We start from the raw sequence: 144,179 nt of genomic DNA on the forward strand, positions 1-144,179 counted from the left end.
ATGTGTTATTTTTAGGTGTATTTCACTTTTACTTCCTGCAAACAGTGTATAGTTGGGGTAATGGCTTTGGAGGATGTGTGTTTTTGTAAACATTTTTAGCCCTGATAATTTTCATTTTTGGCATTGCTGAATTAATACTGTGTTCTCTGAGTTACCATGCCTCTTTTTTTTTAGTGTGTGTGTATGTGTGCTTGCCATAGGCCACCATTTCTCTTTGTTGTTCCCCATGCCATGTGACCAATGGCCATTTTGTATAGTCAGTGTCCACCCTAGGCCTGCATGTATTCTTTGCTTTCCAGGCCTCCTGCTTCTTGTTGTGACCATGTGGCTGGTGGCCATTTTGTGTAGCCAGCTACTGTGCTTTCCCAATAGGCCTGAATGTCTTCTTTGTTTGTGGCCATGCCTTCTTGCTGGTTGTTGTTGTTGTGTGACCATGTGGCTGGCGGCCATCTTGTGGAGCCAGCCAGTGTGCTTTTGCCATAGGCCTGCATGTCTTCTCTGTTTGTTACCATGCCTCCTTGCTGGTTGTTGTTGTTGCGAGCATGTGGCTGGAGGCCATTTTGTGCAGCCAGCCAGTGTGCTTTCCCTATAGGCCTGCAAGTCTTGTTTGTTTGTGGACATGCCTTCTTGCTGGTTGTTGTTGTTCTGACCATGTGGCTGGTGGCCATTTTCTGTTGCCAGCCAGTGTGCTTTTGCAATAGGCCTGTATGTCTTCTCTGTTTGCGACCATGCCTCCTTGCTGATTGTTGTTGTTGTGTGACCATGTGGCTGGCGGCCATCTTGTGGAGCCAGCCAGTGTGCTTTTGCCATAGGCCTGCATGTCTTCTGTGTTTGTTACCATGCCTCCTTGCTGGTTGTTGTTGTTGTGAGCATGTGGCTGGAGGCCATTTTGTGCAGCCAGCCAGTGTGCTTTCCCCATAGGCCTGCAAGTCTTGTTTGTTTGTGGACATGCCTTCTTGCTGGTTGTTGTTGTTCTGACCATGTGGCTGGTGGCCATTTTGTGTAGACAGCCAGTGTGCTTTTACCATATACTTGCATGTCTTCTCTGAGATTGTGACCATACCTCCTTGCTCAGTGTTAGTTGTTGTTGATGACTATGTTGCAGCCATTTTGTGCATCCTACCAGTGTGGTTCTTTGCAATAGACATACATGGATGGTTGTCAATGATAGCAGTTTAATAAATTAATATGCCTGCGGATAATTGTACTTATCTTAAAAAAAAATTTGGTGATTTTTTTGGGGGATTTTACATTTTCGTAGTTTGCTTTTATTATTATTTTTTAATTATATATATTTGTTTAATGTATTTAGATTTTTTTATTTTACATTTTCAAGTTTTATTTTTTATTTTAATTTCTAATTTTTTTACAACTTGGAATATTTTTTTCTTCAAAATTTTTACTTGTTAATGTTTTTAATTAACAAAATGTAATGTCATTTTTTTATATTTTGATCACATTGTTTTTTCTATTTTCCTAACATCTGGCATCAACCCGATGACTGAAATAGGTGCACTGCTTAGCAGCATTTATTGTCAAAGGATTATTTCATTGTCACCTGCACCTCCCTGAATGCCACATCCCAACGTGATGCACATAAAGCAAAATGTTACATCTGTATGTTGTTGTTGCTCTTTCTGTTCCTTCCTGAGTGTACTGCACACAATGAAAGTTTTTTGATATGGTTTTACGAATGGATAGTTAAACTGTATTATTGCTAAGTCAGCACACTAAATGATATTGTTTGTTCGTACTACTACTTGAACTGCGACAATGTCACGTTTCACTGATGTTCTTCTCGCAAGTTTGCTTTTAGGTGCACAAGAGAAGAGACTTTACCCACAGTACTACCGTACAGAAGGCCTGTGCACGGAGTGACTGTCTACGCAACACGGTTGTGGGAAATGGCCCTTTTTGCAGGGTTATCCCCAAACCTTTTGCTACTTCCTTCCTCCTATTTTTTCCTGACCTGCTGTTGTATGTTTTAGGACTCTGGGCACTTTACCACTGCTATTCAGTGCTAAAGTGCATATTCTCTCTGGGAAATTTTTTATTATGGGTTGGTGTTTCCATGATTTGCATATTTGATTTACTAATCAGTCCCTTGTAAAGTGCACTGAGTGTGCCCAGGGCCTGTAAATCAAATGCTGCTAGTGGACCTGCAGCACTGATTGTGCCACCCACATGAGAAGCCCTGAAAAGTTAACTCAGACCTGCCAGTGCAGAGTCTGTGTGCAGTTTGTAACTGCTATGTTGACTTGGCAAATGCGAACACTTGCCAGGCCCTAACCTTCCCTGTTCTTACATATTAGTCACCCCTAATGTAGGCTCAAGGTACCCCTGTGGGCAGGGTGCTGTGTATGTTAAAGGTAGGACATGTACTCGTGTGTGTGACATATCCTGGTAGTGAATTACAGTGAATTTAGTTTTTCACTATTGAAAGGCTATCTGGCCCATAGGAAAGCATGGGAGTTAATGTATAACATTTCATAGATATAACTTCCCATTGGGACCAGATAGGAAACTAAAGTTTAGTATGCCTGAACTCAGAATCTAAAGATGCATCTTTTAGTAAAGGTGATTTTTACATTCTGTGTTTATAAAAAAACACTTTTAGAAAGTAGGTATTTTCTTGCTTAGCCATCCTATGTGCCACTGCTAGGATGTGTATTGACTGTCTGGCTTTGGAGTGACAGGAATCTGGATGAGTCAGGGCTGGGCTGAATAGACCTGGGCTGCATTAGAGTAGTGGGAGGAGTTTTCACTAGCACCTGAATAGGCCCTGTCTGCATTTAGACTGGTGGGAGGAGATTTTCCTTGCATCTGAATAGGTCCTGCCTGCCTTGGGCAATGCTGTCTCCGCCTCCTACTGGGAAACTGGGCCAGAGAGGACCAAACTGGTTTGGACTAAACACAGACACTCCCTGAGTGAGAGGACAAAGGAATTTGGGAATACATTCTGGGGCCCAGACCCCAGAACTTTAGAACTCTTTTGAAACCAAGAAGACTACCAAGAAGAAGAGCTGGAGAAGCTGTAAGGAGGGACTACCACTTTGCTGTGTGCTTTGCTGCGTTGGCCTGCAGTGGCTGTTTCTGTCTTGGGCAGTGAAAGGATTGGACTGAGCTTTCAGCAACTTCCTTATTGTGAGTTTCTCCAAGGGCTTGACGTAGAGCTTGCCCCCTGTTCAAGAAGTCTCAGGAAGAGCAAAGACTTCAAGATCTTCTGCTATCAGCACTGGGGGCTGTGTGTTTTGTGCTGCAACAGAAGAAAAAGCAACCTGATGCCGTCTACGATGTTACTGCCGACTCCATGTCATGAAGGCACTGCAGAGGGCACCGCTGCAATAGCGCACCACAACCGTGGTCTCACCGCCGACATCACCTGATGCCACCACTGAGCCGCTGCTTGCACCGTGACCTGTGGGCACCACACTCAGCACCGCCTCGCTTCATGCCATTGCTCTGGTATCTCTGACGTTGCCGCTCCATGCCGACATCGACACCGCTGCTTGCACCGTGGTTTGAGGGCACTGCTCGTAAGTTGCATGATGCACCGTCCTCATCTCACACCGCAGCCTTGGCCTACAAACGCCGGCGCCATCGACTCCAGTTCGTCAGCCGATGACAGTGCTTCAGCAATGACGACGACGCTGCTTGCACCGTGACCTGCCAGCACTGCGACGAGCACCGCATCACTTTGCACCGCAGCCCTGGTCTCACCAATGCCGCTGGATGACCGTCACCGAGCCGCTGCCTGCACCGCGACCTGAGGGCACTCCACGCCACACCACTGCACTTCGCACCGCAGCTCTGATGCCCGCCGGCGCTCCCGACTTCAACTGTGAGGAGTTCGATTTGCAACGCGTGCGTCTTTAGGGGCCCGACGACTCCGGAACCGACCTCCGGAACCAAAGCCTGTGGACGCCGGCCCTTCGGGGCTCATCGAGAGGTTGCCAACGCCCTACATTTCTACAGGCACTGTTTTGCGGGACTTCCCGACACCGTAGCTGGCCTGCGATGCCGTGGTCAGCCAGAATAGTTTGGATTTGTTGTTCTCAACGCCGTGATAGCCCCAGACTTCAAGGGACTATATTTCAAGTCTGTTTTGATTTCTAAGTACTGTATTGTGGATTTTTATCATTTTTTGTCTTGTTTTGAGTATATAAAAATATTGGATATTTTTCTAAACTGGTGTGGTATCCTTTTGTAGTGCTTTCACTATGTTACTGTTGGTTATGTGCAAATGCTTTACACACTGCCTCTAAGACAAGCCTGACTGCTCGTGCAAGCTACCAAGGGGGTGAGCAGGGGTTATTTTAGGAGTGTAACTCCCTTACCCTGACTAGAAGGAAAGATCCCTACTTGGACACAGGTGCAAACCCTTGCCAACTAGAGACCCCGATTTCTAACAACGGTCATCTCTTCAGCTTGTTGTGAAGCTCAGTGCCACTGCCAACTGACAGCTTCAAGATTGCCCCAAAGAAAGGTACTGCCAAGAAAGTGGCTAGTGGAGAGCAGAAGAAGCAGACTTCCACCACTGGTGTGCCGTGCGCAACCTTTTTCAGGAAAGTTGTGCCTGCCGCATCGGCCTCCAGCGAGTAAGCTGAGAGTAGCACTCTTGCATCAATAGCACCATCCCCCGAACCTAAGCCCAGGGCCATGTCTGCCGGTGGGACAGCCAGTGCAATCATGTCGACGCCGACGGGTAGTGATGTTGAATTGGATTTGTCCCTTTCACAAAGTAGTACACAATCGTTTCAGAAACACACACCAAAGTGGACAGCAGCTGCAGCCATCAATAGTACATTTGTCTGATGTTGGAGCAGACTAGGAGGATGAGCTTTCTTCCGAGCAAGAAGTTGAACCTTCTCTTTTAGAATCATTGGCTCCCAGATCTCCAGCAAGGAAAAGGAAGGGTACTACTGTACCATCTTCTCCAAGCACCACTTCTGATGATGATGATAGGGACATAGAGTGGACCCCAACAGAGACCAGGAAACAACAGGAGAGGCAAAGGAAAACAAGTTCCAGAAAGACTTAGACTTATGGGAAATGTCGGATAGAAACGAAATTATGCCTTTAAATGGGTCAATTGTTAAATTACTATCCAACAGTGAATATCTGTCTGACGGTGACCAACTTAATAAGGGGTCTGTTGGCAAGTTAACCCCCAACTCTACTTTAGATCCATCAGGAGGGGAAAACCCAACTAATTGCAAAGGCATTGTGGTATCCTGCATTGAAGAATCTAGCCTTGCAAAGGAGACAATAATGAGTGAGTGTGATGTAATCAAACTGTCGGGAAAAGGGCAACTGGGTGGAGGGGGGATCCTGGCGATGGAAGATAATTTTCGCATGATATCCTGGAATGTAGCTGGTCTTTCACGGAGATTGGATGACCCAGTTTGGCTGAAATATATTAAATCTTTTGATATGGTATGCCTCCAGGAGACCTGGAGTACTGGAGATCCAACTTTGGATGGTTTTCAAATGTGGAATGTTCATGCAGAACCCTCACAAGCAGGGAGAGCAAAGGGGGGGCTTCTCACAGCTATCTCTGTAAAATGTAACCAAATTCAGGTGGTTAGGCTGGTTGAATCTGTTTGGTACCAGTTACTTATTATTAGGGGCTTGTTTTCTGTCCCCTTACTTCTGATAAACTGGTATTATAACATATTTGACCAACATAACATTCTAGTCATAGAAAAACTACAGGAGGAAATTGTTGAGATAACAAATAAGGTTTTTCCCCTTTTTATTGTATGGATGGGCGATTTTAACTGCTTATTGTGCAAATTTAGTGGTACTAAAGCTTGTGGCTTGGTGGATAGTAACGACCAGCCCATGGCCCACTTTACCCATTCAAAGCAGGGGGATGCCTTGAATAGTATTATTATTAACAATGACCTATGTATTATGGAGATGTTGAGTTTTTCTGATCAGTTGGCCATCCCTACCTTCCATGGCTCAGGGGGTCGAGTAAGTACAATAGATTTTGTTATACTATCCATGGGTTATGCCCATTTTGTAAAGGATTTTAGCATCGTTGCAAACCCTGCCAGCGACCATAATCCTTTAATTGTGAACTTTTGCTCCCCCATTCGGAAATCTCAGCCCGCAGACCATGTGATAAAATATAATAAAAACCGGGGGGTTACGGTTAGGTGGGATAAGGTAAATGTGGGGCAATTGCAGGCAGATATTTTTAAGGAAAATAAGATAGGGATTGAAATATGTTTAACGCCCATGTCTGATCCTTTCCTCATTATTGATCATTTTAAGGCTCTTTTGGGTAACATTGCTTCTCACCTGATAAAAACAATAGGCGGGGGCCAAAAAAGGGGCCTCAAATGGTTTGATGCAGAATGCTATGCTGCCCAAACAAGCTTAACTAAGGCCTTACAACAAGTGCTGCTTGATAGAGACCTGGTTAGAGCGGCCAGGACAAAATATAAAGTTGTAATCAAGAAGCGGAAAAACGAATTAAAGACCAAGGCTTGGGAGGACCTTATTAAAGCTGTGGAGCTGAGGGATACTAGCCTTTTCTGGAAGGTAATAAACCGACCTTTTTTAAAATCTGATGATAAGGAGGTAATACAAGTGCAAATAACTGAAGACTCCTGGGTAGCACATTATAGCAAAATTTTTAATCCAAAGGAGGTAAAATTATCTGATATGGTGGATGTTGGTAATTTTAATAAGGAGACAGCCAAAGAGCTTAGTGCCTCACTGACTCTTGATGAGGTAAGGAGTGCTCTATGCAAGGGTTCCGCTTTAAAGGCCCCAGGGCCAGATGCAGTGCCCTTAGACTTCTTTAAATATAATTTGGATGTATGGGTGCCACTCCTACTAAACGTATTTAGAGCAATAGTGGTTGGAGTCATTCCAGCCTCTTGGAAAGATGCTGTAGTGGTTCCGATTTTTAAAAAGGGCAATAAATCGGACCCGTGCTGCTACAGGCCGATCTCACTATTAGATACGACCTGTAAATTAATGGGCAGGGTGATATTGGCACGTCTTGAAACCTGGGCGGATACAGCTGGTCTCATTGCAGACTGCCAATATGGGTTTAGAAGGGGCAAGGGAACCACAGAACAGTGCCTAAACTTGGCGCTAATTATGGGCAAGTACATGGGTGCCAAGCATAGTTCCATCCACTTGGCATTCATGGACTTGTCTAGCGCCTTTGATACGGTATGTAGGGCCAAGTTGTGGCAGATGATGGAGACTATGGGGTTCGAAGAGGCATTGGTGTCTGCTCCGTAGACTACACGCTGCTACTACAGTTAGTATTCGTTATGGCCCGGGTGGGGAAAAAACTAAACCCATTCCATCGACCGAGGGTGTGCGCCAGGGATGCATCTTGGCTCCCTTTTATTCCTGGTCTATACTAACGGGCTGGAAAGTTTTTTGTTGGAGTCTGGTGCTGATTTTCCACAGGCCAATGGTAAAAGGTTACCAATGCTGTCATATGCAGATGACACGGTTTTAATGACACTTACTGCTAATGGCATGCAGCTCTGCTTGGATGCCTTTGAGAAGTTTATGGGGAGTTTAGACCTTAAAGTCAACTTTACTAAATCCTTCGCCATGACCTGCGGTCTGAAAAGTGTTAAAACACGTAGATACAGGGTGAGGGACTCTATTATATTGAAGGTTGACAATTTCAATTATTTGGGCAATATATTTAATAAGAAATTGAATTGGGACACTTTGATAACAGCTCGGGCCCAAAAACTTTCACAATCTGCTGAAGCCCTTTTTCGATTTGCCAGTAAATTAGGACAAAAACCAGTACCTACCCTAATATCCCTATATAAAGCCAAGTGTGTCTCGGTTGCAACCTACGGTGCTGGAGTGTGGGGTTCTCATAATACTGGAAAGTTACAGGTTATGGAAAATACTTTTATTAAGCGTCTCCTAGCCGTTCCATTGGGAACCTCGAATAATTTTTGTCATGGGGAGGTGGGCATTGAGTATCTCAGCGACATCATACATGTGTCTCCCTTATTGTTATGGGCTAAAGTTTGGCAGTCTGAAGATTTAAAACTATCACAGGAAATTTTGCAGGACTGTCTTAAACTTGACCATTGTATGAAGATTCCTTGGCTTTTGTATGTTAGGGATACTTTTTATAAGATTGGGCTAAATAATATATTTGATAGCCCAGACCAGATTGGTAAGGACTTTAAGCCCCTGATAAAAAATGCCTACCGTCATAACCTTGGCACCTTACATTCTAGCAAGCATCAACTGTACCTGAGGGGTAAGCTGTCTTGCCCATTTTATTTATCTTACATTACTCACTCGCAATGGCGTTTCTATCTGACAAGGTTTCGTATTAGCACTTTACATTTCTTACTTGCATTTCCAAAGCAAGGGGGGTGGTTCAAGAGTTTGCCTTTGTGCCCTTGTAATAACAGAGTTTTGCAAAGCACCATTCATTGTGTGCATTGTATAATGCTCCAAGAAATAGATTTCTTAAACCAGTCTTGGTATCTTTTGGTTCCAGTTTTTACAGAGAGGCCTATGAGCATTTATTATCCTTGTCCACCCCAAGTATTTGTAATGCTGTATTGAGTTTTATTAGATCGGCCCTTGCCATTAGAAACCGTTACTGAAGTTAGCGAGTGATAATTTTTTATAATGGATTTACCTGTCAAATGTTATTTTTAACGCACTGTTTAATTTTTTTTTAATTGTATTTTGGATCTTTGGGTATCTCTTTTAATATGTGTGTACTGCTTTTATTATATGTGTATACTTTTATGACTCCTCTTTGGATTCGAAATAAAGTTATTTGATGATGATGATGACTTATGGAAGGGGATGAAGAGGAAGGTGTGGTGGAAGGTGACACAGAGGAGTCTGACATTGCTATTCAACCAGCTCCAAGGGATGTGGCACTTGTATCTCCGCCACCAGCTCCTATATTTGCAAAGCCCCAGATGAGACCTGCACCAACCCCTGCCTCAGGAGAAGCAGTTAGGCAATCGACGAAATGCCCACCTACCTCCAGTTCTTCTTCAGGCGTTGGCACTGGTCCAGTAAAAAATTACTCCTCCCCAGTTTGAAACTTTTTTACAGTTAGCAAAGAGTGGGAACACATTGCAGTATGCACCATTTGCCACACAAATGTTCGTAGAGGTAAGCCTGGTACACATTATGGTACTGGAGGTCAGATGGCCCATATGAAAAAAAAACACACAATCAAGTGAGAGGAGCACTTTAAAAATATTGCTGAACGTGGTGGTGTTGGGGAGAACTGGGGAACATCAGCTACAAGTCCAATCATGGTGGAAGGTAATGATGAGGAAGAAGAAGGTGAAATCTTCATGCAAAGCAGCCCTGTCCCCAGTAGCGTGCCAAAACATTCACCCACCTCAGCGACTTCACAATGGCACAAGAAGACTCAGAGGGCCAGATGTGTGACCAGTGTAACTTGTGACTCACAATTGGCACTCGATTACGAGTCACAAATTGCGAGTCGCAATTTCCAATGTACTGCAGTGTCAGAGACACTGATTGCGATTCCCAATGGAGTCGCAAAATTCGAGGCTCATGAATATTAATGAGGCACTCGCAATTTGCGACCCCATTGGGAATGGCTGGCCCTCCCAGGGATGGTGGTCTGCTGGGCTCAGCAAACCTCCATATCTGGGACTGCTTTTTAATAAAGCATCTTTTTTTTAAAATGCATCACGTTTTCCTTACAGGAAAACGGAATGCTTTTTTAAAAAAATGAAACGTTTTCATTTCATTTTTCAAGGGCAGGTAGTGGTCCCTGGGACCACTGCCTGCCCTTAAAAAATATTTTAGAGCCAGTCACAGAGGGGAAGGTGGGGACCCGTTCCCATTTGCGACTCCATTAGCACCCTGTTTTGCGACCTCAATTGCGGTCGCAAAACATTCTTACATGGCTTGTGAGTCGCTTTTAGGAAGGGAACGCCCTTTCCTAATAGCAAGTCACAAAACACTATTTTGCGAGTCCGCAATTTTTTGCGACTCGCAAAATAGTTATAGTACATGGCCATGTAGGTTTTTGCATGTGCAAATGGGTCGCAAACCCATTTGCTCAGCAAAAACTGGTTGCACATCTGACCCAGAGTAACACCACTACAAACAGTGACTGCCCCACCACCACGACGCACAGTGAGTCTACCACTAGCATCTACTTCTCAAAAGTCGCATGTGTCAGTGCCCCAAGAAAAGAAGAAAACCCAGGCTACTATTATAGGCATATTTAGGCAGGAGGGGCCCTACAAGCGAAACCACCCAACCGCATGTTTGTACAATGTGAAGCTGGCATAAATGTTAGCGCTGGACCACCTCCCTTTTTTCTTTTCATTAAAGGAGCAGGATTCTTAGAATTTGAGGCAACCATCTGTCCAAAATGGAAGGTACCAAGTAGGACCTATTTTATTAGAGTGGCTGTTCTAGCACCGCATCAGTATGTGCTGCAGTTGGTTTGACAAGATTTGCAGCCAAGTGTTGTTCACACCATCCACCCGATGACAGACATGTGGACCAGTTGTCAGGTGACTGATTATATGTGCATCACTGCACAATGGATCACTTTTGCAGGGGTAAAGCAAAAGATATCTTCAGGTCTTGGCCCTGAAAAATGTTTTAAGAGCATTAGGCGGCATGCAACAGGGGCCATGTTCGCAATGGAAAAATCACATACAGCTGTAAACATCTTGGAGTAATTTAGCAGCAAGAAGTATGAATGGCTGCGACCAACAGGTCTTAACATTGGATTTGTTGACATGGACAATGGCAGTAACATAGTCAAGGCCATGTCAGACGGAGGCTATTTCAGGGTCCTGTATTTGGCCCTTTGTATCAACCTGGTGGTGCAAGACTTCCTCAAAAGGGAAGACATAGTCAGCAACATGCTGACCACCTGCAGAAGAATCTACACTCTTTTCAGCCATTCTTTTAAAGCCCGGAAGCAGCTGTGGATTATTCAGTGTAATATTATAGCACCAGATAAAGCCCTGATACAGGAGGTGCCAACACGTTGGAACTCGATCTTTTACATGTAGCAATGTCGGTTTGAGCAGTGCAAACAGATCAATGACTATGCCACTCAAAGAGGAGGGGATGCAGTTGGGAAAGCTATGACCATTACTGCGGACAAATGGGGCCTTGTCAAATGCCTGACACAGATGCCTCTCTCTTTTTGAGGTTTTCACACAGGAAGTTTGCAAGGAGAACAGTACGATGGGCCAAGCTATCCTGTTGTTGCATCTCCTACAAGACCAGGTAAAGAGGGTGTCTTAACCCCTTCGGTGCTCATGACGGAACGGTTCCGTCATGAGCCACGGTTGAGCTGTGCTCATGACGGAACCGTTCCGTCATGACCACGCCCGCGCAAGAAACCGTCAGCACAGCGGCGGAATTTGCGCAGCATGGAAGGGGTTAAAGGTTTCTCCCTACAGGTGTGAATGAAAACACAGAAGCGCATGCCTTGGTTGAGACCTTAGTCCTTCGCTTGGCTTCTAATACAAGGCTGCAACATGACATCATCGAGTCCAAAGAGTACATCTGTGCCACACTACTTGATCCACGGTACAAACAAATTCTGCTTACTTTCATTCCTTTTTCTGAAGGGGAGGTTTTAAAATACAAGAGGTGGATTGAAGAGAAAGCTAGAGTCTTGGAAAAAGAAGGGCCTCACCTTCAAGTCCCACCTCACAGATCTGGGATGCCGCCTTCAACTTCCAGAGAGGGCAGTCTTGTCTCACAGTGGCCAACAATACCATCAACCAGAACACCAGCAACAACAACAACAGAAGGACCAAACCCAATCTCTGTATTGTATTGGCTTCAATTGGCAGGGCTCAAGTCCAGTACAGAGGCAATGGCAAAACAGGTTGAGCAAGTGGCAGCACCAATGACCTTCACAGGATTTTCCAGGAGTTTCTGGATGATCCGAAAGAGGTCTATGTGGATCAAAAGCCATTGATGTATTTATTGGTATGGGAAGATGCACCAATGGCCAGAGCTCAGCAGGCTGGCAACAAAGTATCTGGCTTGTCCTGTGTGTTCAGTGCAGCTGGTGCGGTTGTCACAGTGAAAAGGACCAGTCTCTTGCCTCAAAAGGTGGAGAGATTGACTATGTTCAAAATTAACAAACATTTTATATCACATAATTACACCATTCTTGAAAGAGCAGCAAAGGAGGAGGAAGAGAGTGATTGGTCTGAAATTGAATCAAATGTGTTATCTGACCAACTTCTGAGTGAACCATCTGAGTTTGAGGACAAACTCTACTTCCCGGACTAAGAATACCAGTACCCCCATAGAACTTTAACATTTTTCTCATTGAACTTAGTTCCTTCTTTACAAAAAAACAACAAATTATTATTTTTGAGTCAGATTTATGCACCTTTTTTATTAGTCACATATATATTGCCAAATTGCAGTTGGACCAGTGTGCATTGAAGAAGTCTCTACAATGACATGCCCCCCTTGCATGCATATTGCCTAATGCATATCCCTTTTTGCATCACTTAACTGTAGAAGGGCTGCCCAATAAACTTATTTATTATCTAGAAGACTGCCTGCCAATACCAAATTCCAATCTGTTGCCTGCATTAAAGATGATTGAATAACTAATACCTGAACTACCCGTGCTTGGATTAGAAGAGGTAAATTCAACTATTCCAACGGTGAGTGACTGATTGCGTGAGTGATGATTTAAGTTGATTGATGATTCATGCAGTGGCAAAAAGTGAGGGAGGGTGTGTTGAACTGTAATATGAGAAATTTCTTGAGATAATAATTGATTTGCATTGTTTGTGGCCTGAGTGATGGGCGCTCATTTTTTCCCTGAAGGTGATCAGCCCTTTCACATTTAGCCAGATTTAATTGCAGGGTATTCTTCTTTTCTCTGGTTCTTCAGAGAACAGAAGAGTCACTTTAGTTAACAAACAAAAACCTATGCAAAATACTGCAATTCTGTTTCTCTGCTTATTCTTAAACAGCAGTGCACTCCATGTCTGTCTTGCTCGGGTCATTGTGATTCATGATGATGATGACTGGTCTGGGACGGCATTACTCGGAGTCAGGAGGAGTGTCATGCAAGAACTTAGGGTGGGACCTATAGGACTATCTTATCAACAGCTAGAAGAAAGAAGTTATGGAGTATAAACTTCCTTTCAAAGGTAAACCAAGAGTCCGAGGCCTAGTACTCAGCTGTGAGGAAAAGAGACAGGTTTGTTTGTGAAATGATGCTCTGTGTGTGTTGGACTTGTGGTAAAAGTGATATTCTGAGTCTCCCTTTTGTTTTCTTTTGCTCTGCCTCAGAGTCTTCTTTATACACTCCTCATGAAGCTAACCTTTCTTTTGTCCTTCTCCTTGACTCTGAAATACAGTTTCTCTTTTACAATACGCAGGATTTCTTCTAGTCTCCTTCACGAACAGAAGGCGAAAGCTAGCTGAGCTCAATAACACTCCTGCTTACCTACCAGACCAGTACAGACAGGCCCCAAAGAGAGGACATTCTCGAGGAGAATGCAGATGCTCCACCCAATTTTACAATACAGTATCAATTTTCTTTTTTACAATCATATTAACTAAGAGAAGTGGGTGAGTGGGCTCACTTCCCAACCTAGAAGACAGAACATATAGTTAGCTGATAAATTGAGTCTCGGAGGCAGAAGGACTGATTGCAATGCATTTATCTGTACTCTGTCATACTTGTTCCTTCGTTTCCTTCTAACAACAGCTTGATGGCAAATGATGTGCTGCTGCTTATTGCCCAGATGAATGTTGGCCTTGTTATGTAGTGTTTGTCTTTGTCAAACCTTTGCCAAAATCCCATTACCGATCCATTCATCAAACCCCTAACTCTCTTCTCCTGAGCTGTGTGATTTATTGAGGTGTGGCTTAAATTACACCATTAATGGATCACACACTTGGTGGTGAAAGCAACACCAACTTGCTGTAGAATCTTCTTAGCAGTAGTCCACACCAGCCGTTTACCAACCCACGCATTAAAAATTATCCATATTTTTTTAGATATAGAATGAAGAATATCAGTCATCAGCATCACCATTCAGGACTTGTGTTGCGTAAATGCCTAACCTAAGCTTGCCCACTCCAGACTTTGAGTCCATATTTTATATCTTGAGGATTACACAAATAATACTGCTAGATCCACATTAGCCAAATCTTACTAGTGTTGCTATTTTTTTCTATTTTAGCACAATCAGGCATTCTCATTGTATCATCATACAGTACTCAGGTGGTATTAATTTTTTGTAAATCTCTGATAAACATATAACCCACATATTCAGTCTTTCTACTTCCATTTAGTTGCCAACGATCGATAATCAATCATTCAGATCAGTCTTGCAGTTGGAGCTCCTCCTGGGTGAAACTAGAAGTAGGACCTCGCTTGTGAAGTTGTGATGCCTCTCCTGTTATTGCTGCATGTATATTCAGGTAAGAAAAATAGTATGGATGAAATTTAACTTAGTAAGAAATAAATATAGGTCATCATGGCAGCATTCCCCCTAATGGTCAAGATAGTTAGAGAAGTATAAGCCTAGACTCTATAACTAAGTGCTACACTTTCTCTTAAGTTACGAGCACATAAACAGGTTGCGTTAAACTACTTGAAGGCAGCAGTGAAAAGTAACTTCAGGCATACACTTAGATTTAAAAAAATAGTTTTTCCCTTTATTTATTTACAAAGATACCCACCCTCTCCACCCAAACAACATGCACAACCCTCTCACCAAACAAAACTGACCAAAGCCCCAAAACTAAAAATATCCAAGAAAAAGTCTCTCCAGTCCCAACTCCCTTCCCACCTTCCCCATCCAGCCCCAACAAACAACAAATCCCTGCCACCAAAACAAAAAATTTAAAAAAGGCCTAGAAGAGCGCATTAAGGATGTCGGTCCAAAGCTGGTCCAGGCTCTGCTCCATCATGGTTAGCCGGCCCTCGATGGTGTCCAGCCACTGCAGGATGCGATGCAGCAATGACCTGTTGCCCATGTGGTGGGGGTGGCAGCAGTTGGCTGGTGGCACTGGCGATGGACTGGCCAGGAGGCTGGAGGCTAAGTGGGACTGGCTGCACTAGGGCCCAGCTGTTGTGTGTTAATTTCCTCCTCCTCCTCCAGAAACACCAGCAGCCGGTATTCCAGCTGGATACGCTCCAGCTTTTCCCATCGCAAATGGGACACTATCTCTTGTCTGTTGGGTTGTCTGGCTGGACCAGCAGGAGCAGCTATATTGAAAAAAACAACAAAGACAAATTGTAAATACTGCTTTGTGCAAACAGTAGCAGTACATTGCTGGTCCCCTGGGGCAATTAGAATTTATTTGATGTGATTATGATTAGGAGAGTCACAAGGCCAATTTTCTTTTTTACCCACACCGGTTGCCAAACATAATAAAGCACTGACTATGAGGCAAAAATGTATTAAAAGACAGAGAATAATATCACAGGATGAACAAAACTTTGATTTGATTCTTTTTTTCAACTAAAGGTTTTTCAAGTAACTATAAACAGAGACAGACACTTTGAGTTGAAAAATAAATTACTTTTCCTTAATGAGTACGGCATTATGCACTGTATGGAGTACAAGTTGTGTGTGGTGCTAAAATAATGAAGCCATGTTCATTGCTAACCAGTGCCTCAGCTAGTTTGCTACAGTCTGCAGCTGTAGTTGAAAATTATCTATTTTTAATTCCATTGGCCCTACTCTTCTCCAAATGCATTTCTCTTTCTACTCTGTCTCCAAAGGGGCAGATGAATAATAAATAAGATACTACTTCAGTCACACACCTCATGTATGAAATGCGGACATGAATATATTATCCTGTCTGCCGTAAGTAGATGTTGAGGAAAATGACTCTAATGGACTGCACTACAGGTAAAGTAACGGGCTATATTGATTTTATTTGGCACATTCGTCACTGTGTATCCCATATGCCAAACTTGACACTAAATCATGCACTTACTCCCACTTTACTCTGTGGCCTCGCCAGCCACCACATATTTCCAACAAATTAATTTGCTGGGCAGTAACCGAGGAAAGAAAACTTGATCTGATTTTCTCTACTGCAGGGGGTATAGTAGAGGGATTAGACAGGTAGGGTAGAGCTTTTTTAAAATATATAATAGAGGGACCACTACACTGATCTTCGATTCATCCTCTTTGGTTTATTCAGTCATGGTACAATTCGAAAGGAAAAAATCTGAACAAGTGTAAATTAAATCTGTTATGGGAAACCATGAAATGTATTTTGGAATCACTTCACATGGGTATTGCATTAAATGTGACACATACCAAGAATGGGTTTTACAATTTGGTAAACAAAAATAAAGGAGTGAAATACTAAGAGGTGACTGAGTTTGCGAAGGGACAACACACCTTGAGTGTTCAGTTTGCAATGCATTGAAATCATTGCGAATGCCACATTAACTGAAGCAGACGCACATTACACAGCCAACACTGCAGTGACCAATTGATTGACCCATACTGCACTTCGGTCATGGTTGTCAAAAAGGCCATGGGCGGGGAGGGGTGAGGATGAATGATAAGTAGGATAGATCTGGATCACTTAAAAAATATAGTGAATCAAGGGAGTAGAACGAAGAATAAAAATAAATAACCTTCATAGCTTTGAATGATATTGATAACCCTACATTAACCAAGTAAGCAAAGTAGGTGAGCAGCATGCCTATTCATCTAAACAATCCAAATATTCATTCTCCTTTTATTCTAATCCACCCATAGCGTCCATGATTAAGGTTTATTTTCTCCCATCCAGTCTTTCCCCAAAATGTCAAATATATTATACACCATTCAATAGCAACCTGTTCTTCAAACCATCCTTTCGCCCATCCATCGCATTACCCACCCATGCACTCTTTCCCTAATATACCTTTTCTTTTCTTTTAAGTTACCTTTCATCCTTTCATGTTTCCCTAAAGCTAGCAAAGCGCATTATGTGAGATTCTGCTGCATTGCAGATAGAAGAGTCCATATTAACTCGACCACCACTGTAGCTGGTAAAGCTGGTGGCAGGGGGCACATCAAGGTCATTTTTTATGATGACGAGCGACACCATGGCAATAGCTGGTGAGGTTAGCAATTGCAAGAAATTATGTGACTTATCAGTGCACGTCCCTGCTGCGGCTTCTCCCACTTCAACTGGCCCGTCTCTTCCTGCAGTGGCACTGGAGCTGGCATCACCCATGTTCTGTGTGGCTAGAATAAAACATTACACATAATTTATATCCCAGATACACAACCCCAAATACAACTGCAAAGCAGCACTACAGTTCAGTTAGCAGTAGCACATCAGTATCTCCCAAATATGATTCTAGACATTTGATTGATTCGTTCACATAGTTAGAAAAGCCAGGCATGGAATAGTGGTCAATGAAAGACATATGGTTTTGGTTGGCAAATGCAATGGGAGTGGGACCTCATACTTTTTTACCAGCCTTGCTCCACTCTTGGGAAACTGCTGGTATACTGTAACTAAATGAACGAGTCTGAAGCACACTGCGTGGGGGGAGGGGGTTTTCCATGATGACCATGGTCACTCTCTCATAATCAGAACTGTGTTAGAGTTAGGCATAAGCCAGAAAAGGATAGCCTTCTCAACAATCATACATGGTGATTTGTATTTAAATTCTAGCTTAATTGGTCCTGCTATCTGAATTTTCACCATAGACAGCACCAACATTCTAATACCCGAAGATTCTACCATAAGTAGTTCACATCAATCATAAAAGGAGTTACGGAGATCAGCAGAGCCCTCTGCAGTTGTGCTGATGGTCGGAGTCAGCTGACCAGCTTCTCCCGGCCCATCAGAAACGTCCCTCTTCTTGCCCTTGGGTGATGATGAAAGAAATCAAGAAGATAAATAAAAATAGATAAGTGATTAAGTTAATAATCTCCACAAAATGTTTTATGAAAAGCAAACGCAGTCACATACTTCACTAAAACAGATCACCTATAGTACTACTAGTTTTGCCACCAGTCTATCGACTCTCGTTAAAAACATTTTCCAAATTTCCTGAACAAAAACTACATTTAGAACTACTGTATTGCAGTGAGTGATCTTTGATTCTATTCCCATTTCTCAACACCCTTGATGGACCAACTCAGTCTCCCTTTTTTGCAATGCATATATGCATTCTTCACATCACTGTGAATTCTTTTAAATAACCTGGAACTGTACAAGCTACATAAACAAAGTCACAGATAGAACGCACTACTCACTGATTCACTTTAGTGACCGGAAAACAATCTGCAATGGCTTTTTAATTAATCAGCAAAAAGCGAGCGCCTGATGAGTGTGTTTAGTTAGCACTGAGCACCTGCCTAGTAGACGCCTGGCATGTCAAGCAGGTCCTGTTCATGGTCCTGAATGTCCGCCCAGTGGTGTGTCAAAACTAGCTGGTGCACTGCACGTGCCAGAACACTGCCCACCAGCACCGCCAATGTTCCTGCAGGGGGTAACAGCTACTGGGCCTACCACCTCCATACAGAGGAGATGGTGCTGCACAAAAAAATAGTGCTGCTACCTCCTCATCTCCAAAGATCACCAGGGGCTGCACACCTGGGTGGCAGCACCACACGCAAGGAAGTCATCCCTCTGCCATGGCGCTGGGTAGGGTAGACATACTAAGAAGGAAAAGGAAGGGAAAGTAAAGAAGAAAGGAATGAGGAAAGATGGGGATATAAAGTCAAAAAGTCACAGAAACATGAAAAAATGTAAAATACACAAACACAAAGGCACACTATTATAAAAATAAATTTAAGGGGTAGAAAAGTAATACAGGAGAAGGATTATAAAGATTAAGGATGGATACAATTTAGGCCCAGCATCATAACAGAGAGCAGAAAACCAAGATGGCCACGCCCTTGCGGATGGCGTGGTGCTGTTTGCGCGTCATTTAGAATGCAAGAACACACATGAGAACCACATAGTGCCATACATGCGTAATTTTGGAGTGCACAGATGCACTCCACTTTCCCAACGCAACGTGAATGGCGCGCTGGCAAACTCCACCCACAAGCGGAACTCTGCGTAGTGCGGCAGAGTTTTTTTTTCAACTCTGCGGAATTCAGCTTAGGAGCAAAGAAAGTGGTCAAGCTGTATGTGCAAGCTGTGTGTCATGGAGTGAAAGGATTAGAGCCGGGATCTGGGGTGTTGGGAGCACCATGCATCTGTGAGGGACCAGCGGTATTCCCAGTTCCGGAAGTGGTCCACATGTGTGTGTAGGGGAAAATGGGGCAAGGGAGGGCAGTAACTATCTAGCATTAAGTCAAGCATGCAATTGTAGTCTCTGTCTAAGATCCACGGTAGTGTGGTTTTATCAGTGAGTGTGGTGGAGAGGGTGTATCAGAAGCACCCTTGTTTGGCATTGGGTGCGTAGATGCTCCTAAGGAGTATGGGCCGGCCGTCAAGGCAGGCTTCGAGTAGGACGTAGCAGCCTTCCCTGTGTCAACAGTTGCACTGGTTTCCTGAAAGGGAACGCCTGGGCATATCCATATCAGATTTCATCAATATCAAGTTAAGGATCTGGAGAAGATCAAATAAAGTGGGATACAGTCCTGCGTCCTACCCATTACAGTGAACAGACAAAAATGAAAGCAAACATTCAGGCAGGGCGCAATAAGCGATTTTGATGTTGCCTCTATACCTTTTGGGCCCTTGCCTGTCGTGGGTACTTGAGCCTCCCACACGAGTGAAGCATCATTTTTATTGGGAGACCTGGGGGAACACTGGGTGGTAGGTAATTTGTGTCAGCCCGGTGATGCCACAAATTTCCCACAGAAAAATGTGTGGAAAAAGTGATTTCTTCAGCTAAATTTGAGGTTTGCAGGGGATTCTCGGTAAGAAAATGTTGGGGGATCCACGCAAGCCTTACTTCCCTGGAATCCCCAGGTGTCTAGTTTTTAGAAATGTGTGGGTTTGGTAGGTTTCCCTAGCTGGCTGCCAAACACGGGGCCAAAAACCTAGGTGACCCCTTGCAAAACCAGGTCGTTTTGTGATAGGCAATTTTGATGTCGCCTCAATACGTTTTGGGCCCTTGCCTGTCACGGGTACTTCAGCCTCCCACACGAATGAGGCACCATTTTTATTGGGATATCTGGGGGAACACTGGGTAGTAGGAAATTTGTTTCAGCCCGGTGATGCCACAACTTTCCCACACAAAAATGTGTGGAAAAAGTGATTTCTTCAGCTAAATTTGAGGTTTATAGGGGATTCTGAGGAACAAAACGTAGGGGGATCCACGCAAGCCATACCTTCCTGGAATCCACCGGGTGTCTAGTTTTCAGAAATGTGTGGGTTTGGTAGGTTTCCCGAGCTGGCCACCGAGCAGGGGGCCAAAAACCCAGGTGACCCCCCTTGCAAAAAAAGGTCATTTTGTGATAGACAATTGTGATGTTGCCTTTATACGTTTTGGGCCCTTGCCTGTCGCGGGTACATGAGCCTCCCACACAAGTGAAGCACAATTTTTATCGGGAGACCTGGGGGAACACTGAGTGGTAGGAAATTTGTGTCAGCCCGGTGATGCCACAAATTTCCCACACAAAACTTTGTGGGAAAAGTGATTTCTTTCAGCTAAATTTGAGGTTTGCAGGGGATTTTGGGGTAGGAAAATATTGGGGGATCCATGCAAGCCATACCTCCCTGGAATCCCCCGGGTGTCTAGTTTTCAGAAATGTGTGGGTTTGGTAGGTTTCCCTCGCTGGTCGCCCAGCACAGGGCAAAAAACCCAGGTGACCCCCCTTGCAAAACCAGGTCGTTTTGTGATAGGCAATTTTGATGTCACCTCAATAGGTTTTGGGCCCTTGCCTGTCGCGGGTACTTGGGCCTCCCACACGAGTGAGGCACCATTTTTATCAGTGACCTGGGGAAACGCTAGGTGGTAGGAAATTTGTGTCAGCCCGGTGATGCCACAGCTTTCCCACGCAAAAATGTGTGAAAAAAGTGATTTTTTCAGCTAAATTTGAGGTTTGCAGGGGATTCTGGGTAAGAAAACGTTGAGGACTCCACGCAAGCCATACCTCCCTGGAATCCCCCGGGTGTCTAGTTTTCAGAAACGTGTAGGTTTAGTATGTTTCCCTAGATAGCCGCCGAGCCCGGGGACAAAAACTCATGGAACCCCCCTTGAAAAACAGGTTGGTTTGTGATAGGTAATTTTGATGTCGCCTCACTAGGTTTTGGGTACTTGACCCACCCACACAAGTGAGGTACCATTTTTCTCGGAAGACTTTGGGGAATGCGGGGTGAGTAGAATTTTGTGTATCCACACCGATTCCAGAACTTTCCACCACAGAAATGTGAGGAAAATTTGTTTTTTTGGTCAAATTGTGAGGTTTGCAAGGGATTCTGGGTAACAGAACCTGGCGAGAGCCAGTCAAGTCTCCCCATCCTGGATTCCCCTGGGTGTCTAGTTTAAAAAAATGTATAGGTTTGCTTGGTTTTCCTAGGTGCCGGCAGAGCTAGGGTTCAAAATCTACAGCTAGGCACATTCTGAAGAAAATTCAGTGCCTAGTGGGCTTTCTGCCGCCCTGGGGAGGGGGAAATCGAGGGCTATTGCCCTGATATTACCCCAACGGGGGCAGAAAGACTGTGGCTATTCTTTTGGGGGGGGGGCATTGAGGCCCATTCTGGGAAGACCCCACCCCTACTAATAGAAATGCCAGCATAATCGCTGGTGCCCAGTGGACTTCCTGCTCCCCACGGGGGCAGAAAGACTGGAATTTTGTGGGGGGAGGTGTGAAAGCATTGGCATGCCCATCTTGGGCAGCCCTCACCCTTAAATTAAAGTTAAAAATGAAAATCATGGTGTCTAGTGGGCTTTCTGCCCCCCAGGGGGGGCAGAAAGTCTCTAATTGTGCAGGGCGGTGGGGGCATTGGAGTGCCCATATTGGGCAGCCCTCCACCCCTAATTTCCATACTAAAAAATTCCCCGGTTCTAGTGGCTTTCTGCCCCCCTGGGAGGGCAGATTGGGTGCTGCAGCCCCCATCTGCCCCCCAGGGGAGCCAGAAAGACTGAATTATGCCCAAAAATATGGAGGGAGCAAAGGCCCTTGCCCAAGGGGCCCCTCCCCCCTCCCTGGTACCTAGTGGATGGATCCCTGCTTGGGTATGGCCCCCTTGGGCGATTCCCAAGCAGGGATCCACTACCTCTCCCATCTGTTTTGGTGAGATAGCCCCATGAGCACCGAAACAATGAAACTGAAACTAAGTTTCAGTTTCATTTTCATTGCAATGATGACAGCGTGCCATGGGTGCAATCAGCATTGCACTGAAAATGCAAATTGGCCTCGGGAGGTTGGGGAAGCTCTTCCCCAACCTCCCGCGACCAATAAAAAAAAAGGGAAATCTGTTTACAGCAGAGGGATTTCCTGCCCCTGTCCTCATGACGGAATGGTTCTGTCATGAGCACAGGAGCACCGGTGCTCATGACGTAACCATTCCGTCATGAGCACCGAAAGGGTTGACCAGCTGGATAACTCGTAGGGGGTGACGACGGGGAATGGTGGCCTCTGAACGTTCAATTCATGCTGTCCGGTGCTGGTAAAAGGCGGAATGCTGTTGGAGTGTGAAGCCGTGGTCAGGGCACTGGCGATTGAATGGCAGCAATGGTCAGGAACCTGGTAGACCAATGGCTGTGTGTTCAGACCCACAGACATTGAGCTCTTTTCTGCGATATCGTCTCGCAGATATTCAAGTTTCACATTGGCCATGCCACTGCGGACCATTGGTCTATTGTCCGATCTAATCACAGTTATCAACTGAACACGGACACCAGACCGGCCCTCTCCGGGTGATGGTCTCGAACCCTACCAGGATCCTGACCATTGCTGCCTTTCAATCGCCCGTGCCCTGCCCACGGCTTCGCACTCCAACAGCATGCTGCCTTTTACCAGCACCGGACCGCATTAATTGAACGTTCGGAGGCCACCGTTCCCCATCCTCACCCCCCATGAGATATCCGGCTGGTTAACGCCTCTCCGCCACAGATCCTGTGGCCTTTTGTTCTTCAGGTATGCATTCATTTTGTCCTCATGATGATCCCAATATTGTCGCAAAGGGATCAAAACATCGTCGACTTCCTTGACACCATGTACACAGTTTAAATTGATATTCAAGTGTAACGGTTGTGCTTGTTTAATTGTTCACATTGCAAACAAGCCCTTCTTGCCCTGCCTGAATGTTTGTTTTCGTTATTGTCTGTTTACTGTAATGTGTGGGATGCAGGACTGTGTCCCACTTTATTTGTTCTTCTCCAGATCCTTAACTTGATATTCATTAAATCTCACTGTCCGGCTGGACAGTAGGAATATAGTACTGACTCTAGTCTATATTGATTGTTTGATTATACCACATCCTAACCAAGGACCACTGTTCTTACAAATTATCGATACCCAAGGTCCTTGTATACACATTGGGTTCCCTTGTCTTGTTTAAATATACCAATATCAGGGCATCCCGTGCATATGCAGAGTAATTAGTGGCGCACGTGGGGCCTCTCCAGCATCTGCACAATTGGTCCAATGACATGACATGAGTCTCTTTCAGGAAATTGACTTGCGCTTGCTGCAGTTTAATATAGGAGTAGACCTCATATTGCTTACGGGCAGTGTATATACCCCAAATGTTCAAGGTGAGGAAATGATTGTCAGTGAAAGGTGCCATGTCAAAGGGTGGGTAAACTGCGTGTCGTGCAAGAAGTGGGCTGCCCTACTGCAGTGTCGCTGTGCCACATCGCCCGGCCCAAGTCTAAAGAATCATCGGAGGCCTGCCCGCCAGGGTGAAGCAAAAGTGAGGTTGTGAATAGATGGGAGTAACTGTGCCAACTTGGGGATCATAGCATCCCAATACCTAGGGAATACCACAACTGGTGGTATGCCCAAATAAGGCATGTTCAGTGTGCCCTAGTGTATCGTGGGGGTAGGGCTAAGCTTTGGCTATCAAGTAGTGCAGCCATGTTGCCCTTAGAGTGTCCAAGGGTGAAATGCGCCTGTGTCAACAGCGGGTCACAGCGGACTCGGCAGTACGAACCAGGACCCCTACAGTATAATCACCAGGGTGGGCACCTCACATGGAGGGGAGGGGCACGAGGCACAGGAGGGGGCTTACATGGGGTGGGCAGGTTAAGGGAAACCCCTGCATCAGCTGGAGCGCATGTGGGACTAGGCTGCTAACTGATGCATATCACCGGGACACAGTAGTCTGCCATGCTGTTCTGGGTGCATAAGGTTCAGATAAAGGTGTCTGTCTTTTGTGATGTCAACAGTGGGGGGGCTCTACGATCCAGTGTGAGAATCTTTGGATTGGAGAGTGTCATCTTCTGAGGAGAAGATGTGTGGGACCCTCTTGTCGTTTGTGGTCCTACAGCCCAGGCTAGTTGCAGCCTGTAGAGCTTGCTGGCGGTCGACAATTATCTGCTCCATATAAGGGGGGTTGGTTGAGGGTGCCTCGGTTGGCAGCCTTGTGTGTGTTTACCCTGTTGCTGACCATGCTGCTTAAGGAGTCCTTGCGCTGATTTGGCCCGGTCCTCTGCTGGAGTTCCTTGATGCTGGTCAGACCAGTCCCAGGCGTCTTTAGGGTCGGTAAAGAAGAGGGTAGCACCATCGGATATTATCTCAACACGGGCTGGGAACAGCAGTACATACTGCATCCCCTGTTCACAGAGGTGCTGCTTGACCTCCAGGAAATAGGAGTGTTGATGCTGGGCTTCCCGAGTGTAGTTGGAGTAAGTATCGTAATTGTATCTTCTACCTGAAGGGGTCACCCCTTCCCGGCTGCTTATAAGGAGGCACTGCCGTCTTTAAAGTGCATATGTTTTGCAGCATGGGGCAGGGAGGAGATCTCAGCGGTGGGTGCCTGGCTGGGACGTGGTGTGCCCATTCCAAAGAATAGAAGGGGGTGCAGGTCCATATTGGGGTGACGATTTTATCCCTAGTCTCTAGGTAGGCAGTGGGGTCCGTCCCCTCACTCCCCTCCGGGAGCCACAGAGCGCAGATATTGCTCCTGAGGGAGCACGCCTCAAGGTCATCCTCCTTGCTCTTGAGGTGCTGGACCCGGTCATATAGGTCCCGGATCGCTGATTGGTTCTATGTCATGAGTGGTTGTAGGGAGGCTAGGGTTTTCTCGCCTTCAGGGACCTTATCCGCAAGCTTGCGATGGTCGTCACGCAAAAAGCTGAGTCCTGTGGTCTGGGATCCGAATCTGGATTCCATAGTGACTCTGGAGTGCTCTATTGCCGCTAGCACCCTGTCTAGTTTTTCCGACGTAGAGAGGAATGGTGTGTCTTCAGGCAATGAGGTGTCTGGGACCATAGAGGGTGGGTTTGTGGGAGTCTGCAGGGTGTCAGAGGTGGGGGATCAGAGCCTGTCCATGTCGGTAGAGGTTTCAGGTACGGAATGAGGGTGCTTGGAGGAGGCTCAGAGTGGTGCCCCGCGGTCCACGGGGGGCCCCAGGTGCACCGTGCCGCAGGAGAAGAGGGGGAGATATCAGCGTAGATGTCACCGCCAGTGCTGGAGGGCTCTGCTAAGACGTAGATATGTTATTGCTGTCTGTGCCTCGATGTAGGTGCCGAAAAGAGAACTCCAGGAGTCCCCCCGATGGCGGATCCGGGGAATCACAGGGGTATTTTGTACCCTTGTTGCTTCATGGGGTGCAGGAGCATGGGCCATTCGGGACTGCCAATGACCCTCGGGCTGTGATAGTGAATGTCTGAGGAGTGAGGCAACCAGTGAGGCCAGGGAGGAAGCTAAAGAGTGGAGATGAGGGCTATCCCCGGACCCCCAAGTGTCAGCAGTCCCCTGCACACCTCGCCCATGGAACCGAATTTGGGATCTGTGGGGGAATAAGCTGCCACTGTTTGTTACCCCTGCCTCTCATCTGGGGTCACGGTGGGGAGCTTGATGACGTCTGTGGTCGGGGCTCTGGTTCAGACCCACAGCTGGCCAAGCACCATTGGCAGTGTTCCCCGTGCACCTTAGGTTTGACACCAATATGTAGGGGTTTTTGGATGCTGGGTGCCTGTCACCACTGGTCCTCAACTGAGGATCTGGAGAGGGAGCTTGATGACGTCTGTGGTCGGGGCTCTTGTTCAGAGGCCGCAGCTGGCCGAGCACCTGTGGTCTCCCCTGGCATCAGCAGTGTTCCCTGTGAGCCTTCAGTTTGGCACCAATATGTAGGAGGTTTTATATGCTGGGTGCCTGACACCGCTGGTCCTCAACTGGGGAGCTGGAGAGGGAGCCGGGTAATGCCCATAGCTGGGGCTTGTGGGGGACAGTTAGTGGGGCCCTAGTGCTCCCCCTCTGTAGTAACAGCGCCTCCCTCACACCTTGATTATTTTGCCGATCAGGGAGAATGGCAGTGAGCAGGCCGCTTCTCACCTGGGGCCCCCAACAGGGAGGCCAGACAGAGCTTGAGGCCAAGGCTTCTGCACGAAGGATGTAGCCACGCACTTCACCCCAATGTAAGCCGGCGCAGGCTCTTCTGCCGAGCATTATGGAGGTTGGCAGTGGAAGTGCAGAGTCTCCCCGCATGCCTTAGTGATAATTTAGTGTCTATTATACTGAAAATACCCGGGACATGCTGCTTGTTTTTAGGAAGCCTTACCCCTCATTTTAATCAGTGCACTCAGTACAAGGCTACAACACAGAACAAGATATGTTCTTATCTTGTCCGTGCGGCAACAGCTTCTAACATCTAGACACATCATTACATTAAAGCTATATCTCTAACACAGTTGCTTTATTATATAAACTGTGCCCTGTCCTGTTGGAGGTTAGCGAGGAGCATTGAGTTCTACACTGTCCTAGGACACATTGCTGTGTTCAGCATGCAGTCCTGTGAACACTGAGCTTCCATCCTGCTGAGAGGGGATTGCCAATCCACTTCAGGCCGATCGCCTGGCCAAGTAATCCAGGTATGGGCCTAAGAGCCTAAGAGATCGTGCAGAGGGTATACCCATTGTACTCGCAGAGTAAGCGTTATGATGGCTAGAAATATAGATAAAGCACTAATACTGCCATAGATGGAATGCTCATTCTTTTCACCATGTTCATAATGCTGGTTATTTTGCTTATCTGCCTAATAATTGCAGCACATTCTTTCTATGCAAGATTACGATAGTTTCAATAAATGAATTGAAAACTCTCTTCATACCTTTCTTGTGTTTTACCATAGGCAAGGGTAAGTAAACAGCTAAAGAGATATGGTCTGTTTCTACAATTTCCAAAGGGCTCAGAGTGTCATGTTTGAGGTTGCTAAAATCATCTGATACCCTGGTTGGTTTAGGGGTTCAGGTGAGGCACTGTGAGCTTGTCATGAATTGGGCTGACAGTCTCTGATGGTGTAGATGGACACGGCCCCTGCATTCTGAAGTTATGTTGTCCTAATAAGCAGTCCTACATTCTCTAGTGCGAACTGTATAACATCTCCAGAGCCCCAAGGGAGATAGGTGAATGAGGGTGGGGGATTCACAGAGCCGTGCCTGGAGGCGACAGAGGTCGTGGTTCCAGGCATCTCTCATAGAGACGTGATACGCTGGCCTTCACTCCAAGAGTAAGCGAGTAAAGTGGAGCTTTGAGTGAGAAAAGAGAGAGGAGGTGCAGCAGTGATGAGAAAATGTGGCTGGATGTCAGGGATATTTTTATATGTGAGGAAGAGTGAGGGGTGACAAATGCTGAGGGTAGATGGGGAGGGTAGCAGAATGCCAGGCATTTTTGTAGAGTATGTGGGAGTGTGGAGAGTTCTTCAAAGGGTGGTGATAGGAAGCAGGACGACAGGTATTTTTATACTATTTCAGGGGGAAGTGACAGATGTTGCAAATGGTTGATGGGGTTGGGGCTCAATGCCACTTATTATTTTCAATTGGTGGGGGGAGAGTAGGATTCTCCTCATCCATGTTGGTCAAGAGATTCTTTCTCTTCCCCAGGTATTTTTTAGCTTTAATTGTGCGTCAGAGGTGAGAGTTCTCTTGAAAGTGGTGGAGAAGAGGGTGGCATGACGTCAGGTTTCTTATGTTTCCGGATTGGGTGAGGGACTTTACCTGAGTAAGCATGAGTATTTTGTGTTATTATCAGTAGTGCATAGGTTAAACTTACCGAGCAAATATCTATCATAAAAATATCCACAGTAGCAAGATGATCATGGATGTCACTATTTCGGAAAGTGTAAGAGACCTGGGAACATGGGAATCAGGGGATATGACAGTTAATCACTCATTTGGAACATTGAAGAGAACAACATACCTGCAGGAGCAGTAAAATCCAAAAACAAATCCAAGTTCTCATATTTTATACATTTTGGAACTAATCATATAAGAAAAACAAGAGAAGAGTCACATTACAGAGGCTGTACTATTGGTTTTGGTGTTACCAGGTGGAGGAGGGTGGCTCGAAGTAGAAGTAGAAGTAATACCTCAAACAATAAGCATCAAACTCAAACCCATGGTAAATCAGTAGCCTACAAATGAAAAGGTTGACTGCTTTGCAAGCACTCACATTTCACTGCACATAAAGCATCTGTGCACATCCTGGCCCAGGTAGATATCTCATGATCAATTCTGTCAGCAGGACCAATGTCAATAACAGCCTTCCAATGCTTAGAGGAAGAGGAGCATTAGGAGGAAGGAAAAGTAGAGTAGGAGGAAAACACCAGGCAGGGCCGGCTCTAGGGTGGTGTGCCCAGTGCAACCACACCGGCCACTGACTTCGGGTGGGGCTTCGTATTTGGAGGTATTGTGTGGTTTTAAAAGCACCCGCTGGTGCATTCCTGGCCTCCAGAAATTTCATAGTCAACAATATAAATGTCAAGATAACTCCGGTGATTAATGTTCTTCTTATAGAGAGATCAGAGGTTTGTCTAGTGGACGTTTTGACTCGTGGTAAGGTAGCGCAGAGGTTTAATATGCCTGCTGAAAAGAACTGTAACATTCAGATCACAAAGCACACGTAATACAAATCGGTCAGTGGGCTACTGTTTTTTTGTAACTTGCAGTTTATATAAATTATAATCCTAACGTAGAGTAGTGAGCTATTAGCCGTCACCAAAGAGCTGCTTAAAAAGTGCAAGGCATAGATTAAAGCGTTATGATTTTATCCCGTCTTTCATTATCCTAATGTTGGAAAAAGGGTTCATTTGGATAGAAATCAATTCTTATTATTATAAAGACCGCCCAACCATGGGGTTACGTTTCAAATTCAGAGTTTGTGCTTCTCCAGACCAAGCACTATTGAACTCTACCAGAATAGATGACGTGACGCCTGCACCTTGTGGTCCTCTGTTTTATGTAACATTTCCTATACACTAATCTACACACCTATGATTGATTGTCTCTGTGTAGTGTGTGTGATGTAAAGTGCTCTGATACCCTATACTAGTATGAGTGGCAGCGGCACTATAAAACGAATTAAACGCATCTGAGAGAGAGTAGTTATGGAGACTTGAGGAGCACTGCTAAAGGGTGGTAGTGAGGGAATCTGTAATGGAGGTGGTTATTGGGGAGCGCCACAAACATTGTCGCACAGGGCGCCACCAGCGGTAAAGCCGACCCTGACACCAGGAGCTGTAAGACTGAGATTACAGTTGCTCTCTGTAGTTTTGACTGTTGAGAAGTGATTGACATACCACAATGAAAACAGAATAGCAACAACACCCATGCCGAAGCTGCTTTTTTGCTTCATGGCTTTGCCTCTGGATGCTTCCAGAACACTGTGGCACCTCAAAGACATGTTTACCACACATCCACACAGATGTCACTGATGCCCTGTTCCACGTCACATATATTTTCTCTTGTGCTACCAGTTCATTGCATTTTCTAGGAGGTGTTCCTATCCTGTTGCACATTTTCAGTGTCACTGGTGCAATAGATTGTCTCCATGTTCATCTTGGACTTGTTAAGGCAAAGGAACATGTGTTCCTGAAATAAAATATTGATCCATTCCATGAAGGCACACAGGATGTGCGATGCTGGACATTTATTTACTCATCTGCATGCTCCTTTCCCTGGGTCAGCAAATTATTCTTACTTACTGGACAACAGTCATACCCCCAACATGATGAGGCATCATGAAGGCCAGAGAGCATGGCTCCTGGGTGTGTTAACCTGCAAACAGACAAAACTGCACAGCTACATTGACAAAAGTTAATTAGTGAATGTGACATCACAAACTTACATTGTGTCAGACTCTACATAGCAAGGATGAAAACTTACAAGTCACACAAGACGACAAGAAGTATTGCAGCGCTACAGTGTAGATACGTATCTTGCATGACATCTGCACAGTGATGTGTCATGTGGCAATGCAGTCGATATATATACATGTGGTACTCCACATGGTCAACTATTAATATCGATCTCCTTTATATGCCCCTTCCCACATGACTCTAGCAACTTACACACTTTAGAATACAATAGCACAAAAGGAACTAGATACAAGGAGCCCTCTGGAACAACCTTCCACCTCAAGTCAGAACCATACACTTCCACCTGGCCTTCAGGAAAGTCTTCAAAACATTTTTATTCTGCCCTTTCTTTTGGAATTTGTTTTATCTAGTATTATTTCCACCTGTTTCTGGCCACTTAAATAAATCATCTGTTTGTTCGTATCACCTGACGCCCCTCGGGGGTGAACGTGAACTCTACAAGCAATCAGTCAATCAATCAATCAATCAACGAATCAATGTGTCAATCGATCTAATCAGAGAAGGGCTTTAACCCAGGCCTCTTAATCCATTGTTCTATAATGTTCTTATTCATATTTTGCTTGATCTATGGGTGGTGTAATTTCGCCTGATCACATGCTCACATTTCCACATACAAATGCACTTCAGTGCCAGGGATGGCGGGACAATACTTTACACTGACACTGCTTTTTTCTTCCCATCCTTTTTTTTTTTTTATCCTTGAGAGTTGAAACTGTGCCTTCAGGTTACACTCAATCAACTGCTTTCATATGTGACTGCAAATACTTACAGAGCTGTGCTTAGGAGTAGTGTTCATTTTATTAATGCAGAATGTCTACCCACCTTCCTTGAATTCATCGTTTTGATCTCTTCTCTCCCTCGGATCATGCTGCTGCAGAGAGCTGTGGATGGACTCAGGAGTGGAGCAATGGGTCTCTAAGTACACGTAAACATCCGCCTCTCAGGGGCATATTTTCAAGAATGTGTGATAACCATCGCAAAAGTAACTTAACGCAACTTCCAACATCGCAGTCTATCACTGGAAAATGACGCCATGTTAACGAAGCATTCTCAACACAGCTGTACCATGCGATAGTCACCAGATAACGCGTCAACAGACAGCGTGAAAATCAACGCCACACCGCAAAAATGCGAAACACGAATGCAATAAATCTTGCGATGAGGCCAATCGCGGCACAAAAAGCATCAAAAACCAGCGGCCAGCCGGCAAATCCCATGCGTCAGGCAAGAAAATGCACCATATAAGCAGACCAAAGAAACGGTGAGATGACAACGTTCGAGCACAACCCCACAGCAGTGACGCAGAACAAATGACCATTGTCCACATCAGATAGGCAGTTCCCCACAAACAGCCACAAGGCACATTGACATGCATCCAGTATGTAACCTCCGCCATTGCGGAAACAAACATGTTACACACTGTGAAACCGCAACTCCCCCTCACATTGCAGAGGGACAAACAACCCCCTTGCACACCGACGTGCCATGTCCATGATCAAACAAGAATGGAAGCATGGACAAATGCAGGGGCAGTGACTCCCCCTTACGTACATGTTGCCCCGTGTCGTGGGACTTGAGTCACAAGATGCATCCCTGCATCATGGCAGCACATATCAGAGCACAAAAGAATCCCTGTTGTCACTTGTAGGCCACAAATGACAGCCAAAATGGAATAATCTGGGACACATGTGAAACGCCGAAGAGTGGGATACCATAACAACTGTGACACACAGAACTGGCAGTTAGAATACGTGACACCAAAAACAGCCTCACTGCACAGAGGTGACACACCCACCATCCATCAACAAATCTCTCAATTGACAGCACAACATGTCGCACCCACACTTATCTGAGTGTAGTGCCTGTACAGATAACTGACATGCACACAGGGAATGTGTATTGGAATGCTTTTATTAGCTCATGTAGTGCCTGCGGCAGTCAACGTACTTTGCCATTACTGCGAGGGACCCACACAATGTGTTGTCACCCAGAGAAGAAATTGTCAATGATGTAGTCCCTACGGGCTATTCCTGGTGCGCCAGTAGTGGGGTGTGGTCCACCTGCCTCAGCTTCATCATCATCGTCCGTTGCATCTGGCACTCGTATCCATGGGGCTTTGCTGCGTACACATATGTTGTGCAACACACAACATACAACGATCATCTTGCACACGATGTTTGGGCTGTACAGGAGCTTACCACCTGTGTCGTCCAGGCACCTGAAACGTGACTTCAACACACCAAATGTGCGCTCCGCAATGCCCCTGGTGTGTTTGTGGGCCACATTGTGCTACCTCTGGGCCTGTGTGTTCGGGGCTCGGAGGGGTGTCATCTTCCAAGGGCAGAGTGTGTATCCTTGGTCACCTGTGACAGTGCAGAGAGACATGAGTCAATAGTTGGTTCCGCATGATGTGTTGGCAGGCACGCTGGTTCATTGGTGTGTGATATGTGTGACTTAGTGATTCCTATATGACATGTACTGTGTATTGCAAATGAGCTGCATCACTGTGTACTACGTAGCCTCACTGCTGCACCTCCCCCTGAGCACGATCACTAGTGTGTGCAGCGCGATTACATCACATGCACCCCTATGGCACACCATTGCCATGCCTGTCTGTGCATGTCTACAAGCCTGAGTACAACACAGTGATGATGCTGTGCAGAATGTGGTCGTCCACGTGTGTGTAGGCCCATTGCGAGGACAGGGCTGACACAGATGGAGAGCACCTGCCTGGCAGAACTCGACATGCAGTTGAGGGTACATCCTTGGCTCATGCAGCTCTAATAGCGAAACACACAACAGTTGGCATGTGTGATCCCTGACCCCGAGCGGGCATGCCCACCCCTATGTACCCCTTCGGCCGACCATGCACACCGAGGACATGCCACATAGCAACATTGTCTATTGCGTGATGGGTGGCGCAGTCACTACTTATAGACACACGCATCAGCCACGTCCTTGGCAAGGCCCACACTGAACCGCACCCAGATCCACGTGTGGAGGAGCCACACCCCTACACTGGCCTGGCGTATGCCGGGCCAGCCCACTCCGCACACGCTTACAGGGAGGACGTAACAAGCTACATTGCCGTGATCTTCCCCACTGGCTGTGGTGACATGGTTGCTTCCACTGTCCACTTTACTCCATGCACCAGCGGTGTGTGTCGACATGGATATGTGTGTGGTCTACATACTGCAGTCTGTCCTGCACATCTCCGCCACGCTTGGCATTGTGTACCTTCTCATTCATGGGTCACTTGCCTCCTTCGCACATGCTTGGTTCCCACCTCTCCCCACAATCTGCTATTGTGTGGCTGAGGTGCCATGCCGTTGATGGCTTGTGTACATAGCTAGCCCAGGTTCCCTCAGTAAGTTGTGCTGTCGTGTCTGGTAGGTGGGCATGTTATTTGGCATGTTGTATGTGAGTTTGTAACGTGTGCATTGCCAGAGTTGTGTGTTGCATGATTGTGGAGTTGAGGTGTGTGGTGTGTTCATTTAGTACTTACCAACGAGCAGTGCATTCCCGTAGGTGCCATCCTGGAAGCGCCGGTTGATGATGGACTGTCGGAAGATGTATGAGTCATGCACACTGCATGGGTAGTTGGTGACGACATTGGTGAAGAGTCCCCGGTGGTCCACTATTGCCTGCACATTGATGGAATGCATGTGATTTCTGTTGCGGTAATTGTGTGCAGTGTCAGCAGGGGGCACAAATAGGACATGTGTGCAGTCAATTGCCCCCAACACGCGTGGGAATGCAGCTATGGCGTAGAAACCTTGCTTTGTCTCCAGCTGTTCCTGCGCAGTGTGTGGGAAGTATAGGTACTGGGGTACCAGGCTGATGATGGCATCCAGGACAGGTTTGAGGAACTTTGATAGGGCTGGGTGTGAGACTCCTCCGACTCTGGCGGTTGTTGGTTGAAAGGTCCCAGAGGCCAACAGGTGCAGCACAGCCAGCAGCTTTGTCTGCAGAGGGATGTTGGTTGTCCTCTGTGTTGGTACTGTCAGCCTGTGGGCAATGATGTTCAGGATGCGTAGGATGGTTGTCCTTTTGAGCCTGTAGTGGGGAATGACATTCTCTGGTGTTAAGTCTGTGAGGCTGGTGCGTTTTCTGAAGGTCTGCGGTCTGTGTCTGCGCTGCCTTGGTGGTGGTGCGGGGGGGTCCGGGTGTGGTGGCCGTCCTGGGTGTGGTGGCGGTGGGTGTTGTGGGCCTGTTGGGGCTCCGAGTAGCTCCATGGCATCTGTCAGGGCCGGCTTTAGCGCTGGTGGCGCCCTGTGCGACAATGTTTGTTGGCGCCCCCCAATGACCTCCTCCGTCAGGGATTCCCTCACTACCACCCTTCAACAGTGCTTCTCAAGTCTCCGTAACTACTCTCTCACAGATGCATTAAATTTGTTTTATAGCACCACTGATACCATGTAGGTTGTCAGACCCTTTTACATCACACACATTACACAGAGACAATCAATCCAGTGGCGTAGCTAGCCCTTTGGCTGCCCGTGGTCACTGCGGTTGCTGCTCCACGGCGGCCAATTGAAGAGTGGGAGGGGATTGCCGCCCGAGACGGCAGGTAAGAGCGGGGGAGGCTGTTTCCGCTAAAACTCGTGCCACCTTGGGCGGACCGCCCCCCCCGTTTACCCCTTGCTACGCAACTGAATCAATTAATGTGTAAATCAGTGTATGGGAAATGTTTCATAAGACAGAGGACTACAATAGGAGTGATGTCATCCATACTTGTAGGCAGTATAGTTTAAGAGTGCTTGGTCTGGAGAAGCACAAACTTAGAATACAAAACTTAACACCCTGGTTGGGGGTTCTCTTTAATTAATAAGAATTGATTTCTTCCCAAATAATGAACCCATTTTGCAACAATAGTATATTGAAAGACTGAGGAGAAAATCATAATGCTCTAACCTATGCAGTTTTCATGCAGCTCTTTGATGACAGTTAATTGCTCACTGCTCAACATTAGAATTTTAACTTATAAACTGCAAGTAATAATAGGATTTCTCTGACACAAGCAGTAATCTACTAACTTATTTACATCATATGCTCTTTGTGATGTGCATGGTGCACGTTCTTTGCCGCAGGCATATTAACCCTCTGTGCTACCTTACGATGAATCAAAACTTCCACTAGAAAAAACTCCTGTCTCTCTCCTGAAAGAACATTAAACACCACATGTTTACTGTTGCCTGAAAATTGCTGGAGGCAAAGAATGCAGCAGCAGGTGCTTTTAAAACAATAACAAATGTTGCACCGCCACAGAGCCAGCCCTGCCTACAACTTACTGATGGTGCGAGTAGAGAGCAGAGCTCAGCTCTATGTGGCTAGATCAATTAAATGAAACACCCAAACGTACACGCCAAACCTTTTTTTTTTTTTTCTGGCGGAAAGCAAAGCAAATATTTACTGCAGCGCATGGGTGGGCATAAAAACGTGCCTCCTGGTCTGTTTAACACTGTTCTCTCTCTTATATTTCTACGAAGATTAACATCGTGGAAAAGAAAGAGGGACAACAGTGTTCAAGGTGCAGGATTTTGGGCAGTGCAACTGGCTCTGATTTCAGAGCACAAATGGCGCTCCCACTGACCTTGGCACCTGGTGCGGTGGCACCACTCGCACCGCCCAAAAGCCGGCACTGGCATCTGTTGTTCTTCAGGTGTGGCTGTGGGCTGGGCTGGGCTTCTGTGGCTGGTCGTTGAGAATGTTGAGGTGTGGTGTTGTCGCGGCTTTTTGCTCAGGAACGCCTACTCTGCATCTCATTAACGATAGTTGCCGGTGTCATCTGTGGTGATGTTTTTTGGGGATGCTATTGTGGTAAAACTGGTGATATGGGCTGTTTGCACCTGCTTGTGAATGGGGCGATAAATTTATTGCGACTTTGGAAGAGTTAAAGTGCCGATAGCTCCTTGAGAATATGGCCCTCAGATACAAAGTAACGCATTTATATATTGGCTCTGTATTTCCAACAGTAGTCCAAAATAAATCGTGTTCAAAACATGTTTGTAAGTAGTTCTTTTTATAAAAACAAGTCGTATGGTTCCCTAGGAACACACATGCTACATCCGCCATCCCTAAATTCTGCCGGCAGTCTGAGTATGCATTGTGAGTGTGACCCTGCATGCCATGTCATACCTAAAACTGCACGTTGTCTAATTTTCTTATATTCTTGCAAAGGTTTTACTAACTCTAAAGAGCGTTTTCTGACTGCAGGATTCCATTATTGCCTCTTGAATATTTTCTAGTTCTGCGGTACAGTAAGAGGCATGTTATGTAATAATAGCTAATGCATGGAGGCTTTGAAGAGATGGCAGTCCTCTTTAATAGATTCCAGATGTCCTAAATGCAAACCCCATATAATCTTCTACACTTTTCGAACGGGCCTCTGGGAAAAACTGTACAAGTATCCAATAAAGATTATTAAGAGGGAGTTAGAATTTAGGGGATTTGTGTGAGTTTGAGAATGAGATCTGTTTCATGTTTTGAACAGAAATCATCATTTTGATGGAATGGCCCCTTTTGCCTCACAAGAAATCCATCCTCTCTGCCAAAGTTCTTGTTCTCGAGCACTCTAAGTGTACAAAATATCTACAAGGGACAAAGGGGTTAATTTTTACTACGGCGAGCAGTGGACGCCATTGCCGCCACACTCCTGCCAACTTTAGATAGCTTTGCTATGCCATGGCAAAAGTGCCCTTGCTAGTACAGCGGAACTACTTTTAGCAAAACTGAAATGATGGGTGGCCATAGTGTCATGGCGACAGGTCTCTATTATTTTCTGATTTAAAAAAAAAATCGAGATTTTTTTTTTCTACAGGCGAAATAATTATCTAAGGCCCTGATGAACAGGGAGTTTTCTCTCTGTCCCAAAGGCATTGTTTTCTTTTACTTTAGGTAACTTGCATGCATGTCAAGGTATTCTCGGATGGGAAAAGAGAACATCGAAAGGGCCACCATGAATACGGTGAGCCTTTTGATAAACTAAAGGTAGGGGCCCTGATGCCCATGAGCTGTCCACAGCGTAGTTAGCCGAGGTCCCTCCTTGGGAAACACAGCAGTTCATCACCAGTATGTGAGGTGGGGAACTCCCAGTTTGAGAGGGAGATGTGCTGTTAATGTATGTCAGTTCTCCGGCTCAATTAACCCTTAATTGACTCCCAAAGTTTCCGGTGATTCCATGTCTGAAGAGCAGCACACTGGAGGCTCCTTAAATTGTATACACATTTCTAAAATATTCTTAGATACATCAAATTAAAATTTCACAATTCATACGATGAAACACAAATTAATGAAACGAATATTGACATACCGGAGCAAATGTTTTGAGATTCTTGTAGCCATTAGTGACAGTCGCTGCAGGTTCAGGGTGTGGACATGTATTTGCACTGTTGTACCGGCAGTTACATACGGTTTTGCTTCCCTTTAGAACAACAATGTATTCAGTATACTAGGGCCATTGGTCTGAACGTGGGAAGGTGAGAGGTCACCAAGGGATTCAATGGGGAAAGCCACAGTTAAGAAGCATGGCACTGGTCACCAGAGCCAAACCAGGAGGACAAATGCTGTGTTGTTGTCAGTAATCTACAATTGACACATAGACCTGAGCACTGGGCAACACACTCCCACAAAACAGAAAGAAACAGGGAACCTCCCCCTAAAACAAGTAATCCACTAAGCCATTCACCAGGAACTTCAGTTATTAAGGACGTTTTGCGCCTCACAGACAGGAGGAGGACAGTGAAGACTGACCCAGAAGAAACGTTATATTGATGGAATGAGATGGCACTCTCCAGCAGGATCACAATCTTTCATCAAACGTGTTTCAAACAGCAAAACACTTGCAGTTCAGCACTGAAGTGAGACAACATTTTGAGATTTCCCACCAGTTTAGTACTTGGTTTTGCCTCACTTCAATTCCTCTCAAGCAAGACTTTCAGGACTTTCGAGCTAGGAAGTCATAAGCAAGAGAAGGTGTAATAAGGGTGACGAATGTTTGGTTCTACTGGCACCTGGAAAGGGCCGAGCCCCAAAACTCTTGGCCTCCCAAGCAATAGGTTAACTACAACAACATACGTTATACTATCCTCGCCCTCACACACACTCGATTTGATGCAGCATGCTCCCACATTAAAACCCAGTAACCTCATAGAGAACCCAATGACCACAACCCATTGCCTACACACTGAGCAGACTTTGAACCTATGTGTGTAAACTTCAGGAACATCAGCATTCAACTCCATAAAGCTCCTCTATTGCCACTTCTGCATTGCACCAGGGCAGACAGCTCCCCATCACCTCATCTAAAGGGTCATTGGAGCTAGCAACACTTTCATTGAGAAAATTAGAGATCTCATCGTCATATTCTATTGTACTCTCAAACAGCATCCTTCTTTGAGACCTCAACTCTTTAGGCAACTCACATGAGCAACCACACATAAGTCACCATTCTTGACCTTGTCTTCAGCTACAAACACACCTCTCCTCCTCACAAGGCTCCAGGACTGGTGTGCTCAAAATTCTCATGTATCCCTCATGCACTAGTGTAAACTGAAATTAACTGAACAACAGTGTGACTCTTGAACTTCACCATCCACTCCACATAGAAGATCTCACTGCTCTGTCAACCACAAGAGATCCACAGTTAATCTCCCTACTGAACCGCACCCTGAAAGGAAATGTTGCCAGATATCTATTACCCCTAGATCTATGCACTATGATGAAATAAAAAACGTTAATAATTCAATACATTCAAATACACCTGAGTATCCATTCACAGCAAATGAGCCATGCACAAGCAAGGAGTAATTATGAGACGTATCCTCAAATACAAATATAAGCAGGGCATTCCACGTGAAAACAGACATGATCTACATTCCATTCAACTGTAAAATAAAGACATAAATTATGTGAAGACTATGGCCTGAAACATTATGATATGAAATATTAGGTTCCTTGATTGAGTGACTGATTGATTGACTTGCTGATTTATAAAATGCTAACATCAACCTCAAAGGGTATCCCGGTGATCCAGCGGTTCAACATCAACAGATACTCTACTACCATATTCTCACCTGGGCCCATAAACACACAAATTGAGTAAACCGCTGGTGTCAAGTTTATAAGCTTTCCCAAATGTTTAGGATTAGTCTAAATACCTCAATTTCACTTTTAACTAACCCTTCACGGATCAAAGAGTTCTTTCCTCTGGTCAATGGACGTTTAGTTGAACTAGTTCTTGGTGAGAATATTTTAAAACTAACTTACTTATACTTTAATTATAATTAAATAACCTCAGACTCCTTTAGGATTTCAAATCTTTAGCCAAAATTTTAGAGCATGTGAACCATCTCAAATATATAATACAGTCACCGTCATTCATTGGAGAGAGATTTCAATTCATTAGACACCAAGCATATACTTTGGTCTCAAACAATGATCAATGCTCAGAAAGGGAGAGGACAGAGATAAAAGATCTTTCACAATACCAAGAAATACTTTACCAAGGATGGTGTGAAAGACCAACCCCCTGGCCAAAGGGCTGTTGAGGGTCCCCTGAGATAGATTCAGGAAACAAAGACTTCAGGACAGGAATCCGGCCAGGATAGTTACCGCTCTAAAATACAGACATTGCGCCACACTCCTCTCTGACACTCTCTTCCTCCTCGAGATTCTTCCACAAGTCTCCATCTAACCCAAGTAAATTAGGATAAAAAGTTCTGCTTCGGATTTTGCATTCGATTCTTCATCAGCATCTCACAGCATCTCTCCCAGCATCAGCATCTCCCACAGCATCTACGCCACGCACAGCATCTCTGTCTCCAATTCTGCATCAGCTCATGCTAACTAACTAACTAAAGCTACCTTAATTATACCTTTCGTTCTGGTTGTTCCACCCATTAATGTTTCAATATCGGGAGAATACGAAATATGATTGGTCAGGCAAGGAGGGAAGCGCCATCACACCATGCTTACATGTCATCAATATCTATTCAACTATTGTTCGCAAACCCATCCCCTTAATTTGTTTTCATAGTTTTATTTCTCATACACCTTTACTTATTACTTGATACATTATTATACATTTAAGCAAGACTTCTTCTTTGTTGAACTTTTCACTGTCCGTTCCCAGGGTAAAGCAAGTTTGCGACCTTGGCTTCCATTCAACCTCTATGTCATCATTCCGAGTTAACTTTCAGTAGACATGCGCAGTCGTCCCATGACTCAGCTTACTACAGTTATACATGAGAGGTGAGAGGGCCAAATGCGCACTAATGATAAAAGTCAAAAGACAAATATTAGTTTAAAAAATAAAGTGGTCCCACTGTATGCCACCCACCTCTACTCTATCTCATTCTATTTATTAACACTTTTACCGGCATTAGCATTAGTAAAATAGCTTGTTTTCGTTTCAGCTAAGCAGGTGCCTGCACGTGAGTCTTTAAGACTCCATTTTAGTGCCTTCTGCTCATGGGCAAGAATTTCCCTCCAAGTGACAGCTCGTCATACTGCGTAGATGTAGTTGACGCATGCACATTAAAGCTTTCCCATTCAAGCGGTTTTAGTCCTTCGTTCATTTTATCCACATTAGTAAACACATAAGCAAGCTTCACTAACCCGCTAATTCATGTGGTGCATATTAGTTTTCGACGAAACAACATTAGTAATTTGTTAATAAGTTAAACGAGCAGATTGCATTCGAGCAAGTCTCTTTTCAATGAGTCCTTGCTCCATCAATCCCCTCTCTGATGGCATTTTGAGCCATCACAAAATTACCCATCCCTAAACCAGATGCCAACTTTAGCATTTCTCAGCATCCTCTTCTTCCCTCTGATTTTCATCAGTCACTTCTTTTCTTTCTAAATCTTTCATCCATTTGTAAATCTTTCCTTTCCTCTAATTGAATCTCTTCATCTTCCCTCTTTCGTTTCTTTCTTTTCCCACTTAATTTTGCATATATTCATCCTTTTCCTTTGTTTCTGAAACATTTACATGTGATCATTACTATCAAGACTAGTGCCATTATCATAACTACTGGTAATATTATTTGACCTAAAATACTTTTCCCTAAATCAGATAACCAAGTCTTTATTGAAGAAATACCTTTTGTTGGTCTCTCCCATACACTGTCAAACTCCAGTGGTGTCAAATCTTCATGTAATCTTGTAATATTCTAATACACTCTCTAATTCCCTTACTGTTATCACTTTCAACATTCGCCAGACTCCGCCCGCTTTTGCTAATAAGATATCAAGCGCAAGTGGATTTTGTAAAACCATAGACCTAATCGCAACCATCTCTGTATTAATCATCAAAAAAAAACAGCAGGATCAGTCGAGAGACGATCAACTACTGTCGACAATTTACAAATTCTATGTAAATTCAGAATGACTCCCACTGAAGGTATCAATGCACCAAATATATCACCTACTATTTCTGAAAAACTAGCTCTCTTTCTCTGTATTAGTCCATTAGTGTTTTCATTGCTTCCAGTGATTCTTTTCACATGATACATTTTTGGAAATACTATCCCAAAGTAGCAACTTCCATACCACTGTGCAGGTAACTTATAGTAAGCACTATTCCCACACACGTAGTAAACCCCAGGAAATACTTGATCAGTTCCCCCTTTTAGTCCCCAACCTCCCAAAATTAGGAAGTTATGTTCACATTCACTGGAACCAATAAATACATTATTATAATCTGTCTTTAATCTATGGAGGCAGGTTTTCCCTTTCTTCACAAAGTCCAGGGCCATCGCAGCATGAGCCTTGCCAGCTGTATAAATTCCCTCTTTCCCAGCCCATGGTGGTACATGAGTTTTCTGTTCAACAGCCGTCTTTTGGAAATCCTGTCTCCTTTCCTCAACTAAATTCAAAAACACTTTCTCTTCTTCACTTAATATACATGTTAAATTATTATTTTGTGCTTTTACTATATCTATTGATATAATTGTTAAGAATAATTCACCCATAAACTGTGCATCTTGACTACTAAGTACTGGATTCATATTCTTTCGAATAGGAAGTTCTAAAAATAATACATCTAAGTTTGAATAATAATACTGAAGTTTTCCTGTTTTCTAGAACAGACTTGCTAAAACGCTACATGATATACCATATGTTAAAGGTAAATGGTGATATGTAACTCCCTCTGACACTGACGCTGGCAATTTTATACAGACATAACAATCACTAATCTCTATTGTATTTACATGCTGAAATAACAATTTTGTGAAATCTGTCTCATCTGTTGTTTCTAATTCTATTCTATCTCCTTTTACTGCATCTGCTTTTCCATTAGTAACTGTTTCATTCTTGTGACCTGTCACCATTAGCAAAGGCACCACTACTGTTAGAAATAACCATACTGAAATCACTAATAAAATACTACATATGCAAGCTCTACAACATCTTTGTTTTAAACGTCATTTCGGTTGCTCAGTGACTTCATTTTCTGCCATTTTGAACCAAGAAGATACTTCTTCTTTTTCTTTCTTCACTTGGAAAATTCAAACTCTTGTTTTTAAGGTGATCTTAATTTTGCTTCGTCAATCTGTGCTGTATTTACGTTTCTGATTCCTTACTCAAATCTAAATTTTCAAACTCTTCTAATATTACATAGGTCCACTCAGGAGCCTTGTATTTGTTGTTTAAAATTCTCAGTCTTGGGCTTCTTTGTGTGTTTCTCACAATTGTCTGTTTAGATTGAGTTTGACTAGTAATCTCATTCACTTGCTCTGGGCTTTCTCTTGTTTTTCTTAAATAGCATCTCAATCTTTTCACTCCACCTGGCCAGTTGTCACCTTTTCTGAGCCTTTTAACCTAAACTGCACTTTCACACTCTCCGTCTTTTTCTAGGGTCCTTTTATTTTCAATATGTCTAGGCACAATCTGTTCTTGATCTGAATCACTCTCTAACTGTTCCTGTTCATGTCTTATTGTTGGTATTTCATCCGCCTGAACCTGTTCTTCTTCCTCCATCTGGTCCTGTTTGGGTCTTATTTCAATTTGATCTTCTTCTTCTGCCCATACTTATTCTTCTCCTCCTAACTGGTCCTGTTCAGGTCTTACGGCAATTTGTTTATCTGCCGCCTGAACGTGTTCTTCTTTTCCTGTTTGTCCCTGCTCAGGTCTTTGAATGCATCTGCTCATCTCTACCTGAGTATATTCTTCTTTCCCTATCTGGTCCTGCTCAGGGTTTAGGGTAGTTTTGTTCACTTCTTCCTGAGCTTGTTCTTCTACACCAATCTGATCCTCACTACTTTCCTGTCTTTCTAATCTGGTTCTTCTTCTTGTTTGAATAACAACTTCATGTATATCAATCACTGGTATCCATTCCCCCTGACTTGTGCTCGGTTGTTCCTCCTCTATCACTTCAGAATCTATCACTCTAGATTCTCTGACTTCACAACCTTCAGCAGTCTCAACTGGTTCAATCAGTTGCTGTTCTTTTTCAGTGGGGTTTGGAACTCTTTTGGAATGGCTAGCATGAATCTAATTGGGTAAACCTGCACACTTCACTGCTGTGTTAGTGACCAATGACTTGACGTGGTTTATCCCACCTGGGTGTTAGGCACAACTTTCTGGCATGTTTCTTCACTACTACCCAGTTTCCAGGATTCAAATCATGCACCTGCGCTGGCTGCCTGGCAACTGCGTCTTCTCCAACCTGATGAGAGACAGAACGCACTAGGTCAACCAATCCTTTGCAAAAGTCCAATACCAAATCATAAGTTATATTCATCAATCTATGTCCCGGAATGAATGCTTGTCTCATTGCCCTTCCCATGAGTATTTCATGTGGACTCAATCCTGTTTTTCTGTCAGGAATTCTTCGGAGTCCCATCAACAAAAGAGGCAATGCATCAGGTCATTTCAGTGATGTGGATGCACGCACTTTCCCTAACCTTGACTTGATTGTGCTATTTAATTGCTCAACCACTCCAGAAGCCTTTGGACGGTATGCACAGTGCAGTGTTTGCTCAATTTTGAATGCTTCACAGATTAATCAAATTATTTCATTATTAAAATTAGGTCCTCTATCTGATTCCAAAGTGACTGGAGAACCGAAATGAGTTATCATCTCCCTCAAAAGTAATTTAGCAACTGTAAGACTGTCATTCCTTCTTGTGGGGTACGCTTCTACCCATCTTGAGAACAGGCACACTATGACAAGTACATATCTCAATCCATTGCACGGAGGCAACTCAATGAAATCTAACTGCAATCTCGTGAATGGTCCTTCTGACTTTCCAATTTTTCCCCAACTGACCACTGTCTTTCTGCCTGGATTTAGCTGCTGACAAATTAAGCATCTCTGTCAAAGACTCTCTGCGACTACCCTAAACCTTGGATTGTACCAACTCTGTCTGAATAGTCTAATCATTGCATCCCTGCCAATATGTGTCATTCCATGGTATACCCTTGCCATTTGAGAGAGTAGACAATCTGGCATGACTGGTCTGCCATCAGTGTATACCCATAAATCATCCTCTGTCCTTCTTTCACAACCTGACTTTATCCAGATTTCCTTTTCTTTCACCTCAACCTCATCCCATGTTTCTAGAGCTGAGAAAAGCATAAGTTGGCAGCTGATTTCACTTGTTTCAATCTTTCGGTTAAGTGCCATTTTATTTCTTGCACAATATTGAGCAATTTGGTCTACATATCTGTTACCTGCCGCCACATAGTCATTTCCTGACTAGTGAGCAGCGCACTTAACCACTGCTATTTATTTTGGTAATTGCATTGCTTCCAACAACTGTTTTACATTTTTGCCATTCCATAGGATATCCTGAAGAAGTCAGAAATCCCCCCTGCATCCAGAGCTGGCCAACATTGTGCACAACCCCAAAACCATATTGACTATCTGTAAATATGGTTATTTTCCAATTTTTCCAAATTTTGCATGCCTTTGTTAAGGCCACCAATTCGGCTACTTGTGCAGACTTGACTCCCGGTAAACAGGATGCTTCAATGACCCCCAAAATCTTACAAACAGCATAGGCTGCACTAAGTCCCTTCCTTCCGTTCTCATGCATGACCCATCTACAAATAGTTCATGATCTGGCTCCTTCAAGGGCACTTCCTTTATGTCGGGATGCGGCTTGGTACACATCTCAGTCACATCCAGACAATCATGATCCACTTCATCATTCACTTCTTCACAACATGGGTCTGGCAATAATGTGGCAGGATTAATTATGGTACATCTTATTACTGTCACATTTTCTGCTCCTTGAATCACTCGCTCATACTTAGTCATCCGTCTAGGAGTAAGTTGCTGTGTTTGGGTTCTTGTTAAAAGAATATCAACTGAATGTGGAACATAAACTTTGACTGGATGTCCCATCACAATCGACTCACTTTGCTCCAGACTCATACAAGTAGCAGCTACTGCTTTTAAGCAGCCGGGTAAAGCTGAAGCCACAGGATCCAGAGTAGAATAGAAATATGCTACTGGACGTCGGCTTAATCCATGTCTTTATGTCAAAAATGACAGTGCACAACCTTCTCTCTCACAACAGAACAGTGCAAATTCTTTCGTAAAATCAGGCATGCCTAAAGCAGGGGTCTCGCACAGACTATTTAGCAATTTCACAAAGGCTTCCACGCACTCATCATTCCAGACAACCGGATCCTTTGCTCTTTTCCGAGTCAGCTGAATCAATGGTTTTGCCAGCAGGGAAAACCCTATAATCCATTGCCTATAGTACCCAACTAATCCGAGAAACATTTTCATCTGATTTTATGCCCTAGATACTTCACTTCTTGCTGACAAAACTGCAATTTCTCTGGAGACACTTTGTGTCCTCCTTCGGTCAAATGGCTCAGTAATGCAATTGTGTCAGTGACACAATCTTCTCTTGTTTTTGATGCCACCAGTAGGTCATCAAAGTACTGAACCAAAACTGAGTGTCTGGGCATGACCAATGTTTCTAGACACTTTTTCAGGATTTGATTAAAAATTGAGGGACTCTCTGTATACCCTTGAGGAACTCGGCACCATGCCAAGACACGTCTTCGAACTTAAATGCAAATAGATATTGGCTGTCTGGGTGCAAAGGAATAGAGAAAAAGCCTTGGCACAAATCAATTACTGTAAACCATCCTGCATTTCAGGGTATCTAATAAAGAATCACTGCTGGATTTGGCACTACTGGGCAACAAGGCACTACAATTTTGTTTATTTGTCGCAAATCAGGCACTATTCTGTACTTTCCACTAGGCTTTTTAAGTCCCATGATTGGCGAATTACAAGGACTACTCATTATTTCTTTCAAAATGCCTTGTTTAATCATTCAGTCAATTTCTGGAGCAACTCCTGCTTTCGCTTCTGGACTCATTTTGTACGGTTGTGTGTTTGGATAAACTGCTCCTTCTTTTACCATTACTTTCACTGGGTCTACATTTGACATGAGCCCAATATCTTTTCCTGTAAAATCCCATACACCGGGATTCACTGTGGTTCTCAATTCTTCTGGTAATTCACTTTCAGTCATCAATGAAAACATTCCATCTACTTCTGTACCTTGCTTGGCTAACAACATCTTGTATACAATATCTTCATCAGGGGTTTGCAAAGCAACACCATCTGGTGTACAGTAGATTGTGCAGTTCATCTTGCACAATAGGTCTTGTCCTAACAGAATTACTGGACTAGAGTCACAAACTACAAACCGATGCATGTCTTTAAAATTTCTAATATGTACTTCCATTGGTTTAGTGATTGGGGTTCTAATCTGCTGATTTGACACTCCAACAATTTGGATTGATTCTCCCGAGAGGGGTAGGTTTGGGATGTCTGCTGTTCTCACAGTAGACCGGGTAGTACCAGTAGCCAATAGAAAAGTGATATCACTACCTTACACTTTCCCTTCAATAAATGGACCTGACTGATCTACCGACAAGGATACGCCAAGCACGCACTCCTCTTCCTCCCCAATCAGGCACAGTCATTACACATAGTCCGCTTCATCATTATTATTCTGTAAAAGATATTGTGAAACCACAGAATATTTCTTACCACTTCCTCCATGAAATCCGGCGTCCGCACTGTATTTTTCAGTGTTCACAAAGTTTGGCATAGGAACTGGTGGCACCTGATACTGTGGAGTAACTACCTGCTGTGGCTGATTCAGGATTACATCATTCTGCGTCTGTGGATTTAAATTTTGGTTTGGCCCATTACTATTCTGAATATTCTTACACTCGTTCTTCCAATGTCCAAGCTTTCCACATGCATGACAAGAAAACTTCTTCTTCGCTTCCTCTCTATTCATTCGTCCTCTGATTCTGCTCTTTCATTTGACTATCAGTCTGGGTATTTAATTTATTTTCCTGCTGTTCAGCTAATTTCACTTGTGCCCACATCATTTTCTCTTTTAACTTTCTACGCCTTGCCTCAATATCATCTCTGCAATACTTCGCATATTTAAAAAATCTCATGAATAGACTTGCTCTGCCAGCACAAAATGTGCTGCTGAATCATCTGACTAATCTCTGGTTTCAAACCATACACAAACCAATACACAAACTGTCCCATATCCTTATCACCAATGTGCTCAAAGCCACTATACTGCTTAAACACTTGCAGTAACATGTACAGACTCATTTGGCTCTTGAGTTCTTTTATCTATCTTTACCCAATCCGTTTTTTTAGGAGGGATTTTCCCTTTCAGAAAAGTAATTACTTGGTGATACTTCTTCATTACCTCATCTGAGGGTGCACCTGTCTTTGAGTCTCTAGCATATTCCTCACTTGGGCAATCAACTGTGATCTTAATAAGGGTGGGCGGAATTTGCGAAAGTGCCTTTTGCAAAATATTGCGAAACGGCAAAAAATCTCCGCGAACACGCGAAATTTCACGTGATCGCAGAGATTTTGTGCTGATTAATGCGTTACTGAATTTGACCTTCAACTCGGGCACATGCTTTATTTATATCTGTAAGTGCTTCCCGTTGAGTTTTAATTTTTGTGACAGGAGCATCGTGCCAGAAGGAATCCTGCCCTGCATATTTATCCAAGAAGATGCCACCGTTAGGTGCAATACATCTACTCAACTGGAGTACTTTCTACTGGCTTATAATCAGTAAGTGCTACCTCGATGGGTAAATGTATAGCGCTTTTCCTACACTACAGCTGCGTAAAGGGCCAGAAGAGTTGTCTCCAGCGACCATGTGTGTCTGTAACTTTTACCACTGCGCCGATGGGCACCGGGGTCCCTCGATTGAGCTGTCCATCATAGTGGGGAAAGGGCGGCAAGACGTTGCACATCGCTGGTGTGTGGGCTGGGGCCAAATGGCGGGGGTTCTATGCAGTTAACACGCCTCTAGTTTATAAAGGGTCAGAGACCAACCAGAGCAGCAGATGAGGAGACAGAACCTCCTGGTGTCAGGAACTACACGGGGATTGTGCTCGAGAAACTCATGGATGCACAGACCTCCATCAAGGATTACAGCAAATTGTTGGGGAGAAAGCACACCTGCCTAGCCTCCACCGTGCTCACGAATCTTTTGTGCTGATTAATGCGTTACTGAATTTGACCTTCAACTTGGGCACCTGCTTTATTTAAATCTGTTTGTACTTCCTGTTGTTTTAAAATGACAGGAGCATCATGCCAGAATGAATCCTGCCCTGCATATTTCCGTTCCCCCGCGGATCGCGAGCGGAACGGAAATTGTCACCCACTCTTAGATCTTACACTCTGTCCATAAGTCAGCAGGTACCACAATATCAAACAGACAATCTAGATCCTTCAACAGAACCTTTGAAACTTTCACAAATCTTTCCACCTGTTTATACCACTCAACGGTCTTCTCTCTTAACCTAGGGAAATCGTTTGTAAATGACAAAATATCCTGTCTACTCCATGGAACATGAACATATCCACATCCAGGAACCTCTCTTATAGGACACAATCGCTCTGCTTTTTCTGATTCTTTTAGTAAGAATGCAGATGATGCTTCCTTTGCTTGTGCTTCCTCCTTTCTTGTCCATCTAGTCCTCCACTTGTCAATGTCTCCCCATTTCTGTAAAATGGTCATTAAGTCTTTTATCTGTAGTTTTCTACCAGACACATTCATATTCTCCAAATCCTTATCAGTAAAATCCACTCTGTATGGTTTATGAAATAACTTTGATCTTCCTATATCCACTCCAATCTCTGAAGCAATCTCTGTCATTTTCTCATGAAGCAACTTTGCATTTTTAGTTATACTCCTACATATGAACAACAACTCCTCCTCATTGTAAAGATTCAATCTGTCTATTCCCACATTTCCAGCTATCATCTCTTCCAACTCCACTTTCAATCTGTAAATATCTAAAATCTTTGGTACTGAGCTTCGTTTTTCTATTCCCTGTGCCCATCTTTCCAAATCTTCTGAAGTGACTGCTGTTGAGCTTCTAGTTCCTAAAGGTACCATGGACCCTTTTTCTTTCAAATTCCCAGGTGGGACTCTTTTCGGAGTTTCAATTACAAGTTCCCTCATAGAAAGGTCCATTAATGAAATTACTAAATCACACTCACTAGCTTGATCATCAGATATTACTACCTCTTTTCTGGGGTTATTCAAAGGAATTGTTACAGCTTGAGGTTTTGGGCACTTCATTTTATCTCCATATAATGGAATAACAGGACCTATAGTCACTGGTATTGTCAAAGCTTCAGCATTTAAATTCAACTGATTTATTTTCTGTATTATTTCTTCCCTATTTTTATTCAATGCTTTTCTTTCTTTATCATAAAGTACCCTATTAACTGATGTGTCATGTAAAATTTTAGGAACTAAGGGTGTTTCCGTTACCGGTACACTTGGGGTAACTCTACTGGTTCCTTCTTGGTACAGTAGAGGATTTTTAGTTAGAATTTCCTCTAACAATTCGTCATCTGATTCATCACATCCTGTCACATTCATGTGTTTTGTTTTCTCCTTACACTTGCTCCCTGACTGTTCTTCAGCCATTAACACTGGATATAAACCTTCTGATACCATAACTCTTCTCCATTGCTTCATCTGACCTTCACGTGACTCATGCAAATATCTGGGAAAATTCCTCTATATCTCTTACCACCTCTGTATTTCTCTCGTTCAAATGAATCAGTCTCCCATTCTTCCAAAGCCTCGTACTGAGTTAGCCTAGGTCTAGTTTCCAAATCATTCATTCTAATCCTCAAATTCTGAAGTATTCTCCCATTAAACGTACCATGTTCTGGAAAAGCTAAAACACCATCACCTTTTGTATATATCATCCAATTCTCCAACCATACACAAGTATGATATCCTCTTTCCATCATCACGAAGGAGGCAGGTGTTTTTGGTGGTGGAATAGGAATTCCCTCTCTAGTCGATACAGGTTTGTCTTTCTTAAAGAAATTCTTAATTCTCTTTAGTAACAACATTTTTCTCTTTTCTCCATACATTCTGGATGAACGATATATGAAACAATATTCCATAAACCCTTGAACTCTGCTATCTGTACGACTTACACCATCAGTCAAATCAGATTCCAACATACAATTTCTTCCTCAACCAATACTAACAAATCTTCTATCCAACAGCCAATCAAAGCTCAAGTTTGCGCTGTTTGTTTAACCAATACTAGCGTGGCTTTTTTGGGACGTCAGTATTTCTCCTCACTACTGACCCCTCCTTTACAATATGCTTCTGTTTCATGCCTGCTGTTTCAACCAATCCCAGCGCGGATCTCTGTGATGTCAGTATAACTCCAGCGACTGACCTTCCCTTCACAAGGTAATACGAAAACTTATTTCGTAATACTTTTACATTAAATTCTTCGTTAATAACAACATAAAAACATTTGCTACTCTGTCTGTTCCACTAAACAAAGGATAGATTTTGACTTATTCTTGAGTTTCAGAATTACTCCTTTTCACTGCGATTAAAACCCGTTTACTCTTCATTCAAGCTTGGAAGAACCTGCTTCAGTGTTACCCCTACAGGGAAATAAGACCAAAGTTTCACCAGCGAACTCTCTACTATAATTCACTCTCTACTTTTACACGACATAGTCCCTAGTTTAACACTGCCAGCCCTACGTAGCTTCTCAGTGTTATTCCAACAGACGAGTAACCTCACTCCAGTATGGTTTCTGTCGCCACCCACTATTCACTTTCCCGAGAATTCTGGACAACATAAAACAAGACACTAACTCTTTTCTTTAACATAAATCATTAATTAATATTCAATATTCATCATTAAACTAGTCAATAATAACCATAGCTCCGCTACCAGAAGACTGATCCAGCGGTTCAACATCAACAGATACTCTACTACCATATACTCACCGAGGCCCATAAACACACAAATTGAGTAAACCGCCGGTGTCAAGTTTATACGTTTTCCCAAATGTTTAGGATTAGTTTAAATACCTCAATTCACTTTTAACTAACCCTTCACGGATCAAAAAGTTTTTTCCTCTGGTCAATGGACCATTAGTTGAACTAGTTGATGGTGAGACTATTTTAAAACTAACTTACTTATACTTTAATTAAAATTAAATAACCACAGACTCCTTTAGGATTTCAAAGCTTTATCTAACATTTTAGAGCATGTGAACCATCTCAAATATACAATATAGTCACCTTCATTCAATGGAGAGAGGATTCAATTCATTAGACACCAAGCATATACTTTGGACTCAAACAACGACCAATGCTCAGAAAGGGAGAGGACAGTGAGAAAAGATCATTCACAAGAACAAGAAATACTTTACCAAGGATGGTTTAAAAGACCAACCCCCTGGCCAAAGGGCTGGTGAGGGTCCTCTGAGATAGATTCAGGAAACAAAGACTTCAGGACAGTTACCTCTCTAAAATACCGACGATTGCGCCGCACCCCTCTCTGACATGCTCTTACTCCTCGAGATTCTTCCGCAAGTCTTCATCTAACCCAGTTAAAATGCGGATAGAAAGTTCTGCTTCGGATTTTTCATTCGATTTTTCATCAGCATCTCACAGCATCTCTCCCAGCATCACCATCTCCCACAGCATCTACGCCACACACAGCATCTTCGTCTCCAATTTTGCATCTGGTCATGCTAACTAACTAACTAAAGCTACCTTAATTATACCTTTCATTCTGGTTGTTCCACTCATTAATGTTTCAATATCGGTAAAATACGAAATATGATTGGTCAGGCAAGGGGGGAAGCTCAATCACACCATGCCAACATGTCATTAATATCTATTCAACTATTGTTCGCAAACCCATCCCCTTAATTTTTATTCATAGTTTTATTTCTCATATGCCTTTACTTATTACTTGATACATTATTAAACATTTAAGCGAGACTTCTTCTTTGTTGAACTTTTCACCGTCCGTTCCCAGGGTAAAGCACGTTTGCGACCTTGGCTTCCAGTCAACCTCTATGTCATCATTCCGAGTTAACTTTCAGTAGACATGCGCAGTCGTCCCATGACTCAGCTTACTGCAGTTATAAATGAGAGGCCCAAATGCGCACTAATGATAAGTCAAAAGACAAATATTATTTTCAAAAATAAAGTGGTTACACTGTATACCACCCACCTCTACTCTATCCCATTCTATTTATTAACACTTTTCCCTGCATTAGCATTAGTAAAATAGCTTGTTTTTGTTTCAGCTGAGCAGGGGCCATGCACGTGAGTCTTTAAGACTCCATTTTAGTGCCTCCTGCTCATGCGGAAGAATTTCCCTCCAAGCGACAGCTCGTCATACTGCGTAGATGTTATGTTATGTTAAATTTCTTATAGAGTGCACATACACCGATTGGTTTTTTGGTGCTAACCTAGGATATTGCCGGAACCCGATGTGTTTGACCATCTACTGGGTTTTAGGTATAAGCTTGGATATATAACCAAGTTGTGAGAAGCCTACTGAATTTAGAGAATTTAGTGCAGGTTATGATGTCCAAGGGAAGAGTATTCCAGAAGGTGGGTGCCAATACTGCAAACCTAAAACCAACTAATCGTTTCCGTTTGTATGAAGGAATGTCTAGGAGGTTCTTATGAGCGGAACGCAAGCTCCGGGAAGGTATGTATTTTTGGACAAGCCGGGATATGAATTTTGGGCTAGCACCATGCAGGGACTTAAAAATGAGGCAGCCAACTTTAAACGCACATCTTTGTGGGATAGGAAGCCAATGTAATTTTTCCATAATGGGTGAAACATGTTCCTATCTGGATTGCTGATTGCTGAAATATCAGCCTGGCTGCTTGATTCTGCACCAGCTGCAATATTTTAGTTAGATATAAAGGGATGTCGAAATATAAAGAGTTGGCATAGTCCCGGTGTGAAATCACCATGGCTAGGACCACCTGGATCAGAGCTTCCCAAGTAAGCAATCTTCTGATCTTTATTATCTTTCTGAGCTGAAAGAAACAGGTGGAGGTTACTGCTCCTATCTGGGATTTCATTGTGAGGTCACTATTGATGATCACCCCTAGACTCTTGGCTGAGGAGGAAGGAGAGGGGGGAGAACCCAATTCACTTGGCCAAAAATGTGCGTTCCAAGGGTTCAGGGGACTCCCTATTAGAATCATTTCGGTTTTGTCTGGATTAAGTTTTAACTGGTTACTATTCATTCATTCGTGGATGTGCAGCATTGCTGCCTGGAATTCCGATACTGAATCAGGTGAATTATCGATAGTGAACACCAATTGCAAATCATCTGCATAGTTATACGTGCATACCTTCCTGTTTTTCAGGGACCGAAGAAGGGGGCAAGGTAGAGGTTGAACAAATGAGGGGACAATGAGGAGCTCTGGGGTACTCCACATGTCGTTTCCATTTTTGGTGCAGAGAACTGGGAAAGACGCACCGACTGGGTGCGATCCTCAGGAAATGACTCAATCCAGCTGGACGCTGCTCCCTTAAGGCCAGCAGCCCTGACACGGTTGATCAGGACTCCATGATCTACTGTGTCAAATGCCGCAGACAGATCCAGCAATACCACCATGTATTTGACGCTTGCGCAGTAAAGATTCCCCGTTTAAGCGGTTTTAGTCCTTCGTTCATATTGTCCACATTAGTAAACACATAAGCAAGCTTTCTAACCTGCTTATTCATGTGGTGCGCATTAGTTTTCAACGAAACGACATTAGTAATTTGTTAATAAGTTAAAAGAGCGGATTGCGTTCGAGCAAGTCTCTTTTCAATGAGTCCTTGCTCCATCACCGGCACAGAGCGAACTACATTAAGATGTCTATTTAACAAATGCATTTTGTAGTACATTCAGCAGTACTACAATAGTACTACTTATGACTTACAAATGCTATTCACAAATCTACATGCAGTCTGTACCTCTGCCTCTTCTATCTTTTCAGTGAGGGGATTTCTGCCCCCACTGTGGGGATCTCTGCACATGGATGGATAGATTTTAACAGAACGTGGGAATGGCGGTGGAGTCACTGGAAAATGGGGAATATTTATGACCATTAAAGGAGTGTTGAGGGAGGAGTAAAGAGGAGTTTAGTGTGGAACATTCATCAGTCCACAAAAGAATAAGCCCATTCCTCTTCATAAACTACACTTCTAAAACTACCACAGTCAATAGGGTACCAAAACAGTTGTAAATGAACTCCAGCTCAAACCTGGACTAAGTCCAACACTAGACATGGTCAACTGCTGCATCTGCAGCACCCATCCATAGAACATAATGGTGGCAAAGGCTTGAAATAAAACCCTATAGGAAGCAATGTAAAAAGAAATTGATTTATTTTGATTAAAAAAAAATATATACAAATTGGATGTAGGAATAAAAATGTGTATATATATATATATATATATATATACATATATATATATATATATATATATATATATATATATATATATATATATATATATATATATATATATATATATATATATACATACACGATCTGCAGGTTGGCTGAGTGAATTCATTCTCATGCTGCAGGTCAAGGGATCTCTTTAAGTGTAAATCTCTAGATAGCCCTGGCCCATCATCCGCCCCTCGGTTGCGGAGCTCCTGTTTATCGCCAGGATTTGTCCGAGGTATCCCCGAGGACTGCGGCAGAGGTTCCCAGGTCAACTTAGAAACTCTTGAGCGGAGTAGAGGTGCTCCCCCACCTGCAGAGTCTACACCAGAGGATCCTCCCTTGGGACTGCACCGGGGGTTCCTCGGGCTAGCGGACAGGATCCGGAGCAGAGGAGCACCTCCGCCCAAGGCACCACGCCAGATGAACTCGGACCTGCGGGGCTGCAAACCCTTCGGTTGCCTGACACTGAGCAAAGAGGAGGTGAGTTGCGCAATGGCTGGGGAGTCGGGGACACCCACCTGCGGTGATATTGGCAGATCCACGGAGGGATGTCGAGGACTGTAGCTGTTCCTTGACTGAGAACGTCGCTCCCCCACCGCTTGGTACCAAGTCTCCTTGACGCTTCGACTCCCGGTGTGATGATCGGGAAGCCGGGCACTCCAAAGACTAACTCCCTCCCCTGCGCTCCCCTCTGGCAGCATGGTGAAGGGGGGAAGCGCTTGGCTTCCACCTTGCTGGGAGTGGAGCTGACCCCATCAAAAAAAAGAAAAAGAGGCGAAAACATTGTCTCAATGCGAGCCTATCACCCCTGAACCAGCTGACAGCACTGACTCTAGGGCGGCACACCGGGGCCTCACAACATGTTTTCTCCTCTGGGAGTCATCGGCCTCGGGGGAGAAGTGGTAAGCTGACAGACATCTTGAATTGCCCTTTTGTCTGGTGAGCAAACATATGGGAGCATCCCACAACCTGGAGTCTTTGCCTGTCTGTGCACTGTCTTCCCCACGGAGGCCGGGACAGTTCCTGGAGGCACCGGAGGTGGTTGGTGGGACCCGTTGCACCCTGATCTGTTGCCCTTTTTGGTCGGATTTCACCCTCTCAGCTTGGACTACCTCTTAGTAGGAAGGTTTCTGCAATCTCTCCTACTGCCCCCAGTTTGGGCTATGTCCTCAGTAGGAAAATGCCTGGGCTATTTCTTCATCTGTCGGAAAGGTATTTGTGTTATCTCCTTAGTAGGATTTCTACCAGTCACTGGCATCTTCCCAAGGTTTGGGCCATTTGTTGGATTGATATGCATGTGGACTATTCCCACAGATAGAGCTGCATCTCCCACTATGCTATTATAACCAAACTGTGACCTGGTGATTAATGCTGTCCCTCTTACACCTAACAAGAATCAATCTGATACCTGTTTGCATTTACGCCAGAACTTGACATTTCACAAATCACTACTTACCATGCGCCCTATTGTATACCTATGCACATACTGTCACACAGGTTTATAGGATGTCCTTGTCTGCCTCTTCCCAATGCAAGTTCCATGCTTGATCACACTCACTACTGAATTTGGGTTTTGCTTACCTCAAGCACAACTACATCAGATCTCTGTATTGTACACCTTTACCTTGCATGCTTACAGCATTTTGCGCACAGTGTTGCATGTGTCTATATTGTAACCATCATTATAAAATATATAACACACGCCTGGGTATGTGCTGATAATTGTAATCATAATTATATAATATAAAATATGTGCCTGGGCATACGCTGTTAATTGTCGTTGTTTACTAGCCAGCACTGTGACTGTATGTGGACAGTGGCGCTGCTTGCCTACACAGTCTCAAGTATGTATGTGATCCCTTACTAGTAACAGTAGCCTTCCTTCCCGATGTCTGCCAGAACCCAATTCAACCTGAATTTCAGACCACTGTTCTTTGAAATAGAACATATCACCAAGGGCCCACAGTAACACCCTCAGAGAAAGACATGGCCCCAACTCGTTCTGCATCAGATTCCCAGGAAACCTGTCCAAACCTGCAGCAAAATAATTCAAGCATAGCTTTCTCAAAGATCACCCTGAAACACTAATAAGAGACATCTAATACAACCCAACCCATGGGGATCGAAAAATTGACTTCCTCTTCCACACAAAAAAACAGGCAAATGGAAAACCAACTTTCATCAACACCTCCACATAACCAACACTATCAAATTCCCCTATGGAGTAAAGCTTGACATATCCCCATCGCAATCCTTCAGAGGGAAAGTTTCCATAATCGTATCTAGATCTGGGAACATACTAGTCCAAGTCTCTGAGCAAAATCTAGCCATCTTTGACTGTCACTTCCCCAATCTTTGCAACTACATGCTGTTGGTCTCCACTACCACATCCTCCCCTCTCTCAGAGAACCAACCCCTTCACAAACATCTGGTCCTAGATTCCCCCCTAGCAGAAGACTAACCTTGCCACGGCCTTCCAACCCAACCATCACCCCGCTCCCCCTCACCAATGAGCTAACCCCACATTGACACCCTTGCCCACTCTCACTACCTCCCATCTTCTAGAGAACAAACACCCCTCCCCTCAGTCAGAAAACAGACCTACACACTTGTTCCATCCCCTGTGCAGATCTCTACTCCATCTACCCATCACACTGACCCCCAAACTTGCCCCGCACTGCAGCCCACAATGTCAGACATCATGACTCAATGACTATACTAACAGAATTACCTCCCCCTTCCCCATAATGTACATCTACTGCCCATCCCTCACACAACTCACCAGTCCCAACAGGCTGGGTCTTTCCCCAACCCAGACTCTGATGAGGGCCTACACTCCCCCTCTACCTAGAAACTCTAGCCACATCTCAGCAGCTCCCTACAATGCCCGCCTAGAACTAATAGTCAATACTATCCTAGAAGAAATTTCATCGCTTTGCACAGAGCAGAAGGCTAAGAACTCCACCCTCTTGCATCTATGCCTGATCAAGCACTGCATATTACACTCGTTCTGACCTCACAGACCTCACCATCAATGAATCCAACCCCCCATTGCGCACCAGCAATGCACCAGAACCCCAACACCAAAAACAACACTGCAGGATTGTCACAACAAGTTGTGGATGTGCTGAGCAATTCCTCGTACAGTGCCCCAACCAGCCAGGCCATCATAAATTCAAAAGGGAACACCTCTCGCCTACCTAGGCCACCCGCATATATATAACAACCATCCAACACAGTCAACCCATGTTGTATTCATCACCTTTGCCCCAATGCCTGCTCCTGAACTGCTGATCAGCAGTCAGACATTGCCATTGAGTTAGCAGATACTATCCTTAAAAACAAGTTATGCTTCCTCGCTGAAACATGGCTAAAAGCTCACTCATCCCCATACATCGACCTTCTCATCCCACAGGGCTTCTCAATCATCCACAGCAATCGCCAGGGTTGCGGGACTGCCGTTATACACAAAGACAATCTTCGCCTGACACTCTTCCACACCACTAACTACCTCTCCTTTGAATTCTTTGGAGTTCAGCTTCCACAAAAGGACCCACCCCATTACATTTCATCTCATTTATCACCCTCCAGGTAATAATCCAAGAATCCTCGAAGACCAAGCTGACCTAATCTCTCAAACTTCCCTAAAGGACAGTACTGACATTATATTAGGAGATTTTAACCTACACTTTAACAATGTGAAGGATCCCCCACTACGAACCCTAATCACGCTCTTGGAAGCAAACGATCTTACCCAGCACTTTATGGATCAAACCCGCATCAAGGGCTCTACCCTCGACTCAATCATCTCTAAACACATCACATTATCCCTGCACACAATCCTTCCATCCGACTGGACTGTCTGTCATCTAATACCTTTTCAACACAATGACTTCCATTCAGAGACCTGCCTCAAACCCAGAAGTCCCAAGCGCTGCATGAGGAACATCCAGCAAATCCCCCATGAGGATTTAGAAGTACTAGTTAACTCACAAATCCTACCCCCGCCTGACCTCCCCTCCGCCAACCACCTTACCAATAACTACAACACAAAAATTAAAGAACTCATTGAAGCAGTCACATCCTTGCAACTCAAGAAGTCAAGAAGTATCCCCAACAGTTCCTGGTTTAACAACGACCTCAACAATGAAAGGCATCAACTATGTTTAGAAGAAATAGCCTGGAGACAGCAACCATCCGAATGCAATCTCTCGATCCTCCGGGCTGAATACCTTAAATATAAAAAACATATTTCTAGAGAATAATCCACCTTTCTCCGACAACAACTGGACGGGTCAAAGAACAGGCCCAAAGAACTATTCAACATCATCAAGCACCAAACATCATCTTTCCCACAACACACAAATACCAACTCGACCAAAAAATGAGAAGAATTTGCAGGTATCCTGACAATCCATACCGTACGTTCTCCACCCCACGAAAAAGAACTGAATCCAAAGGAGGGCTAATGGAGTTTTGCGCTCTTAGGAACAGATGTCTAGTGATTCTAACATTCTATATGCTGTAACTGCACTGCATATATTGTCTTCACTCAAACACCTTGTCACTATAAGATCACTTATTCTCTTACAAGTCACCTTCTCATCTTTCAAACTATGAACTTGTTTTGGTGACAGCCTTACATATGTAAAAACAAAAAAAGAAAAATAGTACAATATACTAATTTTGATTTAGCTCATCCGAGCGTGTTTTTGTTTATTTCTGTACATTTAATGATTGAACACTAAGAAATTGGTCACCCGACAGAACCCTTTGTAGTATATTTTCTAGACACCCAGGTTCTGAGGGATATTGGGTCATCCCCTTATATTTGATGCCCAGTACTGAGTTGGCTGGGTAAGTGGCGTTAATGAATGTGCTAGGAACAAATAAATAGGGTTAGGTTTAGGAGAACATCAAAGAGACATGCCTTAACAATCCATGCTAAAGGGAAAATATATTGCCAACTTTTAGAGTGAAAAGAATTTCTACGCACACTATAACTAGTGTGTTCCAATGCAATGCATGGTATGATAAAATAAGCACGCCATTTATTCAAATACATTATGTTAATAACAGTATGACGAATCGTGATTGAATATATTTTCTGAGAATTAATTAGCTTTATCATACACAACATGAACAAAAGGTTCTCAAAAATGTGAACAGCACTAATAATTCATTGCAAATACCACAGGAGGTAAGTTTCAGTTTGGACGAAAGGCCGCAAAACCACTGGGTGGCAGAAACCCTGCTCCTAACATCTCAGAGTTGAACGAGCCACCAAACTGGGAGTCCTCTGGTGTGTCGACAGGAACCTTCTGCCTAGAGATACGGAAGACATCTCTGCATTTCTTTCAGAAGCAAATCTCAAAAATAGAGGTCACTGACATGCAGGGGCATTTGTACATTTTTCACTTTTGAGACCTACATGGCAATCTAGAAATAATATAGATTGCTCGAAATTACAATACAAAAATAAAAAATGTAACATTTGCACATCAACGCTATTCAACTAAGGTTAAGCAATGATGTGTTATGCATGAATCCATAGATATCATCAATCTCATGTGAAATCGTCATGGGAGTCACATTAATCTATGCAGAATTAAATAATTGGTATGTCTCTCAAAGGTTAGCATGTTATCTGCCATAATGAGAGACCTCTCCAGGAAAAACAAAGCATGTTATATTTTGTGCAGTGCTGAAGAAACTGGTCAATACAGTAAACACGAGAAGGCAAAAAGTAGATGTAACATAACTTCACCTAGTGTTGAAAGTGCAGAACAGATTGAACGACAGCAAGACCTTATGCCTACTATCAGAATAGACAATCAGAAAGGAGGGTTCTGTCATAACAGGCTGGATGCCAACATTTAATGTAGCCTTCTCTAAAAGGTACATTCGTATAGGTATAGAGATCTCTGCAACTAGTACAGAGATCTCTGCAGCCATCATTTCCATTAAAGGGGCAGGAAGATGGCGTTTCAAGATGTGGTGTAGCTTGGATGTTTGGGAGCACTCACAAATTTGCAGATTATTTATTTTGTCAAATCTTTGTAAAAGTTGCAGATTTATGTATATGCCTAAACTCTGATCCAGCCTCTTTCAACCAAAGAAAGTGTCAGAAATTAACTTCAGTCCATGGCTGGCATAAAGTCCCTTCAAGGGTGGACTGGGAAATGTGCAATTTGATCACTCCCAAATTTGAATTTGCTGGGGTGTAGGAAAAGAGCATTTCCATTGGAAAAAGTGCATTTGCACAGGGGATTTTATTCTCACTGTGAGGAATTTTCCACTATGGAGATCTCTGTATGGTAGGAAAAGGAGCGCATATATAGTCACATGCCCTTCCAAAGAGTATGCCTGGAAACCTGCACCAGTTGCAGCTTTCAATACGTACTATGGAAAATGTTTGTGACAAGAAAAACATTTCAATGAAAGACATTCATTCAGAGATCCCGCCCGTATTTTTCCTACTTTTTACTAAACTTGCGGTACGTTTTGAGTCCAGCTCTCTCTTTGCTGGAAGAAATAGAAAGAGTTAACATTTATTACCCTCAATAGACTGGGTGCTTTATGTGCCATTGGTAGTTAGGCTGTGAAATGGTTCACTTCACTTCTTTCTGTGCAACAGATTGCAACAGGTAAAACGAGCCTCCTACCTGTCCACCGCGATGAACATCACTCATGGTGTACCATCAGGCTAGGTATTGCCTCCAGCCCTTGTCAACAGTGATGAGATTTCCCTCAAAAATCTATTGCATATATTTAGTGTGCTGTATTGTATGTATGAATACAATATTCAAATATTTCCCAGAATTACGAAAGATACAGGTAATGGTCAGAATGTCACAGAATGTTCGTAATTAATCACGACCGGCTCTGTTTTAACTACTCTTGGACAAAAAAACTGCACCTAGACTTCCATCACCCAAACTTGTTTCCATTTATGTGCCCTCTTTTCTAGGGTCAGCCTCAATACCTCTCAAAATATGTGCTGCCTAGGCATTCTTCTTAATTTCAAGCATGTGTTTAGTTCCACATGTGAGAGGCACCAATAAAACTGTGTTTTTGTTTTACCATATATACGTCCTTTCAGGAATCCTATTCCAATTGCTGTTATCCCACCTGTATCCCTAAGGCCTGATTTCCAGACTTGACCACTGTAATAGAGTACTTGGCTTTCTTCCTTCAAAGGCAAGAAGCTAGCTCCAAAAAATGCAAAACTTTTCAGCCATTTCACATGCACATCTTGAAGCTCCACACCAACATCTCCCTCACGCTGATGTCACTCTACATTCCCCTGAACAAATAAAGGGTCAAATTAAGGGCATTATGCCTGCGGCTCAAGGCCCTTCCTGGTCAGGCACCCACCTTCCATACCAGTATGCTGATGCCATACCAGTGGATCATTCGTCTCCAGTAGCATTACATTCGGTAACAATAAAGATCTCTTATTCAATGCCAAGATGCTTTTCTTGAGCTATGTTATGTTATGTAATGTTATAGTCATACATTTTTCAAAAAGGCTCATTACTTACCTGGTGTTTGTCCTGAAGCAGTAAAAACAGCAGACACTGAATTTGAAACCTAGATAGTCCAATGCTACATGCAGCACCAGAGAGCCTGCTATTCTTCGGTGAATGCTAAACTAAGTGTGAACAGTGTGTATATATTTAAGTGCAAGAATTTCCAAAGGACATGACCAAAGGGTATTCCTTCTGCCTACCCCTCTCCACCCTCTGCTCATTCATGACCGGAGGCCATAACTAGCAGTATTTTAGTTTGGCAACAGATTAACCTATTACACAACTCCACAAAATTAAACGAAAAATCTTGGTTGAAAGAGAGCTTTATTAGATCGAGCCTATAGCAGCAGCGCACCTGCGCTGCTCGCTTTGCGAAGCATGCAATAATGCAGCAAGGAGTGGAAGCTCCGCCCACTCTCCGACATGTTTTTAATTGGCTCCTGTCATTGTCTTTTGTAAATGCTGCCGTCTGATTGATTATGAGGCTTGTTAGTCCCTCCTAATTATGTCCAGGTCGTCATTTGTACCCTCCCATTGCTACTGGCCCCCTTACTTCGAGTTTTACACAGTACGGTATGTGTTATTTAGACTGTGAGCACCACTTTGTCCGTGCCTTCTCGCCCCCTTTGCCTCCCTTGTACGTGATGCAATGCAATGGGTCTCGCGTAAATGCGAGTCCTGTTGCATTGCAAATGCTTGTTTCCTCTGAGAAGCCTATTTTTCAGTGTTTTGCCCATGGTGCGATTACACTCCCTTTGTGTGATGGTTTGTTTTTGGATCTCTTTTCTTGAGTTGGTGTGCTTACATGCCTGTATGGATTTCTGCTGCTCAGTGTGTGACAAATGTGCGGGTGTCTTCTTTTTTACATTTCCTGGGGGGCTGCGTGGTTCAGCTCCATAACAACGGCGGATATTTCCGGCTTATCAGCTAGCTGGGCAGTGTATTATGTGATTTGTGTTTTAATTTCCCAGTGCATGCGTCCGAATGCAAAAGATGCAACATTTGAGGTTCTCATGGTTGAAATGCCATGAATTGTGTGGGCCGTCACTGGCGACACACTGGAAAATGTGGCACTTACTGGAGGTACCTGGTGGCCCATTTGGCCCCCAGGGGCCCTCAGGATTAAAGGGGAGTTAATTCCCCAACTTAAAACGCGCCACAGGGCGTGTTTGCACACATGTCACTTCAGACCCCACGTCCTCCCTTCACCACTGTCCAAATGCGGCCAGATCCGCGGATCCTCCGCTCATCTCGCGATCTAAAAAAAAAATGCTTTTTTTGGTCCTCAGGGTCCTTGTGGGACCCCCTAAGCAGGCCTAGGGGGTCAGGGTGTTTCTAACCTGCCCCCTTTTCTTGTTTTGGCCTTTTGTTTTTACTGTTTTCTTGTGCCTCGGTTCTACTGAGGCACAAGATGGCTGCCAACACTTCCTGGTTTGAAGTGTTGAAAGCCAATTAGAATGCAGCTCGTGATCGGCAGGGTGCGCGGATCCACCCCGCCTCTATATATCGAAACTTTTATTTTTTTATTTTCTCAGCAGCTACTAAACGGATTTACACCATTTGTAAAAAGGGCGCTTTCTGAACCAAGCACTACCTTTTTGCCAAATTTGGTGTAATTCCGTTCAGCAGTTTTGGCTGTAACCGTGTCTAAAGTTTCCTATGGGAAATTGATTTTTTGACCACTATTTTTTTAATTTGTCCGCAACTACTGAACGGATTTACACCATTTAAAAAAAGGGGGCTTTCTGAACCAAGCACTACCTTTTTGCCAAATTTGGTGTAATTCCGTTCAGCAGTTGGAGCTGTAGCCGTGTCAAAAAAGTTTCCTATGGGAATTAACATGGAGAAAAAACCCCCTTTTTTTCTCAGCCCCCGCTTGCCGAATCACCCCGAAACTTTCAAGACAGAAGCTAACTGGAGCGCACCACTAGTTATGAAAATTTTGCGATGATTCGTCATCCGGCGCCAAAGTTATTGGGAAAACAAAAAATGCTTTTCCTATGGAAACTAGGTCCTAACTATAACTATCTACTGGCGATCGCCAGTAGATAAAATATCACATATATATATATCACATATATATATCACATATATATATCACACACACATATATACATATGTATATATATATATATATATATATATATATATATATATATATATATATATATATATATATATTTATATATAGTTTAAATGATTTGATAAATGTAACATTTTCTACTGGATTTTATTTTAAGTCCTGTCTCCATTAGTTTCTATGAAAATATTCTGCAGTACCTTTAATTGGCCATGTTCCATGTTTAATGCTTAACTTTTTTCACGGCTGGGCTGGTGTACATATTAGACTATTTTGTGACCTTTCGGGTTGTTGTAAAAGTGCAGTTTGTGAATAGCAATGGGCTTACTATTTCTGTGGATGACTACATTAGCATGTCCCTCCCTAAGCCCCTCTTTACTGGTCCTTACTTGCTTACTCTTCTCCAAACCTCTTCTATTTTGAAGTACGTATTCCCCATTTTCCTACCACTCCTCCTGGTCCCTCCCACATTTACTACAACAACAAATAGTTGCTTCTGCAGAACACCTTGTCTTGAGAAATTGTGTTTTGGATGTAAAAAAGAGTGTCTAGGGTTTGATCTAAAGTCATGCTCAGTGAACAGAGAAAAAGCACAATCTTTGATTAGAAAGTATAGACTCCTCACTACAGAATTATTTAAACGCTGGGAAAGGCCCAGTCCCAGTCTGACTGGGAAGAAGCCCAGCTGGGGTACCAACTATTTAGGACCTAATTATGAGTCTGGTGGTCCGAGGACTGCCAGAGTCACGGGGCCTGGCGGTGGCGATCCAACCACCGCCGAAAAAGTGGTCCGACTACCCAATTACAACTTTGGCAATCAGACCACCACAACTGCCAGGGAACTGCTGTTGCCTGGCAGTGATGATGTGGTCAGGGGCTCAGTAATATGCTGGTGGTGCCGCAGCGGCACAAACATGCATATTGCGAGTTTCAGGACCGCCAGAGGTGTCACAGAGGTCTTCCTTCCATGACAAGGCTGGTGGTTCTGAAATAAAGGGGGGCCTATATGACACCTTGTTGCCCATGTGCATGGGGATGCATGCAGGGAGGCTCAACATGTGCCCCCTGTGTGCATACACCCCAGTTACTTCACTGCATGGACTTTTACAGTCCATGCCATGCAGGAACTGTTCCCATTGTGGTGCCAATTTTCAGAGGCGCCGTGAGGGGACTGCCAAAAAACAACCCCCAGACACGAGGAAACTCGTAATCTAGTGGACAGTGCCCACACGGGTTTGGTGCGGCGGTAGTGGGCTGCCGGCATGGCGGTCCTCTACCGCACCACCAAACTCATTATATGCCCCTTAGTGTTAGGGATTTTAGAACCAGTGCAGAATATAGTCCACTTTGTACCTGTGGGCTAGGTGTGAAAGGAAGCAGACAGAATGTAGGTCATGAAATAGGCTTCTGAGAGTGTTTAGCAACTGTCACAAAAACATTTCTAGTAGATGATGTGTGAGGATGAGAGCTTAAACTGCAGCTTATAATTCCTATTTGTTGCATCATAAAGGATGCCATAGATTATGCAATTGTGGATGTCATCGGTGATGTCATTTGCTGCAATTTGAAATTTCATCAGCGTATGTGAAGTTATGAGCAGTAGTGCTCACTATTTTCAGGTTTCGTTTTGTAACCATAATGTCACTCTAAATGTATTTTTTAAGGGAGTCCCTGCGTTTTTTTTATCAACTCATTTCAATGTGCTGGGAGCAAAGAAAAAACAAGCATTTGCAATGCAACTGGTCTCGTCTTTGGGACCTTATAAGTATTTAGCCATACAACACATTCGTGCTTTAGCCCAAGAAAGGTAGTGTAACATAACATCAAGGTAACATAACATAACATCATTTAACAACTTAACAAATATAACACATGAATCTGTAAAGCTTCTGCCAACCTGTGAGATATTTTGGCCCTGTTACCATTTACTGCTAACTCTACTCAATGGTTTACTGTTAAGTTACTCAATATTTATAATTGTATCGACCTTGGAAGGATGAAAGGCTGAGTGGACCCGCCAAGATTTGCACATGAGGTGAGGACAAACCATACATATATCTAAATGTATACATAACTATAATATTTATGTGCACAAACATACAGACATCCACAGAAATATAGACACGTGTTGCAAACAATAATGGTAAGAAAAAAACTACCGTTTCGACATGCTAAAACAACCCACCTTTGCAAACCCAGACACCTGCTCTGCGATCCAGCAAACACCCCCTTGCAGCTTGCTCTATAAGTGCTTGCAATCTAAAAGGTTGCTTATTGATATATCTCTCAGCCCTGGGTGCCTCATACGCTGCCAAAATCAGTGACATCAAAGTATTAAGCTGCCCGACTTCGATTGCATCGACTTCTGTGAAGTGTCACTTACTGCCAGAATGAGTGTGTACAGGGCTCCACTGCCAAGTTGCTAGGCTTGTGCTGTAGAAATACCACACATACACATGACTGGAGAGCGTGGAAGGGAACACACAAACACATGCATGATCCAAACATATGTGGGTGCAATGCACTATAATGGAAGAAATGCACGTTTTAAGTACATGCAAATAAACATTGGGGCATATCAACAACAACCGGCGATAATTATCGCAAAGCGCACTTAGCGCTTGGATAATTATCGCCGGCTAGCGTGAATTTTTATCGCTGAGATAGCGTGCTATTAGCAACGCTTATCTCAATAGCGATAAAAATCTACACGCTCACAGGCTAACGTGAGATTATCGCTGGAAACCCAGCGATAATCACACGTTACCTTGTTGATAGGGACAGGCAAACTTAGCCATGATATCCTCCTTCCATAGGATATCATGGCTAAGTCTGAAAATTAGCAGACGTAAAAAAGCAGCGTTAACCGCGGTTAGCGCTCCTTTTTTGTCTCTAACAGAGTTAGCGACATTTTGATAATAGAAATGCCGCTTAGCGACATTTCTCCTATTATTTTACTCTGGAACGCCCCCTTTGCATCTCATTAGAGATGCAAGGGGAAGCGTAGAGTGAAAGGGTGCTAACATGCAAATTTGCGTGTTAGCACCCTGTTGTTGATAGGGCGCTAGTTTTATCTCTGCTTTTTTGGCTTTTAAAGCCAAAAGAGCAGAGATAAAGCCCTTGTTGATATGCCCCTAAATCAGGTGAAAGGGTGGTGCTAGATGGACAATGGAGCTACTTGAAAAAAGTCAGAGGGCAGCTAACTACTGAAAAAGTTAAACCATTGTTCGCTTGAGTCAAACCCAAAACTTTTGATCTCACTTGTGCAGCCAACATGCCCCTCCCCAACACACACCACCTCACCTTCAACTTGTCCATAAAAATGAGGAAATTATATCACAAGAGTTCATTTCAAGTCCTAAATTTCACTTGTCAAGATTTTATCCGTTTTTTTGGCAAGAAGGGAGGGACTCACACAAGCTGTGACAACACACTCTGAAGTCATGATTTTATTTTTGCTATCAGAATTTTGCAAAATCTACAGAACACAAACAAGTAAGAGCAGTACTGTAATTGCCATGGTGAAAAGAAATGAGTCTTGGCACGGATTTCTTTAGGCCTAAGAGCTTCCGTACTAATCCCCCAATCCTTCACGAAGGCAGTGGAACTCATTGCCGTGAAAGTCACACCTGCGCAAGCACAAGTAAAACACGTTTCAACAGAGCATCACTGTGTGGCAGGACTTAATTAGTGTTCGTGCTGCACCAAGAGCCTCCTAAATTTGTGTTGGGTGCATGTTGGCAGAGGTGCTGTTCACAGCTCCTGGACCTCGCGGGGGGAGGAGGTGGGGGGGTGAGGGCTTTTGCTGGAATTAGAATATACACGCATGTTCCGTTTCTCTTCCAACTGTAACTCCCTCCATTCCCACCTGACCCCCAAAACTCATTCTACTGTGCCCTGGCTCCACATCTGAGGTGCTAGCAGGCCCCCGCTGAAGAGATCAGACGGCCAGCCCAATAAACACAGATATCACCGCAGACGTGCTCTGGGAGGCCGATGTCCGGCAGCACACTGCACAATCCAAACGACCCCCAGCGAGTCAAGCAGACCCACTTGGCCTCCATCCCTTCAACTTGCATCACTCAATGAGGCCATGCTTCAGAATAGAGTTCCCCAGTAGAAGCCTGTTGAACATGTGCCCCCCTTTTTAAAGTTGACCTATGCCACCACTGATGGATCTTGAAACCTCACCTTAGAGGGGCCTGTGACTTCCAATACAGTAGCCCTTGCCTCAGCTACAGCTCCCGGTTCGGGGGCATGATGAGGGCACATACAAGCAATACATGTACAAACAATACATGTACAAAAAAATGAGCGTTTCCAGACATATTCAACTCTGCCTCATTTTCCAGTGATGTCATCAGTGATGTCACTGACCATGTCATGAGTGATGTAATATGTGACGTCATTAGCAGTGCATTGCGGGGGCGCGAGTTATAGTTAGCTGAACTAACTATAACGGGGGAATTTCTCTGGTTTTGTACGAGTGAAATGTCCAACTAACTTTAACTTTCCCTAAAACAGTTCCCAAGTCCTGTAATGGCTGCCAGCAACATTTTTCACAGCCAATCCTAGTGATGCGCCTGCAGGAGCGAATTGGCCCAAGGGAAAAAAAGCCCCTGGGCCAATCAGAAGGTTCTATTTTTTAAAATTCAGTTTGAAGGACTCGCGCCAGAGTCCTTCAGAGACAATGGTCCAGATATACAAATATTATTGGACCTTAATTTCTCAAAAACTACCACGCAGATGTCCACAAAATCACAAAAAGCACACTTGCTTCCTGCCACATTTGGTGTAATTCCATTCAGCAGTTTTAGCGGTTAAGAAGTCTATTGAAAATGCAAGGAGATTTCGCATTTTGGGACCCCTCTTTTTTCTCGGCCCGCTTGAAAGAAAGATATATACAATCCCTTTATTAACTCGAAAGAAATGACACGTTAAGGACTTGGACAATGATGAATGTAACTGACAGTGAGTAAAGTTTCAAATGTTTCATTGGTGAAAAAAACTGTTGAAACCCATGTAGCCCTACCCCCTTTAAAAGTGCAATTCAACTGGTGGTTCAGCGTCATGTGATCAAGTCCCCGAGCAGGGACGAAACGCGTAATGGCTGCTACTAGGATGTAACCTAAAGACATTAAAAAACTTCGATCTTTAAGGATTGTGGTCCGTGCTCTTTTTCCGTGGCTGGCGGCAGAATCGCGGAGTGTAAGAGTGCGCCATCCACTATTAATTTGGTTCTATAAAGGCTAAAATAGCCCTGCATTTTAAGCTACTGTCTATCGTGCCAAAATACACAAATTAAATAAAGTAGCAACAATTGCAAAAAACATAATACTTTGCAATAATAGGAGGCACAGTTATCGCAATAGATATTGCATCCTCGTATTTGATGATCGTCATACATTCATTGTCAGGGAACAGTAGAGGTAAACAATAAGATATGTGCAAAAAACAGGTAGTTTATAATTATGCATGTCCTAATTGTGCAATATTATGCGCAAGTGCGCCATCCAGTATTAATTCAAGTTTATATAGGTTAAATAGCCCTGTATTCCAAAATAATGTCCATTGTGCTGTACTTATATAGGACCCTAAGATCATTATTTTAAATCGGACATTATAAAATGGGACAGGTTAGTCGGGAATGTCTCCTGCTATGCGTTTACAGAATTCAAATTTATGTAAAAACAGGACTGTTCCTTTCTGAGAGCATAGTATGATGGCATAGGTAGGGAGTATCCATTACTAAGTGCTAGGTGTTAGGGAAGTGATGGGATAATAATGTGTGTGACAAATAATATGATAAAATGTGTGAAAGAGGAAGGGTTTCAGGGAATAATCAGGATAAAGAGTAGGTAACCCTGAGGGGTTCCAACGAGAGCATCCACAATTGTGGTAAATGCTCATATAATATCCCAATTGGGAAATACTATTTATATCCTGTCTGGCCCTATTTCCATATCTTAATAAAAGTGAGTATATTAGAAATGAATTGACAATCGTAAAATCCCAACTATTGGTTGGGAGTGATCATATCCATCATGAGACCATGTCATTGTTAATTATGAGCCTATGTGAGTTGGAAGTTCCTCCCCACTGTTTAATCCTTTGGGTATTTTGCAGTCCAGATCTAAAATAAATCTGGACTCAAGTACCCTTAGATGTTTTTCTCGGTCCCCTCCTCGTATATATTTGGGAATTCTTTCTACTCCAAAAAACCGTAAACTACTGTTGTCGCAGTTGTGAAATTCGGAATAGTGACGTGCCACCGGATAATTATGATCACAATTAGTGATTGCACGTAAATGTTGCAAAATTCGTAATTTAAGTGGTAACTTAGTGCTGCCTACATACCGGAGGCCACAAGGGCACTCAAGTATGTAGACAGTAAAATCACTATTGCACTTAATTAAATGTTTAATTGGGCGTTTTTGTTTGGTGCCTGTGGTATATTCTTTGCAGTTTATGCCATTGCGATCTGCCTTGCACATCCCACATGTGGTAAAACCATTCGGCATTGTTAACCAATGTGGTTGAGTTGTCTCTTCACGATAGCTGTGGACCAATTTGTCCTTTAGTGATCTTGCTTTTTTATACGTTATTTGCGGTCTGGTTCCTATGCATGGACCGATGATGGGGTCTGCTATTAGTAAATTCCAGTGTTTTTTCATGATTTTTTCTAGAGTCCAGGCTCCCCTACTGTATTGTGTTATAATTCTTGGTGCATTGACCCAATTACTATCATTGTCACTTCTATTGATAGTGCTCCTAGATGGTTTAAAGAGTATATCATGTTGTTGCAACTCCTTGACTTTATTTTGGGCTTTCTCTAGGGTTTCCTGTTTATATCCTCTTGTTCTGAAACGTATGAGCATGGTTTGTTGCTCTTTTTCAAAGTCATTGTCCGTGCTGCAAGCACGGCGAGCTCTTAGCAGTTCCCCGTAGGGTATACTTCGTTTTAAGGGGACTGGATGATGGCTTGCCGCGTGCAATAAAGTATTGCCTGCGGTTTGCTTACGGAAAAGGCGTGTTGTGATCTTTTTCTCTTTTATTACAACTGCAATATCCAAAAATTCACAGTAACTAGAACTGATCTTGTGAGTAAACTGTAAGTTTAGATCATTAGTACCCAGTTGGTCAATGAACTCTTTGGCTAGATTTTGTGGGCCCTTCCAAATAAGAAATAGATCGTCTATATACCTGATCCATACAACTATATGATCAGTGTAAGTTTGGAATTGGTCTGTCCACACTATTTGTTCTTCCCACCAACCTAGGAAAAGGTTCGCTAGGCTGGGACAAGTCCCCATAGCGGTACCAGATCGTTGACGATATACTGACTTCTCGAAAAGAACGATATTATTTTGAAGACAGAATAGCATCATTGTCTCTAACATTACATTATGTTCCCAGAGATCTATATGTCTACTCTTTAGAAAATGCATACACACTGCCACACCTTTATGTTGATCGATGCATGTATAGAGTGAGCATACATCCAGACTAATCATTGTGTATTCGTTCTCCCATTAAATATCGTGAAGTCTGCGTAAAAAATCTGAACTGTCTTTGCAGTACGAGGCTAAATCCAACACATATTTATGCAAAAATAGATCTAGAAAAATAGAAGTATTTTCAAGTAGTCCTCCATTGGATGAGACTATAGGACGCCCTGGTGGTGATGTGGCGTGCTTGTGGATCTTGGGAAGAAAGTAAATACATGGTATACGTGGTTTGTCTGTTCTCAGGAAATTGTACTCATCGGTGTCAATCAACCCCTGAAAATACCAATTACTTAACAGTTTATGATAGTCAAGTATAGTCTCTTTATATTGGGCCCAATCAATGAGTTCATAGCAGGTTTCGTCCATGAGTTGTCTCATTGCTTCTGATCTGTATTTATCCAAATCCATCACAACAACATTGCCCCCTTTGTCGGAGGGCTTGATTATGATCGTTGGATCCGACTCCAAGATTTTAAGGGATTCCCGTTGTTCCTTTGTAAGATTATCCCATTTGGATTTTTGGAATGCTTGTCTTGATTTTTTTAGATCAATGATGACCGCTGAATTATATGCTTCAATATTGTCAAAGGGAACGTTGGGGTTGAACTTAGATTTCCTTTTCAAACCGCTATGCACTTGTTGTTTGTTACTAACATCACTTGATTGCCATAGTGAGTAATTACTTCCACCATGGTTATCTCCCATTTCAAGATCATGCATGACTCTCAGTAGTTCCATATCCTCAATTTGTAGATTAGACAATTCTGGATCGTTCATTCTCAAAAGAAAAAGACTGAAAAAGAAAAAACATACAAATTTCAAAACATCAATTTCTCAAAATCAAGATCCCACACTAAATCAAACAGTGATTAATCTATCCACTAGAACTCTAATCGAAATGGAACTCTCGGTTCTACAATTGGGCTTGTCCTTCTGCCCTAGTAATAATGTAAATTACATGGACACTAGAATTGATCTATTCCTATATATTCGCAAACTGAAGTTAATGAAAATGTTTGAGATACGCTCAAAAGCGAAGCCAAATGAACCAGTAACGAGAATGAATGATACAGAATTGTCTAATCTACAAATTGAGGATATGGAACTACTGAGAGTCATGCATGATCTTGAAATGGGAGATAACCATGGTGGAAGTAATTACTCACTATGGCAATCAAGTGATGTTAGTAACAAACAACAAGTGCATAGCGGTTTGAAAAGGAAATCTAAGTTCAACCCCAACGTTCCCTTTGACAATATTGAAGCATATAATTCAGCGGTCATCATTGATCTTAAAAAAAAAGAAAAAAAAAATCAAGACAAGCATTCCAAAAATCCAAATGGGATAATCTTACAAAGGAACAACGGGAAGCCCTTAAAATCTTGGAGTCGGATCCAACGATCATAATCAAGCTCTCCGACAAAGGGGGCAATGTTGTTGTGATGGATTTGGATAAATACAGATCAGAAGCAATGAGACAACTCATGGACGAAACCTGCTATGAACTCATTGATTGGGCCCAATATAAAGAGACTATACTTGACTATCATAAACTGTTAAGTAATTGGTATTTTCAGGGGTTGATTGACACCGATGTGTACAATTTCCTGAGAACAGATAAACCACGTATACCATGTATTTACTTTCTTCCCAAGATCCACAAGCACGCCACATCACCACCAGGGCATCCTATAGTCTCATCCAATGGAGGACTACTTGAAAATACTTCTATTTTTCCAGATCTATTTTTGCATAAATATGTGTTGGATTTAGCCTCGTACTGCAAAGACAGTTCAGATTTTTTATGCAGACTTCACGATATTCAATGGGAGAACGAATACACAATGAATAGTCTGGATGTATGCTCACTCTATACATGCATCGATCAACATAAAGGTGTGGCAGCGTGTATGCATTTTCTAAAGAGTAGACATATAGATCTCTGGGAACATAATGTAATGTTAGATACAATGATGCTATTCTGTCTTCAAAATAATATCTTTCTTTTCGAGAAGTCAGTATATCGTCAACGATCTGGTACCGCTATGGGGACTTGTTTTGCCCCCAGCCTAGCAAACCTTTTCCTAGGTTGGTGGGAAGAACAAATAGTGTGGACAGACCAATTCCAAACTTACACTGATCATATAGTTGTATGGATCAGGTATATAGATGATGTATTTCTTATTTGGAATGGCCCACAAAATCTAGCCAAAGAGTTCATTGACCAACTGGGTACTAATGATCTAAACTTACAGTTTACTCACAAGATCAGTTCTAGTTACTGTGAATTTTTGAATATTGCAGTTGAAATAAAAGAGAAAAAGATCACAACACGCCTTTTCCGTAAGCAAACCGCAGGCAATACTTAATTGCACGCGGCAAGCCATCATCCAGTCCCCTTAAAACGAAGTATACCCTACGGGGAACTGCTAAGAGCTCGCCGTGCTTGCAGCACGGACAATGACTTTGAAAAAGAGCAACAAACCATGCTCATACGTTTCAGAACAAGAGGATATAAACAGGAAACCCTAGAGAAAGCCCAAAATAAAGTCAAGGAGTTGCAACAACATGATATACTCTTTAAACCATCTAGGAGCACTATCAATAGAAGTGACAATGATAGTAATCGGGTCAATGCACCAAGAATGATAACACAATACAGTAGGGGAGCCTGGACTCTAGAAAAAATCATGAAAAAACACTGGAATTTACTAATAGCAGACCCCATCATCGGTCCATGCATAGGAACCAAACCGCAAATAACGTATAAAAAAGCAAGATCACTAAAGGACAAATTGGTCCACAGCTATCGTGAAGAGACAACTCAAACACATTGGTAACAATGCCGAATGGCTTTACCACATGTGGGATGTGCAAGGCAGATTGCAATGGCATAAACTGCAAAGAATATACCACAGGCACCAAACAAAAATGCCCAATTAAACATCTAATTGATTGCAATAGTGATTTTACTGTCTACATACTTGAGTGCCCTTGTGGCCTCAGGTATGTAGGCAGCACTAAGTTACTAAGTTACCTGACCGCCCTAATATCACTTACAGAAGAGACAAAAACATCCGTGATATGGTAGTCAAACACGACATAACCCAGTACCCAACCAATGAAGGACATGGTTTGTTAGGTTTTTACCCGTGTGGGCATTGCAAGGCGTGCCGACACAGCAAATTCATGAGTACCGTAGAGTACAATGGGATTAGCAAAAAACTAACTCAATTTCTAACTTGTAGTTCCAATTTTGTAATATATGTAATTGAATGTACGTGCAAATTGTGGTATATAGGGAGCACTATTTGTCCAGCAAAGAAGAGGATACTAGAACATCTTAGAGCCATCTCACACAATGATCCAAAACACCCGGTTGCTCGTCATTTCAATGAACGTCATTTTGCTAATGTTGCGGATTTAAGCGACATGATCTTGGAACAAATCCCCAGGCATCCACGAGGGGGTGACAGAATATTGACTCTGAGACAACGGGAATCAAGATACATTATCGAATTCCTGACCAAGAGTCTGAGGGGACTGAACTTGGATGAGGAACTGTCCATACATTTAAAGACATGATCTAATTTTTCCCTTGGATACTGAAGACTATGCCCCACAAGTACTCTGAATTACACGTTTTGTTTACTTCTATTGGTCGTAGACCTGTTACTGAATCTTTTTGAAGTTGATGCATTGCATTTTAACCTATATACTTGTTTTGCTTCTTTCCTCCTTTTAGGCTGATGTTTGTCATACGCATCAAATTCTAATGTGAATTTTTTGCATTGTTTTTATACAGGAGTGAAGGAAGGAGCCCCTTCTTTGGCACACACCGACACGGGCATCCTACCCTTTCCTCCGTTCCTGTTTCCACCTTCACACCTCTGCGCACTGGTATCTGGTATTTTCTTTAGTGGTATTTATGGTTGAGTCAAGATGTAACTGTGATTCAGGTCACTTTTCAGTGTCTTTTTTTCTCATGTGGTGGAATAGCAGCACGGTGCTTGTAGAGGTTTACAACCACATTTGAGAAACCCATTGTATTTGACATGTAATCTGTTCCCTTAATTCTTGGGGGTATTTGCACTCTTCTAGTATGAGTGCTGGTTTGGTTGAACACAGAAGCTCACTTTTCACCATGCAACGGACAGGGTTTGACTTTTTCAACCAAGGTTCCTACTATGAACATGTTAAATATTTTATTGGCTAACTGATCTTGAGTTAATTGACCACATGGCAGATGAATTTATTTGCATTTTGCAGATCGTGCCTATTCTAGCAATTTAAAGCTGTTCATGACCTCCAACATGGCGACTATGCTCGTGTGTGAGTCGAGTTATCATTGACTCACAATTATCCATGACACTTGTGAAAATGTGAAATATTTTATTGGCAAACTGTATTGGAGTTAACTGACCCCACGGCAGATGAATTTATTTGCATTTTGCAGATCGTGCCTATTTTAGCAATGTAAAGCTGTTTCGTGATCTCCAACATGGCGATTATGCTTGTGTGTGAGTCGAGTCATCACTGACTCCGAAATTTCTATGACACTTGTGTATATGAGAGTCTAATCAGTGTGACATTTGTATTATACTTAATTTTGACACCATGACATTAACGGTATTGTGTTACACATTTTGTATAATATTGCTGTACATTTTGTCACTCCAATATGGCGATTTTATTTACCTTCGCTTAGTCCTTTCTTGATTTCCATGATACCGCTTCTTACTCGTAACTTTATTTAATCCTGAGTGGTGGCATTTTTGTTACACGTGATCAAGGCTTCTGCCGAAACGCGTTGTGTAATAAACACTCTGACCTGAACTACGTTGTTGCTGTGCCTTTACTACTGAGAGCATACGAACACTTTTTGGAGTTTTCTTGGAACATTGGATTTACCGGTGTGCTTCGCCGGCATGTATGCCACCCTCCATGGGTCCCAGCACCCCAGAAGAAGCGTTGTCTAATTTTGGTATATATATATATATATATATATATATATATATATATATATATATATATCGTCAAAGTACAAAAATACGTGCGCTCTCAGGTAAGTAAACGACACATCCAAGTTGTAGTAGTGATCAGGTTTATTCCATAACGCGTTTCGACTGCGTCCGCAGCCTTGCTCACATGGAACCGTGTAATGGAAAACTGGATGCAAATGTATACACATGGCACAACTAGGAGGGCAGTCGTTTACTTACCTGAGAGCGCACGTATTTTTGTACTTTGACGATATTATTGCTGGCTGCTTCGCCGGCGTGTACGCCACTTTCCAAGGGTGCCAGCTGTCCGGAAGAAGCGTTTGCGGATTTTGGATATATATATATATATATATATATATATATATATATTTATATATATATTATCTACTGGCGGTCGCCAGTAGATAGTTATAGTTAGGACCGTGTTTCCATAGGAAATCCGCAACATTCTATTTGGAATAACTTTGGCGCCGATTGACGAATCCTCGCAAATTTTTCAAAATAGGTGGGGCGCTCCGCTCCTACCCTGAAAGTCTCGGGGGGATTCGTCAAGCGGGGGCTGAGAAAAAAGGGGGGTCCCAAAACGCGTTTTCCCCATGCATTTTTCCATAGGGACCTTTAGTCCAAGGTACAGCCCGAACGGCTGAACAGAATTACTAGAAATTTGGCAGAGAGGTAGTCCTCAGGTCAGGGATGTGCCTTTTGGATATCTGGAGTCAATCTGTTCAGTAGTTCCTGAGAAAATTGCAGTTAAAAGTACATATATATCTATAAGCGCGCACTGTGCGCGTACGGTAAGCATACCGTACGCGCACGGTAACGTGCGCGAGCGCAATTCTGATTGGTTGTTAGATGTTAGTAAACATTCGAATCGGTCAAAATCAGGATGTGTCGGCCGCCATTTTGTCTCTCGCAGTCTGAGGCAGTGAAAAACAAAAGTGGAAAACGTGAAAAGGGGGCAGGATGGACAGTTCCTGACCCCCTAGCCATTGTCAGGGGGTCACTGCAGGACCCCCAAGGATAAAAAAAACAATATTTTTTTTTTTTGAAAAATCGCGGGGTGCGCGCACCGTACTCGCACGGCACGCACAACGCATCGTGGGCGCTTGGTGCGCGAAGCGCACCAACCGCCCACAGAGCGCTCACGGTGTGCGAAGCGCACCTTGCGCGCACGGTGCGCGCACAGTGAAAAACCTGAAAAAAAATAATATTAATAAATGCATAACTTAGCATTTAAAAAAACGTACAAATTCACTTAAAAAACCATAGGTTTCACACACGTTATAGTTAGGAATTAGCATTTAAAAAACCTTGCAAATTCACTTAAAAAACCGTAGGTTTAGTTAGCTGGACATTTCCCTCGTAAAAAAACCATTGAAATTCCCCCATTATAGTTAGTGCAGGCAACTATAACTCACGCGACCGCAATCCTCTGCTGATGACGTCAGATATTACATCACTGATTACATATGTGTCTTTCTGAAAAATAAATATTTGTAATATATGTATAGCTAAAGATTAATGGAAGAAGACATGGGTAAATAGGTGTCTAAATACAGTGATGTAATATCTGACGTCATCAGCAGAGGATTGCGGTCGCGTGAGTTATAGTTGCCTGCGCTAACTATAACGGGGGAATTTCAATGGTTTTTTACGAGGGAAATGTCCAGCTAACTAAACCTATGGTTTTTTTAAGTGAATTTGCAAGGTTTTTTAAATGCTAATTCCTAACTATAACGTGTGTGAAACCTATGTTTTTTTAAGTGAATATATATATATATATATATATATATATATATATGTATATATATATATATATATATATAGATATACATATCAATCAACAGGGTGCCTGCTATGGAAGAGCCCACTACTGGTGAGTTTTAAGCTGAAAATTCTTTTAATGAAGGCACTGCAGACAGGGAAAAGCTTGATGACATCTTATAAGCAAAGTCCTGCTCCCCGACGCGTTTTGTGCTAAACAGCACTTAATCATGGGCTGCATGCTCAAAGTTCGGAAAAGCGGCAAAGCGCAATTTAAAGGCGACTATGTTATCGAAGGTCCCGCCTCAGTGGGCGTGGCCACCGCCAGTGGCTTCCTGGATCATGTAGTAACTTGATTTTACCCCAGTGGGCTGCATGCCATTTTCCGAGCAAATAATTTCAATAAATCCCAAGTGGGTTGTGTACATCAGTCCTCACTGCTGCAACGGAATAATCCTTCAGAAACAGCCTTTCGCCGGAGGGTCAAATGACGCTCCAGCAGGTCTGTAACACAGCAGGGCTCTTCCGCGGTCCAGGCGGAACCGCAAACATCAATCAACAGGGTGCCTGCTATGGAAGAGCCCCCAACCGGTGAGTTAGGGCGGGGAAATAAGATTAAATATTGCCAAAATTGCCGTGCCTTTGAGTTTGCAAGTCCACGCCTTTGAGGAAGTGTTAAAACACAAAACGCGCCAGGCTTTGGACAATTATTCCTGTGCTGTTCCAGCCGAAATCCTCGCAGCATCCTTCAATAAATGATGGTTTGGCAAAAACGTACCTGTAGTGCGGCTTTCTCTTCAACAGGAAAACTTTGTTCTGGATGTTAGTGGCCCCGCCTGAGCCACGGGGAATGCTCCGATGCAGTTTGCATTCCTGCAGCGACGCCAATCGACGCCGCTGCTTTGGGAGCAGGTGCCTGTTGTTGAAGGGCAATGAATGCAGCGGGGACTTGAGGCTGATACCACACCCCACTGTGGCATCATTATTTTAATTTTAATTTTGCACCAACGGCATGTCAGCTCACTGAAGCAAGAAACGGCACTACCAAGACCAGAAAGCCACGGGGGTGGCTACGCCCACTTAGGGCGGGGAAAAAAGATTAAATATTGCCAAAATTGCCGTGCCTTTGAGTTTGCAAGTCCACGCCTTTGAGGAAGTGTTAAAACACGAAACGCGTCAGGCTTTGGACAATTATTCCTATGCTGTTCCTGCCGAAATCCTCGCAGCATCCTTCAATAAATGATGGTTTGGCAAAAACGTACCTGTAGTGCGGCTTTCTCTTCAACAGGCAAACTTTGTTCTGAAGATATATATATATATATATATATATATATATATATATATATATATATATATATATATATATGATTCAAATCCCTTTATTCCGTAGCAATTCAGTGAATAAGAGGACAGCACACCAGGAAACCGCACAAAAGTTTATTGTGCGCTAGCGCACAATAAACTTTTGTGCGGTTTCCTGGTTCGCTGTCCTCTTATTCACTGAATTGCTACGGAATAAAGGGATTTGAATCGTATCGCAGTGGCTGCTGCTGCCACTGACAGCACCAACGTCGCAGGCCTGGGGACTGCTCGTGCAGCAATTTGACGGATAATATATATATATATATATATATATATATATAAAATATATATCCGATCAGAGTACAGACTCCCTTCTGCTTCCTGTTGGTTGGAAAGAGAGTCACGGACCCAAGATTCGTGGCAGAAACCGTTCTTTATTTTAGAATAGCCGTATGACGCGTTTCGGGCAGTGAGATGCCCTTGATCACATGCGGAAACGCAGTCCGCCTTCAGTTTTTATAATGCATTGTGTCATACACCCGTGTCACATGTTGAACAAATAAACAGAGACAGCATACTATGCTGGAACCTTTTGTATAGTCTTACTTCAGGTCCGCTAATTTCTCTATTAAGTCCATTGTAAGCGCGCTAAATTCTGTTTTGTCAACCAAACTGGTGAGCTGATATTAATTGCACATTATAGTCATATCTTGGAGTGATGCCTCATAATATGTAAGATACAAACATGCATCAATTAAAAAACATATTGAAATATATTAATAATTTCGAATATAATAAATGTTTTTTAAAAAATACTTAAAAACACATCTGTAAAATAATTAAACATATAATATTAAATATTAAATGTTAAAAAATATTCCTGCATAAATGCATTAGTTAGAGATGTCAACACTGAGGCTGTGCAAATGTGCAATAAAGAATCTCACTTTATAATATTAGTTTTTGACCAGTAACTAGATAGGTAAATATATTAAGCCAGGGAATTGTTTTATTGTGGAGTACTGCTCCTATTACTGCTTGAATGCTGGTTCTGGCTGGACCTCCATGTCATGATTTGTATAGAGGAAAGGTATATGCCTTGACCTAATTACATGTATCTATTGCTAATGGAATAAAATAGACTAAAAAATTCAGACCATAGTGATTATACGATACGAAATTTCAGTGCTCCCAAAAAGTGCTATGTGCTGTATGGTAGGACTAAAAAAACCTTACCTGTTTAATAAAGTGCTAGTGCTAAAAAATGTAATACATATTAAGACTGGGTTAAAAAACAATGAAATACAAAAAAGATAGCAGCAGCTGAGGAACTATATATATTTAAAATTTGAATTGATTCATTCAGATATTGTAGTATTAAATCCCGATAGCAGCAACACAGAACTCAAAGAACCAATATGGTCTACACCTGCACATGAATTAAGACATTCATCTAATGTTACAGTTATAGCATATTGTGCATGGGTTTGAAATGGCAGGATTACAGTTAGAGTTGAAGTCAATGAAATCATTGATAGGGCTGCCTCTGTTATTATATTATCTGATTACAGAAACTTATGTAAGTCTTCCTTATTGTTCAGCCATTTGGGGAATTTGCTATCCAATTCGAGGATTATTTGGGATTCCAATTGACGAAGGAATCGCTCCCTATTGCCCCCTCTACGTGGTTTGGGTACTGATGTTATTACAAAATATCTGAGACAGTTGAGGTCATTGTTGTGTATTTGCTTGAAATGCCTAGCAACTGGATAAGTTATATCATTGTTGACAATTGCTCGAAGATGCTGTAATATCCTGACATGCACCTGTAGCTTCGTACTGCCCACATATCTCAACCCACAGGTGCACGTCAGGACATAAACAACAAATTCAGTGCTGCAATTGTAGTTGCCTTTAATCAGCCTGGGCTTTGGATTAAATGTGGTCATGTAACTAGTGGTATTTTCACCAAACTTACAGGCTCTACAGCTCGAGCACTTGAAAAAACCTTGTTTTGGCTGTAGCCACATTGTACCTGAATAGACCTCTGGGCTGCTTTTTACTAACTGCGACCTCATGAAATGCCTTTCCTAAACGTAACTGTGGGGTTATCTGATAGGTTCGGTGCCAGCACCGCATCCGTAAGTATAATGGGCCAGTTACGCTTAATAATATGTTTGATTTGCCTTTCTTGCTGGTTATATGTCAGGATGAGCCTCGGTGCAGTATTTCCTTGTCCTACCTCTTGGGTATTGTTTTTTGTTTCTAAAAGCATTTCTCTAGTTTTTAGTTTTCAGTTAGCTTGCGCTTCTCTGAGGATTGAATCACTATAGCCTCGTTGTTGGAATCTCTTGATGGCCTCATGAGGGCATCTCTCTAATTCTTGTTCATTGCTTTTGATTCGTAGGAGTTCCCCAAATGGTATACTCCTTACAAGATGTTTCGGATGTTTACTATTGGCGTGGAGTGTGGAATTGCCAGCTGTCGCCTTTCTATGTAGGGTAGTGGCTATCTGTTCATTTTTGATGAAAACTTGTACATCTAAAAATTCAATACTTTCTGTACTGATGTGTGATGTAAATTTCAAATTAACTGAATTATCGTTGATGTTATTGATAAACATGTTGCCACTTTCCACATTTCCCTGCCATACCAAAAAAACATCGTCAATATATCTGAACCAATATTTGACATGCCTATTGTACATTTCCGAGTGTATGGCCCTGAGAACCTGCTCCTCCAACCAGCCCACCATCAAACAGGCATAGCTGGGAGAGAAGTAGGCTCCTGTGGCAACACCCCGCAACTGTCTATACATGTCTGTGCTAAACAGAAAACAATTATTGTTAAGGCACCACGATATGCATTCCATCAACATTTCATTATGTTTGTAGCATTCAACTGGTCTGGAATCTAAAAAGTGCCTAATGGCCTTAAGTCCTGTGCAATGTTCTATACATGTGCATAGTGACTGATATCGAAAGTTATAAACGTCATATCTTTCTCCCATTTGATGTTTTTGATCTTTTTCAGGTAATTCCCGGTGTCTCTTACATATTTGGGAAGATCTTTAACCAATCCCTGTAATAAATAATCCACATATTGGGATATATGTTCTCCCATGCTGTTGATCGCTGAAATTATCGGACGTCCGGGGACAGGAGTAGTGTTCTTATGTATTTTTGGAATAAAATATATTATCGGAATGACTGGATGTTCCACCCATAAATATTTATATTCCTCCAGTGAAATCAAGCCATCTCTTTTGAATTGATGTAACTTTTTTTCCAGAGAGTCTTTAGCTTTATTGTATTCTTTCCAATTGGTTTTAACATAGCCTGCTTGATCCATTAATTGTCTTTTTGCTTCCTTAATATACTCTGCCTTTGGCCAGATTATTATGTTGCCACCTTTGTCACTTTTCATAATGACCACTTCATGATTTTTTCGCAGTTTCTCCATTAATTTAATATATTGATATTCATTGTATTTCTTTCTTCGCTTTTTGTTGTTAACTTGGTAATTAAGTTTTTTTCATTTCTTCAGTCGCTGTTTTGTGAAATATGTCAATTGCATCCTTCGGCATTGCCGGTATGAACGTAGATTTCGATTTGAAGGGGCTTCTCCCAGCCCCTTGTTGCAAAATATCCATAAGTGGAAGCTGTTCTTGTGTAGGAACTAATGTGGTTGGTTTGTCATTTTCTTTTTCTGTTGCAGCATTGAGTTCATAATTGGTGCGCATTAAGGGAATATCTCATACCTGTAGACCAATTTTACTGCTTTGGTTCTTTTCTTTTTCTAGGCGATTTTCTTCCAGCCCGTTTTTTATGGTGAAGAACTTTCTCAGATTTAGTTTGCGGATATAGCTACATAGATCTATCCTGGTTTGCGCATAGTTAAATTCATTAGGAGGGCAATACGACAGACCTAGGCTGAGCAGTTTTTTCTCCGCTGGTGTTAGCACCATTGTGGATAAATTAACAAGGGTTTTATCATCCATGTTGTCTATTTGCGCCAATAATTTCTTTTTGATTTTGGCTTTTGATTTTTTGCGTCGCTCTCTCCTTTTTGCATTCCTGTTTTTTTCTGCTTGTTGACCTTGTTTCCGAGGTCTCAATGTATTCGCCGGTCCGTCGCTAAAAAATCAACCTCCTCTCCTAGGCTGAGTCGTCTTTTTTCAGTACTAGTTGTATGTACGCTGCTGCATTCCGAACCGGTATCGCTGCTCAGGGAGGTTACATCTGAAACTGGCAGCGAGTCAATGGATGTTCCTGCATCCTGTTGCATTGTGGTATCTATGTCCTTTTTGTAGTTTCTACATAAAATGTTTGTTTCTTGGCATTTACATATTTGCGGACAAATGTATAAATCAGTCCCTGTTCGTAGTCAGCTAGATCACGGGCAAATTTATATACTTTGCGTGTTTTAATTCTGTCCTTCTGTTTTTTAAGGCGTCCTTGGATTTCTTGTCTCGTTTTTGCAATATAGTCATTCAGCCCCGATTTGCTTAATTCCTCATTGAGTTTGTCAATTTCTGCAACGAGATCAAGACGGTCCGATTCAGCATATTTAATGAGGATTCGGGCAAGGTTCATAGATGCATCGAGGTTACTTTGCCCCCATTCTTTAAGCATACTAGGATTGGGGTTCTCAAAACTGGGTGCCAAAAGAATCCTTAGCCCTCGCGACACTCGCCCTGCTTCCTCATACTTGATCTATGATTAATTCTCCCACCATTTAGTGACCTCGGACCTCATGAATTTCTCAAGTTTTTTCAAGAGCACTTTAGCTTCAGAGTCTTTGCCGCCAGAATTAGTGCTTGCTTGCACGCTTGCTCCCGTTGTGGGGACATTTGGTAAGTTTTTAAATAGTTTGTTGGCTACAGACTCTCGCTCTCTGGCAACTTCCGCTGACATACTCAGCTATATTAAAGTACCAGGCCTTGTGAATTAGACCGCTGGTGTTTCCTTGCAATGCCACACCTCCCTTCCTACACAAATCCCGGTGGACACTCACCGCTTAAGAATTAGTTGTTGGAGGGCCCTCCGACCCAGCCACCTCCGTCTTCGTATTCGGTAGTCCAAACGGCTGCAGTAGGGGGTAGCTGCCAATTATCCTATATATATATATATGAATTGTCAATCTTTGATTGTTTTATCCATTATTTATTGTTTTGATCTATCATTTCTTTTTGCCCACTTGGGCATCATCAATAACTTTTCCATGTCTATGAATTATTTTGCCCTGCAATGTGTATGATGACATAAATACACTCCAAAATGGAAACTCACTTGTTGATGAAGGCGAGAAGCCGAAACGCGTCCTGTGAGACCGTTCATGTGTTGGAACCTGACCCATGAATAAACCACTTGGAAAAGCATTGAGTGCCCCACCTTCGTTACTGTGTAGCAGAAGGACTTTTGCAATTTTGCCATTGACAGCGAGACGCGTTGCAAGGTACCATCCACGTTCAGGCGGAATCAGGCAGAGCCATTAAAGGAAGGAAGCAGAGCACAACCTGACAGTCCCAGTACAGTAAATCGGAGTGCAGCATGAACGGAGCCAGCATCGAAGGCAGGAGGACCGGTAAAGGCAGTTGGAGAACAGCCGATACGGAGCACCACTGTTTGGAGATGAGTGGCGCCTGAGTGCAGGATTTCTACTGGACCGTGGAGTGGGGTGGGGCCGGCCAGTGCTGGAATCTGTACACTCAAGCCACTAATGCTGGGATAACTAATCACGGGGTGGAAAATTAACTCAAACACAACTTCAGTTTTCGCTGCAAGACAGCCAGATTTTTGACAGCACAGCGGGTCAAAGTGGTGGTGCTGGTACAGGAGGTACACCGGAAAATAGTGACACTATCTACATACAATTCAGACTACTTGGGGAAATGAAAAAAACGGAACTCATCAAATGTTGGGAGTGCGAGTCCCTACAGAAGTATCTGGATGTAAGGAGATTGCCAAGAGGACTAAGGATTTTGACAATGCCCAGTCACGAAAATCCCAACCCTGAGAGGCTTAGAGAATGGGTGGAGCATAATGCCAACAGCTCTGCGGGCATGATAAAGATTCTCATAAAATTTGATGAGATTTATAGAGAGATAATCTTAGGTGAGATTAAAAAAATGGAGAACAAGATTGAGAAACACACGAATCAGGAGCTAGTCCTGTCAATGTGAAAAGCCATGAACGACAGACTAACTGCAGTAGAGGATGGTATTGCCCAGAAAAAAGCACAAAAATTTAACAGGTATAGAATAGACTATCAAATCGGGCAAATATATACTTTTGCCAAACGATTTGACAATTTGAGGAGACAAAAACTCAAGGAGGCGATGAGGTCTCAACAGGATCCCCCACAAAGTGATGCCAGCATGTCAGACACAGACCACGGGGAAGGCAGGAGAATGTGTGGCCATACTTCTCTACAGGATGAGTTAGATTTTTTTAAAGTTAGACCGGAGAACAAACAACAGACCTTGGCATGGAAGCATGAGACAAATAGGCAAAGGAAGAGGCAAAACAGACGAGGTGGCCAAAGAAAAAGAGAATATGGAAGACAGCAGTGGGAAAGTACCGAGGAGCAACAGACACTACTAGACAATCAACTAAAGATGGTAATAAACCTTTATGACATGGAACTTACAGAGGAAGATCAGAAAAACTTGGCTTTGGGACTACCATTTTATGAGCCAAAGAAATTTGACTATTTAGAGACAAGGATTGAACTTTTTAAATTCATTAGAAAACTTAAGTTGGCTAAATTGTATAAATCGAACACCCATGCTAAAGTACCCCCACTGCTGTGAGAATCCCAGAGCAAAATCTTGCATTAGGCGATATTCAAAATATGCAGGAGCTATGGGAGCTAGAAGGTACTAACAAGGGTCCTGTTGAACATGCCCAGATAACAGAAAGGTTGGAAAAGGTGGGGGTCTTGGTGTCTGGAGAAGGTTGGTTAGCATTTAAACTGAAATCTAAAACCTTAACACCCACTCTCAATGATGACATAGACAATTTCTCAGCCAGGGATACAGCTGAAATAAAGGAGTTGAGGGGCTCCAGTGATCCAGATTTGCTTCCAGAGGCACTTAAGTGCAGACCTAACAAGTTAGGAGCCCCTATAGCAGACAACTAGCTTTTTGGGCAGTGGATACATACCTTGAGAGATCGTCTGGTAGCCCCGGGCTCACATCACTGCCGACTAAATAAGAAGCCCTCCGCCCCGTGGTACTCACAATCCTTAACAGAATTGCAAGGTCACGTCAGGTCTTTAGAACACAGATGGCATCGGAATTACGATGAGAAAGAGCTAAATAACTTCAAAATAGCCCTTAGACAATATCATGCCCTAATTAAAACTACTAAAAAAGCCTATTATACGGAGGCAATTAAAACCACCAACAACAATCAGAAAGTGATCTTCAAAATAGTCAATCTGTTTATGAATCCTAAAAGCTTACAACAAGAGATTCCCCCTCTCAGAGTCTCTGTAATAATATAGCAGAATTTTTTTCAGAGAAAGTTTAGATAATACAAAAAGATTTTCCCCCTCTTATTCTTTCTTTCACGAATAATGAATTTTCTGCAGATATGGACAGAGCCTGTATGCAAATTTTTAAGCCAATTACCATGGCGAATCGCACCAGGTGATCCTGTCAATTAAATCGGGCTCCCCTTTTGATTCCTGCCCCCCACCCCATTATACACTCTCATCGACAACGTGAACCCTAATATAAATAATATAATAAACTCCTCGCTCTCAACAGCCAAGATTCCAGCAGAGTGGAAACTTGCTGGGGTAAAACCACTCCAAAAGAAACAATTGGCGGATCCTGCTACTCTTTCCTATCTGCGCCCCATTTCGCTCCTACCAAGTCTGTGTAAGATGACAGAAAAGTGTGTTAATAGTCAACTTACAACATATCTGGAGAAAGCAAATCTGCTCCGCTCTAATCAATCCAGTTTTAGAGCTCAACACTCTACAGAATCTGCCCTATTGTATACGACTGAAACCCTAAGAGCAGCCTTGGATCAGGGAAAAAGTCTGGTGCTATTAGAGTTGTCGGCTGCTTTCGACACGCTCTCACACGGCATTCTCTTAGACCGTCTCCCATCCTTTGGTATCTCTGGCAGTGTCCTAGTGTGGATAAAAAAACTTCCTTCATGATCACACTAGGCCAATACAACTCACAAGAAAAGGCACTCCTCTCAAGGGTACCCCAGGGATCGAGTCTCAGCCCGACCCTCTTTAATGCTTATATGGCTCCACTGATCAAGCTGATATCGTCCTTTAAGATAGATACCATCTCATATGCAGATGATATGTAGCTAATCCTGGTCTTGGACAATAACACCACCCAGGCGGAAGAAAACCTCAGCCAATGCCTTACCGCGACTTTCAGTCGGATGAAGAATAACCATCTGAAGTGTAATTCCGAAAAAGCAGAAATTTTACCCTTAGGACCAAAAAACTCCTTCTCGCCTAAACTCTGGTTGCCAGCGAATACAACCCCCCCCCCTCCAAACACAGTAAACGTGGTTAAAAAGTTTGGAATAAAATTTGATCCCACCCTATCGTTTAAACAGCAATCTTTAGCAGTTGCCGGCACCTGCTTTCACATCATAAAAAGCCTAAACACATTTTTCGATCTAATTCCCATCTCAGCAAGGCAAACAGTTGCCGTTGCCCTAATTACATCTTGGCTAGATTATTGTAATAGCCTCTATGCAGGTACTAATAAGTCAGTCCTGCACAAGCTACAAATGGTCCAGCAGCTGCAGCACGGCTAGTACTGAAGTGGCCTAGGAGGACATCGGCATCGGCTGCGTTAGATATACTTCATTGGCTGCCAATTCACAAACGCGTCCTGTTCAAGGTCCTCATCATCACTTTTAGGGCCTTTCATTCTTTGGGCCCCCAATTTCTTCAAACAGGCTTCAGGCGCTATTTTCCCTCCTGAAGTTTAAGACCAGCAAATGCCAATCTGTTGAAATTACCAGCCTTCAGACTGGTTTAAAGGGAGGAAAATCGCTCACAGTGATACGTTCAAAGGCATGGAACAAACTTCCTCTACAACTCCATCAGATTGCATCCAAGTCCCTGTTTAGGAAGGTCCTGAAAACCTGGATTTTCAGTGCACCGGATGCTCTCTGCAAAACTCTGATCCGATTTCCCTACTCTTACCGCCAGCAGTCAACCGGGCTTCTTTGCTTCCATCTCTGGTTTCCGTTGCAGCGCCATGATGCTCCTCGGAGTGACAGTTGCGCTACACTAATGTTCCATTACATTACATTACATTACATTTTGCAGAGAGACACCAAATAACTCCCAGTTTGAGAGAAACCTTTAAAAAAATATCAGAAAATCATGATGTAGTGGTCAGGAGTGCAGATAAAGGGGGAAACATTGTCCTATGGTATAAAAACGCATATATGACTGAAGGCATACAATCATCTGTGAACCGGACTTGTTACCAAAAGGTGAACATTGCCCATGTTGAAGAAGTAGAAAGTAGTTTTACTAAGAGACTTTTCATTGGAGAAGTGAAGAGCTCATCAGTAGCGATGAGTATAGCTTCTTGAAAACCGACAAACCCAAACTGTCATGTCTACCCAATTCAAGCTCAAAACTAGGCGATTCCAGGTCAGGTGTGGCCTCAGATATAAAAGATTACCTGTTTAATTTCTGTCAGGTGGCATTCATGGTCTTGCAGGGCACTTCTGCAGAAGAGGTGCTGGTATTTTCTTTTGAACTCCCGGCAGAATTCCAAGATGGCGGTCAACCGATTATATCTCTCGCGGTTGGCAGTCTAGTGTTTTTTTTAGCAGCGAGAGAAGTGTTCAGATTTAGGGCTCGTGCCTCTGGCACTAGGCGCACTTCAACTTACGTTCCTGAAGAAAGAGCAGTGTCAGAGTATTGCGCAGGAAGTTTTCTGTCACGAAATTGCCAGTAAGAGATTTGCATTTCCAATCGCTTTTTTGCCAATCTAGCACTTTCATTTTTCGGATGGCAATGTGTATTGAGAGCGAGTTCCAGTTTCAGGTATTGTGAATGTTTGGTATTATTCACCGCACGCTGCTAGGAAGTTCTTCCTGTTGGAATCTTGGAAGGATTACAGAAGTCTAGTGAAACCTTGCAGATGTGTGTGTAAGACTATTACTTTCTCCTCAGTTTTTTCCTGCTACACTATGAGGATTAGGAGATATTAATTCTTCAGTAATTCCTGCAACAAAGAACTGTATTAAGAGACTAAATTCTTCTGTTCTGAACCATTACTCCATTTAAAAGAGACTCTCTAAGACTGAATTCCAATTTGCATTTTTTGGCTGATGGTGTAAAGAATAATAGAGACTTTTCCTAACCTTAAGTGGAGGACAGCTAAGGTTTTGAGGCGAACTGCATAAAAGTATTTACTCAGTCTTTATAGAAATTGGCGCAAAAAATATCCAGAACTATTGGCTGACAGACTAGCAGTGTTCCTAAGTAGATATACATATATATATATATTTGTACTTACCATCAACAGCTCCGTTTCAGCAGATCTTCTTCAGATACCTATTGAGAGAGAAAAAAGCAAAAGAACTGTAATTCTCAACTATTTCATTTTGCGCTAAATAAATAACATAAGAGAGCAGCTAGTTCATTGCTAAATACAGGTAACCAGAAACGTCTAGTTTAGTGTGAAAGATCATAGAGGAGAGTAGGGGCTAAATGTTAAGTAGTAATGCTTTGTGTTTGTGATTTCAGATGCTCTGAAGACTTTCGCTAGATAGCTGTGAGGAAGAAGCATTGCAGTCTCTCTTGTCTCTCCCAAACCCCTTTGCCCCTCTCTACTGAATGTGGACTGTAGTAGTTAGCTTGCAGTGGAGTTGGGGATTTGGGAAAAGTTCATCTGCTCCTGAGAAAGCCAAGTTTCAGGTTTCTGGTACTTGACACAACCTACCTGTCTTCTATCTCATCCCTAAGATACACAAAGATGCCACTAGACCACCAGGTAGGCCTATCATTGCAGCGCAGGGAAGTCTATTCGAGAATGTCTCCAAATATATTGACACCTTCTTGAGACCTTTTGTAGGAGGGTTACCTTCGTATATAAAAGATACTGCAGATTTCCTTAAACATCTACAGAGCACACTGTGGTAAGAAGAATTTCTACTAATGATATTAGATGTCCAATCACTCTATACGAGTATCAAATAAGACGAGGGCATAAGAGGAACAGAACACTTTCTTAAAGAGAGGTTCTATAAACATAATGTGATGCTTACCGAAATGATTAGATGGTGTTTGAAGCCCAACATTTTCTTTTTTAATTATGATATCTTTGAGCAGCAGGGTACTTGCTTTGCCCCTAGCTTCGTGAACTTACACATGGGATGGTGGGAGGACCAGGTACTGAACAATCCCCAACTGGAGAAATGGAGTAACAGAATCGTTACGTGGCTCCGCTTCATAGATGATATTTTCATCATTTGGCACAGTGATACAGACACAGCTGAGGAATTTGTCTGAGAAATTAACGACAAAAGCCTGAATCTTAAATTTAGGAACCACATAAGCAATACACAGGCAGAGTTCCTGGATGACAAAATTTAAGTGGTCAATAATGATATTGTTACTTCCTTATTCAGAAAACCCAGTTCAGGAAACAGTCTGTTACATGCACGGAGCTTCCACCCTAGCAGTCAAATACAAAGCATACCACATGGTGAATACTTAAGAGCTAGAAGAATTTGCTACTTTGAGAATAGCTTTACGACTGTTAAGGATGAGATGACATGTAGGTTTCAGGAAAGAGGGTACGACAAACAAGCTTTACCTAAAGCAAGTGAAAGAGTAGAGAGGATACCTAGAGAGGATCGTCTATACAAAAACTAGCGTAGAGCTGAAAAGTAATTGGAACATCGTTTCCTCACCATGTATAATAGCACACACAAACAACACAGAATGATACTACAAAAAAACTGGCATTTACTGAAAAGTTACCCCATTACAGGCATGGATATACCCAAAAACCCGCTGATCACATACAAAAGAGCTGACTCGATCCATGACATTTGGTACACAGTGATGTGAGGATAGAAAAGAAAACCTGGCTTCGTCCTTTTGAAGGCGTTTTCCACTGTAGTAAGTGTAAAGCCTGCAAAAATAGGGAGAATCTCAAATAATTCAGTATTAATAACAGATCTCAGAAGATCAAAGAGCATTACACTTGCAAGAGTGATTTTGTAGTATACACCATAAAGTGTGGTTGTCGAAAAATGTATGTAGGCAGCACTACCCTACAGGTACATAGACACATCTTACAACATTTGAGAGCAGTCAAGAATAATGACCAAAGATATGTGCTAGCCAAACACTGTCGTACATGCCAGAACAATGATACTAAGAACATCAAGTAAAGTGTGATTGATGGAATAAAGAGTGATGAAAGAAGAGGGGACAGAGAGAAAAAGACTCGGGTGCCGATCACGATCCTGCAAAAACCGGGTACGAACCGTCGGACGGAGCACAATCTCCGCCCGACGTGTACCCGGTCGTCAATTTTCACAAACAAGGAATTACTATTCGCACGGGTACACCATTACCGTACGAATCGTAAAAAAGCCCGACCGAACAAAAAAACACCTACCAATGCGATCCGGGAAAGCGCCGACCTGACGTCGGGACGCTCGCAGCCAGCCATTCACGACCCAGGAATCACGATTCGCACCGACGTCACCCCGCACGGTGAATATTTTGCGGCAGCCAAAAACTGCCGGGAAATCAGGACGACGCGAACAAGGACCACCAGTACGCGACGGACAGACGACGACGCGAACAAGGAGGACCAGTACGTGACGGACACACAGGACAACGCCACCAAGGAGGACCCGTACGCGACAGGACGACGCGATCAAGGAGGACCCGTACGCGACAGGACGACGCAAGCAAGGAGTACCAGTACGCGACGGACAGACATGGACCCGAACCTACGAGTCATCCCTGCCCTCATAGCAGTACACCTCCTCTACAGGTTACGACGCAGACGCCGCAGACGCCGCAGAAGGTCAGAATAACTAAGGGAGGGGGGAAAGTGGGGTGGGGTGGGGGTGGCACGACCAGGGCAGGCCACAAAACAACCACATAAGTCACACACCACACATGGCCTGGACATACCTGACTCCCATGCCCTGGTCACCACGAGGGGGTGGGGGCGTGTCCTGATAAGCCAGCGACCGCCACAACGGAAGTCCGTCACCACGCGAACCGGCAACACAACCAGACAGGTACGTCCCGTACCCACGCCTGAAGAGCGTGGGTACGAGTCGGACCACGCCCACACACGTCACCCCAACAATGGCGGGACGGATCGCACCCACGTGGCAAAGGCCTGGGTAGGGGCCGCACAAACATCACATAGCGTGGGGACGGATATGTACGGACCCTACCCCCACCCCGTATGCAAGGAGCGTACCCCCCAGCCCAACAGTGCAAGTACGACCCGTACCCCCACCCGCGTATGCATGGAGCGTACCCCCCATGCCAACAGTGCAAGTACGACGCGAACCCTCACCCGCGTATGCAAGGAGCGTACCCCCCAGCCCGACAGTGTAAGTACGACCCGTACCCCCACCCGCGTATGCAAGGAGCGTACCCCCCATGCCAACAGTGTTAGTACGACCCGTACCCCCACCCGCGGACGTACGGAGCATACCCCCACCCCAACAGTGTAAGTTCGACCCGTACCCTCACCCGCGTATGCATGGAGCGTACCCCCCATGCCAACAGTGTAAGTACGACTCGAACCCCCACCCGCGGACTCACAGACCGTACCCCCACCCCAACAGTGTAAGTTCGACCCGTACCCTCACCCGCGTATGCATGGAGCGTACCCCCCATGCCAACAGTGTAAGTACGACTCGAACCCCCACCCGCGGACTCACGGACCGTACCCCCAGCCCAACAGTGTAAGTACGACCCGTACCCCCACCCGCGTATGCAAGGAGCGTACCCCCCATGCCAACAGTGTTAGTACGACCCGTACCCCCACCCGCGGACGTACGGAGCGTACCCCCACCCCAACAGTGTACGTTCGACCCGTACCCTCACCCGCGTATGCATGGAGCGTACCCCCCATGCCAACAGTGTAAGTACGACTCGAACCCCCACCCGCGGACTCACGGACCGTACCCCCACCCCAACAGTGTAAGTTCGACCCGTACCCTCACCTGCGTATGCATGGAGCGTACCCCCCATGCCAACAGTGTAAGTACGACTCGAACCCCCACCCGCGGACTCACGGACCGTACCCCCACCCCAACAGTGTAAGTACGACCCGTACCCCCACCCGCGAATGCAAGGAGCGTACCCCCCAGCCCAACAGCGTAAGTTCGACCCGTACCCTCACCCGCGAATGCAAGGAGCGTACCCCCCAGCCCAACAGTGTAAGTACGACCCGTACCCCCACCCGCGAATGCAAGGAGCGTACCCCCCAGCCCAACAGCGTAAGTACGACCCGTACCCCCACCCGCGAATGCAAGGAGCGTACCCCCCAGCCCAACAGCGTAAGTACGACCCATACCCCCACCCGCGAATGCAAGGAGCGTACCCCCCAGCCCAACAGTGTAAGTACGACCCGTACCCCCACCCGCGAATGCAAGGAGCGTACCCCCCAGCCCAACAGTGTAAGTACGACCCGTACCCCCACCCGCGTATGCAAGGAGCGTACCCCCCATGCCAACAGTGTAAGTACGACCCGTACCCCCACCCGCGGACGTACGGAGCTTACCCCCACCCCAACAATGTAAGTTCGACCCGTACCCTCACCCGCGTATGCATGGAGCGTACCCCCACCACACCAGTGTAAGTAGACTCGTACCCTCACCTCGAATGCATTGAGCGTACCCCCACCGTGTATGTGCCAAGCGTACATATCCTGAAATCGGAGGTGTGTGTGCAGAGTCCACCCAGCAGTGCCCTGAGACAGGAGGGGTGGTTGCCTATCACTCCCAGCAGTGCCCTGAGACAGGAGGGGTGGGTGCCTATCACTCCCAGCAGTGCCCTGAGACAGGAGGGGTGGGTGTGGAGTCCTCCCAGCTGTGCCCAGAGACAGGAGGGGTGGGTGTGGAGTCCTCCCAGCAGTGCCCTGAGACAGGAGGGGTGTGTGCAGAGTCCTCCCAGCAGTGCCCTGAGACAGGAGGGGTGGGTGCCTATCACTCCCAGCAGTGCCCTGAGACAGGCGGGGTGTATGCAGAGTCCTCCCAGCAGTGCCCTGAGACAGGAGGGGTGGGTGCCTATCACTCCCAGCAGTGCCCTGAGACAGGAGGGGTGTGTGCAGAGTCCTCCCAGCAGTGCCCTGAGACAGGAGGGGTGGGTGCCTATCACTCCCAGCAGTGCCCTGAGACAGGAGGGGTGTAACACATGTGTGTGAGGCCAGAATTATCCACATGCATACTGGCTACAAGGGAACATGTCCCCATGAACTCATGTCAACAGACTCCACACACAAGTACAGTGATCATCAAGGATGCCACGATTGTTGCAGGTGGAGACATGGCCCTGCATGCATGGCCAAAGTAGAAGGGGTCCGTCACACACACAGCTCATGTAGACACAGCTCTGCGCTAAACATTGGGAACACCCTGCAGGGAAGAAAGCTGGGTACACAGAGGAAGGAATACACCCTGGGACAAGTGCACCATGCAGTAACTGCTTACATGAACAAAGAAAGTTAGCCAACACCTTGTGATGGCACACAGATCCCAGGGTCCCACCAATGAGCAGTACACTACTACATATCCCACACACCCAAACCCTTACACACCACCAAAAACCATGTAGCAGCCCCACCAACACCAATACCAGCATAGCAGTAGTGTGATAATGAAAACAAAATTAAGCTTTATTCAGCATGAGCACAATGTCCGTGGATCGCAGGCAGTTCAATCTTCACAAAGCCCATAGGGCAGTCAATGATTCTCAGCTGGATGGGGGACACAGTGGGATGCGTGTCCCCTACCTTGCCTGCACAGTCAAATGACATCGTCTTCCACACTGGTGAGGGCATCAGGGGGGGGAAGCAACAGGCACCGCAGGGACATCAGGGCAAAGGGGCGGCGTTGTGGGTGCAGGGATGGAGGACTCCACCACAGGGGGTGGGTCAGTGCCAAAGGCGGAGGCCAGGATGGCACTACACACCTTTGCAAGGTCCTCCAGGGAGTCCCCTGCACCCGAAGGGACCTCAGGCCCCAAGGAGGGGGGGGGGTCAGAGGGATGGGTCGCAGCGCCACCGGGGGAGGGTGGAGACAGGGGGGGAGACTCAACCACCCTGACCGGGGACCTCCTTGACCACTTGCGTGGTGGTGTAACTGTGGGGCTCAGGGACAGAGCGGCCATGAAGGAGTCCTTGGGGGAGATGTGGCCAGGAGAGCTGAGGGGAGGGGATTTGGAGGGAGTGGACTGGGTGGAATGCGGACTCCCACTATGGCTGCGTGTCACACGTTTGCCCCCCGACCCAGTGGGTGTGCCTACCTCACCCTGTGTGTGCGTGTCAGGAGGAGTGCGGTGGACCTTCCCTGCTGGTGTGGTGCCCGTGTCCGTTGATGTGGGTGCATGCCGACGTCTGGGTGTACGTGGGACAGGCATGGGAGTGGGAAGTGTGGATGGGGCAGGGGTAGGTGGGGGGAGGTCGCGCTGCAGGAGACCCACTGCTGCAGTCAGTGTGGAGTCGATGGACCTCAGCAAGTTGCGTTGGTCAGCCTGCGATGAATGAATGCCCTCCAAGAAAGCCTCGATGTTGGTGAGGGTTTTGCCGTGGGCATGGAGGACATTAAGGATCGCAGCCTGACCAACCTGCAGTTGCCGCTGGATGTCCACAGACTCTGCATTGGCGGCAGCAGTGGAGACAGGGGCAGGGGGTGCGGTGCCTGGCAGGAAGGAGACATGCTGTGACCGGGCACGCTGGGAAGGGACACGAGCAAGTGGGAGGCGGCTGGTGGGAACTGAGGGGGCGGTGCGAGGTGTTGTTCCGCTGTCAGCTGCTGGTGCAGCCACCGCCCACTCGGAGACATCCTCCTCGGACCTGTCAGCTTCGTATTCTGACGTGCCAGTCGACAGGTCCTCGGCCGCACTATCCTCCACCTCTGTCCCACTCGATGTGCCAGCCCCGATGTCACGGCTGGCACTGGTGCTCGGTCCCTCCGCCTTGCCTTTGTCCATGTCTCCCTCTGTGTCCCCCGACGATGCTGTGGGCAGGGTGGAGAGACAGAAATTAATCAGACAGCTGTACACATCAGTCACATGAGTACAATCGACATAGGTAACACTGCATAGCCTGAAAAGGAAGATCCCTAACATCTACTAAACAAGGTACCGATGTAGGGCATGAAACACACAGTTGGTTGAGCCACCATGCCACTGAAATACCATGGAGAGCATGAGACAATAGCTAAACACAGGAAACGGAGTCTGACATAGCACCCAGGCCCTGGGGACAATCCAGCACTGCATCTGCACCACACAGCGTTGGCGAAAATACCGATGACCAGGGACCATATCCATGAACTCGAGACACATGCTGCATAGGTAATGCTGAAAACATGCCCAACATGACTCGGTCACTGCACATTGCGTGTGTGTCCAGACACATCACACACTGCCCAGACCCAGCAAGTAGAAATCAGGATTTGACACATAGGCATTGCCCGCACCAACAAGACCCTACACGAGGCAAATTGTTGAGACACAGGTGGCACCAACATCTCATAGTCTGGCTGATACACACAGGGGCAGGCAAAAAGCAAGAGTGTACGCCAAACAGCCAAGGTGCGCCTGTACAAATAATGAGGTACCAGTGCCCATCCTCAGATGAGTATAACAAGACACACAGGCACTGGCAACTGTGAGTATGTAGAAGGACAATCAGGTCAGGCTGCACAGTGGACACCTGTACAAAATAGCACGTCTATATACATGGTGACAGGCGACAATGGCACAGAGCACAACCTACGCTGTAGACACTGAGATTGTCCACGTTTATGATGACACATACACCACTGAGGAAAAGGTGCCCCAGGGGACAGTAGTGGGCACGCAACTACATGCTACTGAATGGTAATGACTGCAACACACGTCACCATCCCTGCACTATGTGTATCGCACACTCATGCACATCATGTCACAGGCCACTACATAGGACATGCGCGCTGTAAGGCATGACACATGAGAGACCAACTCCCATGTCTGGAGTCAGCATCAGTGCCAACTGACATGGAACCCACATGCAGTGAACTTGACAGTGCACAGGCAAGGTCCCACAACCTGTTACACACCACCCCCACACATGATGCTACAGTCATTGTTCTCGTGGACAAAGCGCCAGCCTACATCACCTTGTGAAGGAGTGACTACACACAGACCAGGGAACACATTGCAAGGAGGGGAAGGGTGGCAGGGGCACAGCGCTATACTGGGGCAAACAGGATCTGCACAGCACCTTTAAACCCTGCCAGTTAATTCATGCTACTGTGCCCTTACAAATGCCGGTGACACACAACAAACACACATGTACCTACCCCCTTCCGGCTGCTGCATCGCCTGTAAGCGCCTCTCCAGGTCTGGAAAGACCACCGGCAGCACACGCCTGTGGAGGTGGCTCAGACGGCGGCGGCCGCGGTTCTTGTGGCTCTCAGGTGAGTCCCCCAGCAGGAGCCGTGCAATCCTCCGCGTCCAGCACCGGATGTCCTGCCAGCGTTTTCTCACCTGGGGCAGGCTCCGCCTCTGACCATCCACACCCCTCACGGCACTGACGGCGGTCAGCCAGATCTGCTCCTTGGCAGTGGCGCCTACCTGTGAGGAGGAACAAGTGACACCACATCAATACACCAGCCACATGTCACAGAGAGACATATGGGTACAAATTAGCTGGTTACAACAAGGCATGTCATGCAGCCAACGCATTGCACCTTTGTCATAGGGACATCATCCCCTGGTGAGGGAAAAAGCAGTACGTGCCACAGTGGGTACACAGGTGGAATGATGGCAATGTCACAATCAATGATCAAGGCTCACACTGTGCATCACACCCACCCCTCCTGTCTCAGGGCACTGCTGTGAGTGATAGGCCCCCACCCCTCCTGTCTCAGGGCACTGCTGTGAGTGATAGGCCCCCACCCCTCCTGTCTCAGGGCACTGCTGTGAGTGATAGGCCCCCACCCCTCCTGTCTCAGGGCACTGCTGTGAGTGATAGGCCCCCACCCCTCCTGTCTCAGGGCACTGCTGTGAGTGATAGGCCCCCACCCCTCCTGTCTCAGGGCACTGCTGTGAGTGATAGGCCCCCACCCCTCCTGTCTCAGGGCACTGCTGTGAGTGATAGGCCCCCACCCCTCCTGTCTCAGGGCACTGCTGTGAGTGATAGGCCCCCACCCCTCCTGTCTCAGGGCACTGCTGGGAGACATCAGGCACCCCCCCCCTGGGACCCCCCCGACAGTACATGGCATGTGTGTTACACCTGGACGCAATGGCAGAAGTCACAGTCACAACATAGGGACAGTCTGTGGCAGTGGCCTATGCACTCACCTGATACCCTGGTCGCCCATACAGCATGGAGTACTGTGGGAGGATCACATCCAGCAGAGCCATGTTCTCCTCCAGGGTGAATGGCTGTGTCCTCTCCACAGCCCTTGACATGGTTCCAGGGAATCAGTAGCAGCAGCTGGGTCGACGAATGCAAAGATGTGCAGGCAAGTGCTCCCTCATGGGACCTGGCTGCCTTATATGTGCCCTTCTGCCCAGTCTCATGCACAGGAGTACAGAGTGATTGGTCACTCACATTTGCATCCTATGTTTCCACCAATCCCTTCAAACCTAGCAGTCTGTGGGTTCTCTATCGGTTTCATTCTCCTGCATGATGTCAGCCCCACAAACACATTGCAACAAAGTAGAAGAATTCCAACTGACTTCTGCTGTGCACCTTCCAGAACAATTTCGAATTTTGAACTTGGTCTCCATGACAACCAGCATGCATGTAGGCCTTAATACTTGTCCCCTATGTAATTTGGAGCATCACACACAGGTACGGTGCGTTTCGGGGCCCTAGGGCACCCCAAATGCATGGCAACGGCCCGTACATGCATGCCTACGCTCTCCATCACTATGGGTCTGCACGCGTATGCGTACCCGTAGTGTTACGGACCGTACACACGCATGTACGCTCTCTATCACTATGGGTCTGCACGCGTATGCGTACCCGTAGTGTTACGGACCGTACACACGCATGTACGCTCTATATCACTATGGGTCTGCACGCGTATGCGTACTCGTAGTGATAGTGAGCGTACATGCGAGTGTACGGTCCGTACCACTACGGGTACGCATACGCGTGCAGACCCATAGTGATATAGAGCGTACATGCGTGTGTACGGTCCGTAACACTACGGGTACGCATACGCGTGCAGACCCATAGTGATAGTGAGCGTAGATGCGAGTGTACGGTCCGTACCACTACGGGTACGCATACGCGTGCAGACCCATAGTGATAGTGAGCGTAGATGCGAGTGTACGGTCCGTACCACTACGGGTACGCATACGCGTGCAGACCCATAGTGATAGGGCCGTACACACGCATCTACGCTCACTATCACTATGGGTCTGCACGCGTATGCGTACCCGTAGTGGTACGGAACGTACACACGCATCTACGCTCACTATCACTATGGGTCTGCACGCGTATGCGTACCCGTAGTGCTACGGACCGTACAAATGCCTGTACGCTCGCCATCACGATGGGTACACATACGGCAGCACTCCCACAGTGATTTGGGAACATGCACAGGCCCTCTCAGCAGCAGTACGGCGGTTTTTACACATCACTGTGGTGATAGGCGACACACATGTAGGAATAGGGCGGACATACTTGTCCATGGATGGACATACTTGTCCAGGAATGGACATCAAGGCATCGTCTGTGCATTACTACATGTGTGGGGCACAGGTGTCACAGGCTGTGATGTGGAACATGCCTCCTGAGTGGAGAAGGCACCAGATGTATGATGAGATGTGTACATGTGTACTGTGTGAGGGTGCAATGTGTGCCAGGCATGCCCTTGACTCCTTTGACATGTGTGCATGTGGGACTGCGCACTTGGGGTGAGCATCACTGGCATGGCACGGACACCAACACACGGAAGTGTCCCATGATGCCCGGTACAGGGGTCATGACACATGACTTGTCACTACCCACAGTGCACAATGTGACTATGTCATATATGTGTCCGGGATTTACATCAGGTTGATGTTGTAGCACCCTCAAAAGCTGCAGCCGTTGCAGCAACCAACATGTGGCTGTGTGTAGATTGTCATTGCACACTGTTCCCAACACCATGCCACATGTGTTATCGGATGTGAGGTGCACATGTATGCATGGGACACGGAGTAGCGTGACAAGGCCATGTCAGCAAACTCACAAGGAATGTGTGGTGAGTCATGACATGTGCACCTTCATGGCAAGGTGTGTGGGCTGGACTAGTGTAATGTCATGTGACCTGTGGCTCCAGTGTTCCGCTACCAGTCTCTGCAATCGGCATCCCACTTCTGCTGATGTGTGGGTGTATGTCACTCCTGTCTTGCGTCGGGCAGTGCACTTGCACTGGGACACAGCTATTTCCATGGCGTGGCATGGGGAGGTTCTCAATCACCGTGTGTAGCTGGGTCTTGGAAGGAGTGTCACCTTGCATCCATACGTGTCCTGGGCATGTAGCACATGCCTGACTCCCTATGTGGCATGTGTGTATTGCCAGATTTACATGTGCTCAGTAGACATGAGTTGTTCTCGTAGTGCACTCACTCTTCCTTGTCACTTCCAAATTACTGCAGAGCGCCTCCTGTTGCCCGAAGAATTCCAGACTTGGCTACCATGCAGGAGAATGACAGGATCCGGCTCCAAAATACCATAGCTCATGTTGGTGGCATGTCCCAGAGCATGTTCAGCGGTGTGCTGCATGATTTCTTGGAGGCCATGTTGATTCACCTGGATGACTTCATCAAGTTCCCAACCCCTGAACAGATGACTGAGGTCAAGCGTGGATTCTATGCCCTGGGAGGGATGCCCCATGTCATTGGGTCCATAGATGGGACACATGTAGCTTTGGTACCACCACACGCACGGGAGGTGGCGTACCGCAATCGGAAGCACTACCACTCCATCAATGCCCTTGTGGTGTGTCTGTCCAATATGGTGATTTCACATGTCTGTGCTCGTTTCCCAGGATCAGCACACGATGCCTACATCATGAGGCGTAGCGGGATGCCTGATATGATGATGCAGCTGCGCAACGAACGGGCATGTGTTGTTGGTGGGTACAGTCTGTCTGTCCTGTATTCTGTATAGCCGACCAGCACGACCGCTACACCAGTTCTAACGATGTCCATGTGCTTCCCATGTAGGGGACGCTGGCTATCCCAACATGCCTTGGCTGCTGACACCTCTCCGCAACCCCATCACGCCGGCCCAGCTCCGCTATAACACCGCCCATGGCCGGACAAGGCGAGTGATAGAGAGGACGTTTGGCATGCTGAAGAGCCGATTCCGGTGCCTCCACAAGAACGGCGGTGCACTCCCTTATGCCCCGGCGAAGGTCTGCAAGATCTTCATGGTCTGCTGCATGCTGCACAACATGGCAGTTGAAAGAGCTGTGCCACTCATCCTGAATCAACATGACGAGGACCATCCACCCGTGGAGGACGAAGGGCTTGGCAATGGGGCTAGTGATGTGGAGGATGTGGAGCCGCAAGAGGACATCCGGACTCGGCTCATACGCGACTTCTTTGCTTAGTGTTGAGTACCAGGGTCTGAGTGTGCACGCATTGGTCCCCGTGTGGCATGCGTTGTGATGTGTGTCTCCACCTGCATGTATGGCACGTGGGTCAGAGGTGTGTGTGGGTGTGTCACTGGAGTGATGGTGGCAGTGATGGTAGTATTTCCCCAGTCATAATTGTGACCTAGCATGTTGTCATCCATACATGTGTCGAGTAACTGCACATGCAAGTGGCTGTGCTTTTTGTGGCTGACTTCTTGTGTGTCTCTCTTCCCCAGGTACCTGCGCATGCCGTTTGCTGGTTGCATTGTTGTGGCACTGCTATTCCTCATGGACATGACATCGTGGGCTGACTCAGCGTTACAGGCACGGACACGTTTGGAAGTCTCCATGGGGTAAGGGATGCATCTGGGGTGTATTGGGTGTGGCAGTTGTTCACGATGTGTGCACACTGCCCCGGTCGGGGTTTGGTTCCTCTGCAGACATGTGGCATCCCCATGGGACACGACATGCAGCTGGGTACACCTGAATAGATGGGCTGCCTGGTTGTCAGTCATCAGTGATGGGATAGTGGATTGTGATGATGGCATCAATGTGTGTGACACTGCCCTCGGACACATACGGTTAACATTGTCTTGACATGGCGTGGGACTTCCACATCAGCAGATCTATGGTGTATGGCAGGCTCTCCGTGAGCAGCTGTGGGTGTTTAGCTGTTAGCCGACGCTTGTGTGCCAGTTCCATGGCTATCACGCATTTGTGCTGCAGAAGGGGGGTGCCAGTGTTGGAGCCACATGTTACTCCACATGATGTGTTCATGTGTACTTCAAGTTGCCTCTGCAATCCCAAAAACATGACTAATAAAGGTGTCCCTATGCCTCCAAGGTGCCTCTTCTCAGTCAATGCTGGTGTGTTGGCACGGTGCATCCTGCATGTCTGGCATGGTATTCCCTGATTGTGGCTATGTGTCAATGTGTCGAGTGGCAAGATGCAAGCTGTGTGTGTGTGCTGAGACTGTGTATTGGGCATGATGTCCATGACTGTGTGGGTATTGTGACATGTGCCATCCCCATGCATCCAACGTTGTCCATGACCCCATTCTCTGCATCCACCGGACTCAAGCTTGCAGGACATGGTTCTGCCACCTGTCTACACATACCTGGGTGCCCCCCAGGACACGGGCCAGGATCCCTGACCTCTGCGCATGACTGTTGCTGTACTCAATGTGTCTGTCAGCACGGTTGTTCGGCCACCCCCTCAGCTGGTTCTGACCATCACGGGTGTGTATGGTGCTCCATGTCTGTCTTGCCTAATAAACTGTGACCCATGTGTCCTGTGCCAGACTCAGGCCCCAGGGTGTGGATGGTTGAAGTGAACAGATGACTCAGGCATGTTTAGACTGTACAAGACACATGTTAGGTAATAATGCTACCAGCAGGCATCTACTCTTAATAGTGTGATTTATTATTGGGGGGGGGGGGACAAAGTGAGGGGCTTTCCGGGATTAGGGAATCCAAAGTTCAGTAGGGGAGTTGGTGTCCTTGCCATTGGAAATCCTCAGAGTCCATGCCACAGTCTTTGTCAACATTGGTCAGCCAGTGACCAGCAGGGCCATGTGGCAGAGAATGTCTCTTAAAGCTGTGATGCTGTTGCTCCAGTGGGCCAGGTGCCAGGCCAGGTGTCCTGGGAGATGGTGATGTAGCAGCCACCCTCACGGTCCTTTCCGTGGACGACCCGGCTTCCTGCGGGGAACCTCAGCAGCAGGCCGTGACGACGTCTGGGATGCTCCGTCGGATGTTTCCTCCTCCTCCTCATGATCCCTCCCTGTGGGTGGTGATGTTCTCCACCTTCTGGCACAGGGAGGGTCGGCCATGGTGTCGGCCATCCGACGGAGTGCAGCGTGAATCCCCTGGGACGCCGTCACTTGCTCAGCCTGTCTGTCCTCCATCCTCCGTTGGTGTACCTGTAGACAGGCTATTAGCTCCGCATGTTGCTGGGCCTGCTGGACCTTGATCCCCTCGAGGACGGACACAACCTGGGCCATGCCCGTGGTGTCCTGCCGGTATGAGTCCAGGATGTTACGGACATGGGAAAATACCGGATCCCCAGCCAACTGGTCAGGCTCGCGCCTCCGCCGTCCTCCACTCCCACCACCCCTGCCCACTTGCGTCTGGCCTGCACTTGTGGGAACATCGGGTCTCCGGGACCCCTGAGGAGTGGCATTGGCGTTGTCGCCTGCCTCCTCCTGGGTGCCCGGGACACCGTGTCCCTCCTGGCGAGCCTGGCTGCATTGTGGTGTTGGGGCAGGGATCCTGGGTGTCTCCTGGGATGTGGCAGGAGTGGGGGTGGTGGTTGGCACGGTTGTACCTGACGCAGGTGCTGCAGGTGGTTGGACACCAGAGGGGCCAGGTCGGTCGGGGTCGTCCGCAGAGTGGTGAGAGTGGTCGCTGCCGGTGGGATCGGTCTCCTGCAGATCCGGGTCCTGTGAGTGTTCCCCCCAGTGTTGGGGGGTGCAGCACGACGTTGACCTGTGTGTGAGAGAGAAAATGTTAATTTTGATCCATGCAACATCCATGTTTCATCCGTTACAAAGTTGGCACATTTCCTCTTGGAATTAGGATCTGTCTTGCATTCCACTCACAGTGCACTTGTGCATGGGTGTGTCCCTTGGGCACCAATTTGGCCCCTTTAACTATGTGTGGCACAGTCTTACTTGCTGCGTCAAGTGTGACTGCAGTCAGCAGTGGAGTGTGCATGTGTGGCGAGCCATGCATTTGCGCCTTCCTTGTAGCACTGTACATGTGCACATGGAGTGGATCCACACACTTATATGATGCAGGTGGCTGTCCTTGTGCTCATGTACAGGTTGTGACATGGCCCTGCGTTTTGCCATGATGAAGAGGGGGGGTTCTGGCACTGGCCACCCTTGTCTACATGCACGCAGTCCACCTGCTGACGAGCAGACATTCCCACACACCAAAGGACTGATTTGCTCTCCCTGTGTCTCCCTCCTTCTCTGTCCCCCTCTCCCTCCCTCTCTGTCCCCCTCTCCCTCCCTCTCTGTCCCCCTCTCCCTCCCTCTCTGTCCCCCTCTCCCTCCCTCTGTGTGTCAGCCTCCTCCCTCTGTCCATCTTCCTGTGTCTCCCTCCCTCTCTGTCCCCCTCTCCCTCCCTCTCTGTCCCCCTCTCCCTCCCTCTGTGTGTCAGCCTCCTCCCTCTGTCCATCTTCCTGTGTCTCCCTCCCTCTCTGTCCCCCTCTCCCTCCCTCTCTGTCCCCCTCTCCCTCCCTCTGTGTGTCAGCCTCCTCCCTCTGTCCGTCTTCCTGTGTCTCCCTCCCTCTCTGTCCCCCTCTCCCTCCCTCTCTGTCCCCCTCTCCCTCCCTCTGTGTGTCAGCCTCCTCCCTCCCTCCGTGTGTCAGCCTCCTCCCTCTGTCCGTCTCCCTCCCTCTCAGTCCCCCTCTCCCTCCCTCTGTGTCCCCCTCTCCCTCCCTCTGTGTGTCAGCCTCCTCCCTCTGTCCATCTTCCTGTGTCTCCCTCCCTCTCTGTCCCCCTCTCCCTCCCTCTCTGTCCCCCTCTCCCTCCCTCTGTGTGTCAGCCTCCTCCCTCTGTCCATCTTCCTGTGTCTCCCTCCCTCTCTGTCCCCCTCTCCCTCCCTCTCTGTCCCCCTCTCCCTCCCTCTGTGTGTCAGCCTCCTCCCTCTGTCCGTCTTCCTGTGTCTCCCTCCCTCTCTGTCCCCCTCTCCCTCCCTCTCTGTCCCCCTCTCCCTCCCTCTGTGTCCCCCTCTCCCTCCCTCCGTGTGTCACCCTCTGTCACCTTGGCCCAGCTTCCTGGGCACACACTGTTAGCAGATCTTTGAGTGGCCCTTGGCCTGTTGATGTGAGTTTGTTTCTGATCTCCAGGCACCCATTTTGTCTGCTGTGTGTCTGTGCGCTGCTGCTGTGGTGGTGTGTGCTGCCACTCTTTCACAATGTTGGCTGTTCATTAGCTGCTGTCATGTGCAAAACAGTGCCTTCACCCCCATGTGTTGATGCAAGGCGTCCGCCATTTGCTGGCAAGTCATTCCTGTGTTGGGACACAGTGTTTGTCTGGCTGTGACCTAGGCCATATGGGCAGAGGGCATTGTTGTCTGCTTTGGAGTCGCACTATGTGATTTTTGATGCCCAGCCTCCCGCCATCCGGGTTACCGTGTCATGTGTTGTTGTCTTCTGTGGCCTGTGACTTGACATTGTCCAGCTGGGTGCATGGGGCATGGTGGCAGCAGTGGCATGTGCCTGCTCATGGAGTGTGGTTGAGTCATGCGATGGCTTGTGGTGGTTGCGTGCCTGTTATTAATTTTGGTTGTGGTTGCAGTTCCCCCCATGTGAGGTGCGTTGTTTGTGTACTCACCCGGGTCTCGGAGTCCTTCTACTCCTTCAACTGCCTCCACCGGCAGTATGGCCATCACCCTCTCCTCCCAGGGATGGTACTGTACGGCTCTGCGGGAGGGCCCTCCTCCGGTGGCGTTGGCCTGGTCGTGTTCCTCCTGCCTCTTGGCTCTGACCCTCCTCCGCAGATCGTACCACCTGTTCTGGCAATCCTGCTTGGTCCTCCTGGTGTCCGCAACAGCATTCACAGCATCGACGATGGTCTGCCACATGGCTGTTTTGGCTGCCTGGCTGGTGCTTCTGACCAATGTTCCAAAGATCTGTGGCACGACTCTGAGGATTTGATCAACAAGGACCTCCAACTCTCGGTGACTGAACTTTGGATTCTTGGTAGTGGGCATGGTGAGGGGTGTGGGTGGGGATGGTGTGGGTGTGGGGGGTGTGTGGATGTTGGGGGGGGGGTGTGGATGGTTGTGTGTGTGTGTGAATGTGATGAGAGGGTGTTTGTGAGGGTGGTCGTGTGAAGGTGTGCAAGTGTAAGATGTGGTGTAGCTTGTAGTCTGGTTCTGTGGTGTCTGGCAGCAGTGAGTCTGTTGCAAAGGCTCATGGTTTGTGTTTGTGGGCCCTTTTCATTGGTCCATGGGTGGGTGTGGCAGTGTTTGAATTTTGGGTGGGTGTGTTATAAGGAGTGGTGGTGTATTGGGCCTCTGTTTGTTTTTGACAGTTGCAGGTCAGTGATTGTGTTATTTTAGTGGTTGTTGGCCATGTTTAGTGGCTGTGTGCCTTTCGAATGGTGTATTCTTGTGTTGTTTTGTTTTGTCCTTGTTGTGTACGTGCGTTTTGAGCGTGTGTACGGTGTGTACATGGGCCATTTGGTTGTACGATTATGTCCTTGTGTGTGGCTTTGTACGACTCGTACATGCGGTTGTGCTGTTGGGGCTTGGGGTGCGCTCCGTACTTAGGAGGTCATGTTGGGGGTGCGCCAGGAACTACTGGGGTGTACATGGACGGTGGTACGACACGTACAGGGGTGGGGGGGTGTACATTGACGTTGGTACGACACGTACAGGGGTGGGGGGGTGTACATTGACGGTGGTACGACACGTACAGGGGTGGGGGGGTGTACATTGACGGTGGTACGACACGTACTGGGGTGGGGGTGGGGCTCGAACGTACTGGGGTGTAGGTTCACGGTGGTACGACACGTACTGCGGTGGGGGTACGACTGGAACGTACTGGGGTGTACATGGACGGTGGTACGACACGTACAGGGGTGGGGGGGTGTACATTGACGTTGGTACGACACGTACAGGGGTGGGGGGGTGTACATTGACGGTGGTACGACAAGTACAGGGGTGGGGGGTTGTACATTGACGGTGGTACGACACGTACTGGGGTGGGGGTACGACTGGAACTACTGGGGTGTACATGGACGGTGGTACGACACGTACAGGGGTGGGGGGGTGTACATTGACGTTGGTACGACACGTACAGGGGTGGGGGGGTGTACATTGACGGTGGTACGACACGTACTGGGGTGGGGGTGGGGCTCGAACGTACTGGGGTGTAGGTTCACGGTGGTACGACACGTACTGGGGTGGGGGTACGACTGGAACGTACTGGGGTGTACATGGACGGTGGTACGACACGTACAGGGGTGGGGGGGTGTACATTGACGTTGGTACGACACGTACAGGGGTGGGGGGTGTACATTGACGGTGGTACGACAAGTACAGGGGTGGGTGGGTGTACATTGACGGTGGTACGACACGTACTGGGGTGGGGGTACGACTGGAACGTACTGGGGTGTAGGTACACGGTGGTACGACACGTACTGGGGTGGGGGTACGACTGGAACGTACTGGGGTGTGGGTAGACGGGGCTATGACACGTACTGGGGTGGGGGTGTGGCTCGAACGTACTGGGGTGTAGGTACACGGGGGGTACGACACGTACTGGGGTGGGGGTACGACTGGAACGTACTGGGGTGTGGGTAGACGGGGCTATGACACGTACTGGGGTGGGGGTGTGGCTCGAACGTACTGGGGTGTAGGTACACGGGGGTACGACACGTACTGGGGTGGGGGTACGACTGGAACGTACTGGGGTGTGGGTAGACGGGGCTATGACACGTACTGGGGTGGGGGTGTGGCTCGAACGTACTGGGGTGTAGGTACACGGGGGGTACGACACGTACTGGGGTGGGGGTACGACTGGAACGTACTGGGGTGTGGGTAGACGGGGCTATGACACGTACTGGGGTGGGGGTGTGGCTCGAACGTACTGGGGTGTAGGTACACGGGGGGTACGACACGTACTGGGGTGGGGGTAGAACTGGAACGTACTGGGGTGTAGGTAGACGGGGCTATGACACGTACTGGGGTGGGGGTTCGACTGGAACGTACTGGGGTGTACCTAGACGGGTGGGGGTATACATATACGGGGGGTACATGTCGGACGTACGGGGGCTGGGGGGAGTGTTGGGCGCGTATGCGGGCACATGTCTCCATGGTTGCTGTAGGAGTTCGGTGCGGACGGTGTTTTTTCCATACGGTTGTAACCTCGGACGCACGGGATGGATAGTGATTCCTCGGTCGGACTTGGATTTTCACGTTTGTAAGGTAAATCGTCCGAGGACGTGTCGGACACATTTTCCGACCCGAGGACGTGTGGGGAATGATTCCCAGTGCGGTTCGTATTGACTTTTTACCATGCGAATCGTGATTGCCAGTTCGTACGGCACTTGTACGATTCGTACGGTAAAAAGACCCGATACGAGTCGCACGGGGGAATTTTTTACCGGATCGTGATCGTCACCTTAGTATACTAGAATCCAAACATCTCTTGGCATTAGACAGCATGGAACCTAAAGGGTTCAATGCAGATGAGGAACTGTATGTTCACCTTTGACTACTAACGTGTTTACATTCTGAATGTGCTTTATTTTGGAGAAAGTTGTGATTGTCCGGAACTGCAAGCAGTTTGAATTAGTTCAATTTTTGAGTATAGTAGTGCATTTAGAATACCCTTTTATCTTAAATGGTGATCTGTCATCTAATGCACTTTTGATGGATAACTATTTAACGGCAGCCCAGCCGTGAAGACTCCACCACCCCAGGAATTTGAGTGGGGGCCATGTAAGCCTGAACTTTCAGAGTCGAATTGTGGGACAGTAGACAAGCTAGAGAACCGGACTTTTACTGATAACAGGGTAATATAAAATGTTTTAATCACAATGCATCACAGAATCTACTAAAGAGAAAAATTAAACTGAAAGAAACCACAAATCCCAGCAGACAATGCAGGTATTTCACCTGCAAGAACCTACTAAAGAAAATGGTAATAATGAAATGTAAAACGTTATGTCTTTTCAGTGAATCTGTGAGCTTGATGAAGAGCCTGTGATCAAGGAGCGAGCCTCGGAAATGCGTAAGGCAAGAAAAAGACTCCAAAAGTGAAATGCCGGTTGCTGTGAATAAAAATAATTCATTGAATTTGTCTACAGTGGAGTGCGTTTTTGAATTGGGGGCACTTTTGATGGATATATATATATATATATATATATATATATATATATATATATATATATATATATATATATATATATATATTATCTACTGGCAGTCGCCAGTAGATAGTTATAGTTAGGACCGTGTTTCCATAGGAAATCCGCAACATTCTATTTGGAATAACTTTGGCGCCGGTTGATGAATCCTCGCGAAATTTTCAAAATAGGTGGGGCGCTCCGCTCCGCTCCTACCCTGAAAGTCTCGGGGGGATTCGTCAAGCGGGGGCTGAGAAAAAAGGGGGGTCCCAAAACACGTTTTCCCCATGCATTTTCCCATAGGACCTTTAGTCCGAGCTACAGCCCGAACGGCTGAACAGAATTACTTGAAATTTGGCAGAGAGGTAGTCCTCAGGTCAGAGATGTGCCTTTTGCAGGTCTGGTGTAAATCTGTTCAGTAGGTCCTGAGAAAATAGCATTTAAATCAATATATATCTGTAAGCGCGCTCCGTGCGCTTACGGTAAGCTTACCGTACGTGTACGGTGCCGTGCGCGAGCTCAATTCTGATTGGTGGTTACATGACTGTAAACATTCGAATCGGTCGAAATCAGAAAGTGTCGGCCGCCATTTTCTGTCTCTCGCACTGAAAAACAAAGGTGGATAACGTGAAAAGGGGGCAACGGAGTGAGTTGCAGACCCCCTAGTGTTTGTCAGGGGGTCCACGAAGGACCAAAAAGTACGAAAAATACATATAATAATTTTTTTTAAAAATCACGGAGTGCGCGTACGGTAAGCTTACCGTACGCGCACGGCAAAAAAAAAAAAAAAACGAAATAACAATCACATTTATTAAATAAATTGAAGGACCCGCAAGGGAAAAAAAAAATTGTTACTGTGTAAAAAAAGGCGAGGCGCACACGGTATGAACTGCGCAACGTGGGTGCTCCTGCCCACAGCGCGCGCACGGTGCGCGAAGCGCACCGTGCGCGCAGGGTGTGCGCACGGTGAAAAACCAGAAAATAAATAAATAAATAAATACATAACTTAGCATTTAAAAAACCGTACAAATTCACTGAAAAAACCATAGGTTTCACACACGTTATAGTTAGGAATTAGCATTTAAAAAACCTTGCAAATTCACTTAAAAAACCATAGGTTTCACACATGTTATAGTTAGCTGTACATTTCACTCGTAAAAAAACAATGAAATTCCACGTTATAGTTAGATCAGGTTACTATAACTTGCGCGACCGCAATCCACAATGTGTCATTTCAGATGTCATCATTGATGTGATGAGTGATGTCACTGACCATGTCATGAGTGATGTAATATGTGACGTCATCAGCAGTTTATTGTGGGCGCGCAAGTTATACCTGATCTAACTATAACGTGGAATTTCATTGGTTTTTTACGAGTGAAATGTACAGCTAACTATAACATGTGTGAAACCTATGGTTTTTTAAGTGAATTTGCAAGGTTTTTTAAATGCTAATTCCTAACTATAACGTGTGTGAAACCTATGGTTTTTTCAGTGAATATATATATATATATATATATATATATATATATATATATATATATTCACTGAAAAAACCATAGGTTTCAGGGGTGTTATAGTTAGCTGGACTTTTCACTTGTACAAAACCATTGAAATTCCCCCGTTATAGTTAGTTCAGCTAACTATAACTCGCACGCATCTAACACGGGTTTCAATTGGAATTCCATAGAGCATATTATCAAGCCCATTATCGCCATTTTAGCGGCAGTTTTCTGCCGCTAAAGCGGCGATAATTTTATCGCCTGGCTTGTTAATATGCCCCCTAGGTACCTCCAGTAAGCACCACAGAGCTGCGTTGCATGGAGGTGTAAAAAGTGGCGTGGCCTCAGAACACCTGTCTGCAACGCAGCTCCCTGGCGCATACTGGAGATACCTGTTGGGCTAGTTGGCCCTCAGGGACCCTCAGTATTGAAGGGGAATTAATTCCTCAACTTACAACTGGCCAGGGGGCGCGTTTGCAGAGTGCTGCAAGGAGGGGGCATGGCCTCCGGCGCGATGCCGGTCTTTTATTTATTTATTTTTAAGAAGGAGGGCTGTGTGGCCCCCTTTCTTTTTCTAATTTATTAGCCCTGGGGCCCCCTCCCCCAGGGCCTGCACCCTAATTTTTTTTGTTGAAAAAAAATAATTTGGCCCTCCCAAGGCCTTAATCGGCCCCGGGGACTGCAACCGCCGGGTCATGGCCTTTTTTTTTTTTTTTTTTTTTTTATTCTTTAGGAGGGGGGCTGTGTTGCTGGACAAACCGTATGTATCTATCACCATGACGATTTGCGTGATATTCATTAAAAGGCGACTATGCATACAATGAATCCACGTAGATTGTATTCACACCGCAAGTGAAGCTCTGACATGTCTGACACCCTACCGTGCCTAATCCCGGCGCCCCCGCTGGTGGGTACTCTCCAAGTAGACACCCTTGTCGTTTATTTATACGAACATGGGTAGCTATTGACGGGCACATTTAATACACATGCACACCAAGCCATTCAAAGGGGATTCGACAAAAATTCGACCAAACTATGCAAGAAACCCCCTCACGGTTAATAAAACACACATCCACCGCCGGATGTGTAATACTTTTTATTTTACTCTCTGGAAAGGAGACAAACCTCACTTGAGAGTCACAGCGTGCTCCTGGCTGAGCCCAATGCTGTTTTACACCCACCATTGCCTGCCGAGTGCCACACACCTCTGTGTTGTATTCCACCATCTAGTGCTTATGCTATGACACTCTCTAGCCCATGTGCACTGTAACACCACCCCGTGAATATGTCATGCCACACTTGCCTTCGCACGGGTTATATTGCCCCATCTAACGTGCCTTCCTCGATGCCTATGTTATAAAGCACAGAGCTATGCCATACTTATTACAATCTGGGATCCATATCTTTGTCACAGTGCATATGCAATGTTACACTACCCAGCACATATTTTATATTACAACTTTAGAGACTACTTAGGTTACACAACACTGCCCTGTGCATATTACACTCCAAGGCACATATCACATAGCAAGCGCTAGTGCCTGTGCTATCTCGCGCCCTCCAATGAATCTGTCATTGCGCACAATGTATTGCATATTATATTTCACGCCCCGGTTCATCTTATATCACACTTTTTGGTGCATAGTTTATGCCATATACTATATCTAGTTTTCATTTTCAATCATGCTCTCAGGACTATGTTCTAAATAACACTGCGTCCACCTACCCTTTTCACGGGCATTACATTTTGCGATGGGGGGTGGAAGGTCAGGGGATGTTTCTGCCAAGTGAGCCCGGAGTCACAGTCCCAAACGTCCTCTTCTTCCTGAATAAAAGTGAGATTATGCTGCATACTTGTTCATATTTTAAGTAGTTCGCACAGACACACATTTTAAAAACAATAAAGTTCCTAATACCCACCTTCTATGAACAGTTAACTTGCTGCCCCATCCACCTCCTCCCTATCCTCTGTTGTCTGAATCCATGGACTAGCCTCCTCCCTCCTGCCATGCATGGTCTGATGTGCTGCCACTGCCCTCCATTTAGCATGATGTACCAGTCCACTCCTCCTGCCCTCCATTGCCCAATTCTATGGGCAATCATTGACCTCCTGCTTAGCCTCTGTGCTTAGCTTGCTGCCCCTATTCTCCTTCCCCCTGCCCTCCGATGTCTTTGTGCATGCCCCTGCTCCATCCTTTTTGCCCACCATGTTCCATGGACCTGCCACTCCTATTTCCTCTGAGTGTTCTGTTGAGCTGCCACTCCCCTCCCACCTGCCTAGCATTGTCAGATGACTGTAACCTGTCCCTGCCACCTCCACCCTGCCTGTCCACATGCCATGCCCCTATCCCCTTCCTCCTGTCCTTCATGGTCCATTTTACTGCCACACCCTTCTGCCCTCCCTGGTCTGTTGTGCTGCAACTGCTCCTCCTGCCTGCCCCGCGCGGCCTGTTGTGAGGCCCCTTCCCCTGAACTCTCTTGTCTGTGCCCAGGTCCTGACCCTCCCTTCTATCCTCCATGGTCCTTTGTGCATGCCCCTGCACCCTCCTTCTTGCCCGTCATAGCCATTGTGCTGCCACTAACCCTCTCGCTTGCCATGCATGGTGTGGGGAGGTGTGGCTCACTGGTTAGAGGCGGCAGATCCGCAAGCAGAGAATCGGCCAGGGACCAGGGTTTAATTCCCGACGCGGCAGGGTCGTGGACCAGGGTCAAAACGGACTTGATAATTCTCGCCTCGGTACCTACTCTAACCAGGAACACACTCGGCAACTCTGGGCATTAGCTTGCCTCATCTCCACAACGGCCCCCCACATTCGCCGGGGATGCCTGGTTTCACCTTGGAGATACCCAGGAGGGACCATCTCACAGGGATAGCCAGGACGGGTTCCCCAGCGGTCTACAGCGCCACGACGCCTCAGGGCAGCAGTGCGCTTTACAAGACACATACATTTACATTTACATTTCTGTGCTGCCATGGCCCCTCCCACCTTCCCTGTGTGGTCAGCTAGCTGCTCCTGACCCCCTCCCACCTTCCCTCCATGGTCTGTGTGTATGCCATCAGTCTCACTGTTGCTCTCCATGGTGTGTCTTGTTTCTAGTGCCCATCCTGCCTGACCTCCATGGTCATCTTGCTGCTCCAGCCCTGCCCCTTGCCCCCAGCCCTCTGTTTCCATGTGCAGACCCCTATTCTCTCCTTCCTGGCTTGTCGGTTCCATTGTAATGCCCCTGATCCGTCCCTCCTGCCCTTTATGGTCTGTTATGCTGCAGCTTTCTCTCCTGTCTGTCCATTATGGTCAGCTAGCTACCATTGCCTCTTTCCCCTCTGTTGTCTGTTGTCCATGTGCATGGTCCTGTCCCCTCCCTATTGCTTTCTATGGATTGTTGCGCTGCACTCCCGTCCCGCATGCCCTGTGTGGTGTATTGTGCTGCTGCAAACCCTGATGCCTGCCCTGTAGGGTCAGTTTGGTGCACCTCTCAATGTCCCTCCTGTCCTCTGTTATCCGAGTCCATGTCCCTACCCCAATTCCTCCTGCCTACCATGATCAAATGTTCCATACTTGCGAACATTTTGAACTTGGTAAGAGGGATATTTTGAAATAAAACTGGGGTATTGATTTTTCCCTTTGAGTTACATTAAAAAAGAGAAGATTGTAGACAGGAACCAGATCAAGTAAAGCCCATTTGAGCTTAAAATAATTGGACGTTTCCTGGCTGCAACGGGTCTGTTGGCATGTATGGTTGTATGATCACTGCCTCTTCCTTCTGCCCACAATGGTCTATTACATCACCACAGCCTCTCTTGCCAGTCCTGTATTGTTGGTTTGTAGCCCCTGCCCCCCTTTCCACTGCCCTCCATAGTCTGTTGTGCTGCCACTGCCCTTCCTGCCTGCCTAGTGTGGTCAAATTGTTGCCTCTGCACTCTCCTACCTGCCTTCAATTTTCAGAGTCCGTGCCCCTGGCCTCTGCCTCTCAACAGTATCCCAATGAACAACTAGATTGCTAACATTCTATATTTATTACAAAAGTGTGGAACGCCTGACGTCATCTTGATGTAATCAAAACTGTAATGCCTAGAGCATTTCCTTTAGAAATTACATATATGAGATGGTCTTATTTGCATAAAAATTATGGTTAGTGCTCTAAAAAACTAAAATGAGGACATATTTTCTGAGTTTTCAAATAGCGACAAAGAACTTTTAAATTATTTATAATCTTAGTTTTTTTATCCAGTTGACCACTTGTTTAAATGTTGCATCCAAGGGGAGAGGGTGTGGTGTTACTTCCAGAGCTGCAGACTTTACAACTGGGGAACCAGGTTGGAGTTTCTGCCTCAGCACAACATTCTGTGATTCTGGTCAAATCACTTAATCTCCCCATGTCTACAACCAAAATGAATTTGATCTTGTGTGATGTAACCAATGCTCATGTAAAGCACTCCAATACCTGACAAGTCTGCACTATATAAAACTGCAAATACACAAAAAATAAGTGTTTTGCACACTTCTGTCATTGGGCTACATTTGGGCTACATTTGGGTGATATTTGGGCTACATTTGGGCTACATTTGGGCTCTTTTGTCTCTGGTGGCCATTTTAGGAGATTTATTTGTTATGAAGTTTCCTAATTTCCTCATTTACTGCAGTCTCCTCAGTAGGAAATGTTTTCAGTTTTTTACTTTGATTCCATCAAGAAGGTATTCAGATATGTCACACATTTGCCATAAATTCTGAATGTTAGCACTCTAGTTGCTCATTAGATCACTGTAGTAAATCTACTGCTCACCACGGAAGTCTGCTGCTAGTATTAGAAGTGCATGTTTCAGTCTGCATATCAGAATTTTTTAATGAAATAGAAGAGGATTTGAGAAGTCACTCAAAATATGCCCTAATTTTTCTTTCTTCAGCACTAATCACAATTTCTATGGCAAAATGAACCCCCTCATTGTGTTCCTTTTTAAATTAAATGTTTTAAGTGTTACCAGTTTATTCCAATCAAGATGGCTTCAGGTATGCCATACTTTTGTCATAAGTAAGACAGTAAGCGCTCTAGTTGATCTTAAGAACACTCTGGGACGTTCTGTCATTGGGCTACATTTGGGCTACATCTGGGTGATATTTGGGCTACATTTGGGCTACATTTGGGCTCTTTTGTCTCTGGTGGCCATCTTGGGAGATTTATTTGTTATGAAGTTTCCTAATTTCCTCATTTACTGCAGTCTCCTCAGTAGGAAATACTTTCAGTTTTTTACTTTGATTCCATCAAGAAGGCCTTCAGATGTGTCACACATTTTCCATAAATTCTGAATGTTAGCACTCTAGTTGCTCATTAGATCACTGTAGTAAAGCTACTGCTCACCAGGCAAATCTGCTGCTGGTATTGAAAGTGCATGTTTCAGTCTGCATGTCAGAAGTTTTTTTATGAAATAAAAGAGGATTTCAGAAGTCAAAATGTGTTTTTCTTTCTGCAGCACTAATCATAATTTATATGGCAAAATGAACCCCCTCATTTTGTTCCTTTGTAAATTAAATTTTTTAAGTGTTACCACTTTATTCCAATCAAGCTGGCTTCAGGTGTGCCATACTTTTGTCATAAGTAAGACTGTTAGCGCTCTAGTTGTTCTTTAGAACACTCTGGGAAGCTGCAGTAGAACACAAAGGAATCAACTGCCAGTCTCTGCCCTTGTTGGATGTACGTGTTTTACTGAGAATGTCAGACTTCATTCTCACATGACTGAGAAAGATAATGTGAATTTACAGAAAATATACTCTCAGTTTAGCTTATAGATCACCTTCCAAACCTCTGTGGGAAACGCATGAGAAAATAGTTTTCTCCAAATCATGGTTCATGATATCACAGCAGAAGGCTTTTTCACATGGTAAAATCACATTAGAACACACCACAATTCCTTAAATGAGTATGGTACCATCAACAAATGATTTATAATGTAACTAAAGTCTTAAAAGCTTCTATTAACTGCAATGCTTTTTAATGAGGTGCTATCATGTATATTGGTCCCAAGATGGCTGCCAACACTTCTTGGATGAAGTGCTGACAGCCAATCAGATCTCAGGATGAGATGTGTGGTTAGGCTCCGCCCAGATATATATATGATTTTACTTTTGATTTTCTCAGGAACTACTGAACAGATTGACTCCATATATGCAAAAGGCACATCTCTGAGCTGAGGACTACCTCTTTGCCAAATTTCAAGTAATTCTGTTCAGCCGTTCGGGCTGTACCTTGGACTAAAGGTCCCTATGGAAAATTGCATAGAGAAAACGCGTTTTGGGACCCCCCTTTTTTCTCAGCCCCCGCTTAACGAATCCCCCTGAGACTTTCAGGGTAGGAGCGGAGCGGAGCGCCCCACCTATTTTGAAAATTTTGCGAGGATTCGTCAACCGGGCCCAAAGTTTTTCCAATTAGAATGTTGCGGATTTCCTATGGAAACCCGGTCCTAACTATAACTACCTACTGGCGACCGCCAGTAGATAATATATATATATATATATATATATATATATATATATATGTATATATATATATATATATATATATATATATATATATATACATATACATATACATATACATATACATATATATATTCACTGAAAAAACCATAGGTTTCACACAAGTTATAGTTAGCTGGACATTTTACTGATAAAAAACCAATGAAATTCCCGCGTTATAGTTAGTGCAGGCAACTATAACTCACGCGACCGCAATCCTCTGCTGATGCTAATACTGTATTTGACACTTATTTGCCTATGTCTTCTTCCATTAAATTTTAGCTATACATATATTACAAATATTTTTTTTTCATAAAGACACATATGTCATCAGCAGAGGATTGCGGTCGCGTGAGTTATAGTTGCCTGCACTAACTATAACGCGGGAATTTCATTGTTTTTTTATCAGTAAAATGTCCAGCTAACTATAACATGTGTGAAACCTATGGTTTTTTCAGTGAATTTGCAAGGTTTTTTAAATGCTAATTCCTAACTATAACGTGTGTGAAACCTATGGTTTTTTCAGTGAATTTGTACGGTTTTTTAAATGCTAAGTTACTTTACGCCACGCCCACTTTACGCAGTTAGTGCCGTGGATGGGCCATGTATGCTCGATGCGCTTCGCGCACCGTGCGCACGTGGTGGACATATTATGCGCTTCGTTGTGAAAGATAAACATTTATATTCAGTTTAAATTATATATAATATGCCATGTACAAATGGTGCACTTCGGGCACCATTTGCACACGGGGTGGGGAGAGTGTGGATAATTTTTTTCTTAATTAATTTTTTTACCGTACGCGTACGGTAAGCGTAATCGGCGAATTTTCGTAAAAAAATACAAATTCATTTTTGGCCTTGGGGGTTCTGTGGGGACACATTTAGCAAGCCGAGGTGGTTGGGAGCTGTCTAAACAGTCCCTTTACATGTTTATTCTCTTTGTTTTTCATCCCCCCCTCAGAGTCCGAGAGAGAAAATGGCGGCCGCCGCTTCCTGGTTTCGACCGATTCGAATGTTTACTAAGATCTAACAGCCAATCAGAATCGCGCTCGCGCACGTCACCGTACGCGTACGGTAAGCGCACCGTAAGCGCACCGTAAGCTGGCTCAGATATATATATTGATTTAAAGGCTATTTTCTCAGAATCTACTGAACAGATTTACACCAAACCTACAAAAGGCACTTCCTTGACCTGTAGACTACCTCTCTGCCAAATTTCAAGGAACTCTGTTCAGCCGTTCGGGCTGTAGCTGTGTCTAAAGGTCCTATGGAAAAATGCATGGGAAAAACGCGTTTTGGGACCCCCCTTTTATCTCAGCCCCTGCTTGACGAATCCCCCCGAGACTTTCAGGGTAGGAGCGGAGCGTAGCGCCCCACCTATTTTGAAAAGTTCGCGAGGATTCGTCGACCGGCGCCAAAGTTATTCAAAATAGAATGGTGCGGTTTTCCTATGGAAACAGGGTCCTAACTATAACTACCTACTGGCGACCGCCAGTAGGTAATAGATATATATAGAAATATATATATATATATATATATATCACAGCTCGAACTTCACCCCCGCAAGGAGATGAAGGGACCACACTCCATCAAGGATGAACTCGGTTATTTTATTTTACCGAGGTAAAGCACAGGACGCGTTTTGGCTTTGCGCCTTTTTCCACTGTGCACAGTGCCGTCAATTCAATGATAATATATCCTGTTTACATGTTTTACTTCCGGTGCAAGATTTCATCAACATTGAAAACAGACTTGAACATTTATTTTATGTGGGCGCCATCTTAACATTTAGTCAAAAAGGAAAAGAAAATACATAGAACATATAATTCATATCGTTCATAGTTTTCTTAAATTCATTACACTATACTAAACAGAATTGTCAAATAATATATCACTTTCTGTATTATTTGTTGTTATTGCTTATGACTGTTGTGTATTATTAGCATCAAGCCATGTTTCAATTATGTGTCAATCCCATCATAGCTTTCAAAAAACGAGTTATTAAGCTCTTAGATGAGCAAACGACAGTCATTATTTCTTAAAATTATAAATGGCGAGTGATTATTATCATTAATAATTACTGCACATCCAATTCAAATAATTAAGCCCTGCATGGGCTCATGTAGGAACGTATTCTCAATAAACGTGAACATTCATTTATGAAATCCCACTATTAGTGGCTCAAAATAGCTATTCATCAATACAATTATCCAGTGTGGTTTGAACTTATCCTAGGTGAAACGCAAGTTCCTCTTCTGTATTTAAATCCTGGGACATAGTGGTTTGCAGATCAATGATAAATCTGGATTCCAGCCTACGTAGCTTAAGCTCCTGGTTACCACCTCGTTCACTTGGAGGAATATGATCTAGACAATAACATTTCAAGAGATTCCTATCACTCTTATGACATTTGGAGAAATGTCTCGCCATGGGGTAAGTGAAATCTTTTCTCTCTATTGCTCTGGCATGTTCCAATATCCTGCGTTTGGTTGGGTGTATAGTGCTCCCAATATACTGCATATTGCAGGGACATACCAGACAATACACACTAAATGGTGTGTTGCAAGTCATGAATTTGTTAATGATTCTGGGTTGTGATAATCCGGGAATTGTATAAGTCAAGGTCTTAGAACTATGTCTGCAGGCCTTGCATCTAGAACAAGAAAAAAAGCCTGTTAGTGTACTTAATCTAGGATTATATGGAATTGGCTCATAGGGGCTATGTACCAGTGCATCTTTCAGAGATCTGCTGCGCCTAAATGTGACTTGAGGGTAATCGGGTAAACTCTTTCCTATTACCGCATCTGTTTACAATATATGCCAGTTGCAAGACAGTATTTTTCTTAGTGTGCCTGCATCATTACAGAAGGTGGTTATAAATCTAAAGGTTTCCCCTCCCTGAATGTTATATCTTACTCTATCCTTTAACAGATAATGTCTAGGAATTTTGTCTACTTTAGACATGGTTTTGTCTAATAAATCTGGGGAATAACCTTGACCCTTAAATCTTTCTATTGCTGCACACGCTTCAATTTTAAAATCTTCGTCTCGTGTACAGTTTCTTTTCAAGTGGGTGACTACTATGGGCCTCTAATATGGAATTGTCTGCAGTTATTTTTCTAAATAGAGAAGTGCAGATTTGTCCATCCCTAACGAAGACCTTGAGATCCAAAAAAGCCCTGATATGCCCACTGAAACGTAGATTCACTGAATTGTTGTTGAGTTCTGCTATATATCTCTCTGCCTCTTCTTTTGGACCTTTCCATATTATGAATAAATCATCTATGTATCTATACCATCCTATGATACATATCACCCAATGATTATAATTGTCAGCCCAGGCCACATGCTTCTCCCACCAGCCTACGAACAAGTTCGCATAGCTGGGGGCTAAGCAAGTGCACATGGATGTGCCCTGAATTTAGCGCTAATGCTGCTTGTTGAACAAAAAGATGTTATTAGTTAAGCAGAACCATAAGTATTCCATTAGCATTTCATTGTGTACTGCAAATTTAAGGGATTTTCTTTTTAGAAAATACCGTATTGCCTGTAAAGCATTCTCTTGCTCAATACAAGTATATAAACTTGTGACATCAAGGACAATCATTAGCATATCTGGCTCCCAAGAGATATTTGAAATGTTTTTAATAAAGTCAGTTGTATCTCGAATATAAGATGGTAATGTCTTTACGAACTCTGAAAGAAAATGGTCAATATATTGTGCCATGGATTCAGTTAGGCTGCCCTTCGAAGAAATAATCGGGCGGCCAGGTGGTGATTGGGCACCTTTGTGAATCTTGGGCAGATGGTAGAAATGTAGATGTGACTGGGTGTGGGCATGCCAAAAACGTCAATTCAACCTCATCAATAATTTTCTTATCTGCCTATTTCTGAATCAACACATGATATTGTTTAATACTGTCCACATATTCATCTGTGGAAAGTTGAGTGTAACATTTTCGATCTGACAGTTGAAGTAATGCTTCTTGCTTATAATATTCCTGTGTCATGAGGTCTATATTGCCTCCTTTGTCCGAAGGTTTACAGACAATATTAGAGTCATTTTGAATTTGTTCCAATGCCTTTCTCTGTCCCAATATAAGATTTGCATGCGTCTGAATTGGATTATTTGGTCTTAACTTGATTAAATCTTTATTAACTGATTCCTCAAAGGTATCAATAGTATCAAAAGGGGTCATAGGTATAAAAACGGATTTTGGTTTGAAGTTCGTTTTTGCAGGTTTCTGTTCCATACCAAAACTTTCAACTTTTGAGACATCTACTGCGTCTTCTTGAGTGTTGCTTATTTCTTGACTTCCCAGAAGTTGCAGTGTCAATAAATCGTCACCCGTTAGGACATCAGTTCGATTTTCAGACATGATTGCAGTAGCCATTGATGACGAAGGCCCGCTTGCATCTTTATGTAGACCTTTGATCTTGAAAAACTTGTGAAGTTTTAATTTTCTCATGAACTGATACAAATCAATCTGTGTTTGCGTGTATTCTAGATTTTTTGTTGGGCAAAAGGTGAGTCCTTTCTTAAGCACTACTTGTTCGGCTTGTGTTAATTCCTTTGTTGTTAAGTTAATGATTGTCAAATCATCAACAGGAGCTATTTTCTGGCTCCCCTCTTGCTGCGTGTTTGGCCAGCGACACCTTGGTTGTGGCTTGTTGTAGCCCCCCCCTTTGCGATTTTCTGCAGTGTTTTACGTTTTTTTTCTGGGGGTTTGCCACATCCTCCCCGTTGCCTGGATTGCCTCATAAGCTGGAATTCCTCGAAAAAACGGCTCCTCACAGGTTATAAAGTTGAGGTGTCTGTGCCATCTTCACCTGATTGGTCTGTATCAGTGCTTACATTCGATTCAGAAGTATCTTTCTGTTCAACTCTCCTAGAGACAGTATTTTTTAATGCTCGTCGAGGTGCATCGAATTTGCGAGCAAAGGTTAGAATTCTACCTAGTTCGTAATCTCTAGCGTCTCTATTGAATTTCGTGTGTTTCCTTAGTTTTATTTTGTCTTCGTAGAGAACAAGACGTTTCTTCATGATCTCCCATAATTCATCTTTCATTTTTGTGTCTTGGTCTTGTGTAATGAGAGCTTCCAACTCTTCAATCTCTTTGAGACACTTTTCTTGATCACTCCATGCAAATTTAAGTAATATCTTGAGTATCTCCACTGAATCATCTGTGGTGTATGCTGACCAATCGTCGAGAAGAGCTGGATCAAGATTCTTGCGGGAAGGGATGGTGTAAATATGCAAACCGAGCGGGATACGCTGTACCTCAATGTAATTTTGCAATGAGGTAGCTTCCCACCATTTACGGATTTCTCGTTCAAAGAGCCGATTTAATTGATTGAAATGAGAGCATAAAGAGCCTTGCGTGCTAGTTCCATGATCTCGATCTGTTTGTTGCATAAGAGTGCATTTAAACATGTCTGCTGCCGCTTCACGGCGGGATGCATCGGAGAACATGCTTTGCTTTTTAAAGTGGCACTTGACAAAAACAATATTGCTATCACCCTTGAAACGTTCCAGTCGTTTAGGTATTGTTATTTATGACTAATATTAGTCTTCCTTTACTGCATGAGACCATCAAAGAATACCTGAAACCAATGGACTTGTGTATCCTCCGACTCCCCGTCTATGTTGCTCTCATATTCGTTAGCCTGGATGCATCCGGCGGTGCTGTTGTGCGGCGATCAGTTCAGCTCAAGTCCACCAAAGTCGCTTAAGCACTCTGGAACAGGTGTCAGTCCGTAGTAGTGGCGGTGGCTCCACTCGTAATATCATAGCTCGAACTTCACCCCTGCAAGGAGATGAAGGGACCGCACTCCATCAAGGATGAACTCGGTTATTTTATTTTACCGAGGTAAAGCACAGGACGTGTTTCGGCTTCGCGCCTTTTTCCACTGTACACAGTGCCGTCAATTCAATGATAATATATCCTGTTTACATGTTTTACTTCTGGTGCAAGATTTCATCAACATTGAAAACAGACTTTAACAATTATTTTATGAGGGTGCCATCTTAACAGTTTGTCAAAAAGGAAAAGAAAATACATAGAACATATAATTCATATCGTTCATAGTTTTCTTAAATTCATTACACTATATTAAACGGAATTGTCAAATAATATGTCACTATCTATATTATTTACTGTTATTGCTTACGACTGTAGTGTATTATTACCATCAAGCCATGGTTCAATTATGTGTCAATTCCATCATAGCTTTCAAAAAACGAGTTATTAAGCTCTTAGATGAGCAAACGACTGTCATTATATCTTAAAATTATAAATGGCGCGTGATTATTATCATTAATAATTACTACACATCCAATTCAAATTATATATACACATATACATATTACCTACTGGTGGTCGCCAGTAGGTAGTTATAGTTAGGACCAAAGTTTCCATAGGAAAAGCATTTTTTAGTTTGACAATAACTTTGGTGCTGCGTGACGAATCTTCCAGAAATATTCATAAAACTTCCCCTTTTTGGTTCAGCTGCTGTGTTGAAGTTCCAGGGGGATCCGTCAAGCAGGGGCTGAGAAAAAAGGGAGGGTCTCAAAACATGTTTTACCCTTGTAATGTCTATGGTGATTTGTCATTTTTGGAACACGACTACAACCCAAACCGCTGAACAGAATTACACCATATTTGGCTGAAACCTAGAATTTGGTCCATAATGTGTGCTTTATGTGATTTGATGTAAATCCATTATGTAGTTTCAAAGATATTTAAGTTTACAAAATATAGATCTCTGGGGATGTGAGTCCTCCCTTTTAAAAAATAAATAAACAAAAAAGGGGCAGCCCCTGGGGGATGGGGTCTGCACTCTTTCTCCACCACTCTACAAACGTGCCTCCTGGGGTACTGATGGTTGGGGGATGAAGTCCCCTTGGCTCCATAATGTCCTTGGGGATGCCAACAAGCCCTTCTGTTACATCCAGTAATTCACACACGGGGGGTTTGCTGAGAGGCCTTTGGATGCCACACCCTCTTTCTCCACCACTCTGCAAATGTGCCTCCTGGCACACTACTGGTTGGGGAATGAATTCCACTTTACTCTCGAGGGCCTCAGGACTAAAGTGAACTTCTTCCCCATCCACTAGTGCGTCAGGAAGCGCATTGGCAGAGTGGTAGAGAAAGGGGGTGTGGCCTCTGATGACCTCTCAGCAATCCAGCTGTGTGGATCTTACTGGAGGTAACAGAAGGGGTAGTTGGCCACCAAGGGCCCTCAATAGCCAAGGGGATTTCATCCCCCTACTAGAAGTGCACCAGGAGTCACGTTTGCAGAGTGGTGGAGAAAGGGATAGTGGCCTCTGACAACCTCTCAGCAATCCTGCTGTGTGGGACTTACTAGAGGTAACAGGAGAGGTAGTTGGACCCCAAGGCACTTATACACCCACTGATTCACCAATGAATCTAGAAATATATATTTAACACTCATAAACGTTTCAAAAATATTCAGGGCCTGATTACAATTCTGGTGCCAGACTCCTGGTGGCGCGTGGTGGTGGTCCAGCTACCACCGCACCGGCGGTACGATCACCCGATTACAAGTTGAGCAGTCGGACCGCCATGGGACCTCCAATATCACCAGGGAACTCACTATGTTTCCTGGAGGTGACGTGGCGGTCAAAGTCCACAATATGCTTGGCGGGAGTATATTACAAGTTTCCTCTCCTCTAGGGTTTAAATGGCAGTTCCTCCTCCATGTAAACCTGCGAGGAGAGGAAATATAGGGGCCCTACAGGTCTAAATATTTCTCCACTAAACCCAAGCCCACCAAAGATTATCAGCGTAATAGCCCCAACTATTACCCCTCTGATTGCAGCCATCTATAACTATTCACTGTTAAATGGATCAGTCCGTCATTCTGCGAAGTGGCTCTTGTTACCCCGCTGTGAAAGAAAGCATACTTGGATGCCAGTATTCCTGCAAGCTATTGCCCCATATCCAGCCTTCCTTTTGTCACTAAGATCCTGAAAAGCAAGTTGAGCTCTTAACTATCTCCATACATAGAAAAGAATAATGTGCTTGCTAAATTTCAATCTGACATAAGACCTGCTCTGAGCACTGCGATCTTAACTACTGCTGCTGCCAATGTTATTCAGATGATCCTAGACTCTAGGAGCTCTACGGCCCTGAATCGTCTTGATTATTTAACATTTCTGAGTGCCAGAACACAAGTAGTTCATTTGATGCCATTTCACTCTGACTTTAGAGACTGGGCATGCAGATCCACAGGGCTCGGCTTTCAGCCCTACACTTTTTAATGTGGATGTGGTTCCGCTGGCAGATCTGTTCGCCAGGGCCTTACTGGGGCTACCTCACTGCCAGGTGTTTTTGTTTCATGAGGGTAGGGGCTGGATTCACTGCAAGCAGGGGGTGTTTTCTTTGCTGGGAATGGTCCAGTCATGCAAAAAATGGTTTTAAATTGTGCTTTAAATCCATTTTCTTTTCCAGAGATTCTGTGTCCGTTGTTTAATCTCTAATAATTACATGTAAATATTCTAAAGCTTTCTTCATTTGTGAGAACCAACATCATTTCACAAAGATTTATTCCTTGATCTTATCTTTGAGACAATATACAAATTCAGAGCTGGATTTAGTTCCATCATTTCGGACTTAAAAAGCACAGAGAACTGCTAATGCAATCTGGAATTATCCTTTATGTTGTTTTAGTCAACATGCAACATAGCTGTTTTTCGACTTCATTGGCATGGTCTCCAATTCTTCTATGTAACCAACTTCATTGTTGCGGATAATAGCTGCTACGAGGTGCCATATATTGTTTTGAACATTTTTGTATTAGCAGATTGCACTTTTAACTGAATAGTGGGGGGGTCAATTAGGCTTACCATGGAACTTAGTTGTTCTCTCCCCTCCCCAGTCCACCGCAGCACTTGCATGCTGTTTGAGTGGAGGGAGGGGTAATCTATTCTCTTTTCCTCTGTCCTCCCTTCTAAGATGCCATCTTGGAGGTCGGCGGTATAGTTGTTTTCTACACCCCCTTCTTCCGGGATGAAAACAGACAATGGCACCGACTCGCAGCAGATTCTAGCTCATATGAGGTGCCATACATTGATTTTAAAAATGTTATATATGCAGATTGCACTTTTTTGCCCAAGCGGGCTTTTAACTGATTAGTGGGGGGGTCCTTTAGGCTTACCGGTGAACCTAGTTGTTCTCTCCCCTACCTGGTCCACCGCATCACTTGCAGGCTGTTTGAGAGGAGGGAGGGGTAATCTATTCTCTGATCCTCTGTCCTCCCTTCTAAGGTGTTATCTTTGAGGTCGGCAGTATAGTGGTTTTCAATGCCCCCTTCTTCTGGGATAAAAGTGGACAATGGCAGAAGGCGTGCGAAAGGCAAACCCATCTGTGCCCGTCCGCGCCTGGATCTTGCCCAGTGCTGGCACCCTGGCAGTTTTCATCCGGCCCTTTCCAAATCCTTGGAATACTCAAGTGAGGCTTTGGTTCTTGATGAGAGGGTGGACACTGCTTGGAATTTCCGGCAGAAACCAGGGACAGGACCCAAAATATATGATTTGCACTTTCCCCTCAAGTGGTTACACCCAAGGACCACTAGGTTCGGCAATTGTATAGAGATGTGGTAGAGGGAAATTTGTGCCCAAAGATTCAGTCGTTGTATCCTGTAATGTTCCAGTCCAAACAACAATCGTTGATTTGTATGTTCATTTATTCAAAGTAGATCCAACGTTCTTAAATGAAATGTTGAAGCAACAGTCGACACGTGTTTTGCATGTGGGGCCAAATGTCTGGCCAGGGGCTTTCTCAATGCTGGTGGTTACAAATAGCACCCATGTGATGATTTAGATAATGAGGTGCTTAGTAAAAAGGAACCCCAGTTTTACAGTGATAGGACATAGTAAGATAAAAAGCGCATTAAATCAGAGAGAGAGAGAAAGAAGTAGGGAAAAAGTAAATGCATCTAAGGAAAAATAATGAATATGTGGAAAGTAAGAAATAAAAGGTCACAAGGTACATTCCTCTAAACATTATGGGTTACAGCATTTTTACCAGGCTGGTTTGATCATATGTACATCAATATGTATACAGTGAACAAACGGCATGATTATGCATGTTATTCCAGTTTCGGAATGAACAGTTTGAATCATGGAGTATATTTTGTAGGTCGAAAGAGACAAAGTGAGTTAAATATGCCATTATTGTGTAGGGAGATTTTAGTTCGGAAAAAGGCTAATAGACGAGAGCAGTCTGAAAGCATGTTTGGAAGGCTTAAACGATAATAATCACATAGGCATAAAGCAATAGTTTTCCATCTGTGAATATAGGAATGGGGAGAGGCACCTCTTAGGTAGATTTCAAGAATTGTTTTACCCCCAAAATGTTTCATTGTACATGGATTATACACAAACAAATTGAATTAGAAATATATTCCTTCCCCCCAAAAGGGCAAATGGACTAGTAGTGGCGCAATATAGGAGGTACAATGGAATCTCAAAACCTGGTTATTTAACCAATGATCTTCACGCACTTTGCCTTTGTCTGCTCCTTTAATTCTGCACAGCGCCAAGATGCATTTGTATTTTTGCCAGTGTATGTTTAGATTCCTACTGTGCTATTTGCCATGAAACAATTTATATTAACAATGCTTTTACCTTGGATGTTTTCTTTCATTTCCCCAATCTCAAAGCATTTATTGGTTCATTGTCCATGACTTGTCCTTCAGTGTGCTTGTACATAAAGTAGTTCCAGAAGTATGTTTCTTTCAGAGCCTTTGTTAGAATTGGCCTGCTAATGCCACAACATAACTGTCAACGCATGAGGTCGAATGCTTGTCCTCTCCCTCAATTTGCAGAATTCAGTGCCATTGCATGGGTTACCCAAATTGGCATCTGCTTTTCTTATTTTTACTCTGGAACATTTTGGGAGGCCTGTTCTGTGGTTTCTGGCACAGTTAGTGGTAATCTGTGAGGTTAGACTGGTGGGAATTGACATTTACCACTGGTGTCGAAGCACCTGAAGCATTATTGCACACCAATTGGGTATTTATATTTGTTTTTTTAATATCCTTGTAAATTATATCTATTTTTGTTAGTGTGTATTATTCTATGATATTTTTTGTTTGTTTCTTTTGTATTTTAAAAATGTTTGCAGGATTGAAGCTTTTTAATGTAATGTTATGTTTATGGTATTTAATTGTAGAATGTTTTAGAATTACACTTTTTGCTGGCTTTTTAAGTTTGTAAGGGAGTAGGGTGAGAAGTGTTTTTAAGCATAGTTTTAATATAGCTTTTGTTTTTTAATTGTTACGTGTTTAATTCAATATTTAGACTAATGTGTTAATTATTAAATTTTTTAACATACGTATCTTTTAAAGGGCTATTACTTATAAATTATTATTGCGTCATAATATTGGCATTAATTAATGAAAATGTTGATATGTATTTTCTTTGTTGGTTTTATGGTTCGTAGGGGACTTGTTTATGAAATCAGTTTTTAACACATTGTTAATTTGAATTTGTTTATTGGTTCTTTTATTAATAATATTATTTGGATAATCATTTAATTATTCATTATATTTAAAAATGTTCCTTTTGATTTTTTTATATTTATGTTTCTTTTAAGCATTTTTTTAAATTATAAATATATTTTACTATTGGATGATTATGATAACTGTTTTCATATTTATATGTAGTTTGTCATTGCTATTTTTGAATGGGTTGTTTCTGTTTTATGGGATTTGAGACAAAAGGGTTTTTAAATATATATGTTTTATAATTTTTTGTAGTTTTTTAAATGATTGATTGTTTAACTATTATGTTAATTAGTTATGGATATATTTCTAATTATTTGTTATTCTAAATTTTAAATTGTTTTATTAATGATATTGATTGGTATTCTATAATATTAGGCATTGTTCTATTTTATTTTAATCAATTATGTGTATATCTGTTAAGTTTAATGGTTTAGTCATGCTGTTATGGCCGGTATTGCAATTGTACATATGATTTATCTAACACTCTCCCCAACGTAGTCAAGAATGGACTGTGGATGGCAAATCTGACCTCTCCAAAGTCTAACACTTTTCCCTAATGCTTTTTAGGTTGGAATGGGAATGGTAAGTCTGACCCCCTCCAGAGTCTAACACTTTTCCCATTGTATCTAAGGTTAGACTATGAATAGTTAATCTGCCCCCTCAGAATCCAGCACTTTCCCAAATGTAGCTACAGTTGGCGTGGGAATAGTAAATTAGACCCCTTTGGAGTATGACGCTTTTTTGTTAATGCTGCAGTGGCAATGGTAAATTTGACTTGTTTAGAGTCCAACATTTTCACCAATGAGGATAAGGTTGGAGTTGGAGTAGTAAATCTAATTCTTCCATACTCCAACACTTTCACCAATGTAGCTAAGGGTAGAGTGGGAATAGTACACTTGAACACCTTCAGAGTTCATCACTTTCCCAAATATATATATACGTTTAAAGTAGGTATAGTAAATGAGACCTCATTAGAGTCCATAACTTTCCCCAATATGGTTAAGGATAGATTGGGATATTAAATCTTATAGCTCCAGACTTTCACACTTTCCCAAACATAGCTACGGTAGTAATTAAAAATCATTAGAGAATAGCACTTTCAAACCCTGTAGAAAAGGTTGGAGCGAAAATAGTAAATGTGACCCCTTTAGAGTTCAATATCTTTTCAAATGTGGCTTGCTTATCAAGTCCAACACTTCAGACAGTGTACCTTACGTTGGAGTATGAATAGTAATATATAACAGTTTTAAGTGCAATCATTATTAATAACTTTTAAATATTATTTGGCCTAGTCACAAAGGAACACTTGTAAGTTTACCTTATGCTTTTGAGTAACTTTACTACTTGTGGCCAGTCCACATTTACGAGTGTAAAGTTAGTCAAAAGTGTAGGCTTACATGTTCCCATCTCCTAACACATAGGGTACAGCTAAATTCATGAGTGTAGGTTACCACAGCCAAAAAGGAGCTGTAATAGATCCAACACCATAAATAGCCAACCACTGATACTGTAACACTCACCAACAGAAAATAACGGATGCAGGGACTTCAATTAGAACCCCTTAGGGAATAATGTTAATTAAAATAATGTATTTTGACTTTAAAAAAATATATAAACAAATTAAACTGAATGCTATGAAAATTATATATTTGTTAAATAAATAATATTCAATGATAAAATATTTTATTATATATTTTGAATTTAAAAAATAACGGTAGCTTTAACTTAATTCTAATTTAATAAAATATAATCATTTTTGTAATTGTAGTAGATAATAATTAAATATACATATTTAGCATTAGGTTTTTAAGAAATTTTTTCAAAATTGTATTCTATTCGTCTGATAATTATCGGAAAAATAAGTTATTAACTGCTTGTAACTTAACACATGTAGGGGGAGGTCTCTGAGGTTGGGGTAGAACTCTCCATGTGTCAAAATATAAGGAAAAGTGTATAAGTTTGTTAAACTTTAAATAAATATATTTCATTTTAAAATATTAATGTTGCATACATATTTATGTTTTTTTAAATTATAGAACACTAACAGCATTAACAACCTATTTAAAATTGAATTACAATTCTTTTGAAGCTGAAATTATAAAAAAAATGGGAATCTAAAAGATATATTTTATTATGTATTAACACTTATTAAAATGATTTTAGTGTTTCAGTATAACGTTCAAGAGGTCTCTTCCTGGATATTAATGCCTTAAATCACATAGAGGGAACTGGGCCCAAGTAATTAAGGACACTCAAGGGTCACTGACACAGAAAATAGCCATAGGGATGGGCTAAGACAGGGTTGCGTCTTGGCCCCCCTGTTCTTCGCAATATTCCTAGCTGACTTACCAGCAGCACTGGAAGTGGAAAGAAGTGCAAGCCCCAGAATGAGTGGCAGAAAAGTACCAAGTCTCCTATATGCTGATGACCTGGTCATAATGGATCAAACGGAACTTGGGCTCCAAAGGAAATTACATGTTTTTAGAAAATACTGTGAGGCAAAGTTTTTAGTTGTAAATTGGATAAAACGAAGATTTTATGTTTTGGTATGAGAGACAAAAAGTTTAGTTGGTTTTTAGGACAAATAAAACTGGAAATTGTAAAAGAAAATAAATATCTGGGCCTTTGGTTGGACAGCTCCCTAAAATGGTGTACCCACCTAGAAGCCCAAAAAACAAAAGCTTTTTCATCCATTTGTGGGCTGAAAAATGTAATAAAGATTATGGGGATATGTCGCATAGACCAATGTTAAAAGCTTATGAAGCTATGATTCCACCTCAAGTATTGTATGGGGCAGAAGTTCTCCATCTAAGGGGCCGATTCCGATCCTGGTCGGAAAGCACTCCGACCGAGCCAGATCCGGAGTGTTTTCTGACTGAGCCGGAGTCCTGCAGTCCGAGCGAGCGAGTACGATGCGGCCGTATGCTGTCGGACTCGGTTCGGTCGGACTCCCATAGAAGTCGATGGGAGCGTGTCTTACGACACGTACATGGGCTCCCATTGACTGAATGGGTACGTCGTGGACAAGTGTGCCCCCTACAGTGAGTACACGCCGGTGCCATCCGCACCGTACATGCCTGTGTTGGGGAGACCCATGGGTCTCCCCCTGTGTCTGAGTAGTAGGGCTGTGGGTGACAGGGGGTCCGATGGGGACCCCCAAAGGCAACCACCCGGACGATTTGCGAGCCGGACACTCCGACTCACACAGGCTGTCCGACACGTGCATCGTACTGGCTCGGTCATGAATCGCATTCATTGCTCGCCACGGTTAGCTTACGACCGAGACGTACGGAGCGGTTCGGACCCGGAAACGAGTCGGTCGGTGAATTTCATGTAGCTCGCATCGTACTTGCTCGCTCGTACAGCTGTACAAGTCGGGCAGAAAACACGCATACAGCCCATAGTTTTTCCGGCCAGATCTCGTTCGGTGCCCTTCCGCTCCGGATCGGAATCGGCCTCTAAGTGGTAAAGGAGGGTGGGATCGGGATGAAGGTAAGGCCTTAAAACGCTATTGTCCCTACTAAGCTCTGCAATGATTCAGGCAATTAGAATGGAGACAGGAACAATAGCATGGAGCAGCCAGGTCCAAATGTCTCTGTTAAGATTCTGGTAACGCTAGGATCCAGGGGGAGTGCAGAAAGTCTCACACTGGTGTAGTGAGGAGATCCGGCACAGTAGTTTAAAATGGGCAAAGGAAGCGAGAAGGAAAATCCAGGTAATAGCAGGGTGTTTAAACGTGAGTTCAACACAGCACCCCATGGATGTAGAATTTACCAAGAGATCGCTCAGGTACCAAGGCATGGAGCAGTCAAGGAATCCCGATCTGGAGTACCTGAGTAAGAAAAAATCAGTTCAGGGTATAATAAACTCCTGGGTAAATGCTGCATGGTATCCGTATCTGGAAACTCTGCCTAACCACGGGCTTAGGTGCAAAATCCTAAGAGTACGAATCGGCATTAACCCATGGGTTTGGAGGGAAAAATAAATGCAGAAATGTTATACCCAGACGGAACATGTAAATGTGAGCTGGGGGCCAGATCTGAAATTTTGCATATATTACTAGATTGCCTTGCGGTTTTAGATTTGAGAAAATTGTTTTTACGCCCAGTATTTTTAAAATATGGAATAAGGTCATGACCCCAAGCTATTGTTCTACTGACAGAAATGACAAGTCTTGATATTGCTATTGCACTAGGAAACTACATGAAAGGCATAAACCATTTTGTACGGGATAAACTCAAGCGAGGTTAGAAATTTTATTTACTTTTAAAATCCCTCTATTCCGAGTATATTAATATCTTAGCCTAACGAACATTTTATGGATCCAACTGTTTTAAATTATTGCTGCTATTGGGGAAAGGATGTGGACAATGTACCCCTTCTAAATTAGAGTATTAATGGTACCGCCGCTCAATATATTTTATGCTATTTTGATTATTTAATTAGTGTATATAATATTGATACGTGATGCTATTGGGCGAGAAGGTGGATACCGGACTTTTTAACATATGTACTATGCTAAGCTAGTTTTAAGGAATTGTATGGTTTTATTTGTTTACGAGATCTTTTTGTGTTTAAAGACTACGGTCTAAATAAACAGAGTTCTCAATCTCAATCCCTCAGTTATTGGGGAGGCTCTTCTCGAGGTTTTAAACCTTTTGTACCTCATTTTTTAGGCATTACCTTGGTGTGAGACTGCCTCCTCCTCCAATTCACAATGCTCCTTTATGCAGATATCATTCTCAGTACCAAATGGTAATTTCCAATATATTCTTTTATTTATGCATTTAAAAGGTTGTATTCATCAGTCCATTCCTCTTAATGAAATCAAACGCATAAAGAGATCCTGAATAGCCGACACCTGTTTCGCCCTTCAATGTCAAACGGACCAGGGCTTTTTCAAGGCTTTAAAGATCATAGCTTCATAATGTTCAAGTCACATTTGTAGGCACACATTGAATTCTGCATTGGTGATTTTACTGCGGTTTGTGTGTTATCGACACGGGTAGGTCCGTCCACGAGCAGAGATTAAAATGATGTACAGAAATAATTTAAAATGCTACATAATTTTTTTAGTTTAAAAAAGGATATTAAACTATGCAAGATGTAACTAAAATGTGTTATTTGTATATTTGTTTACCATCAAATTCAATTTCTTTCCATTTTTTATTAGTTGAAGTAATTTACTTTTAACATTAGTTCCTAAGGGGTTTTGTTTTAAGTCTCTACATTCATTATTTTCAATGAGATTGTGTTGCAATACCAGTGGTTGGCCATGTGTGGAGCTGAAATTACTCCATCTGTGAGCTGGGGTGCATTTACAACTGCTTTGGTTCTTTTTGGCTGTTGTAAAGTCCAGTTGTGCTGAGGAATGGGCCTACTTTATTGTGAGGATGCACATCCCTCCCTCCTTACTCCTCTCTTAAGCCTTCTCATTTTGTAGTAAGTGTTCCCCTTTTCCTGTATCACACGCCTCTGTCCTTCCTACATTGCTTCCTACATTTACTTCTAAAACATATGCTTATGTGTACAGAGACTCTGCAGTCGGGTTGGAGATCTGTGCACAGAAAAAGATGGAGGAGGTGGAACTGCCACATATAGGTTTGTGAATAGCAATTTGTAGCTGGTTAGTAGTACTATTGTAGTAGGCCCCTATGTTTCATAAATAATATTTTTTTTAAAAATTATCAATAATATATTTAAATTTACTAAAAGCTTGATTTTTCACACATTTTATTGTGTTTTAATATTTTTTATATTTATATTTTAAAGTATTTGGTTACTTTTCAATAAATTAGTTCATATATATTTATATATTTTGCATAATTTTAATTAAATTGTAACCCATTTGTGTAAGCCCATCCAATATAATATGTGTCTGATTGTATTTTGATGTGTAATAAACATTTTCATGCAATGTATTTTTTGAAAATATATTGATAAGCATAGATAATAACTTTTAGTACATTGGTTTGCTTGTGTTTATCAACATATTATGGTGTCGATTCCGATCCTGGAAAAACTGGGTACGAACCGTAGGTCGGAGTGTTTTCTCCGTCCGACTCGTACCCGGGAAAAAAACATTACAAACATGCAAGTATGATTCGCACGGAAACACCATTTCCGTACGAATCGTAAAAATCACCGACCGACGAAAATATACATACAAATGTGATCCGGGAAAGCGCCGACGTGATGTCGGGACGCTTTCAGGCAGCGTTTCACAAACCAGGAAGTACGATTCGAACCGACAGCAGTCCGGACGGCAGTATTTTTACGGCACCCAAAAAGTGCTGTAAAAGCGAAGTACATCGCGAAACGACCAGATTAGGGGGCCCAGTATGCGCCGTACCCCCCCCCAGCCCCCATGAGTACGCGCCGAACCCCACCCCAGCCCCCGTGAGTACGCACCGAACCCCCCCAGCCCCCGGGAGTACGCGCCGAACCCCCCCATCCCCCGTGAGTACGCGCCGAACCCCCACCCGTGTATGTACACCCGTGTACGTACGAGTCGTACCCCCACCCGTGTATGTACACCCGTGTACACGGGGGGTACGACTCGTACGTACACGGGTGTACATACATGGGTGGGGGTACGACTCGTACGTACACGGGTGTACATACACGGGGGTACGACTCGTACGTACACGGGTGTACATACACGGGTAGGGGTACGACTCGTACGCACACGGGTGTACATACACGGGTGGGGGTACGACTCGTACGTACACGGGTGTACATACACGGGGGTACGACTCGTACGTACACGGGTGTACATACACGGGTGGGGGTACGACTCGTACGTACATGGGTGTACATACACGGGGGGTACGACTCGTACGTACACGGGTGTACATACACGGGGGGTACGACTCGTACATACACGGGTGTACATACACGGGTGGGGGTTTGGCGTGTACTCACGGGGGCTGGGGGGGTTCGGCGCATACATAAGGTGGCTGGGGGGGTGTTCGGCGCGTATGCGGGCACATGTCTCCATGGTTGCTATGGGGGTTCGGTGCGGACGGGGTTTTTTCCATACGGTTGTAACATCGGACGCACGGGATGGATCGTACTTGCGCGGTCGGACTTCACTTTTCACATTTGTACGGTAAATCATACGGGGACATGTCGGACACATTTTCCGACCCGAGGACGTGTGGGGAATTATTCCCAATGCGATTCGTATGGACTTTTTCCCATGCGAATCGTACTTGGCAGTTTGTACGGCACTTGTACGATTCGTACGGTAAAAAGACCGGATACGAGTCGTACGGGGAAATTTTTTCCAGGATCCGAATCGGCACCTATGTATTGACTTTGTTAACATTTCATAGATTTGATAATTGTTTAATTTTTATTTTTACATTCTAATAATTTTTCTAAAAAAACATTATTGCTCAATTGTTTCTGAGTTTGTTTTAATGTAAATATAGTCCTTTTATATCATTTGTGTTGTCATTTTTTATGTTTTATATGTATTGCTTCACATTGATTTTTTTCCTAATAATTTGCATAGTGTAGTTTATTATATTATTTTGTTATGTATATTTGAAAACAATCATAATTTGTGTTTACTTATGTAATGTTTAATGCTATGTATTATATATACACATTTTTAAAGTTTTATTTTTGTTATAATTTTTATTGTGCTCTACACATTTATTTTTTTATGAATTAGTAACATATTAATTACTTTTAGTTCATTCTGTTCTTTTGTTTCTTGTTTCAGATGTATCGTTTTTCAGAATGATCATAAATGAATATATTTTCATATTCTGCATTTTTTAAAGTATTTGAGATAGTGTAGCCATTGATTTTTTGGGAATAAGAGTACTTTACTGGGTAGCATGTCATACCTCTCTCTGGTTTATTTAGATACTTTGGGGCAGATTTTCAAAGAAGTCATGCAACACAGTGCACCAGCCAAAAATGCTATGCTGCATTGTGTGACAATTCTACAGAGATATGGCTTGCTCCTTCCTTATATTTTAAAGTATTTGGTTACTTTTCAATAAATTAGTTCATATATATTTATATATTTTGCATAATTTTAATTAAATTGTAACCCATTTGTGTAAGCCCATCCAATATAATATGTGTCTGATTGTATTTTGATGTGTAATAAACATTTTCATGCAATGTATTTTTTGAAAATATATTGATAAGCATAGATAATAACTTTTAGTACATTGGTTTGCTTGTGTTTATCAACATATTATGGTGTCGATTCCGATCCTGGAAAAACTGGGTACGAACCGTAGGTCGGAGTGTTTTCTCCGTCCGACTCGTACCCGGGAAAAAAACATTACAAACATGCAAGTATGATTCGCACGGAAACACCATTTCCGTACGAATCGTAAAAATCACCGACCGACGAAAATATACATACAAATGTGATCCGGGAAAGCGCCGACGTGATGTCGGGACGCTTTCAGGCAGCGTTTCACAAACCAGGAAGTACGATTCGAACCGACAGCAGTCCGGACGGCAGTATTTTTACGGCACCCAAAAAGTGCTGTAAAAGCGAAGTACATCGCGAAACGACCAGATTAGGGGGCCCAGTATGCGCCGTACCCCCCCCCAGCCCCCATGAGTACGCGCCGAACCCCACCCCAGCCCCCGTGAGTACGCACCGAACCCCCCCAGCCCCCGGGAGTACGTGCCGAACCCCCCCATCCCCCGTGAGTACGCGCCGAACCCCCACCCGTGTATGTACACCCGTGTACGTACGAGTCGTACCCCCACCCGTGTATGTACACCCGTGTACACGGGGGGTACGACTCGTACGTACACGGGTGTACATACATGGGTGGGGGTACGACTCGTACGTACACGGGTGTACATACACGGGGGTACGACTCGTACGTACACGGGTGTACATACACGGGTAGGGGTACGACTCGTACGCACACGGGTGTACATACACGGGTGGGGGTACGACTCGTACGTACACGGGTGTACATACACGGGGGTACGACTCGTACGTACACGGGTGTACATACACGGGTGGGGGTACGACTCGTACGTACATGGGTGTACATACACGGGGGGTACGACTCGTACGTACACGGGTGTACATACACGGGGGGTACGACTCGTACATACACGGGTGTACATACACGGGTGGGGGTTTGGCGTGTACTCACGGGGGCTGGGGGGGTTCGGCGCATACATAAGGTGGCTGGGGGGGTGTTCGGCGCGTATGCGGGCACATGTCTCCATGGTTGCTATGGGGGTTCGGTGCGGACGGGGTTTTTTCCATACGGTTGTAACATCGGACGCACGGGATGGATCGTACTTGCGCGGTCGGACTTCACTTTTCACATTTGTACGGTAAATCATACGGGGACATGTCGGACACATTTTCCGACCCGAGGACGTGTGGGGAATTATTCCCAATGCGATTCGTATGGACTTTTTCCCATGCGAATCGTACTTGGCAGTTTGTACGGCACTTGTACGATTCGTACGGTAAAAAGACCGGATACGAGTCGTACGGGGAAATTTTTTCCAGGATCCGAATCGGCACCTATGTATTGACTTTGTTAACATTTCATAGATTTGATAATTGTTTAATTTTTATTTTTACATTCTAATAATTTTTCTAAAAAAACATTATTGCTCAATTGTTTCTGAGTTTGTTTTAATGTAAATATAGTCCTTTTATATCATTTGTGTTGTCATTTTTTATGTTTTATATGTATTGCTTCACATTGATTTTTTTCCTAATAATTTGCATAGTGTAGTTTATTATATTATTTTGTTATGTATATTTGAAAACAATCATAATTTGTGTTTACTTATGTAATGTTTAATGCTATGTATTATATATACACATTTTTAAAGTTTTATTTTTGTTATAATTTTTATTGTGCTCTACACATTTATTTTTTTATGAATTAGTAACATATTAATTACTTTTAGTTCATTCTGTTCTTTTGTTTCTTGTTTCAGATGTATCGTTTTTCAGAATGATAATTAATGAATATATTTTCATATTCTGCATTTTTTAAAGTATTTGAGATAGTGTAGCCATTGATTTTTTGGGAATAAGAGTACTTTACTGGGTAGCATGTCATACCTCTCTCTGGTTTATTTAGATACTTTGGGGCAGATTTTCAAAGAAGTCATGCAACACAGTGCACCAGCCAAAAATGCTATGCTGCATTGTGTGACAATTCTACAGAGATATGGCTTGCTCCTTCCCTATCCCTAGCCCAGGCGCTGATTTTAGCTGCCATTCACCTAACACACATCTTAGTGCTATAGTGCTATGGTGCATGCCTGAGTTTAGCACAGGTTTTGTACAGGAAGAGTACTGTTCCTGTGCCAAATACTATGGACCTTATTACGACAGTCTCGGAGTTGGGCCGCCATGCAGCCGCCCTGCTCCAACCCCACCAAAGCCATTAAAGACCGCCCGCAAGATTAACATTTATTTTTACTTTGGTGGACGATTGTATGGCAGTCCCACTGCAGCGCCTTTAAAACAGGCACTGCAATGGAAGCGTCAAAAGTAGTTCCTGCAGGGAATGAACAGTCTAGTCCATGCCCTGTATGAATTTGGGGTCCATGATCACAGGGGGGCACAACATGTGCGCCACTGCATGTACCGCATTGGTCAAAGGCAACCGGGGGTTTCCTCACCGCTACACTTTTCATGGTGGTCGCACTGCCATGAAAAGTGTGGCGATGAGGAAACTCCTAATATGGTTGGCGTTGCCGCAGCGGCACAACCAGCATATTGAGGGCCTCAGACCGCTGCACCACCGCCAGGGATAGTGGATCCCTGGCAGCAGCCGTGGTCCCATGGGGGTCCAACAGCCACAGTCCTAATTCGGCAGACGGACCGCCAGTCTGGAGGTCAAGGAACTGCCTCCACATGTACAGCAGCCCATTACCTAGACAAGTTCAAACACTTTTCCCACTTTTTATGCACACTGCAGCACACAAGCACAGCAGGAAAAGAAAGGAGAAAAGAAAGAATTCTCCTCTTAACGCCTCCTTTCAAATGGTATTAACTTTTGCCGCTAAAGCCTCTCTACAATTGTATGTAGATAGGTTTTTTGCATCAAAAGGCATGGGTGGTTGCATAGGAATGCCCATGTACCACCCATATAATGCCCCCTTGTTGCTAGGTAACGCAAAGCAATGATTTATGCTGCTTTGTGTTACTTGTACAGTACTTTCTAGTACAAAACACGTTTTGTACTGCAGAGTAAATTGTGCCGGTTAACGTAACTTTTGTGATCCTAACCCAGCGCAAAATGTTTGAAAATCTAACCCCTTGTGTATTAGTTGTGTTACTGGTTGTGTTAGAAGCAGCTCTTGGTAACATTTTTCATTTTTTAAATAGTAATTGTATAGATTAGTTAAATGTGGGGTCACTGCTTCCAAGAGTCCCTTTTAAGGATTAGGACACCCTTAAAGCTACAATGTTTGTTTTAGCTTCCTGAAAAAAAAATTGCAATCATTCCACCAGAGGATCTGGAACTTAGGGGCTCATTGCGATGGCGGGGGGACATGAGTCCGCCCACCATTGTTGTGGTGGTTGGGACCACCTGCCTTTAATGCGGCGGTCCCACCACACAAATCATGATGTGCACGCCAGTATGGCGGGTGCATCCTGGGCCTTTTGCAATGCGGACGGTGCTGCTGGATGCAGCACCGTTCGCAACTTTGAAAAGGCATGCACTGCATTTCCCTGCACTGCGTGGCAGGCACCACACAGTGCCTGCCACATAGTACAGGGAAATGCACCCCCCCAACACAGAGGGGGCCTGCAACGGGCCCCCGAAAGCAGCCTCCGCCTGTCTTTTCATGGTGGGAGGACTGCCGCGAAAAGATAGGCGGAAAGGGATATCGTAATCCCGACGGAAGTGCCAGCAAGGCACCGCCGCAATGCTGCCCTGTGTTTTGGTTCCGCAAGGCGGGTGGAAAAGGACCGCCTCGCGGAACTGTGGCGGACGGACTTTCCGTCTGCCGGGAACAGATTGGGATTCCCACCGCCATCCTAATTCGGCGGTGGGAATTTCATGTTTGATGGCGGAATGTACTCTAAGTTCCTTTCTAGTGAGGCTTTATTCTCATAATGGGTTAGTTGTCAAGAGCTCTCTCTGTTATATGGGAAACTGCATTAACTCAGCTGCTCCTCATCACTGCATCCACGCAGCATCATTACCATGGAATGACTACTGTTAAAGAATTGCATTAAGGGTTGCTTTAAAAACACAAACTGGGTACAGAAAATCCCCTAGTTTAACAACAATACATCAGGTCTGCCTGCCTGCCTGCTTTCTATGGACTTTAATATAAGCTGAGTTGTCTCATTGGGTCCTGTAATTCAGTGTCTGAAGAGCTTAGCCAGATTGAGATAAAAGGTGGTTGAAAATGTATTAATAACCAAAGCTCATGAAAATGACAGAAACAGAACCCATGAGGTATGCCACAGAACAGACAAAATAGTAGTAAACATGTTTATGAAGAATCACCTGTGGTCTACCATTCTGCATAGATTGGGGGATTCTAGGCTACAGTGCTTAAGAGGAGGTCATAACATCCTTCATGAAACTTGACATGTATGAGAGCTAGAGCCAGGTTTCAAGCAATGTCAAGCACCATCCAGGGATTCCCATTCAGACTGGGAAGACTACATATTGAGGTGTACTATATTCCATTAGGGGTGTAGAAATGTGCTCACAGTGTGACTAATACGTCTGTCCACCTGTCAATAATTAAATTGATAAACGGGTCTGGTTTTGGAATGGGGCAATTGTTGCAGTAATAACTGAAGGATCTTAGGCCTCTGAGAGGTGGTTGGCACTTTAAATAGATAGTTGGATCCTCAAGAAAGAAGGTGTTTAGGAGAGAAGATAAACAATGAAGTGCCTGCTTCAATTGCAGGGTGTGCAGTATTATCTGACTGTAAAGTGCAACAGCTTCTGGTTGTGTCATTCAAAGCACAACTAGTGCTTTGAATAACAAAAGTTGGCATTTGGCATGGATTTGACTAACAAGTGTTCAATACCCATGACTGAGATTGTTTACAGTGAATAACAGATTAATGAGTATTGAACAACACTCATATGGAGGTGTCTGTGATACCAAAATAGGTTCTTTCACCTCCAGATGAAATCCAAGCATACAAGAGCACCTGGAATAATTATTGTGAACTGTGTATTTAGTTCCCAGCCAAAAATGATAACAGTGAACTGAAGTGGCATAGTTAACAAACTAACTGAGAGCCTTGCCGAAATCCTCTTGTTGTCTGTTCTACTGCTAAGAACACAGAAACGTATTGCGTTTATTGTTGAAGAATTATAAAAGGAATGAATCCTCCTCATCAAAAGATGGAGATGTTCATTGTTATTTAAGAAATGTATTATCTACTGCATACATAGGGCTAATCTTAAGTGTAGAGTTATTTTAAGGGCAAATCAAATGTTAAAAGAATAGACTGTTTAAACACACCAAAGGATGGGAGGATTGAAACTTAATATCCTAAAGGAGGGAGCACCAAGTAACCACCATGACAAGGTGTTGTGAAACCCATTCCCATTTTATACATCACTTGTTGGTCAGATGTCCTAGGAGTGACAGGTATGGTCAGATCCTGGGCTCACTGTGAATTGTACTCAAGCTGCATCCATTGAGAAGACCAAATAGGTCTAAACAGGTCTGGAATTTCCTGTTTTCTTGCCTAGATGAGATCTGGGCT

This window comes from Triturus cristatus, chromosome 5_1 (genome assembly GCF_964204655.1).
Source record: "Triturus cristatus chromosome 5_1, aTriCri1.1, whole genome shotgun sequence".
Taxonomy (NCBI): domain Eukaryota; kingdom Metazoa; phylum Chordata; class Amphibia; order Caudata; family Salamandridae; genus Triturus; species Triturus cristatus.